This window comes from Tauraco erythrolophus, chromosome 6, assembly GCF_009769465.1.
Source record: "Tauraco erythrolophus isolate bTauEry1 chromosome 6, bTauEry1.pri, whole genome shotgun sequence".
NCBI classification, from domain to species: domain Eukaryota; kingdom Metazoa; phylum Chordata; class Aves; order Musophagiformes; family Musophagidae; genus Tauraco; species Tauraco erythrolophus.
In genome coordinates, this window is record NC_141470.1 from 24,272,788 (window position 1) to 24,416,966 (window position 144,179).

General features: G+C 39.2%; 3 protein-coding genes across 6 annotated transcripts; 2 read left to right on the forward strand and 1 right to left on the reverse strand.

Moving 5' to 3' along the window:
• Positions 1-907: 907 nt before the first annotated feature.
• PTH (parathyroid hormone) lies at positions 908-2,083 on the forward strand. Its single transcript, XM_009980210.2, has 2 exons — positions 908-1,002; positions 1,810-2,083. The coding sequence occupies exons 1-2, from the start codon at positions 917-919 to the stop codon at positions 2,081-2,083; spliced, it is 360 nt and encodes a 119-aa protein (XP_009978512.1). The 5' UTR covers positions 908-916.
• An 11,990-nt stretch (positions 2,084-14,073) lies between these two features.
• On the forward strand, positions 14,074-37,970 carry BTBD10 (BTB domain containing 10). 2 transcript variants are annotated; one of them, XM_009984947.2, is made up of 8 exons: positions 14,074-14,223; positions 28,257-28,450; positions 29,119-29,404; positions 31,645-31,747; positions 32,475-32,595; positions 33,687-33,884; positions 35,252-35,362; positions 36,980-37,970. In XM_009984947.2, the coding sequence occupies exons 1-8, from the start codon at positions 14,123-14,125 to the stop codon at positions 37,288-37,290; spliced, it is 1,425 nt and encodes a 474-aa protein (XP_009983249.1). In that variant the 5' UTR covers positions 14,074-14,122; the 3' UTR covers positions 37,291-37,970. The 2 variants fall into 2 exon arrangements, with proteins under 2 accessions (XP_009983249.1, XP_009983248.1); XM_009984946.2 differs by lacking the exon at positions 14,074-14,223 and adding an exon at positions 22,253-22,377.
• A 470-nt stretch (positions 37,971-38,440) lies between these two features.
• Positions 38,441-94,710, reverse strand: BMAL1 (basic helix-loop-helix ARNT like 1). Of its 3 annotated transcripts, XM_086614206.1 has the most exons (19): positions 94,683-94,710; positions 67,557-67,679; positions 66,662-66,809; positions 63,613-63,633; positions 62,558-62,596; positions 62,176-62,217; positions 61,048-61,205; positions 56,828-56,907; positions 55,758-55,850; positions 54,720-54,837; positions 52,442-52,591; positions 50,888-51,134; positions 46,390-46,496; positions 45,849-45,999; positions 45,192-45,280; positions 43,211-43,319; positions 41,344-41,437; positions 39,602-39,704; positions 38,441-39,091 (listed from the first exon to the last, which is right to left on the reverse strand). In XM_086614206.1, the coding sequence occupies exons 3-19, from the start codon at positions 66,799-66,801 to the stop codon at positions 38,931-38,933; spliced, it is 1,902 nt and encodes a 633-aa protein (XP_086470332.1). In that variant the 5' UTR covers positions 66,802-66,809; positions 67,557-67,679; positions 94,683-94,710; the 3' UTR covers positions 38,441-38,930. The 3 variants fall into 3 exon arrangements, with proteins under 3 accessions (XP_086470332.1, XP_086470333.1, XP_086470334.1); XM_086614207.1 differs by lacking the exon at positions 63,613-63,633; XM_086614208.1 differs by lacking the exons at positions 55,758-55,850; positions 56,828-56,907; positions 61,048-61,205; ... (4 more) ...; positions 67,557-67,679; positions 94,683-94,710 and having other exon boundaries at positions 52,442-52,512; positions 54,720-54,741.
• Between the last annotated feature and the right edge of the window lie 49,469 nt (positions 94,711-144,179).

A 144,179-nucleotide genomic window follows, 5' to 3' on the forward strand; every position in this document is an offset into this window, starting at 1 on the left:
TGAATTTATAATATCAGGTTAGATGGACTGCTAGGACCACATTCATACTATCATGTAAGATACCATGTAATAAATGCTTTTCTGACCTAGAGTGAAGCTGCAGAAAATATTGCAAAAATGGCATTGTGGAGTTTTGCATTTCTTAAGTTACTCTGTATCAAATTTCTTAAGCTATAAGAAAAAGATGCCTTTCCTGGCTGCCAATACTGAAAATCCAAACTGGAAACTGGTTGGACTGTGTCATTTCTGCCTGGTAGCATCATCAGTAATAAATATTTTTCAAACATATCCCAAGTGGCAGTTTTGCTGATGATTTACAAAGCAGAGTGGAATTCATACTGGCAATGCAGGATTATCACTGAGAAAAATGAGGGGCTCAATTCTGATTTCTCTTATGTAATTAAATGGGGAATGACAGAAGAGTTATGCCTTTATGCAAAATTGCCAGGAAAAGTGTCAGCCTCTTCATTCTAAAGAATACGCAAATGAAATAGATAAAAGAAGAAAACTTTTCACTTGCATAGCCATATACAAGTATTTCAACATACTGGGAACATATAAAGTATAAATTACTTTTTAATAATAATAATAGTAGTAGTATTAGAAGAACATAGTGCTTTTCACCCAGTTATCCAAGAGACAGGTGCCTACATGATGATGATGTAGGGCAACTAAGGCTGGCCAAAGTTCTTAGACTTGCCTATGAAGTAATGAGAAGTTGTTCACAAAATTCGTATTGCAATTAAATTCATTTGCATTCCTTGCTCTAACCCATTTCACAAAAAAAATATTTTTCAAAATCATTTCTCTGATATCTGTCTTCAACTTTTTTTCTAAACTACATTTCTTTGGAATTAACAGAAATTACTTGAAATACAGATTTATACATGTATTCGTTTCTATCTTTGTAGACAAAATGACTTCTATAAAAAATCTGGCCCGGACTGCAATCATTTTATATGCCATATGCTTCTTTACGAACTGTGATGGGAGACCAATGATGTAAGTACATTATTACACACTTCCAAAGTTTGGAGGATGACTTTAGCTGTTCTTGAGAACATGGCTGGTTTGGCTGTATGTAAGTTTCTGTGCATGCGACTCTTTCTGCCCCTGCTTTTGAATCCTTTGGCTAAGCTGGCCAAATACTGTCCTCTAGATACAGCTGTAGAGTTCTCAGATACTCTGAGTTCTTACACATCTTTGGAAAATAGGCAGCTGAATAGGTGGAGAAAAATCATATAAGTGTTCTCTTCGGGACATCATCTGGCAAGCTGCATCTCTTATACGCTTGGAGAGGTCTGCACAGGAGAGCATCTTTTTTGCTGTGTGAGAATCTAGCTGGAACTCACACTGACATCAATCAGCATTGAGACACAAATCCACAGGAAATCATTCTTCCTTAGCACTAGTGTTCACAGAAAACTACTGCTGAGTTTTATTAATCAGTTACCTATTATTGTATAAGCCTAAGATCATCTACAAAAGCCCCCAAAAGAGATAAATATTATGATAATATATTATGATAAATATTATGATAATATAAACATCAAATAATATTGTCGCAAAACTGGACTATTTACCATTTTTTATGTCTTCTCACTACTATATCCATTACCAATAACAAATCACCACTCACCCTCCTTCCCTTCTCCGGATGTCATTCTACCCCTTGCAAATTGGAAAGGTAGGTTCTTCGGCTCTGTATCACAATACTTCCCAAAAGTTCCCAAACCTGTTTTTTTGAGCAAAGATCTAGATTCAAGAAGGGCCACTATGAGTCTCTTTCTTTGCTTTTCTTTCATGAAGGAAAAGATCAGTGAGTGAGATGCAATTAATGCATAACCTTGGAGAGCATCGACACACCGTGGAGAGACAGGACTGGCTTCAGATGAAACTGCAGGATGTGCACAGTGCCCTCGAGGATGCTAGGACCCAGAGGCCTCGAAACAAGGATGATATTGTCCTGGGTGAGATAAGGAGTCGGAGGCTGGTCCCTGAGCATTTGCGGGCAGCAATGCAGAAGAAATCCATCGATCTCGACAAAGCTTACCTGGATGTACTCTTTAAAACAAAGCCATAATGAAAAAAGCCAGAGTATTATGTTTGTCCAAGTAAGCACGTGTCTGTAGATTGTTGATCAAGTAGGGCATTTTATTATTAATTATCCAAACTGCAATAATGATTAAAGGCTCCATTCAAGATTGTAGCTCCATTGAGTTAGACATTTCACAACCAAATAATAAAATGTATTTAAAGTCCTCCCATGACCATTGCTGCTAATTTCTGCATATCTTTTAAATGGCTAATGTATCTTACAAATTTCCAGTATAAAAAGAAAAAAACAAAAATCAAACAGTAAGAAAGTTGAAAAATCGTTGAAGACCAGTTCTACGCTACTCTTACATGAACAGCATTTGTATGTAATCGCTAGGCCTACTTGTGCTGCTAACCAACAATGAACAAATGCAGCAGAATCTGTCTCCAGAATAGGGCACCATTTTGCCTTGGGTTAAGTTTTGATTAACCTCGTACCAATGAAAATATGCAAACTTATATCCACATTTATTTTCAGAAGGTGGCCTAAAATCAGACGAACATTAATTACACAGCAAAAGCTGCATGATAATAACTTAGGATTAAAGAGTGGAAACATAAAAAATTAGAGTAGGAAGGCAAAGCTTAAGATTAAAGTACAGAGGGATAAAATTAAAACAAATTCTATCTGAAATAGAAAAATGAAATTTTGCAAAATATTGAAATGAAGGGAAAGTTCCATTACCTTCCCCTCCTCCAAAAGGTAACAACCTATAATTAGCTGCAGAAACAGTGGGAGCAGAGATGGTAGTGTGTATTTAAGCACGGCTGTAACTATAGAACTGGGAAATGATTCTATACCAGACAATTACAATTGAAAGAAAAATCTTGCAATATATATTTTTGGTCCCTCATTTTATTTGGAAACTATCCATCTCTGAATTTCTGTGTGTTGTTAGGCTTCATATGTAAGTGGTTTTTGTTTGTGAGAACAGTGGTTCTCATAAATAAAATTACTCATTTTCATATGCAATTTTTTTGGAGAATTGGGATCTCAGTTTGCCAAATGCCCACAATGAGAACAATTAACATGCAGAAGTCAACACCTGAGAGAGGAACTGTTAGCTGTATACTTGCAACTCTAAGCAGGATTCAAAAAGAATCAGACATAAATATGAATGGGAAAAAAAATAATGATGATAAATTAAAAAAAGCAGCAAATATGAAATTATTTTGAACGGTATATGCAGATAAGTGCTTAGGACCCTCAGTCATTTCTGACTAATAAGGAAGTTTTCTCAGTAGGAGTCATGGTGGTTTTCTCCAAATTTGCCATTGCCAAGAGTTCAAACCTAGATGAATTGCTGCTCTAAATCAAAGTGTCTGTATGTATGTTCCTGTATCGCTTCTTATTTGTTTATTTGATGTCTAGCATGCCTTGGGGAACCTAATAAAAAATTCATAAATCATTACAAATATAAATGCAATCTGCTGGAGGCTAGCAAGGTACTTGCAACTATCATAATCTTGGCTGTACTTTTACTAATGTAAAGGCCGCGATGCTGCAAGCAGATGGTGGGCCTGTGCGCATCGGTGTGCTCCACACACAGGCAAGGACTCCATGCCACTTGTCTGTTTGTAGAATCGAGGCCTTACAGTGCACTTTCTATTTATTCTTTTATCAGATGTCTGTGCTAACTTAAATAAAACTGCATTTTTGTACCTATGTCTCACTTATGAATTATCAAATAAAGTGGACCAAAAGCTCTTGGACCTTACTTTAAAGCATAATAACTGACTGACTTGCCACTATTCTGATATAATCTAGTGTCTGGGGCAAGATTATTAAGTAATTTTATTTTATCACAGCAATATAAATATAAAAATAACAATGAAAGCAATTTTTATTTTTTCTTTTGTCTTTCCTGCACACAAAATCATATTGATGGTTAAACAAAAGGTGTTTACCTAGCACAAACCTATTTATGTCTCCTTACAATAATGACACACATGCAGAAACTATATCATCTTCAAGCGCCAAATTCATAATCTGATTCCTTTTGATCTAAACAAAGAATTCTATTATCCAAACAACATGTTCTTCCTAATCTTCAGCTATCTAGTAGATGAAAGATACTTACATAAATATCTAAACTTTCTTTACACTTCAGAAAATACTTGTTGCTTACAAAGGGCTTCAGGGTCAGAGACAGACGCTGCACCATGGAACATCATTTATCTAGAAATACGGCCACAGGCAAACTGTGCTCAGCACTGTCTCATTGATGGCTAACATCACGTTTGCTTTGCCCACATACAGTATGACTCTTCAGAAGGAGCTAAAGACAGCACAGTAGCAGAGGAATTAGTGCTAGGTAATGCCCGTCAGAAAAAAGATGAAATTTGAATGAAATTACTTACTAATGGTAATTATCTAGAAAACAGATTCATTACGGCTTTTCAGCTTAAATTTCTTATCAGAGTAGCAGCAGTCAAAACAGCAAAATGTTCAGAGTGGGGCCGAGGATCCTATCAAAAATATTTTAATACCATGATATATTGCAAAGATTTATCTTCACCTGGACTAACGTGCAATTTGGGACATATCTCTTTCACAGATTAAGGGACTGGAAAGAGGACGGTAAGAAACAATACAGCCACTGAATCACTTATATATGATAATAAATGGTAACAACAGCAGTTAAAAAAGAAAGAAACAAGAAGAGATATGAAAAAGATGTGACGAATGAACAGTACAGAGAGATAAATGGTATGGTCTACCTATCTTTCTAAGAGAAGAAGGAGAGAGAGGTGAAGAATTGAGCTTGCACATGGCTGAATATGGAGCTTTTAGCTAGCACGAACCAAAATTTCACCTCCAGCCAATGTCTCTGGAGGAGACAGTGGCATGACTCTTGGTAGGCTCGAGTTATCTCCCCACACACATAGTGGAACATGCCTTAAGTCTATTCCAGATTGCGTACTTGCATGTAGACAATATAAATGCTAAGTGAGCCTGCACTTCACAACAGACCCAGACATGCATGTGACTGCCAGAGGAGACCTCCTATGTCTCCTGTTACTGTAAGATCAAGTTAGAAAAGTATTAGGTCCACATGCCTTCACATCCACAGGATCAGCCTTCCAAAGATGGGATGTCTTTAGAAGGCCTCTTTCCTCCCCGAAGAATGTGATTTCTGTGCACATACCTCCTTTCAAGGTGGAAAACCTTGCTTTATGATCTGACAAGGGCTTTTTGCTATGACATACGTCCTCGAAGACTTATCCTGTGCAAATGGATATCTGTTGTACACACTCGCTTCTTAGGAAATTTTCAGTGAAAAGAACCATAATCATGTCTCTCATGACTCACTGAAACGAGAAGCACTAATATCTATACTCATCTTCAGGGTAAGTAAAACAGTAGCATGTGAAAAAAACCCAAACCCATGAAAAAGTAACAAAGCCAAAAGCACAAGAACTCTAATGAAAAATAGACAAATTGTGAGATCTGTAGGTAAAACCTATTGCTGGTGATTTAACTGCTAGTGATTTGGCTTTCTTAGTTGCTTCTACCTTTGGCTGCTGTAAATACTGCTGTTTAATACTGCTCAGCTCACTGTGAAACAGCATGTAACATCTGACTCCTCGCCTAGTTAGTGCATTCTAACAGCTTTTGTGCAGGCTGCTTGGCCATCATTGTTCTGCTGGAGGATTTCTAGAACTGTGTGGTTTATCTCTGTGGTTATTGTTAAAGGATGGAAAAGAGAATTCATTTAACAAATTCATGTTTTGTTGTGTATTGTAGCAAAGCTTGTGTCTTTTATGGAGCATTTCAATACAGCAGAGACACAAATCTTTGCTCTCTTGCTCCTTCTTTCCCTCCTCTCGCCAATGAGCATAACAAGGTGTACAACTTTTCTAGCTAATATTCCCTGCCTGAAGCAATCATATCTGCTAATGCATCAGGCAAATCCAGAGGTGTACACTCACTGAATCTTTAGATTAATACTTAGGTGTCCTGGAGAAAGGAGGATGCTCTGTAATTTATATAAGAAGCACAAGAGGCACTGGCTGTAGAGTTCCAGTCTCAGGAATCTGACAGCAAATTTGTCAACTTCCTCCACTAGAGGTTAAATCAGAACCCCTGCTCAAGGTGATTATACTCATCAGCAGGACACAGATTCATGCTCCTAGTTACCTGCGTGTTTTCCCTGGGAGGTCTTTCGCAATCACCTTTCCGCGGCGCCGGGCGGCGCTCGCGCTCCAGCACCGCCTCTCCGGCCCTCGGACCGGCAGCCGCCACCCTCGGCGGGGGCTCCGCCTGTTTGCCTGCGCACCGCGGCGGCGCCCGGCGCTACCGCGATCTGGCCCCCCCGCCCGCTGCCCGCGCCGCGGCGCGGCGCGGCCCCTCGGAGCGGCAGCGGCCCTCAGGCAGCCCCGGTCTCGGCCCGCCTGCGGCCGGCCGCCCCGTAGCAACCGCCGCCTCCCCGCGCCGGCCCGCCCCTAGCAACGGCGTCGGCTCGCGCCCCGCCTGGCCCCGCCTCCTGCCCCGCAAGTCTCGTGAGATCTCGGCGCCGCCGCCTCCTCGCCCTGTGCGCGCGGGGCGGCTCTCGCGAGAGGTGCGGGCGGCGGTGGCGGGGCCCGGGCGCAGCGGCCGGTGGCGGCGGGAGACGGCGGCTCGGCCGCGGAGCCGCGCGGGTGAGTGGCGCGACGCGGAGGGGGCGACGGAGGGCCCGGCGCTGTCGGGCTGCGCGGAACACCGCTCCGCCCGGGCCGTGCGCTGGGGCTGCCGGGCCGCTCCCCCGTGGCCGGGGCCGTTGCCGCTGCGCCGGAGCCGGCGGATGGTGCGGGCGGTGGCGTGCCCCTCCAGCCCGGCTCTCGGCCGCGGTTTCTGGGCTGTCCCCCTCAGGGCTTGCGGGATGGTCCGCCCGTCATTGGTGCTGCCGGCCCGGGCGAGTGGCGGCGGCCGCTGCCCCTGCGAGGGGCCGGGGCGATGCTGTAGTCGCCCGCCGGCGTTCCGAGTGCCTCAGCCGGCCTCCTGAGGCGTGACAGCTGCCGGCGGGCCTGGCCTCGGGTGTCCCTGTCGCCTGAGGCGCATCGTGTGCTGAAGCTTTTACGCTTTAAAAGCATCCCAGAAAGAGTACCTTCGCCAGATGACTGTGCCTCGGTAATCTGTTACGTGTGGTGTCATGAGTAGGCTGAGCACTACTTAAATTACTAGCTTTAATGGTGTAATGTCTATTGGTAAAGCCTGCAATTGCTGTGAGGGCGGTACAGAAACAGTATTATTGCTTAGGACTGCCTGGCAGCGATCATATAATTCCTGGGCATGCTTATTTTACGTAATCCGTGAGCATTGATTTACCTACTCAAATGATTTGATAATGAGTTCAATATCTTTATAAAACTTTTTTTCACATAACCATGTTTTATTTGCAGAAAATATCAATTACTTGTATGATAAATCTGTCGAAGTACAATTATGTGTTGCAGTTGCCTATCATTTACTTTTTTTCTTTAAATTCACTTTTGTTTCTAGCTATTGCATCTGCATCTTTTTGCTTTTTACATCTGGTCCCATCAAATGAGACACTTCACAACTCTTTTCTTTCAGAATTTGGATCCAGCTCCATCACAGACCTTTTCCAGATTTGTTTCTGTCACTTGTCTGGCTTCTTTGTCCAAAATAATGGTTGAGCATTATATCTTTTTGTTCTTTACTGTTGGCTGCCTCTTAAAATTCGAGTACATACTTAAAATGTGCTTCTTGGTAGCCTTTTGACTGTTATCCCTGTTCTTTTTTTTTTTTTTTCCCCTATTTCTTTGTGAGTCATCTTCAGTGATTCATTTGAAGAGTACTTTGCTCTGTTGTTGCTTCAGCTTTGATGATCCTTTCCCTGGAAGACCCTTTCTTTCTCTCTTCAATTTGCTATTGAATTAGATGATCCAGAAATACGGTTCAAATTGTCAACTTCACACCATTCGCAGTTCATAACCTGGTAGTTCACACTCGTTTTCTTTTATCCGAACTAAAAATCTATCTCTGCGTCATCTTGTGTAGGTTATCTTTAATTCCTATAGCTTGAACACAAGTACAGTCAAAAGGAACTTGCTGATTTATTTATTTTTTTTAAACCATTTGTCTGAGGTTAAGGAACCATTCCATTGTATTTGTTTTGCAGGTCTGTCAGTGTGGATTTGTCTTTAACTAGGTCTCTTCCTTGGAAAACAATTCACAGAGAATTTTTTTTTCCTATTAAGACACACAAATCTCCTGCCCAAAGCCTTTGTGTATTACCTCTCAATTTGTACCATTTCTATCTCAAAAATTCATTATAGTCTATTACATCCTGCCTGTGATCATCGTTGCCATCTACCCATAATGCTTTTTGAGGCTCTTCTTATGAGTACTTCTGATTTGCCCAGTGTGTTAATGCCAGGGAAACTGTGGGTTAAGAAAGACAAGAAGTTAAAGCAGCTCTTGTATCACACATTAAATTCCTCCTTAAAACTCTGTTTTCCTTTTAGATACCATTGCATTTGAAAACGGTGAACAGCTAATGTGTGGATGACACTACTTGTTAAATTAGTCACGAATGTCACCACCAGTGGGTTTTCTGTCACTTTGTTATAAACTGTATGCTTTCGTAGATCATATGCTTGAGGTGGGGCTGTTTTGCCCTCTATGCGTGCGCAAAAATCAGAATCTCATTACGTGCTAATTTCTTTCAGCACAACTTTCCTTTTGCAGTGTTGATTAAATCTTGGTCTGGTGCTGTTGCTTATTGATAAAAGTATGTATCTCTTTAAGATATATATAAATTAAAAGCTGATTTAGAATTCATTTAAAATGTGGAAAATTGTTTGGGATTTTCTTGTTCACTGAGGTGTATTGTTACTGCTGTGTACAACCATGGGTATAGACCTTGCTTGTTTCTTCAAGAAATCTACCTGATATTTTGTTTGATGCTATTCTTCTTGTAACTGATGCTGAGTGTTATGGAGCCCCTTGTCTGTCTGTTTTCTGTTTTATATTGGTGGGCCACAGGGGATGAGGCTAGTAGTAGTGGCAAGAATTAGGTTCTGCTCCTTTTTCCTGCGGTGATAACCACAGTTCTGCTTTTGCGTGGGAGAAGTTGCTCAATCAGCAGAGCTTTTTACAGGTAGACCTAGGCTGATTTTACACAATGAATCCTAATACAGAGGGGGAGTCAGGAATCATATGCCTCTTGCTTTTTAGGCTTCTGATATCAGGTAGGTGTTTTACTGTCATGTTCCTTTTAGGAATTATAAAGTTAAAGCTTGTAAGGTAGTCACTGGATGTCTGTTGCTCATGGAGCTACAGAAATAGGAATATCATCAGCTTCTCGTGACTGCTTGATTTTTTTTTTTTTTAAACGTCTTACTCATTAAGAGAAGCTTCGATCCTGACCTACAATGTTAATGTTGAGACTGTATTGCAAAGGATGTTTCTTAGCTATGCTTTAATCAGCATCAGTTTGATAACATTTCAGTGATGATCATTTATAAAGCTACTTTATGTGGCTGAATCGTCGCTGATGTCTGCATTAGTTTGCAAGAAACTCACTCGGGAGGTATGGATTTCCGTGATATATGGTGCTTGCATTACGAGCCTGTGTACTTTGTACATCTTAATTAGGATGTAATGTCACTGTGCTTGCATTCCCAGTACATCTTACTTGTAAGTTAGTTTTTCTTGTTGCTGCTTTTGTGCTTTGATGACTAGAGGGAGCAAACAGCAGACTGTCACTTTACAGAAAGTCTAAATAATTTGAGTCTTGGAGTTTCTCTGTCACAACTAATGCCAGATTTTGTCCAAGCCGATTACTTATTTACTGGATCCTTCCGATTATCCTGGTTCACCTTTACAGTGTATTTCCCTGATGGAGCAGGTTAGGGCAGATGAGCTTCTGAAACCTGTCCTACTTTAGGAAATGCTTCTGACCAAGTCTTAAGGCTGAGTAGCTGCCTGAAGTGTTACGTGTTAGTTATTTGAATGTTGTCTTCTGTACTGACAGCTGGAGCAATCAGTTCTTTGTTCTACCTGATTAACTGGAGTCCAGAAGATGACATCTTGGGCCTCTGCCTCAAAACTTCAGGCTGTTTTAATCACCTTTTTTAGTAAGGCTCTGGAGCTTTGCAGCCTGACAAGTATTCTCAATAAATATAGTGTGGCTGGATGGCTTGAAACATATTGATGTTGGTTGATGTTAGCTTTACTTCTTTCCTGAAAGAACAATTTCCAAAGAACCTTTCTTTCCCCCACCTGCGGTGCCTTGAAGAGTGCGAGTCCTGCAACTCCCAAAAGTATATGTCCACTTCTGTCCAGCATCTGATACTGTCTAAATCTTGCTTAATGTGCCATGCATCTTTTGTGCATTGTATTTTGTCATGGCACAGAACTGAATAGGCTTTAAGTATTATTTGACATAATCTGTTCTACAGCTATCACAAGCTAGTGTATGATACATCCTTTCATGAGCTCTTCAAGTAGTGATGTAAACACGTTAATTACTGTATTTCACAATGCCTAGAGTGGCTCTACCACATTGACTATTGGCTTCTCAAACCCACTGGGTGTCTGTCTCTACAATTCCTTGTGTTTCAGCAGCCTACAACTTTCACAAATTAGTGATGATTCTGGCTTCAGGTTGATGTTAGCAAATCTGAAGTGTTCTAGCTGTCTGTGTTGAAAGCTTTGAAAATTAAAGTCTGCTTCCTCATTTCCTATTTTACACAATTATTCCCTGTGATAATTCTCTGGAGTATTAGCTTTCTGCAGAGAGGTAAGAAATCATTCTTTACACCTGGAGAATTGCTTATTAGCTAATTAAAATGGCAATCAGTTTGATCAATATGACAGTGCTTTGTGATCTGCAAAGGATATTTGGATTTGATTCTTTTTTTCTTTATTTCATGTGCACCCAGTGCCTTTTTGCCTTTATCAACCTTCCAGATGCAGTTTCTTGATTTCACTGGAAGCATTGAATAGTATTTGGGGCCATGTACTCTTACACTTTTTTCTTTTATGTGCAAGGCCAGAATGTTCCTCAAAAAATACTTGCTTTATTGCTCACAGTGTGAATCCATGCAAAAAAAAAAAAAAAAAATTTAAGCCACAGTTCTTCTCTGTTGCAGAAAAAAGTGGATTTGCAGGAGTATTTAAAAATTAAGCAGGAGGACTAGTCACTTACTTTACAGCATTTGCCAATTGAAAAATCTCTGCTCTCAAAAGAGAAAAACATCAAAAAAAATATTCCTTATTTATGGTCTTACAGATTTGTTAAAACCGGGACTAAAATTGATAAATATATTTGTTTATGATCAGCACAAAAGCACTATCAACAATGGTCAAGAAGAAAAAAAATTGGCTGGATTACAGCGAATTGTTTCTTACAAAAGTGTTACTTATTAAGATCCTTCTGAGTGGAGGATGGAGGGAAGACTGTTTCTTGTTCCCAAGTCCATAGGGTGACATGCTTGGAACTGCATTAGGTTTCACAAGATGTGGTTTTGGACACTTCGGTAACTGTACTTGGAGTTGCGTGCCTGTCTGGTACTTCATCAGTGACACCTCTGGGGTTCCTCATATGCTTTAAGCTGGGAAAAGAGGATATTGTTGTTCATGGGGAGCAGTCCCATTTGTTTATTTCTGTCCTTCTGTGTCCTTTATTGTTTGAAATGGCTTAAGTGTGTAGCTGCATAGCAAAGCAGATTGAGGAATTGATCCTACTTAAAACAATCTTTTTCTTTGAAGTATATGTGAACCTATACCCTCCTGTTGAATCTGTCACTTTCATTAAATGAAAGATGGGGAGAAAGCGGAAAGCATGAGACAATTAAAGAAAGTGACTTTAAATTGTCTTTTCAGCTGCAATTCTTGTAAATGCAGCCACTTCTACAGGTCTTTTCGGTGCAAAAGCTAAATTCAAATACTGATGTCCTACTTGAATGAAAATAACAACTATCTGCTGGATGGCAACCTGTTTCTGATAAGGCATCTACTTTGGGCCATACCTGAGAGGTTGAGGTGTTTGTAAGTCTTTTAGGTTGCTTTAAAGGGAAGAGAGAATTTGTGGAAACAAATGAAAGCTTGAAAAGAAACGCATGGTGCTAAATGAGCTTGTCCCTCTGATGCTGCAGCAAATACAGGAGTCGAAGTAGGACCCTGTGGTAGTCGTTATCTGGGAGTGATTGCAGAATGGGAGCTGTGGTGTTCTGCTTGGGAGACTGCCCGTCTTCGCTTTTTGTTCTAAACCATGTTGCCACCAGTAGTAAGACTCACTGAGTGTGTCTTACTGGAGTGGCTCAATCTAATGAACACAATTTGTTTCAATTCAGGATAAAAGATGTCTTTATTTTTTGTATTGCTCATGTGTGAAAGTGGTATGTCATATTGCACCTAAGTTCTGAATGACTGCTGCTGAAGTAACTTGCGACTGGATTTATCAACTGGCCTTCCTTCTCCTTGTCTCCTTAATAACACTCTTTCTGTTCTGAAATGGGTTGTAGGTTTCTCCTTGTTAAGCATCTAAACACACCTGCTAAATGTGTGTAAATCCTATAACCTTCTGTGTGTAGTATCGTCGCACATTTGATAACCAGAATTTCCAGGTAACATGCAATGGAATGCTTATTGGAGCTGTTTGCTTTTTTTTTCTTTTTTTTTTTTCATGAGAAAGTTGAGTATGTCCTGTCATTTCAAATAAGATGTTTTTTTCCTTTCCTGACTCTATATGGACACCTGAACATATGAGTTTTCCAATCAAAGTATGTTTAATTATAGAAACCGTAACAGGGGAAAAACCCAGCCCTGTGGTGTTTTCTTTTTTGTTAGAGATCAACATGAAAGAAAAAACCTCATATGCAATTAATGTTTTTAAGAAGCTTGTTCTCTATCGTTCCCCTGTAATAAAAATTTTTGGGTCTAATTTTAGCTAAGAGAACCTGAATTTCTCAGAAGAGCTTTTCTATTTTCCATTACTAGAGGGACTTTTTTTTTTGAGAAGCTACCTTGTTTTAAAGAAGTCCAAATTCCTTTGGGACTTGCTTCCAAAAAGGATAAGTTTGATTGAATGTAATAGAAATATGATAAAGTGGGGGGGAGAGGTACGATGTTTCTGAAATTTTTAGCTTAAAATTTTAGAGACATGTAGTAGTAATATCTTTCCTTACTTAGTAGGCTTATCTATCTGTAATTCAATTTTTTTTCCAGATGCTGTACAATCACCAGCTGTTCACTTGTGACTACTTTTTTGTTGTTGTAACCAGGTCATTCTGAACTGTACGACTCTCTTGACATAAGTGTCCCTCTAAGGTTTGACTTGAACACCAGTCATTTAAGATTGGCTACCTTTATTGACAGTCAAAAGGTTATTTTATCTATGAGTGAATTTTAGTGGGAGTTGGACATAATATTGGATCCCAGTCAAGGAAGGGTAGCCTTATAAAGTCTATTTTTCCATTCAATTTTTATGGCTTTTCTGCAAAAGTTAGTGAAACTGGACTACATCGAGTGTTTCTAAGGATTGCTGTTGATTCCATTTGGGAGTAAGGACTCAGATATAACTGTTTGTTAATCTTAATTCTGTTTTCCTCTTGAGCAGCCATTCAAACTGTAAAACTGTTCATCTGTCTTCTACAGTTGGAATCTTTCTTTGAATTAACTTTATACATCTGAAAGAAAATTGCGATGTATTTGCCTTGTGTTTTATAACCAGTGACTTTTCTGTTCAGACACGGCGAAATTCATTGTGACAAAATTGAAGTTGTCTGCCAAAATTCATAGAACTCTACTTCTTTTCAGAAAATAATCTTTTTAGTGCAGGTATCAGCAAAATGTATGGAAAATTATTGTCATGCAATTTAGAAGTGCTCCAGTATATCCCATTTTCTCTAATATTTTTTTAAAAAAACAAAACCTAACAGCACTAAATTCTGCATGTCTAATTTTTTTTTTCTGTGTGGCATTATTTAAAGGTAAACACTGCTCTCTTAATGTAGGTTGTGAGTGCTGCATGTGTGCTTTTCAGAGCAGTAGTGTGAGGAAGTTGGCAGTGGAATGGCAGGACGGCCTCATCCTTATGACAGTAACTCCAGTGATCCAGAGAATTGGGATCGGAAATTGCATAATAGACCTCGTAAACTTTGTAAACATTCAAGGTAGGTGCTATGTACTGTCTATTGCATCTCAAAAACGACGATAAAAGTTCATTCTAAAGGCTACTGTATCTGGTTGTGGCAAGTCCTGTCATAAATTTTGTAGCTCTTTTTAAAAGGAGCATTCTTGATTGTTTTAAAAGGTATTTTCTAACCTAAATGATTTGTCAGCTTCCCTAGTCTGTGCTTGCATTTGTTTTGCCATGGATGGAATTTTGGTCTTTTAAAAACTGAATGCCTTGTGTACATATCAAGTGCACCATCTGAGTGGCTAAATATATGATTTTTTTTTTTTTTCCTGGGAGTGCTTACTGGGAGTTACTTCCTGTTCATCACTTTTTAGTTGTTGGTTCTCTCTGTGAAGTAGCTTACTTAAAATATGTGCAATTGTTCACGATGGTAAATAATAATTGCTTGCATGCAAGTAATATGCTTTATAGCACTTTCTTTGTAAAGCTGTGTTGGATCTTGCTTTCACCTGCATCCCTCACTGTAAGAATGTTTTCTTAAATGCTCTTGATTTGAAGACATTATGAAGTTAATCAGTGTTTTTCCAGCATATAGCGTTCAAAAATGAACTAAGCAAAGCAGTTAGTCACCTAGCAAATGTATATGAAGAAGCATGTTGCTGGAAATATATATATAAGCATCTCAATAAGCGTGTATCTTCCAAGTACTTTGCCCTTTTAGAAGTGCTAAATATAACTAAAACATCTCTATTAGCTAGCTAAAATTGTTAGAGATTTGAGTTTTCCCACTTGCAAGATGATAGGAAAAGAGCTAAGGGGCACATTCAATAACAGCAACTTAATTCACATTTTTATTGCATAGATTCAGGTAAACTGGACTCAAGTGTTGCCCAAAGTATTCTATGGGCAATTAACATTGTGGATTATTTTCCTGTCATTAAATCTTAAATAATTGGGAGACATCCAAGAGGGCAGGAAAAAAGAATGCAGCAATAATTAAAAGGCTCACAGGGAGACCCACATAATTATAGGCCTGTCTGTGATGTGGATAGTGGAATGGTGAGCAGAGAACTGAGGAGGGTAGCTGGTACTGCGGGCCAGTATAGACTTAGGGAATATAGCTTTGTACAGTTGATGTTTCTGTTAAGATGATGGTGTCTAGTAAGTGGTTGATCTGTACTTCTTCCTTAAGATCAAAATGGGGCACAGTATCAGCAAATAAACAATGTAGATGTAAATGGGCATTGTAGACGCGTTGAGGACTGTTCACTGTCGGGTCTCGGAGTGTAATTGTAAATGGGTGATTCACTGCTGATTCCGGTTCGTGTAGTTCATCTCTGATCCCATGCTACCTCCCATGACTGGTCATCTGGGTGCAAATAACAGCCATACCTTCTTCCTATGACTAAATACGAAGTTGAACATTTAGGAGCAAAGAACGTAGACTGTTCTTGTAGACTACATCAGCTCGCCATCATTGGTCGTATTGGCACGGTAAAGAACGCTGTCTCAATGGGTCGTTGATTGAACATAAGCCTCCAGTAACATCATATGGTCAAGAGCTGTTGGATGTATGGAGAAGTTATTGGGAGTCTGGTATCAGCAGTTCAAGGAAAATTTTGATCAGAGGGAATTCTGAAGACATAGAAGTTACTAAATGCATTTTGAGAGAGGGAGTGCTCAAAGGTTTAATAACGACATCTTGATCAGTCTCTAAAGATCCTTGCAGAAACAGCATTATGGTGATGAGCTTTAGTCCAGTAGGCAAATTTGTAATAAAGTTTAGTAACTGGAAGTTGAAGCTAGGTAAATCCAGTCCAGAGAAACAGTGTACATGTTTTACTATGTGTGGTCTGTTGTAGATTATCTATTTTTGGGAAATGTTTAAATAAAAAGCTGTGCAGCTTTCTGAAAAGATTATTTGATGCAGATAGGAGTTAACTCAAGAAAGTTTGTGGCCTATGCCTTTCAGAAAGGCTGCTGTTGATCACTTTGTATGATCTGAACTCACGGTTCACACATCAGAAGACATGAAATCTATGCCTCTAAAATAATTGCAGCTAAATTGGACATATTTCTGACAAAACACAATTTATGTTTCCAATAAAATGCTGAACAGCCAGTGTTTTATGGAAGCTTTTAATGTGTATGATAGGGATATAGTATTCAAGCTAACATCTGATTTCTTCTTTTTTTTTTTTTTTTTTTTCCTCAAATAATGTAGACTCATTTTGGAAATCTTTGAGAATGAGAATTCAGCTAATAGTTTGAGGTTGTAAGGTTGTAATAGACTAAGGAATACATTAAGGATAAATATTTTGTTACCTTCTTCCTTTGGGACACTTAGTTACTTCAAAGAATCCAATTATTGGAAAGCAGTGTACTTTATTCCTAACAAAAGCCTAAACAAAATAATTGGATTTTGGGTGGCTGCATATAGACATATTACTATCATTTCTGACTTGACACTTTTTCTCTAGGCAAGTGGAAAGTCTGTGGGAGAAATGCAGGGGGAGGGAAATGCTTTTGTAAACATAAGTTTTAATGATGTAACTCGAACAGAACTGCACTTTCAGGTTTGAGAAGTAAATAAGAAAAAAAGTAAAATAAGAACTTTAATAAATCTGAAGAGGGGAGTAATATTTAAGATAGATGCTTAGCTCGTCACTTCTCAGTGCTTTGGAGTGTTTAATCCTCCAGCCTTAACATTCTTAAAATAGCTTAGATAATTTTCTAGACTCATAGAAAACATAATCTAGGGCTGTGAGCCGTCCTTCTGTGTGAAAGGCTTATGTGGCAGCAAGGATAGCCACAGGACTCGGCTCCCCTCACCGTGATGTCTGAGGCAAAGGACGTGTGGCAAAACTGTCTAAGGGGATGTACGTATTAAACAGTTACACAGGTTGGCATTGTATCTTCTTCTCTCTAGTTTGGAGAGTGTCCGATTTTTGAAACCTCTTGCAAGTTGTACCGTTGTTTTCTCTTCTTTTTCTTACTTGTTCTGAGATGGGTAATGTAAAGGAAAACTCGGGAGAAATTCAGAAAATAAGGACCAAAAATATAATGCAAGTGATCCCTGATATAAATCTAAAGACTCTGACAGGATGAAATTATATTGTGTTGAAGCTGACTGTAACTAATGATACAAACATTTGTCCAAGCTATTACAAAAATCTTTGAGATGCTTTTTATTTAAGAACCCAAATAAGATGGAAGAAAACTTTCAGGAACCATATGTTGACTAAACGGTGGCTAAGGTTCAAGTAAATGGTTTCTGAAATCATATTTTTGTTATTAGGTATTGCCATTCTGTATTATCTATTTAATTTTTCATTGGCTATTATCTTCCCACATGTAATTTCTCCATAGTGCTGTAGTTTCTGTTGTGTTGGAAGACTTTTAATTCTAATTCTGTTGTACTTAGTGTGCCTTCTCTGGAGTTGTGAGAAAATCTGTGGGTTGAATTTGCCTCTTCCTTATGATTTGTCCTGGATTTAATTTTCTAAGTCTACCTCCATTTTAGTCTCAATTGATAGTTCCTTGTTTGTTCCTTCTAGTTAGTATTAGATTCAAAGTCCTGCCTGCCCTACTACATTAATGAACAAAATGTGGCTGTGCTGTGATTCTGTTGTCATGACTCTTGAACCTCTTAAATATTTGAAAATCTTCAACTTTGAAAAATTTTCCATAGATTACAAGTTATTGTGCAGATGCTGAGTATTATTTTTGCATGCTGGGAGCATGCATTCATGGGTTGTGAATGGAAGTGTGTCGTGGGTTAGGCCGATCTGGCAACTAAACTCCACGCAGCTCTCCCACTCCAGTAAAATGGAGAGGAGAAAAATGTAATAGAAGAGCTGAGAGTCGAGACAGGAACAGAGGAGCACCCACCAACCACAGTCCGGGGCAAAAGAGGCTCAGTTTTCTTAAAGCAAAACAGTTTATTAACAGCTACCTAAAAAGAGAAAAGCAAACAAAAATGGTTACTTGAGAGGATAACAAGAAAACATGACCAAATCTTAAAAACACCACTCCCTCACTTTGCCTTTTCTTCCCGGCTCTACCTCCTCCCCCCAGTGGCGCAGAGGGGCAGGGAATGGGGGAGTGCAGGTCAGTTCATCCCGTGCTGTTACTGCCGCTTCCCTTAAAGGAGAAGCAGTCCTTGCACCATTGTCCCTTGCTCCAGTGGATCCCCTACTCACGGGGAAAGCATGAGGTCCTACCCGCAGGAGGCAATCCTTACTCCATCGGATTGCTCCAAGTGCGGGCTTTACCACAGTCTTGGGTTCTTAGGGAGTCGTAGCCACTCGCTCCGGCGTGGGTCATCGTACAGACTTTAAATGCGCTCCGGCGTGGGTCGTCATATCGACCTTAAATGCCTCTCCGTACAGACTTAGATGCGTAAATGCGCCTCGACCTGTGCCCATGATTCACAATAGTCTCAGGCTCAGGCATCTCCTTTAACAAAGCACCTCCCCATTGGCGGGGGTCATCCCACGGACTCTAGATGCGTACCGTCCTCAGGCTCTGGCATCTCTTCTTGACGTGGATCCTCCACGGGCTGCGAGTGGGTCTCTGCTTGCTCCACCGAGGACTGGTTGCAAAGGGGCCACTTGCAAGGAGGACTCAGCTGCGGCACACATTGTTCTGTTCCATCTTCACTGACCTAGTGTTGGTGTGGCTGTTTCTCTCAGATCTCAGTCTTTTCTGGGTGAACTTGGCCCGGTGGGCACCTCGGGAGTGGAGCTCTCCCCGAGTTCCCCAAGCGGCTCCGTCGTGGCCATCCCCAGCCTATGGCCCCGGCCCAGCACAGGCCGCTGCCTGGCCGGGCGCCAGGGAGCAGAGGCAGCGCCCTTCTCCTTGCTCCTGGGCAAAGGCACACCGTTCCAGTTCCTTTGTCCCGACATAAACAGGGCAATTCGCAGAGGCATCGATTGGCTCAAGCCCCGAGGGGGATGGGAGTCTGGTCTGATGGGCAGCTTCTGCCACCCAGACCTCCCCCCCCACATCAAACCATGACAAAGTGCCACTTGTTTCAGCACTTTGTAAGTACATGAAGCATCCCCAGAAAGGTCCTTTTCTCATCTCTGGAACGATACCAGAATGTGTAATCTGTTTTAGACTGCAGGACGGGTTTTATTTCTCTTCTTGTAAGTTGGATTTCTGCAATTGAACGTTTTATAGCATGGGACAGGCCTACACACTATGAATTAGATCTACTTTCACCATGGGCTCTGGTCGTAGTCTATGAATTATTGTGCATCATCTGTTTTAAGTTAACTGCCAACATGCCTGCTCTTAATTGCAATCTGGTATTGGCAGATCAAGATCTCTATCTAGATGTTATTGACACTAGGATGTAAAGCCCTCTTGAGAAACTTGAGATGGACTGGAAAGAGGTGTTCTTGGAATCTCGAAAAATGGGCTGCACTCAGTGATGGCTTTGAAAAAACATCAGTCTACCAGCCTTTTGTAAGGTATCTAAGGTATAGTGAGTGGTCTTAAACAGTTGTGGTGGGTTTTTTCCTTCCTTTTTGACATTTTGCACTTCTGAAATGGCAGTTTGTGAGCAGTGCTGAGAAGGAAAACTTAGTGACTTTCTGTGCGTAAGGACACACTAAATCCTGTTGGACTTCTCCAGCACACAAATGATTTTCCAAATATCATCAAATACTGCTTGTGATGGGCTTTGGCACCATGCGAAACTTCATCAGACCCTTGATCCGACTCTGACTTTTAATCAAGACAGGTGAAGCGATTATGCTTGGAACTGTTATGCCATAGAATTTTTATGGACAGCTCTTTTCTGCATTGCTGTCTGCTCTGAGAGTAGAAACTCTAATAGCTAGTTACAGGTTCATGAAGTGTTTGGATCCAGTTCTTTTGCATTTGAATTTCTGAAGCTGGTTTTTAATAGATGGAGGTACTCCAGTTCCAAGGAGAATATGCTTCTGAGTTTCTTAAACTTTGATTTTTACCTAACATCCTGTTTTGAAAATGGAGTAGGAATTGGTATATGAATAAAGACAACCAGAGTTCTTTTATGTAGGTTGTGTATCTGGGTAGCTTGACAGAAGTCATAAGGTGTGAATGTATACCTACCTAAAGGTTAATTCCTGGTTGCTTGAAAAATCCCTTTGGCAACTGAACACTCATGGGATTTTTGTGTTATTTCCTTCTTGAAATGGAACTGAATTACTAAGAAATGTATTACTCATGGTTGAGAGCCCACTGATGATCAAAATTATGTGAAGATTTAAGAATTTTGGAGCAGGAAAGTGTTTGCGGAATTACTGTGTTGAGCTGAAGGAAGAGCCTGTACAGCTCCCCTAATTAAGCAGAGAGAATTATTTCTGAGGCCTTCGTTATAGGAGGTTGAGCCCCAAGTTAGGCATGACTGCTGGACCATGCTTCTATGAGATTTTGATGAATGCATGTCCTGGCCTGAGAGGTAGTTTTGTGGGAATCAGAAGCTAATCCATCCATGGCATGTTCTTTTTACCTGAAATAGGAGTAAAGGAGAACAAAACATGCTAATTCTGCTACGGAGAAAAGACCCTGTATTGGGAACCAGTGCTGAAAGAACCTGAGTGCACTTGCACTTTTTCTTGCTGCTGAGAAATATTCTATTGGAGGCAAAAAAAAAATGCCTGAGAGAAGGTTTTTCCAGCATGCTTTCTGTATAGCTTATTATAGCCGTGTCTTCCATGGCTTATTTTGAAGGGAAGAAAAGGCTTACAAGACTGTGTGGTTATTCTGCCCCTGGGGCATGGGGAAGGTGGTCATGCGAACCCTCACAAGACCTTAAAAACAGGAGAAAACGCCCTGGCTCAGGTAATGAAAGTTGTGTGAGCCGAAACTTTCCTTCTGTGTCTGAAGAGCTGACTCTTCAGTCTAGAATGCTGATGCTCTCCTGCCTTTCTAATCACAAATCTCTTATTTTTCTTACTGACTTCCTCTTTATAACAGTAGTCTTCTGCTGAACAATCCCCCTTATTCCTTCAGCTGTCATCATATTTTAATTTCCACTCTACCACTTGCTTTTAAACTGTTCTTATAATAAATAAAAATCAAGTCTTACGGTGTATTGTGGCTCCTTAAAACAGCCTACAGACATTCTAAAAAGTATGATTTAAAAAAAACTGTGGCCGAATGCTCGCTTATCCTCCTCCAAAGAAAAAACGTTTGGAAAATTTTATCCTGACACGTATATTAATGTGCTCTGTTGCTTCTTGTGCTTGGTGGGCTTGACTTTTTGTCAAGCATTTGATGACCTCTTCGTGTGAAGATGCACTGCATCAGGACTTGAACTGACTTCTGATCAGGGACGGTACTGATTAGTATAATTATATACTAATATTTAGATTGTAGTACGTTTTTCCTGGCTTAGACTTGCTGGAAAAGGGATGTTTGTAGTTAAAAAATGGAGCCTGTGCTGTCTTGTTCTCAAAAGGCTATTGTGTACCTGCAGTGATTACGAACTCAGTGAAAGGTGCATTTGTTCCAAATATTAATCCAGGCAGACTTTGGAGGAACAAATTAACTAACGTCCCCTGAAACTTGCATGGATTTGTATGTCTCGAATGATCACAAACACAAATGAGAGATGTGACAAGAGAAAAGTTAGCAATAACCTTTTCAGATGTGGTGTGTGTGTGTGTGCGCTGAAACCCGACAAGCTGGCAGGACTAGAAATAGCTTCGCAGATGGTACTTGGCACGGTACCGAGCAGCTCTCCTCTCGCGCGCTCCCCATCCTGCCTGTCAGTCGCGGTACCCAATGGCTGCTGAGAGATGGGGGACGGCAACTATGAATTCAGCTCGCAGGAGGCTGTGAGGTCAGACGTCAGTATCGCACTACGCATGGCTGAGTCAGTGACTGTGAGGAATTGAATTGAATTAATATCTAGAGGGGTTTGCGTCTTTGAGCGCTTAATGGACTGTATAGCTGCGATCTCTTATCCTTGAGGGGAAGATGATGGAAGAAAAAGTAAGGCTCGCTGGTGGTGCAGTGAACTACTGAAGAAATGATGGAAATATCAAATATGCTGAACTTGACAAGTAATGCCAAAGGATGCTGATCTGGCTTTCAAAGCTGCCTTCTTGGAAGGAACAGAATTCCTTTGTGCTCTGATTTCAAAATTATTTCCATGCTTTTGTGTTTCTTCCCTGATAGATACAAGAGGAAGGTGCGTATCCGTTAACAGGAATAATCTGTGGGCTTTATTCAGGAGAAGAATGAGGAAAAGGAAAAGTGCTGTCCTTTGTGTGCACCGGTCAATTGAAATGTCTGCTGACAAAGAACAGACTTCAGGGGGAGGAAGAGGGGCATAAGCGTTGTCATTGTGTAAGTCCTAGCAATGTCAGCAGAACAGATTTCTTCTCTTCTAAAGCCTTATAGCATTATATCTGTAACTTAGTGTATAGATGAAGCTCTATAGCCTTATTCTACAAGTGTTGATTATGTGAATCATCCTGGGAAAGGATTGGATCTAAGTTTCTATTTTAACAAGAGTCAGTTACTGTAAGTTTTAGAAGATAAAGGGGGGGAAAAAAGGGTAAAAATCTTGGTTAATATTCCGCTGCTGCGTCCTTTTCATTTAGATAAGGTTTTAAGGTGGTTTTGGTGGTAATAAGTATCTTGGTTTAGCACCATAATTCTGTGTAGGCAAGAGCCTGTTTTTATAAAACAAATATGTTTATTGGCAGTATTCAGTAGGATGTGCATGAAGTTTTGTTTTTGCTAATTGTTTTGGCAGTAGAATTAATTCAGCTGAATGACTTCTTTTAATCATGAGTAATATATTCAGAGCAATATGTTGCTATGCATAAAGACAAACTGAAGCTCTCCTTCCACAGATGACTCCCAAAGCGTCATTAAATTGAAGAGCATTTACATTTTTTGAAAACAGCTCTTCCTTTACTGGTATGCCTTCTATTTTTTCAGTATGACAAGTGTGCCATTTTGATGGTGCTTTTTTTCCTCCTTTGCATCATATTAAATAGGTTTGCTAAAGCCTTGAGCTTAGTTGGTTTTCTTTGTGAGGCAGCTGCTTTTAAAGAGAATGCCTCTTCCCTTTACAAAGGCAGAGCTTTCTTGATCTCTGACCGAGGGTGAAAATAAGTTCTATCACTGACCTAAAGTTCTTGGATGGGTACAGTGCTAGTGACCCAGTGTTCCTTTAGAGCCAGGCAAACCTGTATATTGAATTTGTGAAGGTTGTCTAAATATACCAGTATTCACAGGGCTGAGTGTTTTGGGTTCTTTTTTCCCCTGGAGGAAAGTAATTGATAAAGCAAGACTCTCTTACCTTTCCTTTGTAAACTTTTGGGTACTAGACAGTTGACATACACGGGCCTTTTTCCAGCTTCGGTGAAGAAGGAAATGAGGCTGTGGATTTAAAATATCGTGTTTGTTTTCTCTTTTAACAGTTTTAAATTAAATGCAATACATTATTAAGCACGCAGGAGAAAATTTTGCTTATAGGCTGATGTTGTGCCTCAGTCATTGCCCATGGTTTCCATGGCACATTGTGCAGCTGGTGGTCATCGGCTGGGAAATTAATTGAAAGTTGACATTGCAAATACTTCTTTTCCAAGGGAGATAGAGATCTGAAACTATAACAGCTTTCTTGGAGGCTCGAAGTAATGCACTGTGCAGAGCACCATGGACTCTTGTAGGCTGAAATTACAGATTAATATAGTCTGGCAGCCAGGCATTGCATGAGACCAGTGCTTCCTGGCACTTTTAATTATCAGCAATTTACTGCTGTTTGAGAGGTACTGATGTTGTATTTGGTCTGCATAATGCTTCTGTGAACCACAATACTTCCTAGTTTGCCTGTTCTTGCAACTGGGGCAGCTCTGCTTTTGTCAGTCACTTTTCCATTGGTGTAGGTAGGTAGCTGTGCCGACACGACTCTGGAACTCCCTAGTGAATGCCAGTTTGGTTTACCTGCATCGCAGGGGACATGTTTAGTTAAAGTTTAATTGTCTACAACTGTTAGGGCTTCTTGAACAAAATGCACTGCCAAATCTCAGTTAGCAACTTAGGAAATCAGTATTTTAAAACTATGGGGAGAGTGAGTGAATGTTCTAGTCTTAGTAATGCATGAAATAAAGTAACTTCTAACAAGTTTTGTATCGCTGGTATGAAGCGAAGGTGTTTTGCATTTCCCTGCAGAAACAACCTCCTGTCCCCACTGGCTTTGTTAGGAGGGAAAAATGATATTATTAACAAGTCCTTCTATCAAAAAAGTCAAAATAACTTGGAAGTTCTGATGTCTTCATTTTTTTGAATACTTGCAACTTCTTCTAAAGCCTCTTTACAGGAAAATACAAGCCACAGGTCTTCTTTTATATGTACCGGCCACAGATGTAGCTCCTTTTTCAGACCGACAGAGTAGCTCGGTGACACAGGGTTCCTAGTCACATATTGCAGGGTAAAGCCAGTGACTGGCTCTTCTGACTTGCTGGAGTCTGCCTCGTTATTTTCTCTTTGTTCAGATTTAAACTTATTTCAGTTGTCTTGTTTATCATAAAACGAAGTGTTATTTCAGTGATAGTATTTATCTGAGTACACCTGCTGTCGAAAAAATGGAACTTCAGATTTTTTTTCAGGTATATATCCAACACATCAAAGACACTTTTTTTCGTGTGTGTACTGTGACTCAACAGTGATGAGATTTAAGACTGACATTTTAGATGGCTGTTATTAAGGTGAGTGAAGATTCGTTATTCAGATGGTGCTGCCTTAAGCTAAACTGCTTGAATTCTGAGAAATCCTGCAATTTTGGCTTGCATCTTGTATCTTCTGGCTAATAGATAACGTGCCAGTCTCACAGTTCGCATTAATCTGTACATTAAAGGGAGGAAAGTACAACATAGAAGCAGAGCAAGTGAATGGTGTGACCAGCTGCAATTTGAACAACTCTTTGAAATTATTTACTAAACTGTTTCAGAAACAATTGATTTAATATTTAAGGATCCTGTCCTCCTCCAGCTGGCGGCCTCTGCCTCTTTTGTTGTGCAGTGTGCTGAATTGATGGGTGCTCTGAAGGGGCGAATGTGGCTGGTGGGAGGAGGCAGGTTCTGTGCATGCTGGCTGTACGTACCAAGGCAGAAGCAGCCCCAGTTCCAACACTGGGAAGGTGTAACTGAAACAACCATGTCCGGTGTGTTTAGTCCTTTATTCAGACATGACTAAGGAGGAGGTATGATGCCACCTGAGTCATTGTTACTTCCTGTAGCACCTGTTTGTCTCAACTCCTGTAATGATTATTAACTAGGGTTTGCCCTACTTCAGTGTGAGCTCTGGATCACTGCTTAGAGAGTGATGTGGCTTTAGACGGTTTTCTGTGTTCAGAATCACGTTTTAATTGCCTTCTCTGTTAAAGGGTAGTTCATGCCTGCTCTGCCAAAGTGTGTGATAAGCCTGTATATCCTTACAGTGGTTCAGTTTCATTTTCTAGTGTGTTTCCTTTATTTAAAGAAACTAGAGTGCTTGAGCTTTTGAGAAGAGGTGAGTCATACATTTTTGATACTATAAAATGTGGCACCTGCAAAACTCTGGTTTCTCACAGCATGGTTAGAAGTATTATCAGGGCTAGGATCAAAGCACTGCTTTAACAAAGGCCTAATCACATGGGGCTTTATTAGGATTTGCTGAGATATTTTGTCACAAGACTGCTGTGTATGTGGTTGAGCAGCACACACGCATACACACCCCCCCCCCCCACCCGCTCCCTTTGTGGGATAGTTGTTTATACCATGATGCACAAATATAAATGCACAGATGGGATGCTGAGGGTTTTTTGTTTCAGTTATTGTTGGGTTTTTTTTTTTTAAAGTTTGACCATTTCTTGGGAAGTTTAGCTGTAATAGTAATGAATATCATCATGTATAAACAGCAGTGAGACTTTGGTTTCAAGTTAGATTTTAATTATAGGCTGTAATCCCCATTTCTGATAATTGGTGGGCGTATTTTGTACCTATTAAAATGGTTGGTTAGTATGCATCTTTATATATGTGTGTGTATATATATATGGAAGAAAAGGCACAAAGGTATTCATAAATTGTTGATATTCTTGAAGGTTTGCAGATCCCACTCTCGCAAACTTTTGTACGTTTTCACTTTCATAATATAGAATCTAACTTTCTCTAACAGAGAAGTAAAACAAGTAAAGAGACATGTTAGCCATGCTGAAGTGCTATAAATCTTAATATGTTCAGAATTGCATTGGAAGTCTGGAAGAAAATTCTATTTCCTTTTAATGAAAGTGGTTGGATCATCTTTATTCTTGGACTGTAAATCTCAGCATTTCCAGCCATGAGCAACGCTTGCAATTCTTTTACCTTATTCAATAGACCTTTGGCTGACTTCACATCCTAAAGATGTGTGTCTTATTGCAGCATATTTCAAGCTTGGCAGGAAACAATATTGCAGTAGATTCTCTCTGCACCGAACTTCTGCTTTATTGGTTATGAGATCCTTCCCCCGTTCAAATTGGGTGGAGAGAAGCTTGTGTTCCTTAGCTGAGTTGTATTTCTTATTCTTTGCATTGGGCTAATACTCGTTTTGTGCCAATGTAAACTGCATTAAGATCTATCATAGCCTTCTTTTTCTGATTTAAGCTCCTCTTATCAGTCAGTGAAACCTGAAGCTGAAACATATCATGCTAGATGTTCATTCTTTTGAATAGTTGGGATTATTTTTTTTGTCATTATTTCTAAGCAACTTAAAAAGAAGGCATTCTGTTCAGCTTGTGTGTACAGTTCATGCTTTTAAAATTTGTTGTACTTTTTTTTAGCTAGGTCATTACTCTCACCTCTTTGTGTTCTTGAATCCTACAGCATTCCTAGCAGTCATATTTAAGGTGTCTTGGTAAAAGCCCTGGGATTTGCAGGCTGTGAGCAAGTGGGGCATTGAGGCTCCTGTGGGAAACTATGACCCTTCTTTTTCTATCAGACCTTGTAGCTATGTAGACGTCTGTCTCGGTTATCCAGTACTTGAGGCTTTTGGAAGGTTCTTCAGTTAAACCCATAAATAAGGAGTGTTGTCATGCCCACCTTTGAAAGGCAAATAGCAAAGGAACTGATTTAGGAATTTCAGTGGGGTGCAAGGTCAGAGATATGTCTGTGCTGCCCTGATATAAAAATTTCTGTTTTAAAGAGTACGAATAAAAGGTGTAAGTATTTTTGGTAAAAGTCAACAATAGCTGTTGCAAGTTGATACTTAATTTTTAGGTAGTTTCAGAGAGTATTGGGTCTCGAAACTGACTGGTTTTGTTGGTAGGTTTAATAATGAATTGCAAAATGTAATCAGTATCTTAGTTTAAGGAATGTAACATAATCACAGTCTAAAAAAATCTTAAACTGTTATATTAAAATTTGCTAGTTTAGAACAAATGTCCTACTTGTTACCGACAGTGCTGTAGGTCTTGGTTTTAATAGTACAGTTAATATGTTTGCTGTCTGGGTTGCGGTGACTTACTATTGTTCCTTCTAAGAGTAACTGAAAATTTAAAAAAGAAAGCATAGAAATAAACCCTTGACTGGTGTGTCTTAATGTATCAACTGGTTTAAGGCTCACCACCTTTGTAAAGGGCAAGTTGCAAACAAAGTGAAGTCAGTACTAAAAGCCTGTGCTCCGCAAAAGGTTTTCCAAAACAGGTTTCACTGGAAAAAATAACCCTTAACTTTTAGCTTAATAGTTTGATTACAACATTTAATTTAACAGTAAGAATCAAAATAAAATGCTTAGTTGTATTTGACTTACCTGTTTTGGAAGGGATTTCTGTAAATACAGACAGGTTCACAGGCTGGCTCAACTGATCAGCCAGTGTCTCTGCAGATCACACAGTACTGAACAGGTAATTCTTGCTCTTTACTTAATGTTCTAAATCGTTGTTCATGTTTGTGTGTATAAGCATGAGTACAACAAAGAAAAGGGAGATGGGTAATATTAATCTTCAAAACGTGTACATGGAGTGTGAATGCCTTTAAAGTTTAAATGTATGATGTTTCAGAAACTTTAAAATGCTGAACGTTTCTCTTATTCTGTTTTCAGCACCTCGTCTCGTATTGCTAAAGGAATAGACTACACAAAAATGAGCCTCCATGGTGCGAGTGGTGGACATGAGAGATCAAGGGACAGACGCAGATCAAGTGACAGATCTCGTGACTCATCCCATGAAAGAGCAGAATCTCAGCTCACTCCATGCATCAGGAATGTTACTTCACCAACAAGACAGTATCATTCTGGTGTGTTTAGATCTATAGCGTTTCAGGATTGAAATTCCTAAACTCAATTACTATTTTGTTAAAAGAATACAATAAAAAGCATTATTTGTTGTTGCCACAACATACGCATTTCTTACCTGTGCCCTGGGCTGGGAGTACCCTTTTTTGATAGGTCATAACTTTTTCTTCAGTCTGCAGTGTGTATTCCTACATGATGCTCTTATTTAGTTCAAATGACAAGAAAAATCTAATTTTTCTAAGAAGATAATTGACTAAACACTTCCCCTGTACTTGACAGGGTTTAGGTATTTAGACATAGAGGAAACACTTCTCTTGTGACAAAACTTGGTTTATTTCTTTGAACTACAGCACTAAACACCAACTGTGATGCATAGCTTCTATATTATGTTGAATTGCTTTTTCCGTACTAAAATGCTAAATTTTTCTTGTAAAGGCTTTGGGGAGGTGAAGTGGCTTTGATGTCTAAGTGGTAGAAACTTCAGGATCTCATGTGTGGACAGTTATTTTTGAAGGTTTCTTGAAGTAGAATAGATTTAATTGAAAGAATTTGTACTTAACCTACCAAGTTGCCAGGTTTTGTGCCTGGAAAGACATAAACTGCATAGAGCTTGTGTAAATCTATAATTTCATTTCCTGTTTTTTCTCCTTTCACCTTGTCTTCGCTTAAGATCGAGAAAAGGATCACAGTTCATCACGACCAAGCAGCCCTCGTCCTCAGAAGACTTCCCCTAACGGTTCCGTTGTTAGCATGGGGAACAGCAGCAGAAACAGTAGCCAGTCAAGTTCAGATGGGAGCTGCAAGGCCGGTGGGGAAATGGTATTTGTATATGAAAATGGAAAAGAGGGAGCTCGGAATGTAAGAACTTCTGAACGAGTAACGCTTATAGTGGATAACACCAGATTTGTTGTAGATCCTTCTATCTTTACTGCGCAACCTAATACAATGTTGGGCAGGTTCGTATCTTTTTTTTTTTTCCCCTTAATCTCTGACTGTAGAAGACAGCCATAAATGCTTTGTAGATATTAAAACTGTTTAAATGGCTGTTGAACTTATATTGCTACAGCTGATCGAACATTTAATGTTATCAATTTGCAAAGGTCTTTAAGTAAAAATTAGATGTAGGTTCTCCTCTATTTTTGGCAGAGATGCCAATAGATGTCTGCTAGTTAGAGACGAAAGAGTTCATAGGTAACGTTCCATGATGTACTTGCTTCCTTCTGTCTTGCTGGGCATTGCTTCTGTATGCAGTCTGTTTTTAAAGTGAGTAGCTGCATAAAACAAAGTAGTCAGTGTAGATAGCCTCTTTCATAACAGCAAGGAGGGAAACCTTGAAGGAGTTTATTTTTCTTTATGAGCCTACCCTGACAACACTCAAGCTTGGCATGTGTATCTTCTGAGATGCTTTTTGGACAGAGGAATGTCAAATAGATAGTATAACTGATCAGAGCCTCTTGGCAAAGAGATGTAACGCTCAAAATGGCTGATAGTTGAATGAAATTCCACAATATGTGTGTAATGTTTTCTGTAGAAACTATAATAAGCAACATAATTAACATGTTTACGTGGTGGGAAAAGATTCTATACTTGCCCAAACACTGACTGGTTTTGCATTGTCTGAGTGTAGAGAGCACCGCTTACAAACTTGCAGCAAGAAATAAATGAAAGTTTATGTCTGTGTCACTTTGGATTTGGCTTCTTCATTAAAATGTGGCTGTTTCTCAGCCCATAAGAATATAAACATGATTAAAATACATTTATATAAGCTGTTTGCCAAGGTACTGGCAATAAATACGATTAAACAATTTCTGCTTTGTTTAAATCAGCACTGTGTGGAATAAATAGTGCCTTGGTTGCCTATTTTGTGAAAAGTTGGGAAATAGTTACAGAGAAAGCAAATGCTTCTCTCTGTAAACTGTAAAAGGAAATCAACAGAAGTAATAAATCAATGATTTAATTCTATTATTTAAGGCATTTATATATGTATAATACATGTATACGTGTAAATATCTAGACTAACAAACTGGGATTGTATCAGTGTGAAATTCTATGGTGACATAAGTTTCCTTTTCCATGCCCAGCCTCAGAGTAAGTGGTGCTGGCTAATGCACTGGATTATTTTTTTGTGTGCGTGTTGCTGAGTTATTCTCCCTTTGGGATTGGTTCAAGGAACAAGCTTATTTTATCTTCTACTAATTCAAAAGTAGGCTAATAAATATACAGAAATACTGCTCTAAAATAAGGTTATTTATAAACCCACTTTCCCTCAATGTCAGTTCACAGGACACTAAACAGGAACAGCTTAGCTAATATGCTCTGTGAGGTAAAAGTAACTATAATAAGAATGTATTATTTGCCTTAAGCCTATATCCTGTTAGACTGCCTACTTCCTAAATATTATTTCTTGTCTTGAAGAGTGGTCAGAAAACATATCAGATCATTAAGTGAAAAAAGTGACTTCCTTCCCCATTATAAGTGCACATAGTAGACCAGCTTTGTTTCTTTGGGTTGTGTGTATGAAAGCAAAGCTTGGCCATCGGGGTATATTTATAGATTAAGAATAAGTGATAATACTTGAAAGCATAGGGTGTAATTCTGTATCAGAGGTGTATTTTAAGAAGTCAGATACTGTTTGGTACTTGTAGTTTTCTCCTTAGTCTAACTTTCCTTGCATCCTAGCAGGAAGAAATAAGCTGTATATTCTACCCTTAAGTACCGGTATCTTCTATCAGAATGTTATTTTAACTTTTGAATTCAGTAAATCTTTTAAATGAAATTGAGGTCAGTTGCATGTATTTGAGTACTAAGTTCCGTTTCTTGAACTACCTCAAATGTCTTTAAAAATTGAGAATTCCGCAACAAAACCTGGTCTTCTACTACAATACCCCACAAATGCCAAAGACGACTTGTTTTTGAGTTTCCCCTGCCTTTGGCACTGGGAGGAAATGGCCTGGTCTAACTCTTGCTTTGATCAAAGGATATTTGCGAGTTCACTAACTTTCCCAAGTTACACTACCCTGCTTTCTGTTTTCTAGTAGTCTTGCTAAACATAAACCAAACTGTGTACATAGATACGAGACTGTTTTTCCCCTGCCATTTCAGTACCATTTTGACATTTTACTTCTAAGATTTACCAAAAAAAAAAAAACCCCTCATAGTAAGGAATTCTAACCAAATTACTGTCATTCTTGAGCAGGATGTTTGGATCAGGCAGAGAACATAATTTTACACGTCCTAATGAAAAAGGAGAGTATGAAGTTGCTGAAGGAATTGGTTCCACTGTGTTTCGTGCTATTCTGGTGAGTTTGCAGGGGGCAAGTACTGTTAGGACAAGCACTATGAGTATTAAGAGACATAGCTTCTTGATTTAGCCTTACTTGCATATCTGGACTTTCTGGATGAAATAAATACTGTTCTTCCATTCTCTAGAGGCTAAAAAAACGCTTGATAGGAAGACATGTCTAGATTTTCTAGACATGTGCATGTGACAGCTGGGGAGAAAGAAAGCACGCATGAAATGAACCAAAAAAAAGCCCTGCTTGCCAGAAATTTGTTCACCTTCTCCTATGCATCTAGTTCACCTAGTTCAGATACATTCAGCCCTTCTTGTGCTGAAATTAGATGAAACAGAGTACTTTTCTCCTGCAGTTAACAGGAGAAAAGCAAACTTTAGCCTGAGAAGAAAATGGATCCTTATGTATTTCATATCTACACAAAGAAGTAGAGCTGCCATGCTGTTTGTCAGCAGAATAGAAATAGCAGAAGCTGAGTGAAGTGTAGATGAAAGACAATATGTGCGCACCAAAATGATCGGTATTAATAGATGTTACTTAAACAATTTTAACCAGAGCTCACTGCTCTGAAAGCAGCTCAGAAAATTAGTAAATTTGAGGACAATAAAATTCACAAAGTTTAACGCACCTTGCTCTCGTACATTTTGGGGGATTTGCTTGTGGAGAAAGCATCATAAATGAAATGTTGAATGTTGACATTGCATTGTGTTTTTTGTTTACTGTGTTACTGTAGGATTACTACAAGACTGGAGTGATACGCTGTCCTGATGGGATATCCATTCCTGAATTGAGAGAAGCATGTGACTATCTCTGTATCTCTTTTGAGTATAGTACTATTAAATGCAGAGATCTCAGTAAGTACAGAATTTATTTAAATAATTTTAATTATACAGACTAACTTAAGCAAATATAAGGGAGAGTTAATTCCAAATTGTATCCTTTAATGAGGTGAGGAATATGGCTGGCACTACATGAGCAAAATCTGTCCTTTTATCTCTTATGTCCTAAAGCCCCAAAGACAATGGATGTACACCTTTTGGAAAATGGTGTTTCTGATATTTTTCTACTGTGGTCAGCGCTGTGGAATATTTAAACTCTATTGATGCATTTGCAGTACAGATACAGTAATACTATTTTTGCAGAGGACAGGGAGGGTAATTTACTCAGCTCCTTGCTTAAGAAAATTAAGCTGTGTCGTTAACAAAAGTAGCACAGCTTTGGTGGTGGTGTAGAGTGCGTCATGGTTCCCAGCATGTAGTATCTGTTCTGCTCGTTCCTTCCCTGAGCACAGCCAAAGTTTTGACCAATGTTTAAATAACCTGGCCTGTCTCTTTGGTGCCTGTGATATCATGGTGTTTGTGCAGCGCAGGGCCAAGCTGTGGCATTCCAGCTGTGAGATCTGCGCGGGGCACCTAATGCCTTCACCCACAGTACCGTGACCTCATGGCATGTTGCCTGCTGAGTCACACTCTTGGTGCACTTTGTCCTTAGCAGGAGGATTTAGCAGCTCACGCTGTGGGAGTTTTGAGAGGCTTTGTTTTGAAGCTACTGCTTATGAAAGTAGGTTGCGTGCTCTATTCTTTCAGCAACTGGCTTAAATAATGTTTCTTTTAGGAAGCCCAAAAGGAGTCTGACACACAATGACCAAATGTTTAGCAATAGTAAAATGTGAAAGAGATCTCCTCAAAGTCACTCCTCTGCCTGACTGACATTATGTTAATATCTGCAGGACAGTCCTATTAGTTTGAACTTCTGGTGTGGCTTCTGGTAAACATTTGAAAAAGTTCCGCTCTTACACAAACTGATACACTAAGTGTCTTTACAGCTGTCTGCAGGGAATACTACAAAATAAAAAGAACTGCTGTGTTTCTTATTCCTGCCTTTGTTTTTTTTACCAAGATTTCAATTAAATTAATTGATTAAATCAATTAAAATTTTGTTCCAGGTGCTCTCATGCATGAATTGTCAAATGATGGTGCTCGCAAACAATTTGAGTTTTATCTAGAAGAAATGATTCTCCCATTAATGGTAGCCAGTGCCCAAAGTGGAGAGAGGGAGTGCCACATTGTTGTGCTGACAGATGATGATGTTGTTGACTGGGATGAAGAATATCCTCCACAAATGGGAGAGGAGTATTCACAAAGTAAGTTTATTTTCATTGTTTCTACTAAGCCATGCTATGGTAGGGGTACCAGTAAATGTGCTGATTTAACTTTTTTGTACATAAGCACTGTTAGTAAAGTCTTTACATCTTCCTTAATGCCTCACAAAAAAAAACCCAACACCTTAGTTTTGGTAGTTCTGCTTAATATTTTGCTTCACAGAAGCATATATTGCATGTTACTTTTGAAACTCATTAAAAAGAGAAGCTAAGTTTTATTATTAAGGTTTGTCAGTCAATGAGGGGAAAGGAAATATTTTTTCAGAAAGAGCTTGATGAGAAAAATGGATAGGAGTCATGTTTACTGTGGGAGAACAACTTGAGTTTATTTTTTTGTGGGGTGGGGGGAAAGCGTATGTTAGTATTTTGGAAGTATAAGAGTTTGGTGTATAGGTGAGTTTAAGCACCTGTGAGTGGAGTGCCCTTCCCTGCATCAGTGCTGTCCTTGTGCCTTTCAGTGTGAAAACTTGAAATTCAGGGTTTTGTGGGGGTGTGTAGGAGCTTGAGATGCTTTTTGTACTCCAGTAGTATAAAATCTTCTAAGAAGTATCTTCAAAGGATCAGTTTTGTTGTTGTTTTTTAATAAAAAACAAAACGCTAATTAAAAAAACCACTTTTGTTTTTTGGCGGATGCAAACCTGCAGCTCTGGCTACAGAAGGGATGCTCAATCAAATGTGGCTGTTCTAATGTAGTAACATAATTGGCTCAGGTTTCTAGGACCTTTATGTCTTAAATATGTCAATTAAAAGTACCCCCTACTCTAAGTAATTAGTTAGGCATACACTTGCCTTTTACATTTATACTTTTCATGAAGAGTAGATTTGGATCTCTGCAGCTGTACAGGATTGGTGGCCCCAGTCCCTTCTTTTAAGGTGTTATAATCGAAATTTCAAAGGTGTCCCCGTTGTTCTGGTTCACAAGCCTGCGTTTTCTGAAACTGATTTGCAGTGCTCTCTTATATAATGGCAAGTAGAATGGGAAGATTTATTTTTTTTTTAATGTCTGCAGGAATTCCATCAAAAAGGGGAAAAAAAATGAGATCTTGCTTTGTGGAGGTGAGACTGGGAGTATATAATGTGGTTTGCTCTGTGAATTGTCCTATTGTATTCCTAAATCCAACAAAAAAAACCCTAAGTGTATAAAACAGAGTGAATTGATAGGGAAAAAGACATGTGCAGCCAACCCATTTCACAGTGCCTTCAGCCATTTTTCTCAAGAGTTCTTCAGTCTCTCTCCCTATTCTGAGATAGAAATACTAGAGAAAAGCAAAAGAGTGAAAAATATAAATCTTTGAGACTACGAGTTTAATCTTTGAATGTAGTTTATCCTCATTAAAATGTATTTTTAGTTATTTACAGCACAAAGTTGTATAGATTCTTCAAATACATTGAAAATCGAGATGTGGCCAAATCAGTCCTGAAGGAAAGGGGGCTCAAGAAGATCCGACTGGGCATTGAAGGTAAGAGAAGCATTGCTTGCATGCTGACTCTTTGGGGGAGAAGGTCTGCTGCTCTTCTCTGCTTTATGATTGTCTCTGCAGTTGGAACAACAAGGGTTGGTATTGTCTTTCATATATGATGAAATGGCCAGAGGGGGAGTGGTAGCCAATAAACAACTGGTCCAGCTAGAAAACCCAATTACAAGCTCATGACTATAGTCTACAAGATGTATCTAGCTGCTAGGCTGTTTGTAGAGTAACTTAGGTGGTTTCTACTGACTTACGACTTGCATCTCATGCCGTTTGCCCTTTAGTTTTCATGCAAAATCTCCTCTGTACTTTATTTGAGGTATTGAAGTGTTTTTACAGCTTTGTATATTCTGTTCTTGGTCTGGTGTCCTTGTCAGGCTTTGAAATTAAAAATTTCATGTCAAGTGGCAGGTAAATAATTTTCTTTCAGGAAAGACAAAACTATCAAATGCATCACTGAAGTGCAAGAAATATTCATAGAATCATAGAATGGTTAGGGTTGGAAGAGACCTCAAAGATCATCTAGTTCCAACCCCCCTGCCATGGGCAGGGACACCCTCCACTACACCAGGTTGCTCAAAGCCTCATCCAACCTGGCCTTGAACACTTCCAGGGATGGGGTCGTCACACCTTCTCTGGGCAACCTGTTCCAGGACCTCACCACCCTCTGAGTGAAAGACTTCTTCCTTATATCCAATCTAAATCTTCCCTCTTTCAGTTTAAATCCATTGCCCCTTGTCCTATCACTACACACTCTTGTAATCTCCAGCTTTCCTGTAGGCCGCCTTCAGGTTCTGGAAGGCTGCTATAAGATCACCCCGGAGCCTTCTCTTCTCCAGGCTGAACAACCCCAACTCTCTCAACCTGTCTTCATAGGAGAGGTGCTCCAGTAAATATTAATCTGAAGTAATCATCTTGTAAGTTAGGAGGATGATCTGTAAGGTCTCAGCTCTGGGTTTGCAAAAGACAACTACGTTAGGTAATCTTAGTTTATTGTGGATTGCTGGACATTTCCTGTTTTAGACAGAACAACTTTTTGACTAAACTTTAATGCTAGTGCTCCAGAATAATATGTAACTTTCTAATAATGAAAATTGCTGCTTAGGCGGAGGGGAGAGATGACTTGAACGCAGCATAACCAGAATTGATGATTGATGAAAATACATCCATTTAGACCATTTTGGGGAGCTGGGATTCTGCGTGGGAACTTAAACCACAGATCAGAGTGACACTGGTCTCTACTTTTGAGATCTCATTTTGTTTTTTCCAGGTCATAGTGTTTTAGAAACAGCTGACTGCTTTTGGCTCAAGGAAGGGGCAACTTGCTTTGCCTGTGAAGTTTGTTAGAGTTGTCTGGTGGCAATATATTTGATTTTGGTAGCGCTGTAGCCTCTTTCCGTACAATCTGGTTGGTAGTTAAACTGCTGACTGCACGTCCTCCTTGCATAGGTAACATTAAGAACACCACGATGGCATCTTTTCTATTCAGGATGTTGATAGTGACAACTGCTAACCTTCACGATGCTTCCACACACTGCCTTTTTGTAAAAGAAACCCTGAACTAAACAGTCCAGGAAATGCTAACTTCTGCTGTACTCCGTTTCTTAGGCTACCCCACATACAAAGAGAAAGTGAAAAAGCGACCAGGTGGAAGGCCGGAGGTGATTTACAACTACGTGCAAAGACCATTTATTCGGATGTCATGGGAGAAGGAGGAAGGAAAGAGTCGGCACGTTGACTTTCAGTGCGTGAAAAGCAAATCTATTACAAATCTAGCGGCAGCAGCAGCAGATATACCCCAGGACCAGCTTGTGGTAATGCACCCCACCCCCCAAGTAGACGAGCTGGATATTCTGCCTATTCATCCTCCGCCTAATAACAGCGAGATGGATACTGAGGGACAAAACCCACCACTCTGATCTACACTCTTCCTAAAACAAACGCATGCTACTTTAAAGCGACTCTGTACTCAACTCATACTACACTGCAATGCCAGTTTTTTCCATTGTGTAACAGTGTTTAGGATATTGCAGTACAGACCTTTGAAAAGAGCACAGGGAGTCCCTGATTGTTTTTGAAAGAGTACAGATCAAACATCCTGGGGTTACAGTTACATACATGTACGTGTTTGCCAGTAGGTTTGTGACATTGGTGATTTGTATGCTGGACTGTCCTCACTCTTAAGCCCATCAAAACAATGGGATGCTGGTGGCTAATGTACATCAGTATTGTTACACAGGGGTTAGAATGCGGAATTGGAATTGATAGTAGCACTTTACAAATGGTTGATAAATGGAATTTGAAGCCATTTTTTATAAATGTGTTGTACAATACTAACAAAGTGCTTCTATCAAAAAGTATTAACTGTAAATAGTTTTGCTCTGAATAGATTGACCCTTTTAAAGTTATTGTATACGGTTGAGCACAAAACTACTTACTATTGGGTTTTTGGATTGAGGACATGATTCAATTACCCATGTAACATCTTGTTAAACTCGGAGTTCTTTAGTGAATTTTTTCACTTGTTTGCAGCGTGAGCCATGTTCAAAAATTGTGAACAACGGAGAGGGGCTTTATCTTAAATTTTGCCTTACCTTAATCTGTTCACAACTATTTATTTAATACATTTTTCATAAGTGTCATGAAATAGGAAAATGCAAATGGTTCATTCTTCATTTATTAATGATTGTAAACAAGTTTTTCATGCAAATAAAGTTTCCATTATTTTAAAGAGTTTGAATTATCTGTGAATTAGATGAATTTTGAAAGTAGTTGCTTTTCTTTCCTCAGGGAAGGATGGTTAATGCATGAAAAACAATCTTAAAGGCAAATCTGGTAATGTCAGAGTATCTTAAGCTACCTTACTGTTGTTTTTTTTCTTAGTATGAACTGGAATGCAGGAGCTTCTCTAGAAATTTATTGTAGTGATAAAGTCTTGTAAGTGTAAGTCAGTCATTGTTTCTCCTCCCTTTTCCCCCAAGGCTAAAGAAACGATAAATAGGCAACTGCTTCTAGCATGCATCTTCAGCAGGGCTTTATCAAATTTATTTATCAAAGTAAATACTCCATCTTAGAACAAGGGAAACATTTATTTTAAAAATATTTAACTGTCTAATACATTACACTTTAACAATATTTATAGTAAAGGATTCTTACAAGAAAGAATAAACAGCTTTATGGTACAATTAGTATAAGAAATATCCACATGGGGACTGGTTTGCAGTGTAAAAACACACCATACATCTGAAATGGTCATTTGCATATAAAAGCTACCACTGATGCCAGTGAGTTGCACAGTGATTTAAAAAAAAATTTCAAACAACAGAATCCAAAATATACAAGTATTGCAAGCTATACACAGCTAACCAAATCAACACAGAACACTGTAGCAGGTTATTCCACTTTGTCTGAAGTTACACATGGTAGGATGAGTTGCATTCTGATACAGCTTTTATGAAATTCATACATAAAAGCTTTTCAGACCAACAAGTTTCACAGACTGTAGAACTCCACCAGTAAATGCACTTCGATATTTGGATGTTGAAGCCAGGTGCATCATTTACAAGGGCCACGGCAAATCACTGAAGTCTACAGGGCCACCAAGACCTGCATCTGCTTCAAGAAGGCTCATTATTACTGCCATTGCTGCTTCATCGTTGCTAGGGCTGCTTGATCCCTGATCGTTGTCAATCATATCAATGCCTATATGAGAGTTCTCCCCTGTAAGCATAAATATGGTTAAGTTGGCACAAGTTCAGTTTTATTTTGTCCACTTTACTTGCTGTGGGCACTTGCATATGACTTGAGGTAGAATATCTGAACAGGCTGGCTATTTTGAGCATATTAGTCTGTTTAATACCCAGGTTGCCGCAGTTTCCAGAATACCAGTGATACCTGGGTGTCAGAGGACAAAGGTTAGGTCACGCCTCAGCAATGACCAGTATGCCTAGTAAGGATGACCTTATGCGCTGTACTTACTCACTCTGTTTCAGCACGAGAAGAGAGGCTTCCAAATACTAGCTAAAAAAATGATCTCTTCTGCTAGCTCCCTTTATATTGTACACTCTTGTAGCCACCCCTTTAGGCAAAGCGGTAGGTTGTGGGCTTTGTGCTTCAGCTGTAGACTGCAGACAGGGAAAGCGAGTTATTGCTGAAAACAATCGTCTTGTTACCAGTCACCTACAGGTGTTCAGTTGGCACTGAGGCGTGTCAGTGGGTGACTTCACTTACCGAGAATAGAGGAGTTGTCAGAATATGGGTAACCAGAGTTATCTTGGATTTGCCCAGACAGTAACCCAGCTGAAGAAATGTCTGGAGTGCCACCATTCAAGATCTGGAAAGGAAAAATAGAAGCCATAGAAGAACATGAAATGCTGCATTAAGTCTTATGGCCTATATTGGGATTTTTAATACAGGGAAGATAGAATTACAGAGGAAAAAAAAAAAAAACCACACCACAACAGCCAACACCTAAAGGCTAGCTAATCAGACTAGTTGTAAACTAGGAACTGCTTCAGCAGTATTATGCCCATCAAGCAGCGTATCACTGCCAGAAAGGAAGAGATCAAGTCAGTACTACAGCCTGAACTTGTGAAATACTACTAGAAAAAGTCCTGAGGGGATTTCTGTGAGTCATCTTTGTAAGTATTCCATCTGCAAATGATAGTAATTACACCTAACTACAGAATGCTTTTGAATTTACAAATACAGTATATGTAAAGTACTGTTGACTAAGATTCTTCATTGTAAGAGTATAATCCTCCTAGGTAGAGAGAGACTGCATGAGCTCAGCATTGCTCCTAGATCGTTAAGCCTAACCATGCTTTGGTACAGAGTGGCACAGTGGTACTGTGTACACCAGAGCTCACCAGAAAGGAAAAACCTTCTCTGGGATTCCGAAATCGCAAGGAAATAGCTGAACTTGAACCATAGTTCTGAACTGCTCAGAAGTGTGTACGCTGGAAGGTAAGTACTTGTGAGCTCCCTTCTGAGGGCAGCATCAGCTGGAACTTGTGGTGTTTCTAAGCAAACATAGTCTTCTAACTATGGAGAAACATTGAGGGGGGTACCCTGTTAGAAATACACAGCTCTCCATGTGTATTTTCCTTTATTCTATTACAGTAGCCCTTACTACATGTAGGTGTTGACTTATTATAGGGCAGAAGGAGCAAGAATATCTATTCCTAGAATCGTAACTCAGCTTTTTCCAAGTTTTATTTCAGGAACAAAAAGAGCCAGGAATAGACAAATATTTACTGTCAGCCATATGCTCTAGTACAAGCAATTCTTATGTATAGTCATCATAATTTCTGCAGAAAAAAGGTTAAGTAAGTCTGAGTTAGCGTTCAAATGCACAAAACAAGGATTTGGGTAAGTGCTCTTCTTGCCTTTCCTGTAACTACCATAAGCAGCAATTTACTAGATGACTTAAATGCAGTCAGTACAAGTGTTCGGGTGGTTAAGTGTTGGTAATGGCATGTGAGTGCTACTCAAGCGAATCTTCGAACAAGGCATGCTACCTGGTACTGACTTAAAAATAAACCGCCAGTGTATGGTAAAGCATCTAATTGTCATACGTTGTGCTACAGCAGTACAGTAAAACTTGGGGTTCAATTGAGCACATTTTGTGCTCTAACAATTGCACTTCCAGTGTTCACCAGTATGTGGTGGTAAAGAGTTTTTGGAGGATCAAGAGATAGGAGGAGAGCTGTTTCTTGCAGTTCTGTTAAAAAAAAAAAAAAGTGAAAATCTAAAGAGCAGGTGGATTGCAAAAGCTGCCAGTGTTTAAGAACTACTGGTCTCTGCACTTTAGGGACTACTGTAAAGAGATTTCGGCCACCAGAATACTGATTTGCTGTCAGACTTTTTCAGCCATGCAGCCAGGAGAAGTTCAACCACATGTAATTTTGTAAACATGATCTCATGTTGCTTGCAACTCCTGCTACAAGACTGTGTGTGAAGCTTGTTCTTACCTTCTTGCCTCCTGGGGAGGATGTGTCGGGTGGTGGTGTGCTGGTAATGTTCAGTGGACTTGAACCGCAGCTAGAAGGTGATGATCCTCTTATCCTAAAATAGGGATAAAACTGGGAATTAATTTACCAGCAACTTTGAGACTCAGGTGCCAGAGACTTGCAGTTTTAAACGCTGACTTTAATATCAGTGGCATAAGGTGTTAAAAGCATGAACTTCATTTTTGTAGTTTCCTCATTGTTTCATTGTTACTCAGATCAGCAGTAGCAACGTTTTTATTTGCAGTTAGAGGAACAGTGCGTGTAAATGATCCAGCTTGCTCTGTCTGCAGGCTTTACCTCCTTCCCCCCGTATTTGTTCCTGTACAGCCTTCACAGAGGGTTGGAAGGAAAAGGTCCCAGGTACTGAGGAAAGCCTCATTTTTTGTATTTTACTTCAATTTAGACCAGCTAAGAATTCGAGCTACCTCAGTCTCAGTAACCTGGACTCTTCAAGTAAGCTACTGCTAAAGAAGTACACTGGATATTTGATAGTGTTTTCAAAACTGTCAAAAGCAGCATTTTTCACTTCAATTTTCCTTATCTTGATCAGATATATGTTTTAATTAATGAATAATGTGTTAACTGTAGTACCAACGAATCTCTAAAAGGAGGTGGGGTAGTTACAGAGAAAAGCAATGAAAATGGGAATCTTATCCTTGGCAGAGTTCCCCTGGGAAAGCTGAACAGAAGGCAGCTTTGGAAAATAGTAACAGCTGCTGAAAAAGGACTGGAACTAACCCAGGGTCTTGAAACAAAATGAAAACATGGGTGGCAAGCTATACTACTACACTCACTGAGGCTAATTAAGTGTTTTACAGCTACTAAAATGGATGGTTAAGTTTCAAAGTAGTGGTTCAGCTCTGGTGAGGCTTTTTTCTCTTTTCTTTTTTTTTTTTTTTTTTCCCTCCTTTCCCCTGCCTCCTCCTTCCTATTCTTACAGACAGGAAAGAAGCCTTACGTGATAGGTCTACTGTTTCCTTAAACAATGATGTAAGTAGTCTCTGGCCTGCAGCAGAAACAAAACTCTGGGAAACGGACTGAATGTTTTCCTGACTTGTAGCTTGGTATGGTGACATTACTGCCACTAAACATCTGCTGGATGAGACCACTTTTACAGGAAAGGGAACAATTCCCAAGAGGAAATCAATGAAGAACGGGGATTGTTAGCCAGTAGAAATTAAGTGATACCCACTGAAAGCAACTGCTGACACAGGTGAGAGAAATGAGCTGGCTGTTCTGAGAGACAGCTATATGTTACTACAGTCCCTTACTGAAGGGTGCTCTGAGACGACTTATTTAAACCAGACACCTCCATCTTTAGACAGACTACCCCACCCCGGGAAGGCAGAGCTAGCTTAATCATTGTGTCCTTGCTCAAAAAGCTGTGGGAGAACCACACAAGCTGAACTTATGTATCTAACAACTCTAAAAACATCTGAACAAAGGGGATCGCATGAAAACAAACATTGCTTTTTTAGTTTGGCATCTAGTCAATAGCTTTGGCATTTGGAGGTTGTGCCACTTCCACCCTGAAGTCACTGGAAAAACAATAGAAAACAATAGTCTGGAAAGGAATTTGTTTCTAGTTACCTGTTCCTTTTAACTACTGTTTCTGGTAAACAGATAATTATCACCATTGCAAAAAAAAAAAGTTCCACTATTAGTCTTTTACAGTAGAAAGCTGGAAGGGTGTAACTTTTTCCTTCTTTCACTATGGGCTTTGACTGCCTCAGGTATTCTGAATAGGTATCTGTCCACTTATAAAATGCAACTGTATTATTAAAGAACAATACTGATTTTCCTCTAATGTCATACCGTTTTCTCTCACCTGTGAATCTCCATGATTTCTTCAGCAATCATCCTCCCTATTTTACCTGCCCCGGCTCTTGTTCCACCTGGGATCCCAGGCACAGTAGGATGGGTCCTTTTCGGGCCACCTGAAATGAGTAGATAATCTTAAGGTCAGATAAAAGCTTGCAAACCTTTTCCAAAAAGCATTTGTATTTAGGCATGTTTTGACAAGCTGCAGGACTTTCTGAACTATATTTATTTACAGTTCCACCAACTGGCACTACCTTCAAGTGTATGGAAAGCTCTGACTTGCACTGAGCTATGCTATGTCTCTTAGACATCCCTCTACATATCCTGACTCCTATCAGAATCTGGCTGTTCCAAGCACCTAGTAGTACCTCTCGTCCAGGCTTGGTAAAGAATAGCTTGTCAGACCTGCTTTATTCTGTGCCTGAACAGGCTCATCTCCAAACATGTTTGTTCTTTGCTCTGTGTGAAGAACTTGCCAGTGCATATTCCATTCAATATCAGACAAGCCCAAGCAACCTGATGAACATAAATAAACCCCCTGTAGGTAACTGCAAGTATCTAAAAATGGAGGAAAATTGAGGTCTGACCAGTTAGAAGCTCACTGTTACTTTAATGTGATCTGACACTTGCATAACTCTTGAGAGGTAGTCAGGAAGGATCCTGATATACTCCAAGGCATTGTGAAGAAAAGATCATATACTGAAAGAAAAAGAAAGCCCTTAGCATTGCTTATGCCTTCTTTTAGAAATTCATATTTAACAACAGCAACCTTCAGTACCTATGGCTCACACCCATCGGAGGTGAGAAGGTCCATCTAAAAGGTCATCAAATCCTTAGCAGAGCCAGAACCACTTGAAATTATTAAACTTCACTCAATTAACTTTTCTGGGGACAAGAACTGTCAAGTATGATGATACTATACATCTGGTTTCTTTTCAAAAGCTGTGTTGTGGCAAGAATAAGCTTATCGTATTCTAGAACAGTTTGTTCTATATTGTTTCCCATTCTCAGAAGGCCCAGACAGCACGTTACTGCCGTTACTCCACCTTCAATTACTAACCATCATGCCTTCATGGCAGCTTCTCTTCCTACCAGTCAGCTGTCCCATGCTTTGCCACCCTTCCTCCTCCATTGTCTGAACCTCATTTTTCAGAACAGATAACTGAAAGGCCAGCTTTGCTGAAGTCTTGCAGTGTTCTGCTAAGTGTATTGTGTACGACTTATAAAGTAATTCCAGATGCGCAATATCCTTGCTCTACAGCTATAAAGGCATAGCTGATAAAAGTAGTATCTATTAAATAGGGTCTTTAAAAGCAATGGTTCCCAACTCTGGAAAGAATCTCAGTACTATCACCATCTCTTCCTCCCCTGTCTTTCATCCACAGGCTGTCACTGAATTCTTCTGTTCTACCTCACTTCTACCTTACTCCAGTAACACATTATTAAATCAAGGTCTGCCCCACATTACGCTGTATGCCACCTGTTGTAAAAGACAGTTCAGTGATCTGCAGCACTCACAACGAGCCCATAGTGATTACCAGAGGTCAGTCTTCATGTCTTGACAAAAAGTCAGTCAAATCGAGAGCAGGTGAGGGGCAATATGCCAAATGGCCAAACTATATTTAGGATCCATTCACCCTCTGAGTAGTTATCTGCACTGACCACAGAACGTTAATTCACTCTGGGACCATGTACAAATAGCACCATGCATGAAGGCAAATGTTTCTCCTCCACGTCACTCCTGCAACACTGCTTATACTTGTTTCTTTTAACTGCCTCATTCACTTCTCTTTGACCAGCTTATATCCAAAGTTGGTATTTAAGCTCAACAGGGCAAGAACTGCATTAGTACTTTTTTTGCCCTAAAATTTATTTTTCTTTAGGATATTAACAAATTCTCAACACAAGAGTGCAGCAAATTTGTGCATGCAAGATTAGCTGCTAACAAGGCACGACTGCCAATAATTTCCTCACAGTACAGTAGTTACCTTCTCCAGCCTGAAGCACGCTGTCCATGCTGTGTGGAGAAGCCGCAAGCTGTGGAAAGGCTGCGTCTCCGCTATCAAGTACGCTGGTGCTGTGGATTTCAAGAATTAGAAGAATCAGTGATAGAAAACTCTGCGAAACAGTCACTCTACCAGTATGTCAGAATGGAATGCTTTGGCGTTTAAGTGGTTTGTAAGTCACTATCACCTCTGTGAAGGAAGCACTGTGACTGACACCAAGGCTAGATAACACCATGTTACAACTCAAAGTGTGCAATGAGACCCACATAGCTCATAAGATAATTCCTCTATGGCAGTTATTCTATTGTGAAGTCACTGAACCCCTAAGGAAAAGGAAAACTGAAGGGGAAGGTTCTACAAAAACAAAGAAATGCATCTCCCATAAGTCCCTACAAAGACTGGAACCTCAGGTCTTCCCGAAGAAAGTATTTGTATTTCTCCAGGCTTTAATATACGCCTACTAAACTACTGCAAGTATTAAACCAATTCCCCTCTCCCCAGGTATGCAGTTCTAGGTGTTATCTGGAGAAGACACCTATTGCCATACAGAAGATGCGCACGTATTTAGGTCAAATCTCAACAGAGAACAGGGCAAAGCAATCGGCATTTACATGCATTTGCAAAGGGAAAAATACTTACGAAACGACTGTGTTTGTTGAGACAATGTATTCTACTTCTTTGGTCCAAGGGTTCATGAAACTGAACCAGCGACTCCGCAATGTAATAAAAGAGCCATCTTTTATTTTAAACTTGTAGCAGTTAGTTGTAATTTTTTCTCTTGTCTGCAAAACTGAAGACAGAAAGCAAGTAACCTTGTGTCAAACAGGCACCACAGCTCTATAAGCTGAGCCCACAGCTATATAAAGCTGAACCCTTATCAGGGAAAACTCAAGGTAATTCCTCCCTTCACTCCTGAAGAAAAAAAAAAAAAACAAAACAAAACACACAAACTTTCTGCAGTCATGTCCCCTCACCCAATGTGAACCTCAAACATTAACTAAAACTCCATGGAAGTCTAAGATAATCATATTGTTTGGCACATGCAGCACAATGTTCTTGACTAAAAGCATTTGCAAACAGAGAGATATCCAAATCTTTTCAAGTTTGTTTGGTTTTCTTAATACACAATTGTTCCCAATATTTTTACAGAATTTCTGTACTCAATTATTAATAATCGTACCTTGTCTATGACATTCTGCAAGATGTCCTATATCATCTTGATGAAAATATTCGTAACATGAAGTACCTAGAAGTTCCTGGGGTAAGTATGCCAGAATGGCTGTTGCCCTTGGGGAAGGGAGGTAGAAAAAAAAAAAAAAGAGAAAAAATTCGTTTCAAGTTGAAGTATTAGTGACAGATGACTGAAATTCACACTGAAGTTGGGTAAGGCTCAAGTATTGTGGAAAGGTATTTTCAGCTTAGAAGGTAAAAGAATTCATTAATACTCTTTTTAACTCTCAGGTTATTAAAAATAGTATGTAACATCAACAGCTCTCAGGTATTATATTTGACCTCTCACTGCTGGAGGGGATGTAAAATTTTCTAAATAGCTTTGGAGGTATATTATAGTTTGGAGAATTTAAACCTGAATAAAGCTGACTTGTAGCAGCCACAAGATTATACAAAGCTTTCTGCATAAGATGCCATTGAAAAATAGACATCAAAGGTTCAAAGAACTGCAGTGTTCCTTTTCATACCCACAGTACTCCTGCTGCACAGAGGTCAAATTGTAGCGTAACAAGCGTTTCAGGAGAATTTTTTCCCCTTAACTCACAAGCTTTAAGAGTGGGACACGAAAAAAAAACCCAAACACCAAACTCTGCACCCACATCCATAAAAAAGAAAAGTCAACAAATAGAAGTTTCCTAAATAAGCACTAAGAGACCTACTGTGTGCGTCTGGTTTAAATTGCACAGGAGCATGAAACAACTAAAACAACTTCTTGTTTCATCAGAACCAGCCACAAAGTCAACTAACTCATTTTCTTCCTCATTGGAAAACTTCAGAACGAAATACATCTGTGATCTGCAGCATGAGAAAGACATGGGAACCTTGATCTGACTCTCAGGTAGTGTTCAAGGAGCTGTTGGCAAAGATGGAAGACATCTCAAGAAACTAGGAAAAAATGACTTTGTGCATCAACTTGGTAACTGAAGCCTTAAACCAAGTTCAAGAGGAAAACATAAAGCAACACTGCAGGTGAGGTAAGTGACAACAAGATATTACGACAGCCTAACACAAGGCGAAAGGGTCATTCTTGACAAGGAAGAAGATATAGTGGGTGAGGATGCTAAACACCCTAGAGATCTGTATGTTAAAACAAGAAGATAAGAATTATTTCTTGAGTTGTCAATGATTTAGAAGCTGTAACAACTTTATTAGGATAACACCTAATGCAGAACACCAATATGAAAAATAACAGATGGGTGGGAAGGGCAAGGGAGAATTGCTGTTGCCTTGTGCACCAGGGACGTGTACGCTTGCCTCCAGCCCCAGAAGGTAGTGTAAGACAAGACTTCTGACGGCATCTGGGGAGGGGGAGTACATTACTGCTACCATGGTGCACAGAACACAGCCACCACCCAGGAAATCATCCTAGGACCTCCTGGTGAAGGAAGAAACAGTTCAGACAGGAACAAAGCTGTACAAGTCATCCAAGACGACCCTGAAATGCGCACCATTTAATTTAGAAGACAGAGATTAGGGAAACTGCTCGAACATCAGAACAGACAGTAACACGACTGAATGACTCCAGGTAAGAGTTTTGAGATCCTCAACAGAAGAATGGAGAGCAAACGAAACTACTGAACTAGAGTGAACTTTGATTTTGTACGTTTCTTAGAAGAAAATTTAATGAAGGAAAAATGATAGTTCCTTGAAAAAAATCAGTATGAGTCACAATTCCAAACTATTCCAATGCAAATTAAATAGGAAGGTTAATAAGGAACAAAACTAGGTAGATCCATCATCTCTTATGCAATATCAAAAGCAGCCCAAATGAAGTACTATAAAATGTAGAAATTAGTACATATTAATAACTATGAATACGAACAGCAGAAAAAGCACTGAAGCACAAAACCCATAGCATTTAAAGGCAGGGAATTTTTGTATTTTCCCCAGACACACTAAAAGCATTCAGCATCAATCAGGTGGCTTACACCTGAAGTTCTCATTGACATGGAGCTCTAATACCTCAGCCTTGGAGAAGAAAACATTACAAGCATTCACACGACAGTAATTTTCAAGCTGGCTTTTGTCTGGTGAACCTTGTTCCAGGACACTTAAACTTGCTGACAGCTCCAAGACTGCTTTGATGAATTATCTCTGAGAGCCTGTGGAGAACCACGAATGAGCAAAACGTTTGGTCTGGTTTTAAAAAGGAAGAGATAGGAACCACGTCAACCTTATTCAGTACTTTTCCAAGAACTTCAGTGACCAAGCCTTTTAACAGCACTACAGTGGTGGAGAACCTGACATAGATGGGTAACAACGAACAAGGTCATCAGTAAGCAACTTGTCAAACCTTTTACATTTACTTTCACAGCAGGATAAACAGGCTGTTTGGAAAGCAGAAGATGCACCAAATTACAGCAGATGTCAGAAGAGTTAGTGAATTCAGTATCTGACAATATTCTATTCAGCAAGGAAGGAAATTGTTCTTGTCCTTGAATTTCATGCTTCACTTTTTTCTTTAGCTTTCTTCTCCAACTTAACAAGGCAGCTTTGAATTCTGAAGCTGTACATTATCTCATCTGCATATATAATAAACTTAATTTTACTCTCAAATTCACCATCCAGAGTCACTAAAAGTACTGAAGAAGTGAGAGGTGGGATGTCCCTCTTTAAAACTCTGTTCAGTGCAGCCTGCCATTTTGACAGTGAACTGTTTAAGTAGTTTTCTGACTGCGGAATCCCAGCTAGTTAGTACCTTATCTACACCAGTTCTTCTCCAGGGACCATGCAATCCTTAAGGACAAAAAGTTAGGGTCACAGAGAGTTTAAGAAGTGTTTCTTTCCTGGATTCCGTTGGGCAAGTAACAAAGGAACAGTGCAAGTCTACATGAACTAAAAAACCCAACATAGAAACAAAAAAATGGTTTTCGGCTTTTACAGGTGCCAAAATATTCTCCAGTGGAAGCACAGATCATAGGATGCCAAGTTTAAGCCTACAGATGAGGCTTACTTTTAAAAAAAATCCCTTTCAAAGAGCCCTTTGAAGTAGCACACACATTCCATGGTGTGTAAAACGACGGCTGGAAAATAAATAAGAGCATATATGTTTAAATCCAACAAGTCATCGTTTTCTGAGTCTTAATATTTTAGAAATACTTTGAAATTATCCATCAGGGGAATACAGACGATCTTTTGAAAATAAAACTCATTCATAAATTATGATACTTTGGCATGACAGAATGGCACACTTTCTGAGCAACAGAAAGGCTACAAATGCTCCCATAGCTCCCAGAGTGACAACCAGCTCCAAGCACGGCTGCTGAAGAGCTGGTATGTCAAAAAGCTTTCTATCAAACTAAAACCAAAAAAACAAACAACCGAACCAAAAAACAACCCCAAAACCAAGCCGTAAACCAAAAAATCCAACCATTCCAACCAGATAGATAACAAAAAAATAATCAAAAATTCTCCTTATTGCACTTCCACTTAAGACTATCAGCTCTATTTCCTCTCGAAGTCCACCAAAAATCAGCTGACACACCAGACACGCTCCTGAAACAAATTCTAGCAGGCAGAGTTTGGAGCCTGGGCTTTTTTAAAGTGTAAGCAACTGAACCTAAGCCACACGCAACCTGAAACAGCCTTGTCTGAGCAGTCTCAATCCATCTTGACAAGGACAGGAAGCAAACAAGTCTTCTCAATCAACCCAGCATAACCCCTCTATGAACATCCTTCAACCACCTTTTTCCCTCCACGATGCCAGTTATTCTGAGGGGAGACCCAGGTCATGTGTCTCTGCTCATTAAGAAAACTCAAGCAATTTCTTTTGAAAAAGGTAAGAATTAGCCTTTTAGATAATAAATAAAATAGAATATTAATAAAACTGATGCTTGAAAGAAGATGCTACACTGGGACTCAAACGTTTTTCAAGAAGCAAAGCTAGTGAAAAGCTTGCCTTCTTATAAATACAAAAGATCACTTACAGAAATATTAATTCAGCAGAATGTGTCCAAGAATATAGTGAAATAAATGCATATGCTATCAAAGCCTAACGCAGCCTATGCAACAACTTAACTGTAGTGTTTGCAAGTTTTCAAACAAAGAGGTAGTAATTACAAAGTCCAGTTTAAAAATAGGACAGCATATTCTTCTGAGGATTACATATACACATTCCCTTAACAAACAGGCAGAAATGATCCCTGGATTATTCTGTCTTGTCAGCCATATTTTTAACGGTTTTTGGGTTGTTTTTGTAGGGTTTGGGCTTTTTTGTTTTGTTGTTTTGTTTTGGTTTTTTAATTCAATCAGTAATACTGAATAAATACACAGTAATAGCTTCAACCTGGGTCTCAAAAACCAAAATAACTTGCAACCCGGATTTAGTAAAAAGCTGAAAGCAACAGTCATTTTTTTTTTTACTAGTATTTACACTGCTTTAAGGAAAGCTGTCAGTAGAGCAGTGTTGGATAGTGACTTACTGTGGAAGTTATTACAAGTGTTCTTACCTCTGATCTACAAAAACAAATTTCCCATCTATTGCATGTCGAGAAACATACTCTGTAGGTTTCACCCTGATCTCACCGTTGACTGGCTGTGGTACTACATGAGGATGCAGCCGTCCAATTGCAACAAGACAGCTTAAATTACAACCCTCGTTATCTGGTTCATTATCTTCATCTAGTCCCATTTTTGTCGGCGGCCAGCTTTTTAAATATCCTGTACTATGAATAGTGCAAAAGCTTTTGCGGTCTGCTGTAAAAAGAAAAAAAAAAAAAAGAAACAAAAACCAAAAAAAGCAGTTAGGTCACGGATATCGCTTTTGAGAACTTCAGCTCATTTCTGATAATAATGCATCTCCTCTCTTATCCAGGAAATGTGGGATCCTGCTCACTAAGGAATTTTTCAGTACTCCTTCTTCAATGCAGCTAATCTGAGATAATTCAATAAACAATTTATCTCTGCAAAACCATTGTTTATGCTGAAACACCACATAGTTCAGACCAAGGTTGCTTTTGATAGTCTTTAAGTAGAAATTGCACCACGTTTTATTACTTCAGCAAAGCACGCAAATAATCTAAAGGATGGTTTGAAGAAATTAGTATATTAATAAATAAGATGCCTTTTTCAACTTAACACAAGGCTCCTACAGAAGACAGGAACAGTTTGTTTGGCAGAATATACACTGTTCGAGGTGTGCAGGGGATAGCTGTACATAGGGGTGAGGATGAAGATTCACACAATGACAAGTAACACTGTGAGTATTTGAAAGGAGAACTTGTATTCCTCAGCACCGAGCAGGCCTCAAAACTGCAAGAAATTAGACTTCCCTAGAGAGGCAGAATAAAAGGCTTATGCCTAACTGCACAAACTGGTTTCCTCAGGGATGAGCGCTAAAGCACAATCCAAGGTTGAAGCTGTGTCTGAACCTAGTAGGAAGTACTTGGGACAGCTGTCACATCCAGAGATAAACCAACATGTCTAGAATAATACCTTGTACAGGAAAAAACATTACCAACTTTGATAATATTATAATCAAATACTTCTGGTGTAGAAATGCCATGTTTCTAGTACTCGGAATGTACCAAAACCACAGATGAATTCAGAATAAACTCATTTTTTTAAGTTCAATCTCCATCCAAATATCACTTTTAAAATATGGAGCAGAGAAACAGAACAGGTAACAGCTCCCCTTTGTTGAAGACATTGGCTAGAAGGTCAAGACTGAATGTGATATGATCAATGTTTGAAGAAGATGCAATAACCACTTCAGAACTGTCAGCACAAACTGCCTGCAAAAACTTCAAGAAAGTAGAGAGGAGAATTTAGCTTTATATGCTAATATAGTGTGTAAGAGCTACTATGGGGGCGGGGGGGTGAGGCAAGGAGGTGGAGGAGGAAGTATGAAGTAGTAACAGATCTAGACATAGTTTAGTATCTTAATAAGAAACACTGACAGTGTTCAATAAATGTAAAAAATTTAACAACTGCAAATAAGCAACTGTTTAAAAAAAAGCAGCCTGACAGCCATTACATTTGGTAATAAAATGCATAATTGTTACCTTTCTTCTTTGAACAGGTTGAAGGAAAATCTTTGTCTTCTACTTTCACTGAAGGTCTATTGCACTTCATCCTACAAAAGAAGGACCGTCTTGCTCCAGAACATAGTCTTGATGGCCCAGGTGTTATATCAGTTTTAACTGGGAGTCCAGCTGTAGCAAACAGAGGAAGTGAGGAAGCCTTCTTTGTCACGTAAAAAGTTAACCATGCAAATGATTACATCATACAACCCAACTGTACGATATTTCAGCTTTGCCAGGACTTGCACAGAAGGCCTTTTATATCCTTCTTCAGAAGCAGAAGTCCTATTTTTGAGTTTTTCAGGTAAGTGAATACGTGCTGGACCATATCAACATTGGAATTTCTGATTACGCTTTCTAGCGTGAAAACATTGACACAAGCCTGAGAACACAGGGTTCTAAATGCAAAGATTAGCAAGAGATTGTAAAAATTCACACAAGTCTTACAATAAATATTGTGATTTCTCTGAACACTAATCAACTGATTAAAAACAGAGATTATTTACCCATAACCAGAGCAGTACTTCATACGCAGAGTCATTCAATAGGCCCATGACCCTTCAGACTGGAAGACTTTTCTATCACCACACCCACGCAGAGAGCACATATGCACGCATAGAGCAGAAGAGGCCCAGTGACAGTCCAGGCCCACCTCAACTGTTGGGCTCCTAAATGTTAGTTTTTTAAATTGTTCTGATGGAAAGGGGAAAAAAGGTAGCCGTGACCTACATAGAGACTGCAAATCCCCCAAATCTCCAGTTACGTGTAAGAAGTCTCTCGCCTCAAAGAACTAAGTGCATATGAACATGCCCTAACGATAAGTCCTGACCTTTACCATATTCTTGCAAGAGATTCCTGGATTCTTTTCTGTGGAAAGCAACTGGAGAAACACAGTACCAAAACACACATCAACTCTGGGAGCCAACAGCAGAGCACTGGTACAAACGGGGCTCCAGGAGGATGCCTGGCATGCACCAGGTATCAGCAATGCCAGTGATGCAGCTGGAGCTCCAGGGGACAGTGCTCCAAGAGCTGACGGAGGATTTAAATCACATAGCAACTTTTCCACAGCTTGCTATCCACTTCAACCATTTCTGTATGAGGATATGTATAAACACATACAAAAACTTCTAGGGTCTTGTAGGCTTTTAACACAAGGAGAAAAACAATGATGCCAATGTTTTAGTGTAAAGTGTGCCTCCCTTAAAATTAGGATCGAACGAGGTCACTTCAAGGAGGTCAGACTGTCCTGCACCACGTACACTCAAAGCTGCTGTTCAGTGGTGAGAGTACAAGCTGTGCTTGAGTCACTCATGCCAACATAAATACATACATAGTAGTACTCTTAAGAACGAGAGTTGTTGAAATTCTACCAGTCTATCATAGCAGATGGGAAGACTGTAATTCATAGTATTTATTTTTGCCCTAGCTTTGTCAGAGGCATACGAAAAAGGAGCTAGCACTAGATATACATACTTGACAACCAGACAAAACCAGGAGCCAGAAAAGCTTCGGCTGATCCAGCTGGAGCCTCTAGGCTCACTGCCCTGGAATGATCTCTCTCAGCTTCAGTTTCTGAAGTTGAGCTGGTGGCTTCTTTGAGATGGGATCCTAGTGATTTCTGCTTCTGACAAGCATGAGACTTAATGACCTGTAAATCTGCATTTATAAGATACCATCTTCTACTTAAGCAATGCAGACTCCTGTTCTGAGAGTGAATTAAACACCCACTCACCTCAAAAGCAGCAGATACAGAACTACTTTAAAATACCAGAGTGGAACAGAGCTAAGAGACATAATATGAAATGATTCCAAGGACCAGGTTAAAAACCTTACGAGAGAAAGGTTAGGTCATTGACAGGAGTGGCAATAGGTATAAATATATAAATAAATAGAAACCTCTAGCTTGACTGACAGCTAAGGATTACCAAAACAACAGTGAGTGTATTCTGAACACTCAGAATGACAGATTAGAACAAATGCTTCAAATGTTTTAACAGGAAAAGTTAAACCTTTAATGCCTGGAAAAGAGAGGATACCTCACAGGTGAAGCCAGTTAAACTGATGCATCTATACTGCAGTGCATTCAGGTATCTGCTTCATACTTTTCCCCCCAACCTCATCGTTAAGCTAAAACTTCCTTGGCATGACATCCAACCCAAACAGCACCCTCCACCCAGATACACTTTTGACACAGGCAAATACTCAGAAGCACTGAATCTGGCTACTTGATTATTTTTCAAAAGGTGGTAGTACTTACTTTTTGCATCTATAAGCCTTTCTCGTGGCGCAGTGTCAGAAGAAGAGAGCTGCTCCTTCACTTTGGCAATGTCTTTAGGATGAAGGTAATCAAATAAACTTTGACCAATCAAATCATTCTGTAGAGATTGAATATTCAGTCAAAAAGTAAAATAACTGTTCAGGATACTTTCTCAATTTTAGCACATATTATAAACAATTCTTTTAGGTCTAACCAAGGAATAACAAACATCTGAGATTCAGGATTTACTGTAAGGCATGTTCTCTGTACTTTTAAGTTACGATTATATTACGTAGTAATTGATTTCATTATTTTTAGTAAGAGTTTTGCAGAAATAGAATGCTTAATGCACCACCACCAAGTAGTCATGTTTCTCTTCAGTCTCACTTCGTATGCTACATATTTGAAAGAAAAAAAAAATAATAGCAAATGTTCTCTTTGAATATTTACATGATGAATACCTAATTAGTATATACCTAACTAGAAGCTGGTTAGGAAAACTTTTGAAGCTCATACGGTTTTTAAATTTGGTAAGGAGGGCAGATGAAAAAGAATGAAGAATATTATTTAGACAATGTGTGGTGCAAGTTAAGCCTCACGTTAAGCATACATCAAAAACATGGCTTTGGTATAATTGCTTCCCAGTTTCCATCAGTGAGTATGCTAGCAAAGCCAGAACAGACAAAAGAAAAGTAAGTTGAAAAATTCATGCAAAGCTATTGAAACAACCTCAGACTGATTTTTCAAGATTTGCTTACACTCCCACTTAGATAATGCTTTTACAAGCCTGAGGGTAAATCCCTGATCAGAATGCATCAATCAGTGAAGTAAATTTAGTTCCTTTTCACCTCCTTAGTTTCAATGGAAACCAAAAACAATGTGCTCTAATGACGTGGCAGAGAAAAGCTCTTTCTTTGCAACAAACCTCAGCTTTCAAGACAGACTATTCACATAAATGCCCCTCCATATAAATGGATAATCATGAAAAAGCTTTCAAATCTTTTAAGGCCTAACATTACTTAAAATGGAAAAGAATACCTGACTGTAGTTGAGGATCTTGAAGACAGATTCTGAAACAAACAGTATCTTCCCTCTGTCACAGCCCACAACAAAAAGAAATCCGTCTGCTGCCTAATTAGGCAAAAGAAAAAAAAAAGTAAATTACTAAGCTGTACATCCTCATTGCATCATTATAAAGTAGAATTTCTACACTAGAAGAGCTGTCTTAAGCTTTAGAGGTAACTGAGTCAACAGGCAAGATACGAAATTACGATAAAGATTTTTGCATCTGAAAACATTTTTGGCATCGTTCCGGGCATGCCCAGAATGTAAAGTCACTTTTATGGGAAGAAAGAATACATATCTTGTCCAATACTATTATATTTAATTATGCCTTCAAATTAAAGTATTATTGTAACTTATTTATTCCATAGTTCCTCTTTTAGAAAGCAAACTTAACCTGGATATTTATTTATGTGCCTGTAGGCAAGTAGTTCCCATTTCAATAGTACTCTTTTTCAGTCACATACAAGCATGCAGGATTAGGCCCTAATTTAACAGCTTTAGAGTCACAATGCTGCAGAAATTAAACTCTGGATACGCTGCATCTGGGCACTGCAGTGCTCCACAAATTCCACAAGCTACTAGAAGAGCTTAACTATTGACAAACGATATATACTCTCCACGCTACAAAAGTATACAGCAAGCAGCCAAACATACTAAGCCGTGTTACATCAGCAACCTCAAAAACGCTGTTCGTTATACCACTGTATGCTGAAAATCATGTCGAGGTAGCCCATGGCAAAATGTCTGCAAGAAAACAATTTATGTAATTTTGGTTCATTCCATGAAATAACTGAAGATTCTGATGGTTACCATCAAAATATGAGAGCTTCCTCAGATCTCCCTCTTAAATCTGCTTAAATTAAGAGACGCTAGTCATTGTTAAAACCCATTGACTTCATGCAATAGTCCTGCAGATTTCTTCATTATCCTCCACATTTGGAACATTCTTAAGATGAGATACAAGGCAGAAAAATCTTGTGCTTTGCTTTGGGAGAGTTATATTCACAGCCATTAATATCTCTTAATTAAAAGCTGAAACATACCCTGAGAATAAGATGTTTTAATTCATCGTCTGATAGAAAAGCAGGTTTATAGTTGGCTTCTGTATATGGGTTTGTAGCACCTAAAGAAAACAAACAACGCCCATATCACAAACTGAACAATACATGCTTAAGTGAGCAATTTTCCTTTGGCTCCTTCTTATGCTGCTATTCATTGCAGGTGTTCTTCAAAATGGAAGTTGCTTTTTGGTTTTGTTTCACTATCGACATAAGCTCTGTTGGTATTAACTCAAAAAAAAGATGATGCTTTTTTCCTAAACCACAAATACTGCATTACATAGTAATGCAAATTAAATGCCTTCTGAGATATAAAAGTGTTCTTTGACATATTTTTTTAACCCAAACGCTGTGGTTGATTTATGCTCTATTCTCAGAATTAGAAATGAAAAGTAAGAGATTAAAGAATAAAAACCTTCAAACTATTTCTTCTCTTTATAATTCAGTAAAACATAACAAGGTCATGTAAACAAATTGTCACATAGGAACTTAACAAATCAGTTCTCTCATTCCATGCCAAAGACAAAAAACATATCAATAACATCTCACAATGCCAAAAGCCCAAAATTAGCAACAAATGAGGCAGCTATTTATTAAAAAGTAATTCCTCTCATTCTACTCCCTTCATAAAGATAAAAGAGAGTCAAATTAGTAACCACTGAAGTGTTATGAAGTATTAACCTAATCAAATGACAGAGGCAGAAAAAGTTAAACCTTTCAAAAACAGTAGGATAAATGTGATTGGAAGACACCAGGTCTCCTAGCAACTAGAAGAGTGACTCTCTTTAAATTAGCTGTATTACTATCTTTTCTCAGGGGCACATTTCTTTAAGGCTTAAATTTTCACCATTATCAATGATTGTACCCAAGCACTAATTCATTCTTACATAGAATCACAGAATGGTTAGGGTTGGAAGGGACCTTACAGATCATCTAGTTCCAACCCTCCACTACACCAGATTGCTCAAAGCCCCATCCAACCTGGCCTTGAACACTTCCAGGGATGGGGCAGCCATAACCTCTCTGGGCAACCTGGTCCAGTGCCTCACCACTCTCACAGTGAAGAATTTCTTCCTTAGATATAATTGAAATCTACCCTCTTTCAGTTTAAAGCCATGACTCCTTGTCCTATGACTACATGCCCTTGGTAAAAAGTCCCTCTCCAGCTTTCTTGTAGGCCCCCTTTAGGTACTGGAAGGCTGCTAGAAGATCTCCCTGGAGCCTTCTCTTCTCCAGGCTAAACAATCCAAACTCTCTCAGCCTGTCTTCATAGGAGAGGTGTTCCAGCCCTTGGATCATCTTCGTGGCCCTCCTCTAGACCTGCTCCAAAAGGTTCTTATGTTGAGGGCCCCAGAGCTGAACACAGTACTGCAGGTGTGGTCTCACAAGAGCAAAGGGGCACAACCACCCTCCCTTGACCTGCTGGGCAGACTTCTTTTGATGCAGCCCAGGATATGGATGGCTTTCCGGGCTGCCAGTGTGAATCACCAGCTCATGTTGAGCTTCTCATCAACCATCAACCCCCTAAATCCTTCTCAGAGCTGCTTTGCACATGGGATCGCCCTGACTCATGTGCAGGACCTTGCACTTGGCCCTCTTGAACTTCATGCGGTTCGCAGGGGCCCACCGCTCAAGCCTGCCAAGGTCCCTCTGGATGGCATCCCTTCCCTTCAGCATGTCGACCACACCACACAGCTTGGTGTCATCAGCAAACTTGCTGAGGATGCACTCGATCCCACTGTCCATGTTGCCGACAAAGATGTTAAATAGCACTGGCCCCAATACAGACCCCTGAGGAATGCCACTCGTCACCGGTCTCCACCTGGACGTTGAGCCCTTGACCACAACTCTTTGAGCGTGACGATCCAGCCAATTCCTTATCCACTGAGTGCTCCATCCATCAAATCCATGTCTCTCCAATATGGAGATAAGGATGTTATGTGGGACAGTGTCAAACGCTTTGGACAAGTCCAGGTAGATGATGCCAGTTGCTCTTCCCTTATCCACCAATGCTGTAACCCCATCATAGAAGGCCAACAAATTTGTCAGGCATGATTTGCCCTTAGTGAAGCCATGCTGTCTTTCATCAGTCACCTCCTTTTTTTCCCCATGTGCCTTAGCACAGTTTCCAGCAGGATCTGTTCCATGATCTTGCCAGGCACAGAGGTGAGACTGACTGGCCTGTAGTTCCCCAGGTCTTCCTTTTTTCCCCTCTCTTTTTAAAGATGGGGGCTATGCTTCCCTTTTTCCAATTGGTCGGAACCTCACCAGAGTGCCACAACATCTCAAATATGATGGACAGTGGCTTAGCAGCTTCATCTGCCAGTTCCCTCAGGACCTGTGGATGCATCTCATCAAGTCCCATGGACTTGTGCACCTTCAGCTTCCTTAGATGGTCTTGGACTTGATCTTCTCCTACAGTGGGCAGTTCTTTATTCTTCCAGTCCCTGCCTTTGACTTCTGCGACTTGGGTGGTGCAGCTAGAGCACTTGCCAGTGAAGACTGAGGCAAAAATGTCATTGAGTACCTCAGCCTTCTCCATATTCTGGGTAACCAGCCCCTCATGACAACCACAGCTTGTGAATGTGAGGCTGCTCTTATCTGTCTACAGAGCCTCATCTGCTCAGGCTTCCTAGTCAGGTGGCCTGTAGCAGATCACCACTGTAACGTCACCTGTCCTTGCCCTCCCTTTAATCCTGACCCATAAGCTCTCAGTCAGCTCCTCATCCATCTCCAGGCAGAGCTCCATGCCCTTCAGTTGGTCTTTGACATAGAGGGCAACACCTCCTCCTCGTCTATCCCACCTATCCCTGCTAAAGAGCCTGTATCCTTCCATTCCAATGCTGCAGTCATAGGATTCATCCCACCACGTCTCCATGATGCCAATAAGATCATAACCTTGCAGGTGTGCACACACCTCTAACTCCTCTAGTTTATTCCCCATGCTACATGCGTTTGAATAGAGGCATTTCAGTTGGGCCATCGACGAAGTTGACTTACTGGCTGGAGTGTCTGGAATTCCTTTCTGCTGCTCTTAGCTTGTCTTGATCAAGCCTGATATTATCCCCTGCCCCGTCATATCTAGTTTAAAGCCCTGTCAATGAGCCCCGCTAGCTGATGTGTGAAGACTCTCGTCCCCCTTTGAGAAAGGTGAATCACACTTGGTGCCAGCAAGCCTGGTGCCATGTAGGCCATCCCATTATCAAAAAATCCAAAACTGTAGCAGTGACACCAGCCACAGAGCCATGTATTAACAGACTGGGCACGTCTGTTTCTTCCAATGTCGCTGCCCGCAACTGGAAGGAGAGAGGAAAAGATAACCTGTGCTCTAGATTGCCGTATCAACCATCCCAGGGCCCTGAAGTCTCTTCTGATCACCTTTGGACTACATGTTGCAGCTTCACCACCACCCACATGGAAGAGCAGTAATGCTTCATAGACCAAGGGCCGTACCAGGCTAGGAAGTTTCCTAGCAATGTCCTTAATTCGAGCTCCAGGGAGGCAGCAGACTTCCCTAAGAGGAGGGTCTGTCTGGCATATCAGACCCTCAGTTCCCCTCAGAAAGGAATCACATTATGAAGGTCTAGGACACACAGAAATTTGCAACAATCCCAACTCTTCCAAAGCTGCATGTTTCCCTTCAGGTGCTTCTAACACAAACTGGTTAAAAAAACTAAAATTGAATTTTCAAAGTACTCTCTGTTCTTTCACACAGAGATAAAGGTATGAACACAAAACCTCAGAAGTTCTGTAGGAACATACTTACACCTAAAATCTAACCTCTCTATCCAACGAGTTTCACACACTGCCTGCTTAAGAGCACTGCCCAGTGCTACACAAGCTTTAACTGTGCATTGCCATTTCAGCCCTTTGTTCCCTCACCTCACCTGCTTCAGCTGCCTTGCTTTTGTTGAATCTAGTGATGGTGATTAATCAGGTCAAGACGATGGAAAATTATTCTTTTCTCACCCACAAATTTCCCAGTCAGATCAGGATATTGGACCATCAACCAGTAAACTATAAAGGAATGTGCAGCATCAAATGCTAAAAAAAGGAGATAAGTCCTCCCAAAATGTATTAACTTACTCCTTTCTGGCAAAGAGTAACAAAGGGAAGGAAAAAGCCTGGCTTTGGGGAAACCCTATTTTGCCATCCTCCTTCACTCCTGTCCTGTCTCCCACTCCCCTCACCCCCAGTCAACTTACCACGTAATGTTTTCATATGCTGGACAGCCATTCTCAATACAGTGAGTTTATCTAGCTTCCGAGACATGGCGTTGCACGTTGGTACCAAAGACGCCAGTTCATCTATAAAACTGTTCATTTTATCTCTACGCCTTTTTTCAATTTGACTATGAGCCTCCCTAAAGAAGCAAAGTGGTGAGGAAAAACAGAACAGCATGAGAAAATAAATCATGTTAAAAAATCTCCAAATCCAGTTTAAGAAAAAACACAAAAATAATCTCCTCCTGATAATTAAGTTACCCTCTTATACTCATGAAAAGCACATCCACATACAGAATTCTTCAGACATTTTGTGTTCATTACTTGGGTGAGTAACAGTTGGAACCAATTGGCAAGGCTGCAGCACATGGTTCTAATTTGCCAGAAAACACATATAATGTTGGCCATACAGTACACCGAATCCTAAGTTCCGAAACAATCCACTAAACAGACCAAAATTGTCTAGCGATTTCTACTGCTGTACAACGCTTCGTTCTTAGCACATACACTGAAACATAACTGGAATCATAAAGGTCACAGATAAGCAAATTCCAGTGTATATAAATATTGAATAAAGCATTCAATTAAGAATTTGTAATCAGTATACTATATGAACATACTAAGTACTTAAATCTACCTTTTGCTGTGGCAATATAAGTCTACTTATCCTACAGTTTTCCATTTGAAGTATTTGAGACACCTCTGAACTAAACTCTTCCTAACCAGGAAAAATGATGATAAACACTAAGTTATTTTATTTTTGTTATGTATTTTCCCATATTGATGAGTCACTGTTAACACATTTACAACCCACTATTGAATTTGAAAGAAACAAGATTAAAAACGTAATGCTATCAGAAACACATACAGACTTCAATTTCAATGTTAAGACAAGTGACTAAAACCAAGTTGCCTACCAAGTTAGCATTTTCACAAAACTATATATGCAGTTTATACATGAAAAATGTTAACAGTGCAATGATGCATAAAAATAAGAGAAGGTCAAAGCTAGAAAAAAATATTTTTAAGATAAGAAACATACGCAAATATTTCACATATGGCAAAAGGCAAGAGATCAATTGTTCTCAATGCATTTGTTCAGAGTATTACCTTGCATTTTTTATTCTGCCTTGTTGGTCTGTATACTCCAATCTGTTGGGAAATGGTATCACAAAGTTACAGCATTGAAAACACTGAAAACAATTCTTATAATGTATCGTACATACCTACTGGTCCTCATTAAAAGAATTTTTTTCTAAAATGTGAATATTTATTTAACCTTTCTTCAGAAAATATCATTATTTATAATACCGTGGCTCAAAGTGCAGAGTTTTTTTGTTTTTCTGTTTTAATTGCTCAACAATCTTAAGACTTTGTCCCAGAGAAACAACGTAGGACACCTGACCACGGTAAGACTGAAAACAGATATCTATACACAGGAGCCTATGTCAGTACTGTGGAACTAACATTCTAGTGACTGTATCAATAGTACCTTCCATGTTGGTCATCTTTATCTGTATCCATGCCTTCCCTGCAGAAATAAAATAAAGCAATGTATCACAAATTAAGCAGGATTAGCAAAACTGTTATTGCATTACTATAAAATTAGAATAAAGTATTCCTGTCATCTTTAAATCCTAAATACAAAAATAAGAACATAAAAGTGAGAACGTGGAAGGACTAAAGAAGTTGTGTGGGTTTTGTAATATAACATTTTTTTAAATTGGTTGCGTCTCCCTGGGAGCTAACAAAATGGCACAGTTTGATGTGTTTGACAATAAAACATGCTGCAGTTCAAAGATATCATCTGTTATAAAAGTGTTTTTCGGTTAACTAGAGGAGAAAAAAAAGGACATATCAAAGCAGATTATTTTTCATACCTTCATCAGAAATATGGCTGCTAACTTGCATTTACTATAGTTTAGAGTTCAACCAGAGGCAGTTATCAAAGCGCTTAGCATCAAATTCACACATTTCCCTGAATTACTTTGTGCAGATGTCTGCATGTTCTACGTTTTCGTTTGCCTTACAGTAATTGACTTTGGGGTAAGAGACGGTAATAATCTACAGCAATGAACTGCTGGAAATGGCCAAACACATGGACAAGGTGAGAGACTGTATGAAACTAACTAGGTGCATTTTAAATTAGTATAACTTTCCGTGTAGATATATGGCTCACTTTTGTCTTAACATGAAAAAAACGTAAGGAAGGAGGCATGAAGAATAAAAAGCATCTCCCTTATTACATTTTATTATCTTAACTATATGTACAGAAGTTACAAGTAGAGGAAAGCATAAGTTTTCATAGCCGTACCAGGAGAAAAGGGCTGAATGCCTAAGACTACAGCACTGTTAGACAAAACAATTAGGAAGAGAATGCTTTGGTACATATAAATCTGCACAACTGTGCTTAAATGGACACTCTTAGGCCTGGCTTATTCTGGTTAATTTTTACCAGCACATTTTAGGTAAAGGGGAGGGAAAGGCAAGGAAAAACATTGAGAATCTTTTTCAAGTGAAACTGATTATTAAAATACTTATACTTACTCAAAAGGAAAGCCATCAAGTCTGAAAAGAAAGAAAAATAAAGTACACCATATATAGGAAATAACAATACCGTCTTACATTTTCTGTTGAAATTCTCAAGCTAATTTATATTCTACTTGAAATGAAAAACACAGCGAAAACAAGACAATAGCAGAGAACTTATTCTAAGGAGACAAGCTTGTTCAAATTAATCTACTTTCTGAAAGAATAATTCTGCTTTTTGAGAAAAGATAGCACAGTTCATTACATGTAATGTGAAAAACTAGTAAAACAACTAACCTAAATTATGTTATGCAAATGATTGAGATATTCTTTCATCTTCAGAAATGAAAGATCTGTGCTTTATGTTTGTTGCCCTTGCAGTTAGATAAATGGGATTTCAGAGGACTCTAAGGCTAGAAATATATAAAAAAAAGTATCCCAAGTTTCTCAGTTTTTCCTTCTGCCCAGCAGGACAGATGAACATTTTCTTTCAGGCAGTACTAAAGTCCTTATTCTGAATTTTATACAGACTTTATCATATAATAAGGAAATTAAACAGAATTTCTACACACAAGTTAACTGCTGGCATCACTTCAAGACTGTAAAGTGAACTGAAACACCACTGAGCTTTTAACATGTTAAGAGGCTATGTTTTATAAGATCCTTATGAAAGATCTTCTCGTATTAGCCACTAAATATTCCCGCTCAACATCAGACAATAGCCCTCTTAAAAACAAACATGGTAGTCTTTCATATATTATTCATTGCACTCTTCCATCAATTATCTTTGTGATTAGTTTTTAAAAGAAGTTTGAATAATGCTAAAGCTTTTCTTCATCTCTCAATTTGCACGTATGAGTTACTGTCTTAGTCAAAGATCAAAGCACTTCTGATGCTCACAAAGAAATAGCAAGCAGGTCTAGAACAGGACTTAGAAACGAGGCATTAGTTTTCCACTTGTGATGCCACCTTTAGCTACAGGATACTTGTTGCAGCAAAATTCATTTTAGCCTTAGAAAAGAACCCAGAAAGCAAAATCTAAAGAGAGGTACAAAGCAAGTTACAAGTGCTTCAGGATAGTTTGTTTTCTTGTCATGTATTATTTCAACCGAAAACACTACTCCCAAGAAAAGAAAGTAACTGTTTATAGAACTGTGCATGAAGTCTTGGATTCCAGCTTTTGACTAAAACAGACTGTAGTGGAGAACAGATAACCTTTGCTGAAGTGACAGCAATAGGCTGAATAGGAATTTTCCTGGAGGAATGGCAGGAGAAAGAATTGAATAAAAGCTGGTGAGGAGAGCTGAAAGCACATCTGATCAATATGCTTGCCTGTACCTGAGAGGCAAATGAAGAACCATACTAAACCAGTCAGGTTTTTCCTTCCTTATTCCCTGACTTCACTAGTAAATGAAGCATAAAACTGGACATTCAGACTATTTATGTAAAAGAATAAGTTGTTAACAGGCAGCAAAAGCTGAACAGTCGCATTTCTGAACAACATTTACTGATACATACATATAGAAGGAGGGATCAAGGAAGTCTACCTTAAGTTCTAATTTAAAATAATAGGAATATTTACTAGCTGTTTCCTTTGCAACACAACATGAACCGTGGTATGACAACAGCTGTTGTAAACTTATCTTACTTAGGATTTAAGGAAACAGTGTTTTCACGTATTTAATAAAACGCACACACAACCTAAAGGGCAGAATTATAACTTACAAGAGTAAGCTGTCATTTGGAAAAGAGGACTTGAGCAATGCTTCCTACCCAGAAGAATAAAGATGGAGAAATCCTCTCTAGAGAAGAGGAAGTTGGTAAGATTGAAGCTGTTCACTGAATTTTGTAGTAGTCAGTTCAACTAGAGGCAGTCATGTAGTTTTCAGGAAGACTGAATGCATAGTAGAGAAGGTACATATGCCATTATGTTTGTGGCCTTTAAACAGTACTTAACGTTTTGTGTATATGTTCTCCTAAAAAGAAGTCCTACTCACAGGGAACCTAATTCTTAATTGTTGTGCTCAGAATGGATTAAAAATTCTCCTCTTCCCTGTAAAAAGAACTGCCAACAATCCAAAGGGCCACAATGATAAAATTTGTGCTGTTACATAAAAATGGACTACGTAGCCTTATTAATAATAGATAAGACCCATTCACAAGTTACCCTGCAGCTGGAGCTTGTAGAGTTACAATGCGTAAGAAGTTTGCACAGTGACTCAAAGTAGGTTGGTCTTGGTGTACCTAGCACAGAAGACATTACACATTTGGAAATCTGACAAACTTTACTACAACCTTCACTATGCTAAAGCAGAGTTGGTATGATTTCTTTCTATTTCAAACACCTGCCCCAAGACAGAAGCTATGGCTTGGAACAGTACTTCTGAGCACTGTTACTAGCAAGCTTCCCTTGAAGAGAAGCAGCTTCCTTGAAACATAACCACATTCTACTGCTGATTCAGAAGAAACCAAGTTTTTATTTTGTCAGGAATAATAGCCTACAGTTGCGGACCAACAAAAGATGAAATGAAAGGCAGATCTACTGCCACAAACCAGAGACTACTCAGATTAATATTCAACTAGGAGACCAAAATAGCTTCATCAGGCAAAGGCTGGCAGCACACAAAAAGGAAGTGAGTAAAAAGAAAAAAATAGGTAAAGAAAAGGAACTATTCCCAGTTTTGCTTCTGCTTTTTAATGAATTTATTATCTTTCCTCCCACTAGTCATTCTACATCCTATGTAAACGGTCAATATAATGAACTTTCACACTGTACATTTCATCAGTATTCTCCACCTCTCATCAGCCAAAGGTCTCTTTCCTCAGCCTTACCCCATTTGATAGCCCTCAATTCTAGCTGCACTGGGATGAAGGCTTTATTTTCATTATTAAATAATAAACTTTCCTCTTAGTGCATAGTATCTTTTTTCTTTATTAAAACCTGTATGACAGTTGTCAAGAAAAGGTTATTTAAAAATTGCTATAAATATTTCCATTGTCTCCCCCACTGTATTGTTGTGTTACAACTTCTTTTCAGCAGTGTTAAATCAAGAGAAATTCAACTTACTGATAATCGGTAGAGCTTCCCTTTCTTTTCCTATTACAATCCATTCCTGAAGTGCTAAGGGAACTGGAGATCAAGTCAGCAGGGTCTGGTGACATAAAGTCACTAATTGTAGAAGATATGTCCATCCTTTGGTCTGCCATTGGATTGTCTAACATTAAAAAAAAAACAAAAAACAAACCCAAAACAAAACAAAAAACCACCATCAAAAAAACACTGCATTAATGAAAGGAGAAACTTACATATTTTTAACCCAAACCACAAAATCTCAAACTTCATATTCTTAAAACCCACAAAAATCACAATTCCATTATTTCCTTTTGCCATAAACCAGAAAATAGGCAATTTTTCCTTTTCCAGTTACTGGCGTATTGAATATTGCACACAAATCATGACCATCCTCAAAACACATTACTTCACGCAATTATTTTAAAAGAACTGTCAGCGTTAATTTAACTAAACCAGGTTTACTCTTATGTTAACTGGCCAGCCAACTGCTTCTACCTAACATAAATAAAGGGTAACTTCTGTCTGTCTTTCACTGACCGGGAACACCAGTTTTAGTGCCTCTCCATTTGAAGATCATATTACCAAACTTCATAAGCTTTGAGAGTTCTAATTCCACTGAATTTCATGGACCAGAATTCAGAAGATTTCCATAGAAAATCAGGTTAAATAAACACCTCCACCACAGCAGACCCCACAAATAAAAAGCTAATAACCCAATGATGGTCTACGAAGACTAGTTAAAGGCAGAAACGCATCTAATTAGCTTTTTCATCCAAAATACACACATTTTAACCCTCTAGACTGCAAATAATCATATTGTTGGAAGAAACCCTGTGAAAAGCTTATTCATTATTAAATTGCATCAACAGTGAAGCAGAAGAGTTTTTACCTGAAAGCCTGTCTTGAAATCCTAGATCCACCTGGGGAAAGATGATGACGCTCAGCCAGGAGCAGCAGATCACCTTAAAACCCTTCCATGCCTCATATTCTGTTAGTGAAGTACTTTCAAAACCTGAATGGAAAGAAAACCAGCAAGCTTAAAAAACACTTTCGAAACAAGTTTAAAACAATTGTTTTAGACACAGTTTAAAATAGCAAATAGATGTTTTCTACTTAAGGATCGAATTTTAGTTTCCTTGTAAAGTGTAGAAGCTTTATCCATCATCAAAAGGCTGAGATGTTGGGATGTGTGTCTCCAATGGATTAAGCTTTGGAACAGAAGGAATCCCTCCAGCATCACTTCCTTTTGGGTCCTGTTGATCATTCTTCAGTCTTTGCATAGAACATCTCCACTCACAAAACATGATCAGATGTGAACACACTTGTTGTCAGATGCTACCAGAATGAGTCAAACTGCTATTACAGTGCAAAAGACAGACTTACCCTTTCACTCCTGGCTGCCTCACTTTTAAGGCGGCCATAGCAGTAAGACAGTTTGGGCTGTATCTTTTATTTTATTTGGCTTACCCTTTTATTTTCCCTTGGAATAGCAGTTGGCATTTTAAAAGGAAAGGTTAAACATTGTTCTATTCTTCAGCCTTCAAGTTTTAAATAAAATCCACACCCTGTACTATAACTCAAGTCCTCAACTGCGTCTCCCAGCTGTACTGCAAACTTAGTGGCTGGTCTGCAGGTGGATGTCCTTCCCTTCCAGATTTCCATCACAAAGTCAGTGTTTCAGCAAAACTCACTATGCAAGACTTAAAAACTGTTTCAAGTCTGCCTCTTGCAAGCAACTTTGAAAGTCTTTTGGATACACCGTTTGCTGGTTTACGCATCTAGGAACATTATGACTGCCTTCCCAACCTGCAATGACAGCAGAACTTCCCAATTACACAGAGCAGCAAGCTCCCATCACACTCTCAGAAGTTTGCAAGTCAAACAACCAGCATTCTGTCAACATGACCATATAATAACCAATTCTACTGAATCGCATATATAGACATGCCAGGAGTTATAAGCCAACAGAAGCCTCACAAAATATAAAGTCAATGGTATCATTTTCTTCACCTCTGCCAGAATAGCAAATTCAAATTCATTTTACAAGTTTAAATTATCTAAATCGCTGGTCCTCTTAAGGTAATAAGAGTCAAGATCACAGGTCTTAAATCTAAGGTCAGGCAAGTCACTGCCTTAATATGACCAGCTTGTGAACAGAAGATGACTATTGGTCTAAAAGCAGAGTTTTCAAATTGCTGCTGAGGACCCATTGTCCATCTCACCCAACAACTTCTCTGTGGTCAACTCTCAAAAATTAAAAAGGAAGTTGGGTATTTGCAAATGCATGGACATACTGGTACAGGCAAGTTAGGAGGCCAACTGACACCAGAAGGTCACTGGCAAAAGCTAAAATTAGCACAAACTTAAGTAAAATTATAAGTTGACGTTGAATTCATAACCACAGTTTATTTTAAAAGCTTTCATTCACACGAATACAGTTACAGGTAGATCAGGCCTTACTTCCTACAACAGCCTTTTTCTAATTGCCTGCTTTGTCACTCTTACACAGAGAGGTCCAACAACTATAAAATCAATTATATTACTGCGGTTTATGAGGTTGCTGCAGCTTAAATTACAAAGCACCAGTTACACCACAGTCACTGACCATTTCTCTGTGCTTGGTCCAGATGAAAAAACAGTATCTTCAACCTCAGTTCATAGAATCACAGAATGCTTTGCGTTGGAAGGGACCTTAAAGATCATCTAGTTCCAATCCCCCTGCCATGGGCAGGGAAACCCTCCACTATACAAGGTTGCCCAAAGCCTCATCCAGCCTGGCCTTGAACACTGCCAGGGATGCGGCAGTCAGTTTCTCTGGGCAACCTGCTCCAGTGCCTCACCACCCTCAGAGTGAAGAATTTCCTCCTTATATTCAATCTAAATCTACCCTCTTCCAGTTTAAAGCCATTACTCCTCCTATGACTACACGCCCTTGTAAAAAGTCCCTTGCCAGCCTTCTTGTAGGCCCTCTTTAAGTACTGCAAGGCTGCTAGAAGGTCTCCCTGAAGCCTTCTCTTCTCCAGGCTGAACAACTCTAACTCTCTCAGCCTGTCTTCATAGGAGAGATGCTCCAGCCCTCAGATCATCTTCATGGCCCTCCTCTGGACCTGTTCCAACAGGTCCATGCGCTTCTTATGCTGGGGGCCCCAGAGCTGAACGCACTACTACAGGTGGGGTCTAACAAGAGCAGAGGGGCAGAATGACCTCCCTCGACCTGCTGGCCACGCTTCTTTTGATGCGGCCAAGGATACGGTTGGCTTTCTGGGCTGCCAGCACACATCACCGGCTCATGTTGAGCTTCTCATCCACCAGCACTCCCAAGTCCTTTTCCTCAGGGCTGCTCTCAATCCATTCTCCGTCCAGCCTGTACTTGTGCTTGGGATTGCCCCGACCCACGTGCAGGACCTTGCACTTGGCCTTGTTGAACTTTATGCGGTTCGCAGGGGCCCACCGCTCAAGCCTGCTAAGGTCCCTCTGGATGGCATCCCTTCCCTCCAGCATGTCAACCACACCATACAGCTTGGTGTCATCAGCAAACATGCTGAGGATGCACTCAATCCCACTGTCCATGTCACCGACAAAGATGTTAAACATCACCAGTGCCAATACAAACCCCTGAGGAACACCACTCGTCACTGGCCTCCACTTGGACATCGAGCCGTTGACTGCAACTCTCTGAGAGCAACCATAGCTAATTCCTTATCCACTGAGTGGTCCATCCATCAAATCCATGTCTCTCCAGTTCAGAGACAAGGATGTTATGTGGGACAGTGTCAAATGCTTTGCACAAGTCCAACCTGTGCAGAAGTTAGTTATAGCTAAACTTATTGTGTCCTGTGGCTAAGCCCTATGAATCCAGTCATAAAAGTACTGTCACACCAAACTACCTACTATGTCTCTTTTTTATGCTGTCCAATTAATGTGCATCCATGATTCAGTCTTGGAACCTAATATAAAACCCAAGCACTGTATAATGCACATACTAGAAACAAGTAGTTTCTAAAATTTCTGGCCTATCATCCACAATTAACTTCCAAAGTTCCTGAACACCTCTATATGCAAGTGTACTTGTTGAACTCACATTTTACTGCTTAATATAATTTCATGGATCACTTATGATTACCTCAGACAGAAGGCTGGAATTAAAAAGGAAAAAATGGGAAAAGAAAAAAAAATAAAGGAGATGAAGTTTAACACAGTCCTTTCCTTTTAAGAACACCTCCAACAGTCAGCATTTTAGCTTAATCATCAGAACACTGCACAAGTAACTGGTGTGCTTTAAAGCAAAACCAAAAAAAAAACCACTCCAAAAAAAAAAACCCCAAAACCCACACAACTTTGTTGTTCATCTCAAAACAAAAATTTCCAAGCAGTTTTATACAAAAATTCTTGAAATCAAGTATCTATTCAACTGTGTTGCTATTTTAAATTATAACCAAGCATCTAATAGTTTCAAAGAAGCTATCTTAAGTGTCTTGACCATTTAAGCAGAACAAAATTACATAAAACCCAGAATTCTCAATTTCTTTTCAAGTCAGTCCTTTCTCTACCATGTCTCAAATGCTCATCCCAGTTCTAACAATCAGTCCTACATTTTAGCATTACAGGAGTTATGAATCACTCATGTCTCTTGAAATGAGGTTTAAAGTTAAGAAAACGTCAACCCAATGATCACAGCAAAAATCAGCATGCTGCACTCTAATAAACAGTGAAGAGTTCAGAGAAATGTTTTGTTGCAAGACTTTCTTAAAATTATGAAAAATCGAATATTTTACTATCTTTTCAGCCTCCAGCTGCTATTTGTTCAATAGCTGAAAATCCTCTATGAGAAGGAACACAAAAGTTACCCATATATATAAGCAAAGTTCAAATCTTCTATTTATGATGCCCAGCCTGTTGCCAGAGTACTTCAAGAACCTACTTGAAAAAATGCCATGTAGTCCAATTCCTGATTAAATTCTACTGTAGATGAGAATCAAATGGTATTTTGTCATTGCATCACATGACAGTGTCTTTCTACGGCCTGTTTGGGACTACTTTCTTCAGGATTCCCCTTCTTGGCATTCAATTGTTCTCCAACCCCCTGTAACAAGGCTAATAAGACAGTGAAAACAAATCTTACTGTTCATCTCTCAAAAAAAAAAAAGTTAGATGACACGTGACTAGCTTAATCACGCAGCAAAGCTGATCACGAGTACATAAACACCTCTGAGCAAATCAAGGTCAGAGCTAAAGTAGGTCAACTACGTCTGCCAAGCACCCATCTGGGAGTCAAGACCTCTTTATACAAGCATCACTAGTTTCAGTTACCCCTAGGCAAGAGTCATCTATCTCCAACATACACATGTATTTATTCTAAAAGAAACGCAATTCGTAACTTTATGAATCACAAGTGTCTCATATCTTAAAAGCACTATTTCGCAATGGCAGAGGAAAACCATGGTGTGGTTTCCTTCAGAAGTAATCGAGAAGATACTCATTGCCCCTATGCGTAACAACTGAACCAAAAACAGCTACAGAAGGGAAATTGTCTACTTCCCTTCACGGCAATATTCCATCTCCGAAGTTAACTGTCACGGTACAAACTAGCAAGAAACAGAACAGCATTATTTATCTTCACTATCTGTATTTCTTCAAGAACTGTTACAGATGTGAGTATGCTCCAGATGCATGCACGCTCCGAAATGGTGGGAGATTTCTGCTCAGCAGCACAAGGACTGCAAACATCCCTGTGACGATTTCAAGATGCACACTGGCACACATGGGCATGGCTGCTGCAAGTAACAAGCAGTTCCTACATCAGAGGCTTCATTATAAAATACTCTGTAGGAATGAAAGGAAAGTAAAGACTTCAAAGGAACTAAAGCAGTGGTATTTTCCTTTTCCTTCAGTGCTTACGGAGCAGCTGTCAGAATACTTCATATTTGCCCAACATACAGATACTGTTTTGTTTTAATAGCACATTTGTATTCCTTGAACTCCCCAATATTATTTGCAAGAACGCTCTGTACTCTCAGGAGATAAAAAGCCCTGTGGCTTCCTCTCATATGCAGCTGCATCTCACCACACCCTCTGAAGCAAAGAAGTGATTTTCCCCTGGTTTGCTTGCTGAGGTCATCCTTTTACCACTCACTCATGAGCATGTTCACCAATCCTGGCAGCCTCCAATCCACATTTGAGATTTGAAACTCTTCCTGACTCAAGCTCTTAGCGACATTAGTAGCTCATGTCTCGACCCTTCCGTAACCACACGCACAGAGCAGCAGTGATCCAACAGCCTCCTGGACCTCTCCTGTTAGCAGCTGCTGCTACCCAGCCCCTCCTGGCACGGGCTGCACAAGCAGCCCCTGCTCCACATAAGGCAGAGGCACAGCCTTCAGCTGCATGAGAGACTGACTTGTTCCAACAGCTGCTCCACATCTTTCCTAAGGAAATAGCAGCAGGCTAGAGGGAAGCATCCCATGAATTTAAACCAGCCACAAAGATACAGGATGAATCACTTGGGGAAAAAAAAGTCTCCAGTAAACTGAAGAAAAACTCCACAGGCACAAAGAACATCTTTCAGCTCTAGGAAGTTAATGTAAAGGCAGTTTCTCAGTAGATCAATATACTGTCCACATGCACTCCCCTCCACTGAAAACAGGTCTGTTCATCACTAGCGTTTCCGAGAAAAGATCGAATGAGTCACATCACAGCATCACCCTGCAGGAGTTTTCTAGACTGTCATAGTGGTAATGGAGCCACAGGACAATATTCTGAATTTTATCTTGTTCATAGAGTGCTTAAGACTTCCAGTTCAAGAGGGGCATCAGACCCCATCTCTCCTTGCTTAAAAGGGGAAGTACTTGCAACTTTCACTTCCAGCTACTTAAAGGACTTCTCTGTTGCTCCAAAACCGAGAATAAGCAGTAACTAAAGTAACTTTCTCTTGCCCTGGGAGCTCAGAATTAGACCTGGGACCCCAGAAGTGTATCACCAGTGCCCAGTAAAGGGGAAGAATCACTTCCCTCAGCCTGCTGGCAACACGACTCCTAATGCAACCCAGGAGGTTGTTGGCCACCTTTACTGCAAGAGCACCATTGCTGGCTGATGGACCCCCAAGATCTTTTCTTCCAAGCTGTTTTCCAGCTAGTCAGTCCCTCACGGGGTACTGGGGCATGGGGTTTTTCCTCTCCAGGTGCAGAACTCAGCAATTCCCTTTGCTGAACTTTGTAAGGTTCTTTATAAGGTTCTTGTCGACTCTTTTCTCTGGCCTGTCGAGATCCCTCTGATTGCTAGCACCCACGTGGTGTATCAGTCACTCCTTCCTGTTACGTATTGTCTGCGTCTCTAAGCATGAAGCTTCAGACAGCATGGAAAGAAAGGAAAAGAGGCTGGTTCTCAAAAGAGAACCAAACAGATTTAACAGCTCTCAAAAATCCTAGTTCACGTTCTTCTCTCAGTGAGGCAGATAAACGTTTGCTTCAAGACTGGTGCACTCCCATGGGAAGGCGTTACAGATGGAGATAGGCACCATCTTCACAGCAGAAAATGGAAACTGGAACAAAACCAAAGCCAACCTATACCACTTCCAGGAATCAAACATGTTTAGATCAAAAGCGGTCTGTCTGCACAATGGATGAACTATTTCCCTCCCTAGTAGGGGACTGGTACATACCTCTAGTGATATAGCTAAAAGTCTAGCATATAATTCTATAGAACAGCCACTGCATCTGGAGAAGCAGTATCCTGACTAACTGGCTGATTATCAGACACAGGAGATTTCACTTCCTCTCTCGTCTCAAGACCATTTGTCTCTCTACCTATTCAGTGAATTCCAGCTAAAAGAGTGTTTCAACAAAGCCTGCTAGTTTGCAACCATTATTTAAAGCTTGATCTACTATAAGCTTCTCGTCAGCCAAGATTAGACCCTTTGAGCTCCTATTCTTTGAAGTAAGCTTATGTTGGCCTATTCAGGTATTTTGTTTTGGGCAGTCATCAAAAGCAAACATCACAAGAGAGCTAATCAAGCCCTTGTGAAAAGGTGGTGATGCACACACTTGGAAATCAGTACTAACATGCTGCTGTTACCAAAGGAACTTCACCTGCTTCAATAATCAATCCTCAAGTACACGTACTCCTTAGATTTCCAGAAACTGCTTCCTCAGGGAAAACAAAATGAACCTGTCTTTCTTGGAAGACCAGGTTTCAAGGGATTTCTGCAGCATGCCTACCAAACACGGCTGTCACCTACACGTGAAGCAAACTATAGCCTCTCTACAGGCTTCTGGAAGCAACAAATACTTGTCCTCACATCACTAGATACTGGGTGTAACTATACCAGTACTGAAGTAATTTCTAAGCAGTTGGCCAGAATGAAAGTAACCAGTTCACGTCTCTACTTTGAGCAGGGACCAGTGAATTCTGCCTCAGAGCTGTGCAAACGTTTTACTAGGTGCCTTATGACATTTTCCAGACACACTGAGATCCCCACAGGTATTCTAGGAACATATTTTCAGATTTCATCTCAAATGTCAAGATGATGGCTATTCTAAGGACGTTTTTACAAAAAGGTATAGCTGTCATGCAAAATCTGTAAGATAACAGACAATCTACAATGAGTAAGAAAAATTACACTAAGAATTTACACTCCTTCATGCCTTTGGATGTCTTATTTCAACAGGTCCTGCTAATCAAAACCATCCAGTCTGATTTCACTGGAAATGGATACAACTGAAATGCAATAAAAATCAGTTATTCTGAGAACAGCTGCTTGTAGGAAAAGGACTGAGCTCAATATAAGTGTTTTAATTATTTACAGAAAAAACACAAACCCCAAACCAACTTACTTTAAGACAATGCTACAGATATTTTGTTCAGTACAGCAACCCAGAATTTCTATAGTCAAAGTTATAGAACAAAATAATTATATCTTACATTTAAAAATAGGGTCCACCAATATTAATGCTGGGAAAGTAAGTCCACAAAATCTATGTTAAGATGTAGTATTTAATATTAATTTATTCCAATCCTTCAGAAGACTTTGTGCATGTGTGGGAAGGAAAAGAGTATTATATTTTCAACATTGAGGGCGAGGGGGAAGACTTAAAATTAATAGACAACCGAAACTTTAAGTCCTTTGGGCCAGATATCTAATTCTACTCATTAAACACCAAAATCAATTATTCTTTTAGTAACAACAGACCCACATAGAGTTAAAAGTAAAACAAACAAAAAAAAATCTACTCCCTCAATTACTGAAATATAAACTTAGTTGAAGTTCTCAAACTGAGTTTCCAAGCCAGGTCCAGCCTTCAACGTGTGACGGATGTACTGTTTCATAACCATTGAATGCAATCCTTGTTCATCAACCCTAAGCCATCCAAGGGATTTGGAGGAGGGGTGGGGGTTGAAGGAGTGAAAGACAGAGGGAAATCCATCCTACCATGTGAGTAAATCAATTATCCAGCATTAATATGCTTAAACTAAAATCTAATCAAAGTTATTGCTGACTTCTTTAGTAACTTATGTACTTCCAGTGTGCTTTGATCAGCAACCTTAAACCAAAATAAAACCTCAAAGCAACAAAAACCCTCTGAATTGAGCCAGCGGTGGTTCTGTGAAGTCTTCCAAGTTGTACACATTGCTTCTGATCTGTCAACAAAATAAGATGTCTTATCTTGTGCTGCACTGTAGAGTCAACTTCAAAGCAAAAATTTTTAGAAAATCAGAAATTTTTCCTTAAGAGGACTGTTCACAACCTGGACTGACATTTCCAGAGCAGCGGAAGCATACAAGATAACAAGTAGGTAAGCTACTTAACTCACTCATGTTCACGTAAGCAGTGAGAATTTACAAATCAGTACATCTTTAGTTCACAACTGTGGATATCTTCTTGCACTTGCAGTCCGAAAGACGCAGCTTTCTGTTCCAAGATTTCATCTGACTCCTAAACATGAGCACTAGTTTATAGCAGACAAGATGCTTTAGATACAAGTTTTAAGGATATCTTCACCCTTCAATCACGAAAACTGAACAAGCTAAGTTTCATGCAGTTAAAGGCAAAGAAGTTAAAGGATACAGAAAAGCTTCCTCGACAATTTGGCAAATATTCTTCCTGTACTTCACAGTCTCCAAAGTTGTCTTTCAATGGCAAGAAGGCAAAATCCTCTCACAAGAAATTCTAAGAAATGTGTCTTCTAAAAGGTATCCATACGAAATGCCGGCCTAGCAAAAAACACTTTCTCCTTTACTTCAAAGGTAGGAGCTGTATGTCAGACCCCACTCTAAGACTTACCCAGTCTGATCAGTAATTCGGCACACTATGGAACTCATTCTAGGATTTCTTCCTCAAGTTTATAACTACTGCTTGTGCTTTAATGTAATTTCCAATAAGATGTCTTGATTTGAAGACTTCAAGTGAGAACAAGCTTTAATTCAATCCACTCTTCTCACTGTCAAAGCGCTATTTTAGTACTCCATTAGTTACTCCAGCTTCCAGTCACCAAGTCCTTCTGTGCTTTCGTCAGGTTTTTATTTTCTTGTCCCCTTCTCATACTAGAGTATTGTAGGCATCAAAACCAGACAACACATTCAAGCTCTGGCATGACTAATACTACCCAAGTAGTATTTCCTCACTTGGCTTTTAAAGTTTATGCATCCAGGGATGTTAGCTATTTTCAGTTTAATAGGTTGAACCACTACACACTTCCTACAGTTTCTGAAGTATGTTTAGTAAGATGACGAACCTAGTTTCTTGCATTGTCCTTTGGATTGAATCACCTGATGCAAATACTGTCAGAGATGCTGCATACAGTTGATTCTGTTTTCCAGTCACATTATTACTACAACAAACCCAAACGTATTTGGCACGTGTGAGACCTTTCATTCAGAGATCTATTGCCAAACAAATTACAACTAAAGAGCTTATATCTTCAGGGAACAAAGCATAGAAACAAAAGGGCAAACATATCACAAAAAGGAACGTAGACACAGGTGGTTACAGTTATACCTTATACTTTCAGTTCCAGTTTTTGCACACTCCCTCTGGTCCTGCTAAATTCCATCTCTGGCTGGAAGAAGCTGTCCCTGCTCTCGGCACTCTGTTGGCCTGACAAAGAAAAGTTGACAGGCTGTCAGTTCCCCTTTGATCCTAAAGTAAGCCTTTGGAAAAGGAATATATTCTCAGCCTGCCTGAAACCAAGCTGGGGTATTCCGCATTCAGCTACCTCTCTACTGTATCCTCTAGCACACAGATCCCTGACAGGTTCATTTTTCCCACTGGTTTCTTAAAAGCTCTTTTTCACTTAACTTTACACAAAATCAGCTGTCAAACACATATGCATCACATCCATGTGAACAACAATATTTCTTCCTGCGGTACTATCTCAGTACTGTATTAGAGGCTCAACTTCATTTTTGCTCTCCCACTATACCACTGGTTTTTGGATAAGAAAGCATCACAGCTTTTTGTTAAATATATGAGTAGATAGTCTGCTAAAAAAAGCTGCAGAAGAACATACAATGATGGCATAGCTATTGTATGTGTTAAATTAACAAAGTTTATGTGTGGAAATGGAGAAATTTACAACTTTGAATTATTTACAACCTTCCAGATTTAAGATAACCCCTTCCCACACACACTCATGCAAAAAACCTCAGCTACTTGTCTCTGCTCCTGGAGTCTCTTTGATATATGTGGAGCAACAATAAACACTAACATAAATAAGGTTAGCAGTTTGGTTTCCTGAAGTCACATTATTTGCCAGTTAAATCCAAATCAAACTAGCAAAAACTGAGACACTGTGACAATGTAGCACTTGCATGTTTTCCTTACAACATGCAAAGAGGCATCACAAAAGAGATACACATGCCATTTTCAGTCTTGTTCAATGCTTCAGAAATCATAACCTCCTCCATTCCTGAAATCTTGGCTTTTAAAGGAGCAATCCGCTGCTAACACTGAGAAAGGCAGCATTTCAGAGCTATGACAGCTCATACTGTGGCATTATCCAATACTCTGCTCTTCAGAGAGACTCACATAAAGCATTGTCAGGAACCACAGCAAGAGTGAACACTGAGAAGTAGGGCAAGTTCCCAACACTCCCCTAGGGCCAGCGCTAATATTGATACAGTGCATTATGAGCATAACTGCTACAGCTGAAAACTACCCATTCAGCTGCCCAACCAACACTCATGCTTAGTACTTAGGACAAGGCAAGCGTGTCTGTAGGACAGCTTCTTCCAGTCTCGCATCATATTTTCACCAGTTTCAAGTGATCGCAAAACCAAAATGACAATTAAAAGAAGTCCTTTAACAGGACATTAAAAGTGAAGTTACATGCGTTGCCACACTGTATACTGAACGCACAAGAGACATACTCTTGGCTGCTTCTGCCACAGCACCAGCTGCTTTTTACATTTAATTTCCTTCTTTCTTACTTGGACAAACTGGAATTTCTGTGCAATGTGGACACATCTCCAAGGTGAGCCCCAAACACCCTACAACGTGCACTTCACTAAAGCCAGCATCTAAGAAATTTTTGCCTCTGAGGTTTGTAAATCACAGCATTCCAAATAAGACTTGGTAAAGCAAATAGATATAATTTAGGGAAAAACCATGGCAGAATATTTCCTTTTACATTCATGTCAATAACAGCTATATGTCTTGGAAAAAGTCGTTATTTGTCTAGCTCAGGATAAGCATGAGATACTGTTAAAAACCTCACAAAGTTCCACAGAACAGCTGATATAACATCTCAGTGCCGTCAAAGGAGTGGCTTCACTCCTTTTTTTCTTCTCTTCCTTGTCACCCTTCCCCCAGATTTCCCTCCCAGAACTCCAGCACAGACTTTATACAGTCCCCAGAGCCTGTCTGTACAGCGTGTCGAATCAATCTGTTCATCAGGTTGAATAATAACAACTTGACAGAAAGCACAGTCTTCTGGGGAGTCAGCAAGCTCAACTGCCTTACTGAAAGGTCAGACGATACCCAGAAGCAGCACAAATCAAGGGGGCAAGACATGCCAAAAGAGAAAAGGGACAGTTCTACCCCGTCCCAATTGCAGTGAGCAGTTAAAATACCCGTGTCATATCCCTTAACTGCACTTCCAGCTTATTCGCAGCACTTCAGCAGGACTTGTTTTCAACGTGCAAACGCCTGCACAGTTTGAGCAAGGCAAGGTGTGCTGAAACCTTTCTACTGATCCACACTTGCACTGTGACATTTCCTTTGCCCAGGAGTTTGTTTTTGCGAACGACAAGTCATGAATATATAAGCACAGTAGAAGAGCATTCCTATCCACTCTGTATTCATTGCTTCAGGGGGAGTATAAGCTTTATTTTCTTCTGAAAGGCCTACAGCAATAGGAAAGCCCTTTTACAGAAATGGCTGATGAAACATATTTCTATACATTAATGCTGACGTTGAATCACCATATTTCTAAACTGTAACATTAGCTGCCAGAGACACATCTGGATGCAAGCCTCAGACTTGCGTTTTTCCAGGCAGGTTTTACATCTATGATGTCTAATTTAAATCAACAGTCAAGTTTGAATGCATACTTTTATGCTACAACTGAAACTGAGAAAGTGCTTTCAAATAGTAGTTGTATTTAGAACAAAGACTCACATTACCAAATCAAGACAGCCCTTAATAAAGGCAGAGTAATGATCAGGGTATACCATCAACTCACTTAATAGGGTCCTTATGCTATGCAGACATCTTGATTGTTATAAAAAAAGAAAGGAAAGAAAGAAAATACAGCAAGTGGGGAAGAACAGTGTGTCATCTGCAGAAGAAAAAAAACAAATCACATTAAAAAAATCCTGCCAACACCAAATATGGGTAAAAGAGAAAGAAAACTTGCTCAGAAATAAATAATTAAAAAAAAAAATGCAGCCACATACACCACAAAAGGACTCTTGGTAAAACTGAAGGCTGCATTTTTTCATTTTTTTAAATGATTGCTTTTGCTTGCATCAAAGATCCACCCATACAACAACCTCCTCCTCCTCCAAACAAAGAGGGGATACAATACAGAGCAAAGGGACATCTGACTAACAGTTGCAAGCAGAAGTTTTTCCAATCCATTGTTTTATTCCAAGGGAGAACATTCCACAACCTCCACAGCCCGATCCCAAAGGACCTAGGAAGGATCACTAGACAGTTCACATTCCTCCACAAAAAAATTTAAGTAGGTTTAGATGATCTTATTTCCGCAAGTAGCAGGCTTGTGCCAAACATTAATAATGCAGTCCCTTAGTTACCACTTAAAAATGCTCATAATTATTTACAGTTCCTGAACAGTACGGAGGACAACTTGGATATCATCCAACAAATCCACAGCAATTAAATTTATTAGAAACTGGAAAACTTTCCAGTTTCACTCAGCAGAACAAGACAGGCAATGAGTTCTGTATAAGGAACAATGAAGTAAACTAGTACACTTCAGCTTCGAAAATTGACAGGACCAGAGTCTACAAAATCATCAAATGTCACAGGGACATCAAACAAAGCTTGGCTGAAAGGTCAAAAACAACACAGCTCTTCACACATGAGATGGTAGGCTGTGGAAACTCTCTGCCAAGTAACAGGATGGCTAGAAGTTCATGTGATTTCCAAAGAGAGGTAGGACCAGTTCACGGAAACTAATTCTGCTGAGGGTTACCACCACATCTGGCTTGTGAAGTCCCTGAGCCGAAAATAACTGTGGGCCAGTATGAGAGGACACATGCTTGCCCTAATCTTACTCCTTGCCAGGCAGCCACTCACAGCCACTGCTTGAGATGAGACTCTGTAGAAACCGTGTCTTCATTACCGCATGTAATGGTCACTCACTTCTTTCAGTATTATCAAAAGAATGTTATCTCAATTTCTAAGCATTCAGAGAAAACTTCTACTTACAAGAACAACATGTATGGAATACCCATAGTCAAAGTGTAACATATATAACATCCTTAAAAAAAGAAAAAATATCTTTCTAAGCTACCTCTGGTTTAAGTCAACTAACCTGCAGTTACCACCACAACATCACTTAACACCAGGTGGAAGATCTAAATTCAGTCAATACACGTTACACTGAGTCTAGCGAGGCAAACGTAAAAGCTTAGCTTATCAGAATAAAAAGTCTAATATAGGAAACAAGATTTATATGTTAGGTATCTGCTTCAATCAGTGGAATTTCAAACCCAGTTTAAACAACTAAATTCCTATGCAGTGCCTAGAAACAATAGCACTGAGGAGGGAACTACGTCAGTCAGTAGGCACAAACCACCCAAAACAAACACTCAGTATGGCCATCTCATACTTCACCTTGCTAAGCACTTCAGTTACTGCACACAGCTCTCCACTCACCTGAAGTCTTGCCTACAATACGAAATTAAATTTCAAATCATCAAGCAGAGCTCACAATGCTCTTCAAAAGAGGCCAAAGAAGCTGGCAAAGTAGGGAAACTGTTACTGGTAACACATGGGGAAAATACCAACCAGACAAATATGCTTAAAATAGAATAAACAAGAAAACAATCACATATTTCAGGGGATCATATACTAATCACTAGATATAAATATTTCTGGGTTTTTTCAGAGTCCTATTTTTCTCCAATGTTCACTTCAGAACATGATCTAGAGTCTCATGCACTGTTTTGCCCTGACTTTACTAGAGACATACATATCCTTTTTGTACGTGTCTTTGCTTCAGTCGCTCATCTGGTGCTCAACTGAAACACTTTTTAATGATATCTGCTAAAGCCCCTTCAGCTGTCTTCAAGGGTTTTGTCTCTTCTTCCGCATCTGCTGAATTTATTCTTTGTCCCTAGAGGTACAAGCTTAAGTTTATATTCAGTAAATTCGGAAGTAACTGACTAAACACAAAATATTTACCTTGAGTAACTCAATTGACAAACATAAACCTCTTTTCAATACTTTCATGTTAAATCACTATGTCTTTTTTTCTTGAATATGGACATCAATCCCTCAGGTTTCTCTCCCTCTTTTATCTCCATCAAGTATCAGTGCTTGGAATATGGTTCTGGTACAAATCACTGGTATTAAAACTTTATATTGTTATTTCAAAATACAGAAGTTGCATTTTGCTCGCCTGAATTAGTGAGATTTCAGATCAAAGGCGAGATTTGCTTTGCCTTTTAGTACAGCTGAATAAAACTCTTAGATATTATATTTTATCTATGTCTTACAGAATAACAATATGAGAATCCTCAGTAGTATTTTTAACCTTTTCACTTCTAAGTTGTTTTGAAGAAAGGTTGCAAGAGTCTTTATAGATGGTCCCTTCCTCTCTGCTACAAGTTTTTCTGGCCCTCCCTCTCCTTCACAGTCTGAATACAGCTGTGTGTCCCTCAGCTTCCTTATACTCAAGCACATTGCGGCACAGAGAAAAGCACTGAATCCGGTATCAGTATTAAGACAAAACGTCATTCAGATTTGTTCTCTTCTATGATGATGTATTCTGATCTCCTCTGCAATAGGAGCCAACCTCATCTACTATTTTATGCAACAAACTGATAAACTGTAATTCAGGCCAAAGTTTATTTCAGAAAGATATCCTGGATGAACTAATATGTTGCAAGACTCTATTACCCTCCTATCTCTTCTGTTCCAAAGCTTAGCTCCTCTTGTTCAAAACCTCCAACTTCTCTAGTCTGAATTTGAGTAGGTCACCTATCAGCTACTAAACCTTACTTCATTTTCTCCTCCCACGTAACCTCATCAAGTCATTAACTGAAGGATGAATTCCACAAATTGCTTTTTCCTCCTTTAACCAAGTTTAGCTGCGTTTGTTTGATCTCCCACTGCAAGGTTGTTTTTGCAAAACACAGTTCACCCCCTTGAACTATTTTCAGTTTTCTATAAACACTTCATGAAGTAGAGGAAAGTATTAAATATATGACATAATTAACATCATACATAGATCAAACTACTCTTGTATCTAGCTTGATATCCTTGTTTACCAAGAAAAAAAAAAAAAAAAAAAATTTGTCCACTTCTCTGTAACACTGCAGTGGGAACTGCCATCAGTGATGTCCTCCTACCCTCAGCCACCTCAAACCTTCATCTTATATAAAGATGTGAAGGTGTGGTATATCAAACCATTTATAAGTGTGGTATACAGATACATGACTGTTCGGCAGCTAGTTAGAAAGGGCACACGCATTTCTTAAGCAAGATCCTATCAAGCCACACAGGCTGTTGGAGTGACAACTCAGCAGACCAACCTGCACCACTTGGCTCTTACCAGTATGTGTCTCTTCTGCCATCATATAATTGATACAGATCCTGACCAGTATAACATCAAGGACAAAGCCAAGTGGAAATTGCCAGAAACAACGCTACTGACTGACTCATCCTTACTTAGATCACAAACAGTAACTGCATGAATCAGTTAGCTAGTTTACTTAATGTGGGGCTAAATGGATTTTTACAGTGCAACAGAGACCTCTGTTTGAGAGAATCATGTGACAGAATTCTTACATTTATTAGATGAGAAGTTGCAAATCTAAACGTTTAACCCCTTGTAACTGAAGCGTGACTGCAACAGTTGTTAACCTCCTAGCTTCGTCCTTTAGCTACGTACTCCATATAGCACTGGCACTTATCTAAGCCCACAGTTAACTGTTCAGACATTCAAAATAGATTAAAGCTAATTCTGCTAAAAAATAATTTTTAAAAAACTACAAGTCTGAGTAGATCACAGTAAGGTGATTCAGGAAGTCAAAAAAGTACCAGCACTGTGCAAAGGAGCAGAAGAGATGATGCAGGAATGCAAAAACTATGAAGACAAGGAGAACACAACACAGGAAACCAGCAGGAACTAACTGACCACCCCTTTTAAGAGTGGAAGACAACAATTAGCTCACATGTGGCAACGATTCTGATGAGTACACTTTTGGAAGGATGTGTGGAAAATACACATCTACACCATGAAGAATGATTGAAGAGAAACTTACGTGCTCTTGCCAAACAAAGACTCAGCCAAATTACATCACAGGGAGGAGTTAAAAGGGATATGTTGTGTTGTATTTGAAGGTGGAAAACTATGGTACTTCACTACAATATGCAATTTGGTTTGCTAGAAAGGGAAATTTGTAGTTAACTGTTTATCCCTAATGTTTCTTCTTTAAGTAGAACCTGCTAGTCCATCAAGGTTCTCCCGGGTGGTGGAAGGCCAGGAAAGTTCCCTTTGCTGCTTCCTTAAATTCTCCAAGATCCACTCACCAGCCCCTTCTACAGACAAACCTGTGAACTTGTACCAATATTGTTCTCTGACCTGGTTGCCAACACAGTGTCATTCCAAAACATCACCATCACCACAGAACGCACACACAAAACCAAACAAAGCACTCACAGAATGGAGACCAAAGGATAAGAAAAAGCCACACATACACAACTTTATTTGCAAAAAAAATAAAATAACATTCCCCCTTCAAGTCAGATACCAGTGAAGAGACCAGTTACAGGTTTTCCAAAGTCATCGAACAAAATTCAGCAGAAAAAGAGAAAGATTAAGTTTCACTGACAAATAACAGAAACTGGTACGTTCCGAGGTTTGTCAGGGGGCACCATTATTCCAGCATGCTTAGGGCTACAGGGAACTAGCAAGCCACAGAAATATCCTAAAACTAGAAGACAAATCAGATGACTGACAAAATATTTGGTTCAAAAAATAAGAAGTATGCACCTGAAAGCTGTGCCAAAGGAAGCAGATCACACAAGTTTTACAGCACACCATGAATGAATCCATGGAGGCTTAACTACTTGCCTGAGCAAATCTTGTTCTAAAAGGCACATTAATTTTGCCTAAAAAGCGCTCGGAACTCTGCTAGACTAACTTAAGCATTTAAGGAACCTCAGAAGTCTTGTAAGGCTGGATAATGATCAGTTCACCTGGAGACAGAATATCATTGATATGCTACAATGCTAACTAGGTCTCTAATAAGATACTAACAGGCATTTTTTCCCTCACTTTCTGTTGCATCGAGGATTTTTTCAGTCCTGCTTCTCACATGCGCAACTATTCGGTCCTTACTAGTGTTCATATGCTCTTGGAAAAAAAATTGTCATTAATTCATTTTAAGTAGAAGGCACAGATTCTCCTGTTATCTGCTAACTTAAGCCTTTCCTTACTGTTTGTATTCCAAATAAAGTTCAAGAGTTTTAGTAAACCTTTTTAAAAAGTGTACATCTCAGCCATACAGAAAACAGATTTTCATGTCACTGAACACAAGGACAATTCTCCTGAATGGCTATTTGATAAGAACATCAAGAAGAAATTATGGTGCCAATATTTCTCTAAAGGGAAGCCTGAGTAGGTTTTAGAGTTTTCCTTCCAGAAAACAGAATATGTAGAGAAACTGAAGCAAGATGAGGCCTATGCTAAACTAGAGTATAATTCTTAAACAGCAATGCAAGATTTTTTTTTTTTTAAACAGACAGTTCCCTATCCAAAAGGGAGCAGAGGTGTGCACAATTAGTGTACCAAGTCCAAACCACGTATAGTCTTGGTAGAAAAGAAAATTTTCTTCTTTTTAGTGTCCTTCCTATATTGCATTTCCTGCAGATTTCCTGGCAAGTCTAAGTGGAGACATTGCTGGGTCTCTGCCATTTTTAGATAAATTATCAGTTTGACAACAACTTGGACGTGTGAGTGTTCAGATCTAGTAAAGTCAAGTGATCATGGTGAATGAGCTCCTGAGAGATTTGCGTATCTGAAATACTTCTATATTTGTTCATCTGGAAACCCAGAAGCACATGGGCCAGTAAGGGGAAAGGGAAAAGAGTCAGAGGTCTAGCTGAGTTACTTTAAAAATTCTTTTTCCTAACAAGAAAGAGTAACACAAAAAATAGGGAAAAGCTCCACTGTGTAGCTCCAAAGATCAAAGTAAAAAGTTGTTTATTTTTCTGGCTTCTGAGTATCAGTATCAAAACTAGACTTTTTTCTTTTTTTCAAATTTTTATGTAGATTTATGAAAGAAATGACCCAACATAGCTTAATCAAAAAATAGTCTGCCATAAATCCTCTTCTACACCAAAGTTGTAATGTAAAATACTTAAAAGAGCACTCCTCACACTTACTCACTTACTGCCTCTCCCACCTCTCCTTCAGGACTACTCATTTTGTGAACTGTGCTGTCTCCTAACCTACAAAAGCGCAAACATTTATGAAGCCACAAGGTGTATGGTATCAGTGAACTGAGTAATCTCAAATCAGTGTCCCAGAGGAAAAAGGTTATCCTTGAGCCACAGCACATTCCCCAGACCAGTACCTTCACCCAAACACACGTGCCACCACAGAGCAGAGGGACGGGATACATAGATGGAAAGGGCTAGCCAGGAAGGAGTCGGAGCGCCGATGGGAGCTACTTTGTCCACAGCAAACCAGCTCAAATGATCATCAAAACTACTGTCCAAGTACATCCAGCTGTGAATGGATGTTGCAAAGGATTCATTTGTCACTACAGGACAAACTGCTGGGCGCCAAAACCAGAGAATTCTTTTTGGCCATAGGTTTTTGCTTTTCGTCCTGTCGAAGTACCTGAGCACAGCCCTGATGATACTGCCCTAAACAGTGGCATTTCCCACACAGATCCTTGAAAGCCTCCAAAAATTCATTAGTCAGACTAGAATTCTTGGCAGGAACATATGTAAAAAGGACAGTCAGAAAACTCGCACAGTGGCATCAGCCATATACAACTGTTAAAATTTGCTCTGAGCTGGTAAATTGATAATCTCTACCAGAGACAGGAATGTAGAAACATCAGTTTCTACAACAGCCCACCACGGTAATGTTCTCTCTTCTACCCGCATCCCCCCTCCCCCCAACATCTTATTCCTGATGATGACAGCAGTGTTAGAGTAAGATGGATGAAGAGCTACTCCAGCTACGAAAATAAAGCAGGCATTTATTTAGAAAAGTCTCATGGTCAAGCCAGATAAATTAGGACAGGAATTACTTTATTCAACAAATAATGCCAAATACAGTAATTGAGAACTCCTTATTGCCAGTTGGGACTTCTTAAACAGACTTAACTAGATTTTCAAATGCTATAATAGGGAAATACCCATCTTTCTTCAGACTGTTCCCAGGTCAGAGAAGTTGACCAAGTTGCATGTGTCTCAGATGGGGAAGGGGCAACAATTATATAAAAGCCCTAGAATTTCTAACAGAGGTGAAATAAAAAATTCCAGCATAAACCCAAACTAGCATAAACTCACTGCTCTTCTTTCTCTCTTCCTATTAAAAATAGGAATATCCAATTGCTAGTCTTATATTTCTAAAATACAAATAACTTCTAGAATTTGGAACTAAACTGCATGGCAAGCATTTGACAACATTTTGAACAGATTATTCTTCAACGATTGGAGAGCACTTACAGCAACTCTAATGTTTTTATGTGACAAGTCCCTCTAAGAAATCACTTAACTGATTTGACAGGTTTCTAAAATAAATGGTAATATTCAGTGGCTAGTTTGTTCATTGCAGCAAAAGAATATTTTCAAATAAGAGAAAATAAGGATAAATTAAAAAAAATAGGGACAAACTACACTATTTGCAATATAGAATTTCCAAGCTAAAGCATAACTTCTCTTTACGCATCATTTTTCACTAAAGATGAGAATGAAGTGCTGTAACAGACATCATTTGAAGTTTCCTAATTTCACATAATATCACTAGAAATTGAATACTATGGAAAAAACTGTTAATTGAAGTTCTGTAAATGTAAATTCCTACAGCATCTAACATCACAAAATTTCACTTAAACTTTAAAAATTAAGGTGACGAAGACTTTTCAAAACTCACAAAGCCACAGTAAATTGGGTATGGATTAAAACTAAAGTATAATGTTACTCCAGGACAGCAAGTTTGCCAATGTTCTGAGGCTTTATCAGATCGTTAAAGAAAGGAAAAGTCAAACTTAAGTATCTGGATTTACAAATTCGGGTCATATCCTGAGCATAACACACAAATATTCTTAAGTATGTTGACAGCACAGCGTTAATACTGACTTTGTTTCCTTAACTCAGTGAATTCATTTAATCTATAACAAACCAACCTGTAAACGCAAATTCAAAGATTACATGAAACGGCTTGGCAACCAAACATATTGGGAAAAGGATCAGAGGAATAAATAGGCATCCTGTTTCTCAGTCAACAATTGCAGAACTGCAAATTGGAAAACTCAACATGGTCAAGACAAGGTCAGAAAACACGTTCTAACATAAACCTCAAAGACTAACAACTGATTTTTTTTTTTGCAATGTATTCTGGATCCCAGAATTTATCCCTGAAAAATGACTCGGCCATTCAAGTCCATAAGCAAAATAAATACTATTTTAAAAGATCATACTAAAACTAATATGCCAGTAGCCAAACTGCAGCATAAAGCCTGTATCTCAGAGGGATTTAAAATACAATTATCAGACGTCCTTGAGTGAAAGGTAGAAATAAAAGTAGAACTCAAACCAAAGCCATTTGCTGTCACTTTCAACACAAATACAATGCATAATTGCAACGTAAAGGATAAAAGTTTTATTAATTTTCATTATATAATCCTAAATTTCATAACACTCCAAGAAGAATCCATAGATAACAAAGAGAAATCCGTTCATAACAATTCAAGAAAAAAAGTCCAACCAAACCAGTTCAAGAAAACTATAAAACTAACAGTTTTAAAGAAAAAAAAAAATCTTCAAAACAAGTTAAAGTAGAAGCGTATCACTTTTATTTTCTCCTGTTTTTTCTAGGAAGTAACTTTTCCTTCTCGCCTCACTCCATTAATATTCTGCAGTACAGCATAACTTCGCAATTTCTACCAAAGTCTTTCTGATCTTGTCCTTTTTTGTTAAAAAACTAGAAAAGGCAAATCCACTTCAAGGAAGTTTCCAAAATAAAAAGAACTTCAGATCAAGAATAATACTCATTTCTGAGTTCTCTGATAGTCTTATTTCATTCTCTCTCCAAAACCTACATCAATCCAAAATACGTAAGTATAACTTTAGAGTATTCCGAGTAGTCTTGTACCAAGACCCCATCCAATCTTTAAAATACATGGATGCCGTTTACTTAATTTTAGCTGACACAGAAGGAAATTATGGCAAACAGTTGCAACTGAATAAGCATATATGACTTACTACAAAATGCTTTCCTAGTAAAGTGATTTGAGAGACATGATGCCAATACACACTGCTTAGGAATTGCCACACATATCCTTCCCAGCACTACAGCAACTGCACATTGGAAGATGTATTTCCATCGCAGCCATAACAACTAAGGACCGTTAAAGATTTAGCAATGTTTGCTGCTTCCTTTACACAAGGTACCACCAAATTGCCTTGTACCTGTGGAAAACAAAGCCTACTAACATTTGCAAGGGAAATACTGTCAAAACAAATATGAAAACTGCAACCATCTTCCTCAAGTGCTTATATTCATATGAACAGGTTTCTTTAAAGTTTGCACAGAACGCCAGTATCTTAGACCACAAGAAACGTGGCTTGTTATTTCACCTTTCTAAAATACTGCCAACGATATTTCTTGCTCTATAAGTAGCCCACTGGCACCATTCCTACAGAAGACCAACCTACTAAACTACAGCATGGCTTCAGCTCAGGGTCACAAGTTGTTCTGACACCAGCAGCTGACCTAGAAGCGTGTCTGACATCAGAGACATTGAGTAACAGCTTCTCAAATAGCAGGAGACTGAAAAGGTTACAAATTCTGTACGCGTTGGCTAAGAAATATCTTTTTGCAGCTGCAAGGGAGAAAAGATGATCTGAACATAGAAAAGAAAGATGAATCCTTGCAGACAAGGAAGGGGCAGGAAATACAGACAGTCCTGCACTGTACCTGTGAAAAAGACACTATCAGCCAGTTCTTGACTTGAATTAAACTATATAACCACTACAGGAATTTTAGCAACAGTTAAAATAAATTTGAAATGCTATTAAATGCAACAGAAACTATCAATCTTCTTTGGGACAAAGACTGAAATGTCAGACTATTTTTTTAGTTAATGAATATTCCAGGCTACCAAAGCTTGAAGATGCTGTTTTGATCTGTGTTCTTCTGCAGAATGGATTAAAAAAGAAATTACATTTCTCAACATCTGGTGAAAGATCAGGTTTCCAAGGAGATGAAGTCTGGGCCTTGGATAAGTAGCCTTACTGCATTTTTCCTACAAACCGAGGTACAAAAAGGCAGGTGTAATATGCAGTTCATACCCATGAGCTATTCACCCAATTCAATGTTAAGTTCAACTAAACATACACCACAGGTTATTTGACAATGTTCAAAGTGATTAAATACAGGTAAAAACAATTTGATAATTACAACAAGGATCTCTTCCTCCCACAAAATAAAAAATGATGGCAAACAAAACTTAAAACAGGCTTTGTACGTAACTCAATACACTAACTCTTAGAAAACGAGAGTGCTTTTCTTTGTAAGTGCATCATTCTGGGTTCTCTTTCAGTGTCCCGAGTTTCACCTACATAACACCACAGGAGTATGCAGAAGTCACCAGTTTGCATTCGCTCTAACTAAACCTGGAACATATTTACTACTGCAATGCAAGACTACCACATACATATACATATATATATGCATATATATATACACACATATAACAGGCAGAGTACACCTCTGCTTTACTTTTCTAGTCCATTATCTAAAATGGACAGTTGGACTGGATGATCTCTAAGGTCTTTTCCAACCTAGAAATCTACGAAAACCTACAGCAACTCTTAAAAAGACTGAAAGACTCAGATTGAAAGCTCTTTCACTGCTTTTGAAAATGCTACAAAACAACTTATTTGCATCTTCAAGCACCTCTAAAACACAGACCCTAATTTCTGTGGGTTGATCAAGCAGAGCTTTCAACAACTAAGTGAAAAAGTTGGCACTGAGTTCTAGTCAGTATCATCTCAGCTACTACATTTATCAAAACCAATTATTTTTAGTATGAAGTTTAAGTATGATGATAGCCAAAAATGAAGTTTCAAACTGTGTTTAATATATTAAAATAAATAGAGACGCCTTACGTATTCTTTGCATTCTGTAAACTTACAGAGAACAAGGAAGCTACGCAAGCTTAAAAATATGCATTTAGTTTGGACTTCTCTTTGCAATCATTTGCATATTACATGCCTTTACACAACTTTTCCTGAAGACAACTAACTTTAGAAAACTTTAAACATTTTAATACTTGGGGGATATAGGTAGCTGCTTTTTACTACTTTTTTGCTGTCTTTCAAAAGCATAACTGCGGACAAAACTGATGATAAATGTCAAAAATAAAAAGCATACAAGTTACAGAACAAAAAAGAAAGCTTCTGAACGATGCACCAAATTCACTTTGTTTTACTTAACAACAATGCATTCCTTCAGGTTTTCCTGTACCTCCTGTCAAAGTGTAACCAGACAATGGGCTCTGTGCTGAAAACAGCTTAAAATATTGATTTTGTGCGTGAAAACAGTGCTTCTGTATTCATGTAAATTAATTAACCTACATGTCTCTTGGTAATTCCAGCAGGCTTGACATCAATTCAGTTTGAAAAATGGTCTTACTCATCTGCAGCACGCAGGCTGCAGCTGTTGCATTAGGTCTCAGCTTTGTCATCGTAGTCTTGCATAGTGTTAAGGAACTGTGTGTCACCTTAAGCTCTGCCAACTAAATCCAATGAATGTTCATTTGTTCTTGTTCCTGGTTTCCAAAACCAAAAGAAAATCTTGGAGAGCAGGAATTTGAAGAAAAAAAAAAACTTCTAGTAAACTCCCCCTACAAACATCACCTTTCTGACACATCCTTAGCAATGGTTCCCAAATACAGCAGGTCTCTTGGTAGCAGGTGGTGACATTGACTCGGTAGCAGGCCCCAACTTCAGCTCTGACTTTGTGGAATCCCAACTACAGCTAAGTTAGTTTACTGACACCCCCGTGTCCCCCCAAATTACCTTGTAGGGAAGAACAAAACAAAACAGCTATCCTTAGGTTCTCCATGGTACGCACTTCTTGTCTAGGCAGTCTCCCAATGTACGTCTTTTATAGACCTTAAGTCTACACAGCACAATCTATCACAGCTGCCATGTGGACAGACAACGGAAACATGCAGTGTGGAAGATAATATGGGATAAAACAGCATAATAATCTATAATGACAGTATTTTATTGGGTTATTTTACAGTGCATGTCTACAAGTAGACATAAAATCATGAATGGTCCTGAGACAGACAAACCCACAAAACTTAGAAATACTTTCCCCTTAATAGGCAACTGTGGTTTAAAATATTCAGATGAGAGGCTTATAGTTTCTGACATTTCAAACAGCTATTTACATTTGCATATTCCTAGAGCATACAAAATATACATTCTTTCGAGGGCAGAGTCTAACCTCAGCCTTCTGCAAGACCATGTACAGAGACAGTTGGTCAGTATTAATAGTTAATTAAAACAAACAACCTTTCTTTTTTCCCCTACAAACTTAGCTGCAACCTGTATATTATCAGTCACTCGCATTTCAAAAGTCCTTTTGACAAAAGAACAGATATACTAGCATTAAAGTACCTGTCCTGCCTGTTTTAATCTACTAAAAAACAAATTAAAATGTAGTTTTGTTTTGAATGCTCAAGGAACAACATTTTGAATAAATTTCTACTTAAAGACAGAATGAATTTTTTACTGTAAAGAGACCCAAAATTGTTTAAAAAGATGATTGCTCTCTGCAGTCGATGCTTTCCACCTTGGATACTATGAAAATACTTTAAAATTGCTGTAAGCATATCTGCTTCAAAAGCAAGAAAACACACCCGCTTGTTTCCTCACCGTTATTTTCAAGTATGAATATCTTTCCAAAACTGTTATAATTGAGGCACCGGAATAACAGAAACCTCAGCAATTAAAAACGCAAGCTGACTCCCCTGCCTCCCCAAGCACAAAATCCTGATCTTGGGAAGCCGCCTTAACGTTCCCAGTATGGCACATTCACCGTCGAAGAAAAACCTTCACTCTCCCGTTGGCAGCAAAGCTACAGGCACAGCCACCAGAGGCAGCCCGAGCAGTGACAGCCTCGCCGCGGGGAGGACCGCCTCGGGACCCGGGGGTCACCATCCGGCATCCAGGAGGAAACCGAGCGCACTGTTAGGAAGTGAGGAAGCCCACGGCTGTGGGAACGGCTAATTCGTTCTAGTTGCCGACAGGTAGGGCTGGCCTCTGCGCAACAGGGTCAAACCCCACAGAAATTTCCAACCGCTCCCACCATCTCGGTGTTTAATGCACGCACCCCTCGGGCCTCCCCTAAGGCGGACTTTTATCACAAGGCAGCTGACTGACTGAGAAAGACCCAAAGCGACAGCTGCGGGACGGAGGTCGCGGGGACCCCTTCCTGCCGCAGGGGAAGGGGCACCGACACCTCTTACCTCAGCCTCCATAACCCTGGGGAGGCTGGCTCAAACCGGGCAGGAAGAACGAGCCCGACATTGCCTCCACTGAGCCCCTGGACCCCCAGTTTCGCCCCTTTCCTCCCCCTCCACCGAGCCGAGGGTGCACCGAGAGCAGGATCCCCGGCCCCGGCTCTGCCCTCGGCGTCCGGACTTGCTGCCGCTCCGGCGGCGGGCCCGGGGCTGGCTGCAAACGGCCCCGTCACCTCCGGGTCCCGCCACACCGCCGAGACGGTCCGTACCGGGAACCGCTCCGTTCGCGGCCCCTCGCCCCGCTCCTAGCTCCAAGGGACGCAGCCCGGCACTACTGCCGCGGGAGCCGGGGGTCCCGCCGCCTGCCCCGCCCCGCCCGGCCCCCTCCCGCCGGGGAGGTCGCAGCCCCCCGCCCCTCCCGGGACAGGCAGCTCCCCCTCGGCCTGCCGGAGAAGGCGGCTCCGGCGAAGTAGCGGCCCGGCGCGGCCACTCACCGGCCTCCTCCCACCCTCCACGGGGACGCCGACCGCCCTCACCCCGCAGCCCACCGCCCGGTAGCGGCCCCCCCCCCCCCCGCCCCTTCACGGTCGCCCACCGCCCGGTAGCGGCTCACCGCGAGCTCCGCGCGCCCCCGCGGTGGGGTAGGGGGGGGGAGGGGGTCGCCGTCCCTCGGCAACGCGCTGCACGCCCGGAGCGGCGCCCGGCGCGGCGCAGGCAGCCCCCGTCCCTGACCTACTTTCCGCCTGGCTTGCCACCCAACGGCGCACCACTAACCTACTTTCCAGCCAATGGCACCCTCCTCAGGCCCAGACCGGACGCGCCCGCCCGCCAACGGGCGAGCGGCTCCCCGGCGGCTCTGTCCAATGGCCGGCCAGCAAGAGGGCAACGCCCGCCCTCCTGAACGGCAGCTAATCCCCGGGCACCCCTGGGGTGGCAGCCAATCAGAAAGGCGGTTGGGAGTTTTGATCCCGCCCCCCGCCGAGGGCGGAGCTGATGGGTGGAGGGAGAGGCGCGTGCGCGGACGCGGGGGAAGTGGGGGGGTTGTGTGGCGGCGCGCGGGACCCGGATGTGGCGGGGCGGCGGCGGTTCGTCGGTGACCGCCCGCGGCGGAGCGGCGCGGAGGGCGGAGCGCCGGCAGCAGCGCCGGCAGCAGCTCGCTCTCTCGCTCCCTCGCTCCCTTCCCTGCCTTCGTGCCGCCGCTGGGGCTCGCCTGTGATTCTGCGTCGTTCGCCTGACATCCGCCTAGGCCATGACGTCACCTCTTGAGGCGCTAAGGTCAGCGCATCGTGACGTCACTGCCCGATGCGGCCTGTGCTCGGGCCTCGCCTCGCCTCCCTCAGTGGCGAAGACATGGCGCCAGCGACGCGCCCCGCAGGGATCCGTGGGCCCACCTGGTCACCTCGGAGCAGCGGGTGCCTCTCGGCGGGCCCGCAGCCCCGCTGGCTGCCCGGCCCCGCTGGCTGGGCTCCCTGCTTTGCTCTGCCTCGCCATGGAGGCACCATTGCTTTCCTGTGATGGTGCGTGTCTCTCAGCTCACCATCCCTTTAGCTGCATCCGCGGGTGGCAGCATCACGCCCCATGGAGGCGACCTGCCGTACCGAGTCCCAGCCCTGTGTCTGCCTCACGGGTGTGTGTGCGTCTGCCTGCGCGCAACGTCACATCACTACGTTGATGGCACATGCGTTGCGCACCCTCTTCTGTGAGTCCTCGCACGACAGCAGTCTCTCAGCACCCTTCAGGATGTCTCAGAAGCCCGTGTGTGATGCTGCCCTCAGTTTCACTAGCATGAATGCTCCGTCATCTCCCAATGTGATCCTGTAGTGCTGTTGCTGTAAGCAGCAGTAATTTTATTCAGCATGGAAAAAAGGCCAGTGATGAAACATAGTAAAGCCATCTACTGCACCACGTTATAGTCTAAATTTAGATAATCCACGCCACAGCACTGGAATGTAAAGGGGATGTGTTGCAAGAACGTAATCACAGTGTAGCTGCTTTCAAATGCAAACATTTTCTAAATGTGATTGTATTGTTGCTACATCAGATTGTCATTGCCACATTGTAATTGTCTTAACATTTCCTGTCCTGTGATGCCTCACCACAAACGTTTGGTTTACGTTTACTAGTATAACATCACTGGAGAAGCTTGGATTGCAGCATTATCACCTCATAGCGTAGTTGTGGTTATTCCAATCCACTATTGCAGGACATGAACTCGTCCTATGACAGCGTTAACATTTGGTTTCCACCTAATCAAATTGGGATTAAACACAGGCAACAAGTGGCCCCTGCTGGATGCAAACTTCCTGTTCTCATCAGGATAGTCCTACTCAAGGGAAAACCCTCCAGTAGACCAAGTTAAATGAAATACCATACATTAGCAAGATGGAAATGTATACCATGAAGAAAAAGGAGAAAATGGGTCTTTTTTTTTTTTTTTTTCCAGCAACTGTTTTAGTGGTGCCACTTTGATTTGTTTTAGTGCACAGAAGTTATGGAGGTGGAGAAGTCTCCTTGACTACTTCTTTCTCACAATTCTTTGTAGTTTTCATCATTGTTTCTACCCACCTGTAGAAAAAAAATCTTCCTTATGAACTCAATCACATACAGTCTGTTTTAATGAGCCCGGTGACTGTCGTAGGGAATAATGCCAAGAGTAATGATCTTTAGCTGTTTCTGTAGGAAAGCAGCTTAGCAGGCCATATGTCATATTTCCCAGTAAATGATTGTTTTGGATTGTGTTTATACTGTAGTTTCTATTCATGAGATATTAAAGAAAATAACAGCATCTGGTTAATCAAATTCTGATTTTTAGCATATGATGATATATATCAGTCCTATTCTGCTGCTTTCTTTAACATAGATTTTAAGTTTGGTGCCGGGAATTTCTCTCTAATAAGGGCAGTAAGGCATCTTATAGGTGGCATATCTTGAAATTTTAAGGATGCAAAGTTAATCACAGAACAGCTAAGAAATGACAATTTGAAGTTAAAGAGATCTGAGTTCAGTTTTGTTGCCAGAAAAGAGTTTGCATCACCCTTCTACCGTGCAGTTCTGAACACAAAAAGCAAATAGAAGAGGTAAGGCTAGAGCCAGTCTTTCTAGCAAGTTCCGCAGTTTGTGGTAAGATCTAGTTTCAAGTGCTCCTTCAGGTATCACCCTTCAAGGAGAAAGACTGGCTCAGTTGCGTACTCTGCTCAGGGTACTGGGCATAGGTGTGTCTGATACAATAGCGAAAGCATTTCCTCATCCAGTGGACTCCGACCTGAATGGTTTTCAGATTTTATGCTTTTTTTTTTTTTTTTAAAGAAGGTAGAAAATTAGGCCTTAAGCAGAAATTTAGCTGCCTCCTTAACTATGTTACTAGGTAAATGGTTACACCATGTTTAAACACCAGAATTTAGACTCATTTCTGGCTTTAAATAATGATTTTAAAACAGAAAGTGCTATGTGATGATTGTACTGAAAATTATGTTTATTAATAGACTATTGGAACAACTAGCCTGTGTTCCCTTTCCTGGTCTTAGGGTTTTGACCATGTGTCAAGAAGAGTAGCGGGTTTGATCTTCATTAAATCCAGCCTGCCTAAGCTATAATAAGGCTATGTGTCAGTGGTAGAGTCTGCAACTTTTCATTAATTTTTTTAATCCAAGTATCTAGTTACATGCACTAGAAGGAATCTAGTTTCTGAAATGATAATCCCAAAACTGATAGGGTTTTTCTGGGGGGATTTTTGGGGGAGGTTGCTGTCAAACAGTCCCTGATTTATCTCTGGAACAGCAGCAGATGTTCAGAAGTAACCTGCCAAATTAGTCCTTTCATGTTCTAGTTGTGTTTTCTCTGAAACAAGGTTCATGACACCAATTAGAGATACGCAGGGACACAAATCTTTGAGTCTTTAGAGTGCAAGTTTTTGTAAAATAGTTTGGAGATAGTATTTTGCATGTTTATTTTTTAATGTCTTCCAAAATATGTCCAAGTTTTTTAGCACCTAGCTGTGGATCCAGCTGCTTTACAACATATTAAACAGCTACTTTTTGTTTATAGGTTTTCAGACATGCGATATTAACTTGCTTGTCTTACTCTTTTATCCAATCTCTTCCTCCATTTGACTTTTGGCATACAAGCTACGATCGTACCTGCAGCAGGAGAATTTATAGCTCGGGGAAAATTAGAGAGACTTAATAACTTGAATACCTGGATTTCTGGTTCTGTCTATACTTTAAAAAATGCAGAGACATACTGAGCCATACTTCTCACCATGTTACACAAAGCTGGTGCCATTTTTCAGCCCGATTATGAGGGCAGAAGAAACTGGAAACTACGGTTTGGTGCTGTTTGCAGACTGATGAAAAAAACCTAACAATGATGGCCTATTTACTATATTCTGTAACAGTTTATGTGTGGTGTACTCAGACCTCTTGAAAACAAAAGTTTTGTCTCGATGAGCTATTGCTTACTCATTCTTTTTCCGCTTCTTCAGATTCTTGAGATATTACAACACCTAAGCCAGGGGCATATTAGTTTTTCTGCTTTTGTTCATGTAAACATTTGATACCTTAAAAAGTGTATACTCAGTCCTGCCGCAATTGTTTCCAAATTCAAGCATTACACATCATAAATATAAGGCAATAAATATTTACTTTTTCGTGTGCCTGCTTCCTTCTGAGCTTTTAGAAATCCATTCTTCATCCTCACAACCTTTGTCATTATTTCAAGGGCTAGAAGCTTGTTTCAGAAAAAGAGAGAAGATTCCTATACAGTCCATTGATTTCAGCCCTGTGGTCTCTAAGAACACCAATTAATATTCTGAGACTCAATAGGAACTCGCAAGAGTTGGCAATCCAATATCTGGCAGCATAACAAGAACAGGAAGAAGAATCTAATGAGGAAAATGAAGCTAAAGCCAGGGAGTTAAGAAATTCTAAGTACTTCTCTGCAATATTTTTTCAATCTTTATAGAAGGTTCAGGAGGAAGAATTTCTATCTTTATCTGAATTCAAACTTGATGGAGGTCAAAGCACTTTCAGAGTTTTTGCATCATTAAAAATACATGGAATTTAATGAATTTTTCAGAGACTGGAAGTCTGAACTTGAAGGAGAGATGGTAAATTTTAAGAATTTAAATTAAATTTTAGTGAGTAAAATATTTTAAATTAAAAATCTTGAAGGCTACAGCCTTTTCAAATAACAACATTTTTCCATTAGGAGCTTGTCTTCCTATTGTTTTTACCCTTTTCCTAAAATTTTGAAAAATGTTTACTAAAGTTTTATTTACCATTTTTGTTAATTAAAATGCATCGTGTAAACCTAGAGTTAGCTGGTGTGAGATTCTTGCCTCTTCACACAAAAATAATATAAAAATTTTAGAAGCCATTTTCTTAAAAGAGAATTAGACCAAAGACACTCTTGAAATTTCTGGCTGCATTTCTTCAAAATTTCTTGAGAACGTAAGATTTGGGATAGAGTTTTATTGCCTTTTCTTGGGAGAGGGCGTTACAGTTTTGGATGGTCCGTTAGCAACTGCATCTTTGACTAACACTAAGCCATTTCTCACCAGCAATGAAAGCTATATCTTTTAAAGCTTTTTTTCTTTTTTTCCTTATCTGTCTTGCATGCTTCTAAGAGTGGTGGCAGCGTCACTTGAACAGTGGTATGAGAAAGATAATATTTCTCTTAGAACACTGAAAAAAAGACCTGATAGTCATTAGCTGCTGCATTTCAGGGGAGTAAAACCACTCCACTATGGTAGGTTAAAGCTTAATTTATTGTTGGAATAAAACTTCATTTAAGAATAGCAAAATCTATCAAATCTGTAAGCTGAATTTCACAGAATGGCCAGAGCAAGGCAGTACCTATGCAGCTTTGACTTGAAATGAGGGTAAGAATCAGTGAGGAAAAAAAGCAGCAAGCCTTTTCCTTTTGGTGATGAAATGAACAGAGAAAGCTTTTCAACCAGCCTTGTTATGATTGTTTTAAGAAGTAAATAAAAAGCAGAATCAGAACAGAAAGGGATAACTGGAATTGTAAATGTCATTTAAATGTTTGAAGAGTAATTTTTTTCTTAACTAATTAACAGCCACAGACTGTATTAATTAAATAAGTATAATATCCTCCCTTTTACAGATAGGTAAAACCGGCCTGGAGATGAAATGAGTTGGCCAGGGTTACACCCACATATTAAGTCAGATGCAAAGTCACAATTAGATCTGGAGTACCTCACTGGCAGCCTTCTAAAGAGTTTGGTAAGCTACTCAGCTCCTCTGTTTTTTTTTTCGTATCAGTTACACAAAGCATTTTAGCTGTTTTTCAAATATAAGGAAAACATGACACATAGGACACATATTATTATTATTTAGGACACATACTCTGAAAAGAAGCTATGAAATATTTAAAAACTAGGGGCTTGATTCTATTTTCAGTTAGTGCTGGTAACTAATGAAGACATAACAATCCATGGTTTTGTTAGAGTATGGTGTAATTTGAATCCATTCCTTTAGAATTTCCAGATTTACAGGCTGTACTATTACGGCAGGACAATGATTGGTTTTTGGGTTGGGTTTTTTTTTGTTTGTTTTTTTTTTTTTTTTTTTTTTTTTTTTGTTTTCAGATTTCATCTTGTAAATATACTAGACCTTATTCTGAAGTTTTTACTTAATTCTTACACAGTCAAAACTCGGCATTGATGTCATACTGATTGTGTTAGGCATTTAGAGCACATGGCACAGATTGTACTTCTCAACATTAAATGTTTCTACACTCCTGACAGTGTTTTAAGGTAATGTGCTTTCGAAGTTGTGATTAGCTGTAGACAGGAACCATCTTTGAAAGAGAAAGAGCAATGCATCTTTTATGTTCGCAGTGAGCTATGACTTCTCCATTGTCTACAGGCAATTAATGAAGCAGTCTATTAATATTACTTTGATATATATTAATGTTAGAGAAACAACATTTTTGTTACCAGAGAAAATGCATGCTATTTTAAAAAGAGAGCAAAATCAGACTATTTCCGAGGCGTATGAGTGTATCAACCAGTAGGTGTGCCTGTTGTGTTGTGAATGGGAAAGGTGGGAGGACTCCGTCTTGTTATTAGTACATGTAGAAAGACAGGAAGTAGTTAGGGAAGGTTTCCCTCTTGTTCTGAGTTCTGGGAAGGTTATTCAGCCACACACATGAATCACAAAGCAGACTAGAAGGGAGCTTCTGAGTATGGCATGAAAATAACAACTGCATTTTAAAGCCTGAAAAGTCAAATAATTTGATGCTTTTGTTCTACTGCGGATTTTTCATGGAAAATAACAACCCCAGGAGTATTTGACAATACAATGTCTTAGTGCCTGAAATGTGAAGTTTATATAAGAGATACCATCTTACTCATCAGCTGCTCTATTTTAAGCCCTGCTCAGCATGGGGACTTTCATTTTGTGATCTATTTGGACAGCAGCTGGTACATTAGAGTTTTATGTTAGCTGACATCTTTGCAATCTAAAGGATACTTAACATAATCCTGTAAAATCTGTTCTCATAGTTGTGCTCAGTCACTCATATTCCATCTTAGTGCATTGTCTTTTCCCATGTACATTTTCTCTCCATTTCATGTTAAAAAAAGGTCAGTGTATCAACACCATTAAAGTTAGTCCACAGTAATGTTTTGCTGTGATGTGATCTATCTATATATATATGTATACACAGCATATGCCATAAAATGGATGTGCCATTTCAGTGACTGAAAAAGGCAACAAAAAGGAATCCATAGTAACGTATGTTGGGGATAAGTTCCAGCAACTAGCACAAATAAAAGACAAGACAGTATGTGTTAATTAATTATATACAAAGACAAGCTATGTACATGATTTAAATTCACTTGGAAATATTTACATTGCATAAGTATGAGGTGGATGTCAAGTTACAACCTAATTCCAGAATCTAGCAATTATCAAGTAGTTTGCCTATTGCCATAAATTCCTAGGACTTCATCCATCCATTCATGCAAAGAGGAAAGTCTTTTCTTTCCTTGTGGATTTTAAGTCCCAGTCAGCTCTAAACAAATGACAAAGTAGTTATGAGAGAAGCTAAAGACACCTGTTCCTGAAGATGCTTGGGAAGAAGGTTGTTGAGAAGAAAGGACAAAATACGGGCACTGTTGAGGTATGGCAGGCATCGGGCCCTTGTACACAATGTGAGGTGGAGTTACCTGTCCAGCCAGCTTGCAGTGCTTTTCCCTGTCTTCCCACATCTTCATAGACCATCCCTGGGCCCCACCAGCCCTTGAGCCGTGATGTAGTTGCCTGACTTGCATGCTCAGGAGCTATGCTCTAGTGTATGTGAAGAGTGGGAACTGAAGCTGGGAGGTACCAGAACCTCACACTGATGAGTGCAGTTGCTGTAAGGGTAACTTGACTCTTTTCTCAGCAACAAAACCTGGCTAGGAAAGGTAGAAAGCTACTTTTCTTTGCATGTTTTATTTCATACATGAGTGAACTGGCATCCATTGTGTTTTGTATGTTTAGCTGACCTTGGTTGTTGAAATCTTAAGCACCAATGTCATACTAAATGAATTCTCACCAGGGCTGTTGCTACAATCTCTTGGGTTTTAATGAGAGGGATTTAATGAAGAACAAGAGGACTTTAGTCTTCACTTCTTCACCATTAGGGGCAGCCACGAGGTTCTGCATCATATGACTAATAGTGCATTCACACAGTTGTTCAGCTCCACTTTCACGCTGGACTTGCATCGGCCACTTGTTTCCCTTGCAGTTGCCCAAACAACTGCAGCCCCAGAATGATCTGGACTGATTGATCTTGAAGAGAGAGCCCAGAGCTCCAGCCTTCTTTTTACTGTGTGTAGTGTGTGCTTCCGAGTCTGCAAGTCACATGAAATGAAGTTTGCTGTGAGTCTTGACCTTATTGTGTTGCAGTAAATTTGTACTTGAAGCAAATCTGCCACATCTGATACAGGTCCTGCTTGCTCCACACCCACTTCAGTGACTTCAGAAATCTGATTATTAATTATGTGCATGTCACTGGGAGTGGCATAAATGTTAACTATTATTGTATATTGCACTTCTTTGATAATCATCTGATGTTTATATTTCCATATGTGGTCACAAACCTGAAAATCAGGGCCTTTGTAGAATGATTTCTGCTAATACAAATTGTTTTTCTATTCTTTGCAAGCAATTATTTTTTCTTTTAACTTCTGGAAAAAAACACTAGTTCTCAGACAGCTTGAAGAGCAAAAAGATATTCTTCAACACTGTGTGATCAGAAAGAACATGAAAGTGACCTCTTATGCTATTCATCTTAGACATGGCATAGACCTATCCACTCATCCATGAATGTGTGTTTGGAGACAAGCAAAGAAGGGAATAGGAGGACTAGTCTGGATAATATTCATACTGTTCTTAAGTCAGTTCTGTTTAAGTTTCTTGGAAGTGTGATAATGCAGCTTGAACGTGGAGTCAGTCAGAGTGAGCGGAGGGAGCATGACTAAAATGTTTGTTCTTGCCATGTAAGTAAGGGGCCGGGAGGCTGCCTCATGGGCCCAGGGCAGTGCAGGTGGTACGGTCTAAGCAGATGGTTATGGCTCGCTCTGAGTGCTACAGATTTCTCGAGGCTACGATAATCAACACATTTTAATAAACAAACAAAAACCTACCTTTTTTTCATCACAAAATGCCAGTGGTCAGTTGCACTTCTTGTCCAGTATTACTTCAGTGATTTTCACACAAAGCTAGTGAAATTTAAGATACTCTGCGTATTCATTTACTGTGTTTATTTCCCCCACCTTTTCTTTGCTTGCTTGGATGTGTGGAAGTTGTCTATATTTATTTAAAAGGTTTGTGTCATCTTCAGGTCTCTTATGGATCAGCATATGGACCAAAGAATGAAAAGCAATGCATGAAATTACAGGGGAGTCTTAACAACTTAATGACAAACTTGCAATACTCAACAAAATGAAATCCTATTCAGTGGTTCTTCACATGCTCCTCCTGCAGACTGGATCAGAGAGCTGAATCAAACAGAGCCTGCCCTCGTGTCAAAGTTGATATGATACCTAGAACTCTTTTCCTTCTGTGAAAAGAAATTCTATCCTAGAAGTCTTCTCTGACCTTTTTGGAGAGTAATCATCCTTTTAGGTATGTGGGTTATTTTAGACTTGATCTTTTAATTCAGTCAAACTCCAAGTTGGATGTAGCAGCTTTGGGTAACCAATTATCTTGAATTTCCTTGAGTTCGCTCTCATAATCCTTACGTTGTGTCATACTTAATTATGTTGATGGCATAAAGCAGTGTATAGTTTTTCCCATATAATTCTTTTAACTTTGTCTTGGAAAATGCTAGGCGTGTCATAAATAAGACCTATATCATCCCTAGTATAATTTTACTTAAATATAATGTAACCACTAAAAGTGCAGTTTCATCAGGGTCATTTTACTCCAGATTTTAATGACTGTTCTTTAATGTATTGTTTATGGTTTAATATCAGTATTGGTTACATGATTTCAAAATCTATGAAAAAAAGATAAAAGATATACTGCATGTATAAATGCCATTTTATCTGTATAGTTAATTTCAAGAACGGAATGATGGGATCTTTTCAAATTTTATCCTGGTTAAAATGTTACAGTTTAAGTACAGGATTTGGAGATTTCTATAAACATAATAATGAAATTTAAAATAATTAATGTAATTAATGTACCCTTAACTGAGCATATCTGCAAAGGTGTGCAAGGTGTCTTTGAAACTGGAGTGAAATAAGATGGCAAAGATATTGCAAGAAAACATTGTCCAGACAGTATCTTCATTTTTCATGGCATTAACCTGATCCTAAATTTAAATTTTTTTGTAGTAAATGGAGGAAAACGGATGGCAGTATGGTGAAACAGTGTGTCGTACATGTGAGAAACAGTGAATGCGTGTGTGCTGGGTTTACATGATAGCACAGGAGGGGCTGTGGAAATGGCCTCTGTAAGTAGCTGCGAAAAGCTGCCCCAGCTCCAAAACTGGTTGGACCACCTCTGACCAGGTCAGACCCCTCATCCCCTCCGGCCAGGGCTGAGCCAACCAGCGCCTCTGCGAATGCCATATTTAAGACAGGGACAAAGGAGCCCAAACCAGGGCTGGACCTGCACTGAGGAGAGGGGGTAGGTGGGACCTGGCTCCCCGGGCAGGTGGGTGCCTCCACTGTGCCGCTGCTGCCTGACTGGAGATGGCCACAGCGGCACGGCTGGGAGAGCTCCAAAGCGCCCCGCTCCTGGGGCATCTGGTGAGCAGAGTTCATCCTGCTGGGACTGCTGATTTTCGTTGGGCCCAGCACAGCTGCAAAGGAGAGAGGACTGAGACCTGAGAGAAACGGCCCTGCAGACACCAAGGTCTGCAAAGATGGAGCGGGAAGATGTATGCTGGAGCTGAGATTCCCCCGGTGAGACAGCAGGCAGCCCCCCTGCTCCTTATGGAGATTAACAGTGGAGCAGAGATCCACCTGCAGCTGGTGGAGAAGCCCACACTGGAGCAGAGATGGCTGTGCCTGAAGGAGGTCAATAGAGAATGATCTCCGATGGGCTGCTGGAGCCTGATGACAAGGCAGAGAGGCATCTGAAGCCCATGGAGAACCCCATAGCAGAGTGTGTGGCAGTTCCCTAAGACGCTGTGACTCTGTGGTTAAAGCCTGCGCTGGAGCAATCTGATGGGTAAGGATTGCATCCTGTGAAAAGGACTCACATTGAAAAAGTCTGTGGACTGTCCCGTGAGGAGGGAATCCACTGGAGCAGGGGAGAAGAGTGTAAGGAGTCCTTCTCTTTTGAGAAAGGAGCGGCAGGAACAACGTGTGATGAACTGACCTGTAACCCTCCATTCTCCGTCTCCCTGCACCATTGCGGGAGGAGGTAGAGCCAGGAAGAAGGGAGGGATGGGGGGAAGGTGTTTTAAAAATCTCGCTTTGTTTCTTGTTATCCTCTCTGAATGAACCACTAATGAATGAAATTGATCTGTCCCCAAACTGAGTCCATTTTGCCCGGGGCCATGGTTGGTGGGTGATCTCTCCCTGTTTTTATCTTCACCCTCAGGCCTTTTGTTACATTTTCCTCCTCTCCACCTCACAAGAGGGAGGAGTGAGCCAGCAGCCTCGTGGCGGCTTGGCTGCCGGCTGGGCTGGACCGCGACAGTGTGTTTCATTACTTCAGCTAACGTAGGCCCAGAAGATCTCTTTATTTTTGGCATATAGTTAGTCCTATTCATCTATAGAGTTATAATGCAGTGTCTGGGATGCCCAGCATCTTGTCTGAGGCTTCTTTTTTTTTCTCCCGAAGTATAACTACCACTAGAATTGTATTAAAATGATACCTGAACTATTTACGACTCTGTTCAGCAAAGTCATGCTGACAGAAATCTGCAATATATTTATGACCTAAGGGTCTGTGCTTTGCTTCCGTGGAAAGCCAATAGACAAACGGACAAAGACAAAAAGACAACGATGTTTATCATAAAAGTCTGCAGAATTAATCTATCATTCTTTTCTTATCTCTGGGAAAGTAAAGATGATGTATTTTACATGCTGTATAGAATCCTATGGACCTACAGAAAAGAAAGGGCAAACTAGGTTTTCCTTAAGTGTGTTAAGACTTGTGGATCCATATGCCTTCACTGCACAATTTTAAAGCTTATATAGAAGTCAGTGTTGAGCTCCTTTTAAGAAGTGTGATGTTGTCATTTGGATCATCTAGGCATATAAGTTACTGTGCTTCAGAAATATTACTGGCTTGGAGGTAAGCTTGGCCTTCCTGAAACCAGGAGGGGAACTGGAAGAGAGTTCTGATTCTGTAGTTATCACTGGGCTAAAAAAAAAAAAAGAAGGAAGGCAAAGAGGAAGGTCCAGCCAGTTTGTCTAATGATACTAATGCTGTTAGAGAGTATCTGTGTGATCATGCTGACACGTTTTGGCTCTTTTGAGTCATTGCACACCTGTGTAATGTAAGTAATGTGCACCTATGTTGTGGTTTTTTACTGTGTATGTTTGTCATTTTGTTTTCCAAGCAGAGGTATCCCTGGAAAGATTTCTCTTCTGCTGTTGGTCATAGATTGCTTATTGCAGCAAGGAATACATGTTTTTCTTTTTTTCAAAGGTGTCTCTTTTGGAGGATGACTGTGTTTAAGGATCGTAATCATTGTTGGTGAAACAGTGTTTTGCGGGTTTGGCCTGTCATAGAGAAGGCAGTTAAAAATGCACATGCCTTATTATGAAAAGGCAGATAGTTCGGTCAATAAATCACCAGCTGAGTGATTGCTTGTCTTGAGTATTTCTGTGTCTGTTAAATTTGAGGCTTTCTCTAGATGATGAGAAAACATTCTTGGTGATGCTTGGTTCAGGCTAACTCAGATGTCACTGGCCATTGGTTGCATAATCTCCATAACTACAATCTCTGTCTAAGAAAATCCTTCTTCTTCAACAGGGCCTTTTTTAGTCTTTTCATGCATATTGTTACTGTTTCTATTCACATAGTAGCCATTTTTACCTCATTTTGACTCTGCTTTTAAACTAGTTCAGATGCACTCAGTGCTTTAGAAACAAACCTTTAAAGGCACTTCCAATTATTTTCAGTGAGAAGCCATAGTAAATGCTATGTGCTTTTAAGCATTCAAAAGGCTTTGTGGACTTCGCTTTCTGTATTGTTAATGCAGTTGGTACAGATTCAGCTAGCTTTCATGTGTAGCAAATTCATCGTATATCTATTTTCTGTCTCTCAGCACCTCTGTTAGTTTGATGTTGGGCTCTGACTAGCTCTTTATATTTCCATGGTTACAAGTAGTCACAACGGTTCTGTTAACCCCCAAAGGCAGAGTGATTATGTCTTTTTTTTTGCTATAAGAAGCATAAAATTAACGGGTTAGACCATCTATAAATGAAGATTGTTTTTAACATTACAATAAAAACTTCTAAAGTTAATCTTGATTCACTCAAAAAGTGTTCAAGTCTTTTGTGACCATTATGACTACATCTCATTTTTTGTAAAAACAAAACCTGGAGAGTCTTTTTTTCATTCTCTTTTAAATTTGAATGAAATTTGCAATAAATTTTGAAGGCAGTGGATTTAGAGCAAACAATGCAGGTTCAGACCTATCCTATAATTAAATAATCACCGACAAACATTAATTATTAGTATGTGTACTATTGTTTGTTTTTAAAGATAGAAAAAATGAAGGTAAGAAGCACCTTTACTTACCAAAGAACATAGATGTAGAAACATCAAAATCAGGTTAAGAATTTCAGATCTCAAAATTCTGTATTTCTTTAACAGAAGACTGACAGGAAGCCCTTTCTGACTTTTAGATCTCATCTCTGGTCAAAGCCTGAATTCTTCCCAATAAATTAAGTGCAGAGAGTTTCACCTTCTATGAATGGATAGGAGATGTTATAGACCCTTAATAGGAGAAAGAAGCTGGGAGAGTAGTGTTTTTCTGAGAGGCTTTCTTCAGATAAGATTAAAGCAATAGCAGGGTTAAGGATTTTTATGAAGAATAGACTTACATAGCTGTGATTTGTTATAGTGTCTTGCAATGGAGAGCTCTGAATCAAGGAGAGATCTCTGGGTCGTCCCTGGACAGAACAGGTAGCGAGTTGCTGAGGGCAGAGGGATGAGAGCAAATGATAAAAGAAAGCCAGAGAAAAATCTAATAGGAAGAGAAAATCTTGATACTAAAAAGGTTTTGTACAATGATAGAAGCACTGACTGGAATTGCAGAAACTGACCCTGCCAAATAGTGGAACAAAGCTCTGCTAGGGTAAGAGAATGAGACTCTTTGTCATCAACTATATAGAGTTACTGCATCAATGCATTCAGCAAAAGCACTAGAATCTTCCTAACTGAAAACTCCTCCTTTTCCTTTCTTTTTGGTGGTTTTCATTTTAGCTGGAGATATTAAAATTGCTAAATTGACAAATCAGTAGACACATAGGCTCCTTCTATGGTAAAATTACTAGAAACTTTGTAAAATAACTGGTTGTTTAGATACTAAGGAGGAAGGAGTATATTAATGGGAGAAATGGACCAGAAAGCACGTATCATATGCTATCTATTCATTTAAAGGTAAACAATAGTAATGACACATCATTTAAAAGGTAAACAATAGTAATGACACAACATTATTATCTTCAAAGTGTATTATGGATGTTTGGAATCCCAGTGGAGTGCAAGGGCGCTCTGATTATGTTCAGATATAATGTATGAAAGATGATAAATGTATTATTATAGAATGTATCTAAACACTGCTGAGCAGAAACATAATCCAAGTACACATATGAACAATTACTGAAAATGAAACAATGAAACTCTAGGGTGACAATTGTGCTTGACCATACTTACAGATGTTTTAGGTGGCGCTGGTGATTTCTTATATGTGTGGAACAACAATAATTATGTATAGCAAATGTCAAGACCATGCTTCCAATCTGACAGTCAGTTCTGATGTGAGCCCAGGGAGCAGGAGTTGCAGTTCTGAACCTGGGTGACTAGTTGTGGCAGAATGCCACAAGTGCCACCAAGCAAAAGCGAGCTGGTCTAGAAAGGGAGCGTAACAGCAGCAAAGAACAGAGTTTGCTGGTGTGACATTTTAACAGCCTGTTTCAGATCCATCTGTGATTTTAACAGCTAGTTCTGCTGAATTGGATGCCAAGAAATGGCATGTCTTGGATCTTGGGATTTTCTCACTACCAGGTCCAAAGTTCTTATAACTGTGGAGGCATTAGCTTGCTCCCAAGAAACATTTGGGTGCTTTTTTTAACTGTTACATTTCTTAAAGCTGGTGGCTACTTCTCCGTTCATCATAGAGTTTTCTTCTAGTAGTGCACTTACAGAGAGATTAAAATGTTCCCTCACTTTTCTGTATCTGTATTTTTACTGAAATCTGAGCAATCTGGTTCAGACTTCTTGTGAGTGTGTCTGTAAGAACACTCAGAATGTTCCAGTCAGTAATTGCCTAGATAAAACAGGTAGAAAAGGGAAGTAGTTGATAGATGTGTAATTAGTTAGCAGGAAATCATTCTGGAATCCAGTAAATCAGCATGATAAACTCAAATTATAATATAGTCAAACCAATTATTCTGTCTCCAGAATGGGAAAATTATATATCTTTGGAATTTAAATGGATCTTGGAAATTAATTAATTCTAAGCTTATTATGAAGGAAATCAAACACACTAATGTTTGATTAAAATATTCTAGTATTTTCTAATATTTCATTACATCAGTGTGAAGTGCTTCTGAAATTATTAGTATTGTTCAGTCCTACACCTGACTGCAGTAGAACTTGTAAGTAGCATGTGAATCTATATATATAGATAGAAGTTTTCCCCCTTAGAGTGGTAGCTTTGCTGTTTACTTGGAAAAGATCCTTGGCCTCTACTAAGGGCAAAAAGCATTTTCTATACCCACAATTCTCCAGGATATGAAAGAGGTGATAGCTCTCTTTATTTCCATCATAGCCTATGCTAGCAGAATTCCTGACAAAGGTAAGACAAAGACTGTTTTCTTTGCTTTTGAAGACAGGCATTTTTCTTAGGGACAAGAGGTTAAAGCTGATCCTTTTTGAGTGCTTCAGATGATGGTGAGACTTGGAGTTTCTAACTCCACTCACAGTTTGGGGTAAGTCCCTCTTCGTCATTATTCTAACGGTGCTGTAAATATGACTATATGAAAAGCTTTTTAGTTGTTTATAAGCCTTTTACTAGACTATTTACATTTCACATTGGTAGAATTTTGTTCTGTGGTGTCCCTAGAAACATTTTTTTTTTTTCCTAACCTGCCTTGGTACCTGTCCTCACTTGTCCAGCTATCCTCAGAGTTTGGAAAGCAAACTTCTCTGTATTTTTTTATTATTATTTTATTTTATCATTAAATCTTGTTAAGGTTCTAAACTTGGCTGCAACCCTCTGATTGCCATGAGAGGCCAAGACCCAAAGATGATCCCTTTGCCGGATTGTTTTCAGAGGAGCAGGAACAGAAAAAAAGGAAATAATTTTTGTTATAGAAAAATTTCAAAAGTAAGAGCTTTCTTGTTGTTCTGCAATATTTTTACAAGTTTCCATTATCATCATTCACTCTGCAGAAATGTCTTAAAGCAGATGACTTTCTGTGTTGCCCGTATACCTGAGCAGGGCTTATCCTGGAGTTTCACTGTGGCTTTCTTGTTTGCTAAAGCAGATTCTGAGCTTGGTAGGACCCAATCGTGCAAAGCAATCTGCCATATTTGTTCATACAGTCTAGTTCTGGTGGTAAAGGTAAAAAGGCTATCATGGAAGCCAGGAAGGAGGGTTTTAAAGAGTTTCATTAAGGTTTCTGACTCATGAGGGACATTTTTATATTTATATATTTGCACTTTTGTTTTGGGTAACAAGCCTGGCGTTTGTAAAATATGTACAAGAAACATCTTAAAGCAAGAGACATAGGAAGGCAGTATCATAGAGCTGGGGTAAAAAAAACAGTCAGATGAAGTGAAACTTCAGATTTTTAACTTACCTAAACAGGAGATACTACTCAAATATCTGAGCATATGGTTGTCTCTCAAACCTCTCTCTCATCATTAACTAAGTGTTTATTGAAGTTACACAGAGAAACTTAGATCAGATTAAGAGAAAAATACATTTAGCAAATATGAAATAAAGCATTATTGAAGATCTTTCTACAAATGAAGCAACAGCAGAAACAGAATTGCAGTTTACTTTTGTTGCAGAAATATATGATTGCATTTCTCTTGTGTTTAGAAAGATCATTTTCTATCCATAAACACTTAGTGATCAGGATCCAGATAAGTGATTGTAAGACAGTTCAGTGCCCTGTAACCTCCAGCAAATTAGCCTATGGTCAGTCTGGCTATTTTGTTGTTGGTGTGCTCCAAGTTACTTATTCATGCATTTGTAATGTCTCTTGCATATGTTGAACAGACCAGGAGAGGGCAGAACTGCCCAAGTGTAGTCACTTAACGTGGGCTTTACAGGCATCTGTATCGTACGGTTAGATGAAAATAAGTGGAAAACTGATCTATGAGAAAGATTTGGTGATAATTGTGGGTTTATGTTCTTCTAAAATCAATTAATCAGATATTCAGAAACTACTTATTAGTATTTTCTCCATAGGACTTTCATTGCTGCTATGCTATCAATGAACATTTCTGAAGGAAATGCTTTCTGGATTTTAATAACACTGCCAGGGGAACACAAGCGTTTAACTGGATTATTCAGTGTACACTTGAAACAGAGTTGTCATTTTCACTATTTGTGCTGGTTTTGGCTGGGATGGAATTAATTTTCTTCATAGTATCTAGTATAGGGCTGTGTTTTGGATTTATGCTGAAACACAATGAGATACATATGCAGAGACACTTTCATTAGTGCTGATCAGGGTTTACACAGAGCCAAGGCCTTTTCTGCTTCTCACACCACTCCACCAGCGAGTAGGCTGGGGATGCACAAGAAGTTGGGAGAGGACACAGCTGGGACAGCTGACCCCAACTGACCAAGGGATATTCCGTACCATATGACATCATGCTCAGCATATAAGGTGGGGGAAGAAGAAGGAAGAGAGGGACATTTTGAGCAATGGTGTTTGGCTTCCCAAGTAACCGTTATGCGTGATGGAGCTCTGCTGTCCTGGAGATGGCTGAACACCTTCCCGCTGATGGGAAGTAGTGAATGAATTCCTTGTTCTACTTCACTTGTGTGTGCGTCTTTTTCTTTGCCTACTAAACCATCTTTATTGCAACCTAAGAGTTTTGTCACTTTTACTCTTCTGATTCTCTCCTTCATCCCACTGGGGGAGAATGAACGAGCAGCTGGGTGGTGCTTAGTTGCTGGCTGGGGTTAAACCATGACACTATTGGAGATTACTGTGAATCTAGTTTATTTTTGCTTGATTTTTTTGCTTCTCGCTGTAGTCTGGTTTCTCTTATGGTTTGTAAAGCAATTAGTTTGGTAGATATTTTTTTGCCTCTTCAGGTTCAGCATAAAAAGTTTTAAACCAAAGTGCCTATTTTAATATATAGAAAAATATTAGCCACATCAGCTATAAAGCAGATTAAAATCAGTATTTCACTTCAAAACTTTAATGGAATGGAATGTAACAGTTATTTTTATTTTCTGTAGAGAATGTGATTTGAAGGCCATTCACTAAGAGTAAATCAATATATGTACTTTGGGTAAAATGGGCTGTTGATACCGTATGTTTTTCAAAATACAGGCTGAGTTTCTTCTCAAACAGTTTGCAGCTTGAGTAAAGAGCAGAGACGACAGTCACAGAGCAGGTTTTGAGATGGAGGAGAATAAGGTGAAGGACAACTGGGGAGACAGTGAGATTCATTGTTTGCTTTGATACAGTTTTTTCTTTATTATTGTAGGCTCTTCTTAGCAATTGGGTCTACTGCTTTTCTTCCTGGGAATTAGATTGAAACATATAATCAAAGAATCTTAGTACTTATGTTCCAATAAAAAATACTAATGCTAATGGTAAGTTGCTTCTGCCATAGTAAACTTTTTTTAATAAGAAAGCTGCAAGTGTGTTTTTTGAGCCTTTTGGTGACTGTTTATTTAAAAAAATGGCAAGGAGTGTTCGTAAGCAAGTTCTTGAGATCTACAGAGCAACATAGTTGGCTTAATGAAAATGAAATGGTTGAAATGATGTCGTCATCTTCTTAGTCTGGAGATAGAGTAGGCAGAAGGATTCTGGAGATATTTAAATCCCTCATGGTAAAAGCAAACAATCTTTTGGAGGCAAATAATACCAACATTATGCTATGTTGCAGAAGTGCCATTTTAGGAATTATAAATAGTCCATATTCATAGAATTGTAGAATACCAGGTTGGAAGGGACCTCAAGGATCATCTGATCCAACCTTTCTCGGCTAAAGCACGGTCTAGACAAGATGGCCCTGCACCCTGTCCAGCTAAATCTTAAAAGTGTCCAGAGTTGGAGAAGACACACTGCCCTGGGGAGATTATTCCAATGGCTGGTTGTTCTCATTGTGAAAAGTTTTCCTCTTGTGTCCAACCAGAATCTCCCCAGGACTAACTGGTACACATTACTGCTTGTAGTTTCCATGTGACTCCTTGTAAAAGGAAGTCTCAATCTTCTTTGTAGCCACTCTTGAAGTACTGGAACATGGTGATAAGGTCTCCCCTAAGCCTTCTTTTCTCCAGGCTGAACCAACCCAGTTCTCTCAGCCTTTCCTCATATGGCAGGCTTCCTGTCCTTTGGTCATCTTGTGGCCCTTTTCTGGACCCTCTCCAGCCTGCCCACATCTTTTTCGTATAGTAGGGACCAAAACTGAATACAATATCCCAGGTGTGGCCTGAAAAGTGCTGAGTAGAGTGAACTCTACTTTAGTCTAAACTAAAGAAAGAATGATTTGGTTTTTGTTTGAAACTGTGGATCAGGAATGCAATTTTTGATATGAAACACACTTTGCAAATCATATGGAGACTGTCTAAACCTAACAGCTGTTTCTTCAACAAGCTGGAAGAAAGTTTGGTCTATCAGAATCTCTGTTCCAAAAGTGTTGCCAGTTCAGATCCTTGCATCTGGGCACATTGGAGCAGTATTATGTCAACTGTATAAGCAATTTTGACTGCATTGCTATTTTACTTACTCTCTACTAATTTGGAATGATATGACTGCCATAATTCCTTAAAATTACTTCTTTTTTGTGAACAATAAAAATATTGCTGGCATTGTGACTTAAATCCTTCTAAAAGCAAATGACTTTTTAATGGGTTGTGTGACCTGTATTCTTGAAATTCATATAATAAGAATGGCTGTCTAACTCTAAGAACTAGGGGTGTTTTTTCCTAAATTGTTCTAAAACTGGAGGAATCAGTTGAATAAAAACCTAGCTTACAAAGAACAAAAGAGGAGAATCTTCACTAATTGTGGCACAGAGTTCAGACTTGTTTAGCTCATATAGCTATATAATATTTTGATACCAACCCCATTATAATACCTCTGTATCTATGAGATACAAAACCAGCACCTCTCTGATATGAAACAATCAGGATCCTTCATATGTTGCAGGAACAAAGCACACATTTTCCTGTAGAACCATGGATTAAGATGCAACTGGTCATTTTAATAGTGTTCTTATGTGGGAGGACAAATCTTGAAAATATGAACTCAGTGTAAACTGATGCAATTTATGTTCCTGCATTTGCAAGCCAAACATTTTGAAAGGACATTTCCCTTTGGTTCTCAACGCATGAACTTGGCAACCCAAACCTGACAATTCCTATGGCCACAGTCATTTTCACCTCAAATCACTTTAGCAGAAGTATCCAGCCCAAGTTTAAAAATGCTCCTAATGTTAACTCTGTTCTTTGGCGAATTTACCTGTCAAAACTTCCAACTTCCTATTTAACATTTTCAACAGCGAGTTGTATTCTGAAGGCCAAAACAGCACTGTACTAAAATCTGTATATAGGGATCAAATAAATATAGCATCTTGAGCTAATTTTCAGTTGTTTGAAATGCAAATAAACACAAGCTTTACTCGTCAGTGTAAACTTGCTGGATGATTCAGATGAACAGATGAAGCGGAGGCTGTAATTCTGTGAAAACATTATTTGGAGAATTGAATCTGATAAATTTTTTTTTAAGCCTTTCTTCTACAGACCTAGGACAGTATTTGCTATTTTTTTGTGTATTCATTGGAAGGATCTTAACAGATTAAGATACAAAGTGCATTATTAAAACTTTTTCAGTTAAAAAATTGCTAAAATTAATATCATCAAATCCCAAAAGTGAGTGCTTATACTTCAGTCACATTCACTGGATGCTCTTAATACTTAAGTAACCTGGTTTCTGGTTTTGTGATATGTGTTTGCATGAAAGAAAGTAAAACATACCATAACTGGCAATTATGAAGGCTTGTGTTTTCCTCTTCAATTAAAATCATGGCTTATTTTGCAAGTCATCTATATAGTGAAACAGTACATAGATGTACAAAAATGGTGATTTCATATAAGGTATTATATACAGAAAAATTATTGGGTAATGAATTCTGCTCAGATTTATCTGCTTTCAGAATCCTTGCATGTAAGATGCCACAAACTTCTTAAGTGACTATATAGTTATTAATCTTATCTCATGATAGACATGGTCAATATTATCAGAATGATAGTAAGAAAGTGAGCAGAGTTGAGCAAAACTTTAGTAAACCTGGAGGAATTGGTGGCTTACCAGGAGCTTTGGCTTCTCCAGAGAAACAAGGTCATTTCTGCTCTTACTGTACCTCATGCAGCCTCAGAATGATGGAAGTACTTTTTCCATAACTGGCTTTCTTACCTTGTTTCTGAGTCTCAAAAATTAGTGACAGTGACAAGCTCTCATTATTTTAGACTAGATGGTCATTATTTGTGTCCTGCTTCAGTAGGAATAGCTTTTCTTTCCTTAGTGAGAAAATCGCAAGATAGGAGTTTTTCTTAGGTTGCCTCCTCCAGTCTGAGTGTAATTTTTGTAACATAATAAGTAAGTAAAAATATCTCTATGTAATTCCTTTTTTTTGGTTCATGACTTTTGATTCAAAATGTTATAATATAAATTGTTAATGGCTGAATAATGTTTGAAGCCATGCATAATTATGGTTGATTTATTCAATTTACTTTCATCTGTAATCTGGCATATTTATATTACCTGATTGGAATTTTAAAACCTTATGAACTGCCTCAAGCATTTCCTCTCATGTTCTCCTCTGTCAGATAAATTGCAATATAAACTAATGAACTTTAGAGAAATTAGCTTGCTGAGACTCTGTTCCTTTTGCCATTCCCAAGATTTGTACTACAATGAATTATAGAATTAATTGGTCTCTCCACCAGGGTAAAAACTTCATTACTAGCCACTATCAATGCCCTAGCCAATTTTCATCATTTCTTCAAATTAACTTAATGTGGAAATGCTTCATGAATGAGTGGAAATTGCAAGGTATATTCTAGAATACAGTGATTTTATTGTATACCACATCAAATCTTATACAAGTCATACTTACAGTGTATTTTTCTTCTTGAATTTCCATCAGTGACTTCTCAAGAGCTGATTTAAAGATGTGAACAACCCAGTAGCCGGGTTAGTCCTTTGTCATATGAAAATGTCAATTATTTTCTTCTTTTGGAAGATTAGTATGTCTATAATAAGACTTTTTATTCTTGTATCTTGAAAAGGAATAGATGTCCTACTGCTAGAGATTGACATGATTGCATCTCCATGTTTTAGAACTTCTAGTATGTTTAAGAAAGATCAGAGTTCTACCTGCATATTTCTACTATTCCCCAAAACAATCCCTGTTTTATTCCCTCAGGGTTATGGAACATATTTGGTTTATTCTGTATCTAAATAAAGAATGTGTATCTCCTGTATCTAGAAAAGTTTCCTCTATGATCTTTTTTTTTTTCTTTTTCTGGCTGGCTGGCTTTTACTTGAGTTGCATTTCTGAATGAAGTGGGAAATGATTTTCATCTTAATTTTGTGGACACTGCTTAGCCTTGCCTTTTAAAAAGCAAGATGCCCTGTTCAGCTTCTGACTTCTTAAGAGTTGCAAGGATAAAAATTTTCCAAGAGTTTAAATGACTAGAGAACCCTTAGATGCTTCAGAACATCACCCTCTGTCATCCTTTGTTCATCCATAATTCTACCTACTGAAGTATCATCGTACACAATTTCAATTAGCCACACCTTCTCTCCATTTGAGATGAGATATTCTCCTTTCCAAGTTGTTATTGTTTTCGGCTTGAAATAGTATTCACGGGGTCCATTTTTGAGTGGTAAGTTGCTTCTAGGTTTGTTGGTTTAGGGCAGCTCTGGTTTCGTGTATGTTCGGGAACAAATAAAAAGCTTTTGTAGGGAAATGATACTGTGATGTTTGTTGTGAAACACAGGGAAAGGATCATGCCCAACCAGCAATGTTTTACCAGCTGAAAAAAAAGCAAATTAATTTGCATTAAGGAGGTGAAGTCCATAATGGAATGTTCTGTTGGTCTGCAGAGGTACAGTAAGGTAGTGCACTTTGTTTCCTTTCTCATTTAGCATTTGCTTCAACTTTCTCCATTCTTGCTGACTCTCCTTCTATCATTGTTTGCATCTGTACTCTCCTCTGTTTTGTAGTATTTGTCCATTGCTAGGCAAGTCCATCAGTTTTCCAGTGTGCTAGAGGTTATGGATAGGATGAGATGTCAACCTAAAACGAACCAATACTGTTAAGATGCTCTTTCTATTATTTGTTGGAAAACAAAGTGAGACTTACGTTGGTCAATTCTACTTTGACATTCTTTCTTCTGCTGTTTCTTCAGTGTGGTGGTGATACTGCAAGAAGCCAGATAACGAAATGGTTAATGACAAAATGAAATTTGCATGAGAAAAAGTGAAGATAAGAGGGAGAAGGTTGCCTTATATGAGATATTCCTGCTCTAGGGAGAAGGACTGGCACCTTGACTAACCCTGTTCTTATTCCCTGAAGAAGTAACTTATGATTTGGCAATCTGGTTAACATACTTAGCTGAGAACAATATCTAAATAATTGTAAATGAAATGTTGACTTCAATTTCTAAAAACTATGAATTGTTGTTCTCTTTGTTAGCAACAGACAGATGCTAAGACTTTTGGGGTTTAATCTAGTTGTTTCTGTGATTAATATTTATGCTAGCTGTTTACTAGCAGTGTCTTATTTTGGCCTCTGTCCATCCGAATTTACTTTTAGTTACTTTTATTTTCAAATACTGCATAGCAATGTTGTAATTCATCTGTAATTGGCTTTATGGCATTGTATATTGATTTCTCCAGCACCGAATAACTTCTTCCCTCTTCATTTCCTTTTGTTCTTCTCGTTTTTTGTACTGTTAAATTACAGAGATTCACTTTTCCTCTTTTCTTTCTTTTTGATACAGACTACCCCTGGGTTGTGTGTGTGTACATACACACTGCTTTACTGGGAAAAAAATGATAGTACTTAGAAACCTCTTCAGCTTGCTGTCTTGATGGTAGAGTCTGTTTTCAGACTGATAAATGAAATAAATTTGATCTCTATATTTACACAGAGATAGGAGGTTAGAATTTAATTTCATGTCTAAGTTGTATGAAATAGTAGAAAATAGAAATTTTCTATCTTTCAAATCTAATTTACCTCATTAATGATGGAAATTTTTGCTCCTAAATCACTCAATTTATTCTGAAAATCCCACCTACCAGTATTTGAAGAATTAATAGTTTCATATAACTGCTTTCAAATTGTTCTTCTCTGTAGTTTAAGATAAATTATTTGAGGCAATTCTTTATCTTTGAAAGTACAGGAATTCAACTGAGAGTAAAATGATAGAATCATATTGTGTTATCATCTGATTGGGGATTGCCAAACTTTAAAAACAGTTATATAATATTTTTTAGTTATTTAGATGATTCCCTGTGAATTATATAGGTTGCACTTACTATAATATTTAAGGATAGAAAAAACAGAACTCATTTATGTAGTGTTTTTTATATTTTTTTATATGTAGTGTTTTTATATTATGTAGTATATACTACATAATATAAACCATTTATCCTGTAAACAGGAAATAGCTTTTCTGAATTTAATGTTTTTATAAAGACAAGTAATTCCATTGGCTTTTAATGATTAAATTTTTATCTGGGTAGTTTAGCATTTTTATTCCAATTGACATCTACTTTTTAAAACACCAAATGTAATAATTTGTTTTAGTATGGCTTATGTGTCATATGAATGCTACATTCCAAACTCCTGAAGAAGTTTCCTTGTCTCCAGTTTTACTCATTCACATGTGGTTTGAAATTAATAACTTTGCTTTTGCATTTTGATAATTTTTATTATTAAAAGCTGATGAATTATCGTAGAACCATAGAATCATAGAATCATAGAATGGTTAGGGTTGAAAGGGACTTCAAAGATCATCTAGTTCCAATCCCCCTGCCATGGACAGGGAAATCCTCCACTACACCAGGTTGCCCAAAGCTTCGTCCAACCTGGCCTTGAACACTTCCAGGGAAGGGGCATCTACAACTTCTCTGGGCAACCTGTTCCAGTGCCTCACCACCCTCTGAGTGAGAAATTTCTTCCTCTATCTAATCTAAATCTGCTCTCTTTCACTTTAAAGCCATTACTCCTTGTCCTATCACTACACGCCCTTGTAAAAAGTCCCTCTCCAGCTTTCCTGGAGGCCCCCTTTAAAGGGGAAGCCTGGAAGGCTGCGATAAGATCACCCCGGAGCCTTCTCTTCTCCAGGCTGAACAGCCCCAACTCTCTCAGCCTGTCTTCATAGGAGAGGTGCTCCAGCCCTCAGATCATCTTTATGGCCCTCCTCTGGACCCGCTCCAGTAGCTCCATGTCCTTCTTGTGTTGGGGACTCCAGAGCTGACGCAGTATTCCAGGTGGGGTCTCACGAGAGCAGAGTAGAGGGGCAGAATCACCTCCCTCGACCTGCTGGCCACGCTCCTTTTGGTACAGCCAGGATACGGTTGGCTTTCTGGGCTGCCAGCACACATTGCCGGCTCATGTTGAGCTTCTCATCCACCAGCACTCCCAAGTCCTTTTCCTCAGGGCTGCTCTCAATCCATTCTCCGCCTAGCCTGTGCTTGTGCTTGGGATTGCCCCGACGCACATGCAGGACCTTGCACTTGGCCTTGTTGAACTTCATGAGGTTCTCACAGGCCCACCTCTCCAGCCTGTCAAGATCTCTTTGGATGGCATCCCTTCCCTCCAGCATGTCCACAACACCACACAACTTGGTGTCATCTGCAAACTTGCTGAGGGTGCACTCAATCCCACTGTCCATGTCACCAACAAAGATGTCAAATAGCCCTGGCCCCAGTACTGACCCCTGAGGAACACCACTCGTCACTGGCCTCCACTTGAACATTGAACCATTGACCACAACTGTGACCATCCAGCTAATTCCTTATCCACCGAGTGATCCATCCATCAAAACCATGTCTTTCCGGTTTAGAGACAAGGATGTCGTGTGGGACAGTATCAAATGCTTTGTAGAAGTCCAGGTAGACAATGTCAGTTGCTCTTCCTCTATCCATCAATGCCGTAACCTCATCATAGAAGGCCACCAAATTAGTCAGGCAGGATTTGCCCTTAGTGAAGCCATGTTGGCTGTCACCAATCACCTCCTTATTTTCCCATGTGCCTTAGCATAGTCGCCAGGAGGATCTGCTCCATGATCTTGCCAGGCACAGAGGTGAGACTGACTGGCCTGTAGTTCCCTGGGTCTTCTTTTTTTCCCTTTTTAAAATGGAGGCTATGTTTCCCGTTTTCCAGTCAGTGGGAACTTCACCAGACTGCCACGACTTCTGAAATATGATGGATAGTGGCTTAGCAACTTCATCTGCCAGCTCCCTCAGGACCCGCGGATGCACCTCATCAGGTCCCATGGACTTGTCCACCTTCAGGTTCTTTAGATGGTCTCTAAAATTACATGGTTATTTTTATATTTGAACTTGAAAGACTGTAGTCTGTTATAATCAGAATAATATCATTTTTTTAAACTCTTTGGGAAGGGTCAAGTCTTTCTAGTCTGATGATTGGAGGGAAATCTTTGATTGCTTTTAATAGTTTCTGAATGTTAGCATTTTATATGAAACTTTGTTGTGCTGAAGGGTCTATGTTTGCATGTACAATTTTTCTATATTTGATTTTATTTCAAGAAATGAGATAAAAGGCAGCTTCTTCATTGGGTTTGTGATATCAGCAGTTTTGTAGTTAGCCTTTACTGTCAGATGGAGTCCTCTTAAAGGCAGCAAATTTTCTAATTCTAAAACTTAGTAGTATCATTACTTTGAAATATAGTTCTTTACTGTCAGGAAAAGAGAATTAATCTGATCTGATTAGTAATATTTACTGAAAAATATTTACTGAAAAATATTTATTTGAAATATTTTTAAACATTTCACTAGAAAGATATTATTCCAGGTTGTTTTTTAAGAAATTAAAAATATGAATCATAATGAAATCATCTAGGTTTTACCATAATAATTATTTTTCTATCTTATGCTTGAAATCGCTCATATTTTATTTTCCTCCTCAGTTTGCTATCTTCGGTATTTCCAATATTTTTTTCCCCTTTTCATTTGAATTTATTTGATCAGTTACTAACGGTTACTGATTTTTACTGTATCACATGGGTATAGGTGGCATCACAAGTAGCTATCCGATTTGGCAAGCAGAACACCTGTGCAATATCTTCATTTTACAGTAGTTTACACGTGTGATTATTTAAGTACATGATTCTAAAGACAAATGCAGTCTCTGCTGCTAGTCTGGAGTTTCTGATGTGGTTATTTCACAAGAAGTGGTAGTTTTTTTAGGTGACTTCTGTGGGAATTTTGTCTCAGCAGGCTACCAGTCATAAAATGAGAGCAGCACAGATGTGCCATTCTGCCCCTGTCAATGGCATAGGATCCACTGCACCATCTGCTGTGGCAGAACTCCCCTCTGCCCTGCCCGTGCGCTGCCCAAAACTTCGATCACTGATGTCCTTGGAATTTTTTGCAATATGTTTTGCCACATTCTCAGGTTATACATGCGCACAAGCCTGAAATTAAAAAACAGTGCTTGGCTTGTGCTTCAGTTCCGAATGTACTTGTTGTAATCAAAGGGCCTCTTTTCCTTTTCCTCTTTCTGTAAGCTAAGAAAAGTCACGCAGGCTTTCCAGGTACCAGGCATGGCTCAGTGCCACCATATCATTATGCAAATGTAGGGCTCAGAGCAATCTTGATAAATGCTGTGTTACGCACATGTAAATAGTTAACAGTTCTATTTCCTCTCCTTGTTTTTCAGAAGTAAGTCCCTTGTGAGCATCCCAGAAATGGCAAGTATCCAGTGGGTTCCTGATACCTTCAAGCAACACTTTCTCCTCCATCAATTATATCCTTAATTTAACGGCTTCTGACAATAAACTATTTTGGAACCCCTTTCCCAATGGGTAGAAATACATGCTGGTTTTCAAAGTGGTAGTCTATCAGCTGTGCCAAGAAATTCTCTGGCAAACAACTAATTATGTCCACAGATAGAGCCTGACAAAAAATTTGCTCCAAGCCACAAGTCAGAGGCTTAACCATTGTTCGTGTCGAGTTACTTTTCAGCTTGTGATTTCGATGAGTTGGGTGGGAATGTGGCTGTGAAGCAGTGCTCTTTGTTTGAGACACAGGCCCCCGCTTTAGCCAGCTTATAAAGCCATATGTAAAATGGCCTCTTTGCTTTCACTTAACAGGATGCCATTCACCTTTCTGCTCTGCTGAGCACCATTTCATGACTTCACAGCCCAGGAATTAAACCCAACGCACAAAGCAGCTTTACCCGTAATTGTCTGCAGATTAAATTAAATGCCTGTTCTCATACAGTGTATCTGAATTGTATCAGGCTCACTTCTCAGTTACACTTGTTCCTGTCAGTAAGAGGCAGCTACTGAAAAATGCTGCAGTCCTTGGGAGCTTGTCTCTCAGTGATTCTATTAAAGTACTGGGGATTTTGTGTGTTCAACATGACGTTAATTCTATTGTGTTTCATAATGAAAAAAAAAAATAGCTTAGTCTGCTAGTATAACACCAATGTATCTTACTGCTGTAGCTACTGTCAGTAGCTCTGTTTTATGCTGCAGCTTCTGAATTTCCACTGGCGCAGTGTTGGGCAGTTTGAAATTTTGGTTTTATTTCGTTCAAAATTTTGATGAATGTGTAAAATTCTTTTTTTTTTTTAAATTAGATAATTGGCATAAAATAATCTTGACCAGTTTAATTAAGCCTTTTTCCTTCTGCTTTTGTGCATTACATTTTATATGTGGAGTGTATAAACCTATTAATTTTAGGAAGAAAACATTTAAACATAAAAAAAATCGAAGAACCCAGTCAGTTTCTGCTGAAGTGGGTTAATGTATGTATTTTTTCTATTTTTATTTTCTCATGATTGTTTACTGTGTAACTGAATTGTGCAACTGTTCCAGAAACTCTTGACTCAGAATGTGCTGCAGGCTGCTTTTTGCTTAAAAAATTTATCTCAGCACTGACTGTCCAGCTGGTATAGCTGATGAATAAGAGTTTGGGGCTCTCATCTTTTTAAAAATTTCACAAGCTCTAATGTTTCATTAACAGTATGCTTCATGGTTGCCAAATTTATCACACCAATCTTTCAATGACCTTGAAGACCGGTGTGTTATCACACTACTCAATATAATTGTTGCATAGTTTCTGTAATGATGTTATATGTGAAAGTCATCTCGAAACTTGAGTTTGGGGCCATGTATCTCTAAAGATGCAAAAAAGAATGTGAACTTACCTTCACATTTCTTAATGGAGGGGAGTCTGGTGAAAAACTGGCCCCAAATTCATTCAACCTCAGTCAGATTTTACAAAGGTCCCTGAAATGCAATTTTTTTAGTAAGAAGAATAGTGTAGCCTTGAATGACCAGACAGCCTTTAGAGCGAGTTGTTTTTTAACATTAAGGTTTTAATTCCTCCAAGTTTTAACAGTTCTTGTGCAACGGTTAATCAATTGGACAACAATGAGTCATTTTACGAGGGGTCAGGAATTAAGGTACTTTTCTAAATTGCACACTGTTTTCTAGTCAGAAAAGGAGATAGACTTTTGAAAATTAAATGCAGGTTAATCGTTTTCTACTAATCTTTTAAGCTTTTTTATAAAGGTTTAAGCTTTTTTGGTTGCATAGAATATGAAACTCTACTTGCTGAAGGAAAAAGTTTACAATTGTTTTTCTCTTAAAATTGGTTGGAAAAATTTCATGCATATAGTGCCAGAAATGTTGTGTACTAGCATTAGAAAGAAGATTTATAGTTAATGAAGTGTTTTATTTACCACTGTGTAGTCATCTTCAGACCACTTTTCTTGCCTTTGTTTTAACTGATACTTCTGGAAATGACTGGTGAGTAGAGAGGAACAGAAGATCCTCTCTGAGGGCTACTGCACTTAAATATTTGGCAGGAGGACTTTCTTTCCATAATGATGGAAGGTTTTTACAAAACGGTTGTAAAGTGAGAGAATACTGATACATCCTTTCCTGAACAAAGTGCCAAGATCTATCAGATGAGTATCAACAAACTTTGAAGTCATGGCTTTGTCAGAATTGAAGGAGAAGATTGCATTACAGCACTGGAAGTCTCCATCAGCATAATGATGAATGTATCTTAGGAAGAAATTCTTCAGTACAAGGGTGGTGAGACTTTGGAATAGATTGCCCAGAGAGGTTGTGGATGCCCCCTCCCTGGAGGTGTTCAAGGCCAGGTTGGACAGAGCCTTGAGTAGCCTGGTCTAGTTGAGAGCATCCCTGCCCATGACAGGGAGAGGTTTGGATTAGATGATCTCCAAGGTCCCTTCCAGCCCTATGCCATTCTATGATTCTATGATTCTATTTTGTCAGCAACACAGGAAGGACTTCAAGAAAGAAAAGGAAACTCTGAGACTATATTTCTACCAGGACTGTGACATCAAAATACTTTCTTTGGAAAACACCTGAGGACGTATGTCTTGTGTCTGCAGAACCAGCTGCATAGACTCCTTCCAACACATCATTTGTATTCTCAGCCTGGCTTTGCCAAAGTTATATAGTTAGGAAGCTGAAAGTACCAGCAAAATGAGAACTCAGTCTAAATGTTACCTTAAATGCCATGCTATGAGGGCAGTATGTACATGATCATACACGTTATTCCACGGTAGACTTTGCTTCACTGCCTTTTACTTGTTGTTTTTTTTTTTTGCTATTATAACATGGTAGATTACTTCTTCTACTCAATCTCAGTCTGATTCAGCTTTCATTCTCCATTCACATGACCAGAACTCTCACCCAGGCCCTTATCATTCATGTCTTGACAACTCCAGTCATCTTCATTCTAGTCTTAACAAATACTGGCTTGCAACATTTATATATTTTTAAATATTTTCCTTCTTGTTATTTTGCTGTTCCATTGTTCCCTGTCTTATACGTTGGGATTATTTGCTGTAACTTTTTAGACCCGCGCCTTACATCTCTTATATGCTTGAACTGCTGGCTGTATGGCATCTGCAATGCCAGCCTTTATTGCCCTTTTAAGTGTTTCCAACAGTATCTTTACATTTCCCCTTATGCTATTTAATGGATGGTATTAACTAGAATCCTCAGTGCTGTTTCATTGTCCTTTCATTCCTTCCTAATTGGGACCCTCTACATTCTACTGCACTTTGACTATATAATAATAGTACTAACCTATCATTAATACTTTACAAAGTGTTGTAGGAATTCTTGGCTGCTACCAAATGAAGCTCTGGGACTAAATTTGACTAAAGTTAAGATGACTCTTATAAATACAGTGTAGTCGTATGCCTTAAGTACAACATCCTTTGCAATATTACTTGTATTAAAGCTTACCAGGAAATGTTGTATGGAAAGTCTCTTCATATCAGTCAATCTAACATATGTTTCTGACAGTAAGTTGATAGTAAGAATGTATTTGGGGTTTTTTGTGTGTGCATTAAGAATAACAAGTTTTTCAGATGTGACTATGGTCTTTTTCCTTATGCATGCCAGTATGGCAAAAGCATCTAATTGCTATTTAGATACTCAGGCTGGCATTAGATTCCTCTGAGATCCTCAAAACTGATCCTTAGCAACAGCTTAAAAACAACAGACACTTAAATTCTTTGAATATTCACCTGTCTCCTTTCCTCCTGGTAGAGTTCTCTGCACTAGCACAATGGATGGTGACTTTTGAGGCTGCCGTGCTGCGTGCTGTCCTTGCTCTTGTTGAGTTTTGCTTTGAATTCTGTTACTGTGAGGAAAAGGTTGACTTGCTCAAGTTCTTGGTGCCAAGAGAGGATTTTCATCTCAGATGTAGGTACACTAGGCATGGAGCTGGATATGAACTATCAAATTATCTTCTCCTATGGTTTTATAATGACTGGCATAGATAGCTTCTTCACTTTATTTTCTGTCCTTGATGTCTCAGAATTTTCTAAGGTGCTTCACTTTGCCCAGGCATTTTGTACAGGTCCTGGGTGCCTGTCTCAGCATGCTGGTTTCCGTTACATTACAGGACACTTACCATTAGGCATTGCCAGTGTTGAATGGAGCAATGCTGAAGCCCTTTCGTGCATTCTCACATAAATCTCCTTGAAAATGAGGATAGGGTCATATTTACCAGGATCTAGAGGTGGTCTAATGATGAATATAGTTAACTAATGGTATTTCCAAAGAAGTATAAGCAGCTTGTGTTATTTTTACATCATTTGCTAATTTCATAATTTTCTAGAACCTTCTCCCCTCTTTCTGTCTACGTGAAAAATCCACAGTTTTGTAAGAGGCAAATATTTGGATGATGAACAAGTGGAAGGGAAACTTATCTACAGTTATCTACTATGTATCAGAGCGGCTTTGAACTACTTCATTACGTGTTCATTAGTTCATGTTACAGTTGATACCAAGTTAATCCTATTAGTATTTAGTATTTACACAGCTTTGGAAGTGTAATATGGGAGGCTTCTGGAAGGAAGGAGTTTGTAGCTTTAGATTGCTATGAAAGAATTCTTCTTATTTTCATTCCAAACTGGAGAAGGAAACCATGGATGAAGACTCTTAAGGATCATGAAGGAGTTTACATTATTACAGAAAACAACAGTATTTTTGTTAGAAGCAACACTACTATAAACTACCACAAAACAGTAATGTAATGAACTACTGTAAGTAAATTTCCCAAATAGGGCAATGGCCACTTCAGAAGTACACATTTCTCTTTCTAATCAATGATAGCATGATCCAAGAAACTATTTCCCAAGTGCAGTAAATCTTAGCTTTTACTTCTGATTTAATTTTGAAGAGTGAATTTGTATTGAACTTCTCTTCTCTTAAGCAATTTAGTTGAGGTTCTATTTAGCCCGGACAAGATAATAATAGAAATTAAGTTTAGAATATCAGGTTAATCGCTGCTGTGGCAGAGGGGAATAAAAAGTAGAATTTTAAATCAGCAAATTTAATGTGTTTAATTTGCAAATGTATAACATTACTGTATGTCAGGATTTCTGATAACTTTTAATTGTGAAAAGGCCTATAGGAAGTCACCTGAAATTTAAACAGCAGATAACTATTGGAACAAGATTTAGTGTAGGATTCTATGAAAAGTAGAAAGTAAGGGAAAACATGACAATAAAAAATGGTGGGATAATAGCTGTCTCTAAACATTCCCATGTCTGTAATCATTAACAAATGCAGTTTGCAAATAGTCTGCAAAGTTTGTCTTGTATTCTGAGACAATGCAAAACTGATTAGAATGTGTTTGGGTATAGACTTAGGCATACTTAAAGAATATTTGAGATTGAAACTACATTTGAAGACAATGTGATAATGCAAGAGGGATGTCTTGTGAAATGGACCTTATTAAGCTTGATCACTGCAAAATAAAAATCCAATTAAGGCATTAAAAGATAAGACAGACCATCTGTGAGGAATTTGCCACAGATCTAATGGTTAGCTAATTTTTCAGATAAAGTAGGTACTGTACTTGCAGGGGTTGAAATAGAGAAGTTAGAATCATTTTAGGTTGTGGTATCAAGAATTTTTGCCAGGAGTATGAACAAAGTGGATAAAAGCATTGGAAACAATGCTTGTAGGTCAGTTAAATACAAAATTCTAATGAATTCATTCTTTCTAAATGGTGACTTTGCAATTTTACCATGTTTCTTGAACAGTTGAAGCAATGTTATGGGAAATGTATTTCTTGCCTTGAGACATACTACCTGATTTCTAGAAAACAGCAGTGACCGTATGCACTAAACTTTGTTTTGTCCCTGAGGTTATGTTAGTGTGGATGTGATAATGAGGTTTCATGTGGTGGAACAGAGGTAGCTTTTGTATTGCTTAACCGAAGATTGTTTTCCATGAAGAAACTGATTCTTGGTTGATTTTGTGCTAACAGAGGAAATAATAAAATCTATTTTGTTAATTTTTCTACAGGTAAGTTTTCACATCCTTGTTAACAAATTCCTTAACAAGAAAAAAAGATAGTATATGTGTAACTTTGTAGAGAACTAATTGGAAGCAAGGATGAGAGGTGATTAGAGTGCTTCACATAGCCTGGTCAAGGTTAGGACAACAGTACATCATCATGACCTGTTTTGTTGTGCTGGCTACACAAATGAGGTTGCTGAGAAAACTGAGACGTGTGCCCAGGGTTTAGCCTAGATTAGATGAAGGTAAACAGTACGGTACCGTAGGTGCTTCTCAACTGCTGGACTTTGCCTGTGCAGATCGATAAGTTATTGTAAATGAGAGTTTGATTTGTAGATTAAAACCTCCAAAATTGTCCTATTAGTATAAGTAGATTTTTCTCATTACAGTACCTATAAAAGAATTGTGGATCTTCTGCAATGTAGACCTTATTTATTCAATAGCCAGCTATCTACTACTCAGCAAGTATGCTTCAAAGTCAAAACACTCTTTGAATACTGTTTAAACCCCTAAATAATGGAGAACAGTCTACACAGAAATCTTGATTCTGTGTATTTTTCATGAACAGCTGTATTCAACATAATCAGGACCAGTAACTCTCCTGGAATGTTATTTAGCTCTTGTCTGCCTGGAGGTGATCAGGAAAATTAAAAGTATTAGGGACTATGTGTGTGATTGAAGAATTTTAAATCCCACCCCTACTTGCCTTGTATCCCCTCTCTCACTAAGCTTTACTAAAAGATCTTTAACTGCCTAACTTACATTAATCTTGTATATTTCTGTAGCAAAAAGCTTACTGTGTAGTTATATATTCTCTAATTAAGATAAAAGAACTTAAAAAGAACAAGCAGAGGGACTCTGTCATGGGATATAAGAAGATAAAATATATTCTATGAGGATCTTAAGAATGATAATAAACATTGAGATATATGTTTAATCTCTGTACATAAAATCAATGCCCTCTGATCACATCATTCTTATTTTTAATAATTTTAAGCCTACATATATCACATTTTCGTGCTTCTGTAGTGATAATATTGTTTCAAGGGTGGCTCTAAATATGTCCTAGTCTTTGTAATTTGCTTCTTTATTTTATTGAAGCTTTTTAGGTATAGTTAAACATGTTTCCTATGATAGTCAAAACTACAGGTGCCACCTGCCATGGCAGGACTCATAACTAATCCAGTATTTACTGGTCAAGTGAAAAAATTTAGTATTACTGTAAAGTAAGCTGCTTAAGTACTTATTGCATCCATCTGCTCTTTTTTTTTCTTTTCTTTTCGAAATACAGGCACATCCAGACCACGGCTACTTTTGATCCTGTCAGCTATTGTTCATGTTAACAGAGAGAGAGGTATGTTTCAGGAATAACACTCGAAGCTTAATTTTCATTGGCCAGAGTGTACCTCTTTGGTTTAGTATGGTTTGTTTGTTTTGAATTTCTCTTACCTGCTTAAGACTGTGGGAGTAACTTTAGGAAACCTATTGCAAAGTGTCTCCGCTCGAGTTAGTGAAAGCAGGAGACTCATTCATTCCAATAAAGCTTGCAGAACTAGTCTCTGAAGCTTCACCTCCTCAGATGTTTTGCTTGAAGCTGTTTTTAGGTATAAAGCCTCAGTTCTGACCTTTGTGAGGAATAATGAATGGTAGACAGTAAAGGCCAAATGCCAACCATGTTTGTACCTTTTGCAATACTGCTTAAGTAAATTAAGTTTGTGAGAGCCCTAAAACAGCACTTAATCCAGAGGTGGCTGTATACAGAAATTGCACCATCTGTCATAGCAATTTTGGTTTGTGGTTGGCTGATCTACGAGCCACAGTAGTCAAACTGAGTCCAAAAGAGTATTATGGATATATTACTGTCACTAAGGTCAGAGACTGGACCTGAAGTTCGTATGTGCATGAATCTCTGTTCTTTAATTTTTTTCTATATAAAAGTCTGCCCTAATATATTCCCCTATTTTCTGCCTTTTTCCAGTCCTCAGTGATGATAAGAACTGTGCGGGCCTTAATACACACTGTGTAACACACATAGTATTTGTTCTATTCTTAAGATGCTTTACTTATTTTATATCAACCTCTTGGCTTCTGTCTGCCAAAGCACTTACGGGATTCCATAATCTAAAACCAGTGAACACTTCGTTACCATTTAATTAGTGTCAGTACTGGATCCATGTAAAACTAAAACTGAAAAAAAAAGTATTTTGTCCTGTGCTAACATAGTTTTGATAGCCCAACGAAGCCTTTTCTTTAGGAGCAATTGTCTTAGATGCAACAAATGAGATATTTTTTTCAGTTTGGACATAAGTTCTTAGTCATTGAGAAGAAAATGGAAGGGTTTTGTCAATGAATGGTCCTATCAAAAGAGAACTCAAAATACAGGAACTACATTCTGCAGGAATAGAAGCTATTAATTAATAGAAACTAGCTCAAAATTTGAGGTTGGTAAACCTACTGGCATTTTACAAGCAAAGATGATCCCTACCAATTTCAGATAATGCTCTTAAATCTATATTCCCAAAGAAAACCTTGTTTCTAATAGTAGTAATCCTTTAATTGATGGGTGTGGAAACACCACAGGGCCTTTCTAGGTTCTCTGATGAGCGGCTTTCTGTGTATAATCTGTTGCAGATGTTTTAAAAAAAACTGATATAAAGCTCAGTAAGTTTTTAATCTTTTCTTTGAATATTTGTAAAGCTATTTTGTTCAATATATTTGATGATACAAATGCACTTTATGCAATGGATACTAACATGTAGAGTAAGTATTGGATGAATAAAAGAGTTGAAGAGAAGCTAGCAGAAAGTTTTGTCCATTGGGAGAAACAGTGCTTTAGAACTGTATATAACAAAATATAAATTATTTTGGATGAGAAGAATAGAAGATAATAGCATAGGCTTCTTCATTTTTATTCACATTTGTCACCTAAGAAGAAGTTCAGAGAAAGTATAAAGCTGCAGTGATTTTGTGTTGTTTAGATACTGATAGCGTGTCCTTCTATTGGGCTCCAAACTAGTTTCAGGTGTCCTGCAAACCATGTGTGACCTATTTGTGATATTAAAATATTTACTGATAATATTGTTTGCTACTCTTTCTTTTTGACCACCTTAGAGTTAAAGTAGTCTAGGAATAACCTGCAACATTTTGACGCACAGCAAGTTGAACCAACAGAATAATAAAATTATCCTGGCTATCAAGAGCTGGAACATTATATTAGCTTAGGAAACTTACGCAATATCTGCCAAGTGTGTGATCATAATACAGTACATAAAAGTGCATTGAATTGTACCTTATTTAGAATAAAGTACGCTAAATACCTTCCTTAGAACTTTTTTGCAATGTAAGGTGTCTACAGGTAGTGAAAGTGTTCTTTCTTCATGCTCCTAGAGATTTAAAGTTCATTGTACTTGAAAATGGTTTATTTCTACTGGAATGTCTGTGGCAAGTTTGTAGTAGGACTGGCTGGAGCTAATTTTAAAACTGAAAAGAAGTACTTTAAACACAGAAAAGATTATTGTTAGGACAAACATTTAAGAAGAAAAGCTACCATCAAAATTTTAATTTGAGTTACTTTTTGTAACTAAATTTCTGCATTTGTAATTAACTCTTGCATTGTAGAAAAATTAAGTAAAAATATTAGTATCTCTTTTTGTTCATCTTTTCAAATATATTTTAAATAAATAAATATGGACATTTCTCTGAATGTAAATCAGGAGAGATATATATATATTCAAATGCATCAAACTTTTGGTGATCCTTAGCTCTTCCCTCCTTATTCCTTTTTACTCACTTAGGTATTTTTTCTCCTAAGCCTTCACAATTCTGCACATTAATTTCTTTTTTTTTTTTTTTTTTTTTTATTAGTCCATTATGAAGACTATATTTTTCCTTTCCAAAGCAAGGAATCATAAAGAATGACTTGAAGTCCAACATAGTGTAGATGGCTGGCTAAATCATTAAATCCCTAAAATACATTTTAACAACTGAAATCTTTAACACAAAGAATTTTAGACTTTTTGCAGGTTTTTATAGTGATATTTGATGATCTTTTTGTCAAATACTGTATATAATTTTGCTCTAACACTCTATTTCTGGAATTAGAGATTAATTCACACTTAATATTCCCTATCTGTTCTTGGCAGGTACTTCTGCCAAGTTGAGGTTTTTTAAGAGACAACAGAATATAATTTAATCCTCAGTTTTTTGTACTATACAATTCTACTTGCAAGTAGAGAAGATTTTTATACTGCAATAAGTATGTGAGAGATGCACCTATTTTAGAAGCTATTGATTCTATAGGAATATAATAGGTTTACAAATCTGATTGCAGAAGAGCTACAGTCATGTCAAAGAACTAGCAGGAAAATCCTTATATGAAGGTTACGCGTACCTTAATTCAATTTCAGACATTATTTCCTAGCTGTCACCGAAGTTGGTGTTAGCAAAGACTAACAGCTTGCCATGATGGAAGAAAAGATAAAAACCATTTTATTGCGCTGTGCCAATATTCAGTGCTGTATTAAGCATCTGAAAGACATTGAAGGCTGTTGGGGATAGCATTCTGCTTGCAAAGTAACTGGAAAATTTGACACGCAGTAATTTGAATCCTGCTTGAGTCTATATTAATGACTTCCTAATTCCTCTAAAAATTATTAAAGATAACACTAAACAAATTTTTAATAAAACTAAATGCCAAATTACAGTTTTATTAAAACTAGCACTAGCAGTGAAAGTTCCCTGATGACATTCAGTGACATAAATGTCAATGATTAAGAATTTCATGCTATATTCTTTCCTTTTACATTTTTGAGAAGTTTGATCTAAATAAATTCTGAATTTATTTAGAATTCAAGCAGAAGACCAGAAGCAGGTGTTTTTTCTGCTGTTCAGTGAATATAAAATCTGTAGACTTTCGTTTTTAGCTTCCAGATAAGTAGAATGGGAATAACACTATCCTGGAAATTTTTTTAGAGTTGAAGTTTTTGAGAAAGTTTGAAGATCAGGTACAAAGTATTATTATTCTTTGGTTTTGACAGCTAATCCATGAGCAAAAAAGAGGAATAAGGTATGCCTGAAGGAGGAAAATGCTCTGTCAGGGGCACACATAGTACAAATTACTCTTAATGTACAGAGGTGGAGCATTGTTCCTGATCGTGTTACAGAGTACAGTGCAGGACTTGAGAGTTACAAGTGCAGTAATTTGCTATTTGGGGCCTGGGGTCAGTGAAATCCAGGTTAATGATTTTATTTTGTTTTTATTTTTTGGCTGTCTATCACAGAAGAAAAACAAAGCATAATGGATCTTCAATTTTTATCTCTTCTGTTTCTGTTCCCGAGACTGCCACTTGTCTCATAGAGATTTATCTGAACTGGATATACAACTCTTGAGGTGCTGGGCATAGTCCTTCGAAGTTCTCATGTCCCTGAAGTTATAGTCTGAGAGTAGTTATTCAATTGCACACTGTCAGGGTACTGACAGACGGTGGTTGCCCTAACCAGCCAGTAACCATCTCTCTCTGTAATTTTCTTCTGCAACCTCTTGTCCCAAGTGTTTAGATGTCTGTGTTGAAGTCAGCTTTGGTGGGTCATAGCTATGTAATCTTTTGTCAGATTGCTGTGAAACAGCCAAGCTGTGAGAAAGAGCTGTGAGAAGTGGAAGCAACTAAGTGGTGAGAAAGAGCTGTGAGAAGCCTCACCTGGGGCCTCCAACTTTACACGTCTGCCCACTGACTCAGGAGCTGCATTTAAACCCAGGCCTTGGCTTTTTGGCTTGGCCTGGTACTTGCCTCGTTGCTACAGACTTGTCTGGCAATCTGGACTCTAGCCTGACCTGTTACCATCGCTGGACCTGCTTTGCTCTTCTTGTTTGAGGAGTGGGGGATTGTGTACCATGACGGTGAGGTCAGTGCCCTGCCTGCCGTGCTATCACCCTCGACGCCCGGCTTGCCTTCCCGTATGGAGCAAGGACAACTGGAAATGTGAGATCATCGGGCAGTATTTATTTTGAAACTGAGAAAATACATTTCTGATTGCTTATATCTTTAAACCACCTTGTTTACTTAGGTAGTATGCTAGTTTGCCTATTGTTCTATATGCTGCTCCAGTAGGGTAATAAGACTCAACATATTCTACTTCTTTATAATCGTGGAGGAAGAGGCAGTCCTGGTCTCCTGCATTTTTTATAACAAACCGACAAATATACAAGTAGTCAGATTGGCCAGCAGTTTTTGTAATTCAAGTAGAAGCCCGTCTGAAATACAGGTAGACATAGAAAAGAAAAGGATAAGGCCAAAAGTATGTTCTACCGTAAGTTATTTAGAAAAAATACCATGTTATATAGAAAATATTGTAAGTTATATAGAAAAAAATAAATTTATGTAGACAGTAGCCATTCACTTTCTATGCTGCCTTAGTGCCTTATGATCTCAGAAGTCTAAGCAAATAGGAGCTACTACTTTGGATGTTTTTCATTCTATTGACTGATTTTGAGGGAAATTCCATATAAATTACCATTTTAATTAAATTGTTAAAGTCAACCTTTCTAATAGAAGTTTAGCTGATTTAATAGAGATCTATATCTTGTGCATGTATTTTCAGATTAATCATAAATTTATTTTCTGAAAGTTGGAATTCTACATGTTGAAACATGACGTTTTGTTTGTGTGCCAGAAAAGTGAATTTTTGAACTATGCTGCTGTTTGTAGCTGTTAGAGAAGCAGAGTAACAAAGTAGACAAATGCATGTTTATGACTGGTACTGTGGTTCTACCCTTAAGTACTTAGTTCTTCTAGTCATGTTTTCTTATTAAACAGTGGAACCTGCAATAATCAGCCAGGCCCAATAGTGAAGGTCATTTTATTTTACTGAATGTTTGATTTTGTTGTGTTTAACCTTAAATGGAGTGATGTGATAGCACAAACATACCAGAGGTACAACAGGGTGTAGTTTAGCTTTACATTGGCATTTGTCAGTCTCAAGAAAAAGAATACCCCTGCTTAACAGAAGAAGGCTGTATGTTATCTCACATGTCTCCAAACAAGGCATTATTCGTCCTCTTTCATTTTTTTGCCTGTTTTGATTTGTCTTGTTGATTACTCCAGTTGTACTTTTTCATTTGATCAATCAACACAGAAGATCTCCTTCATTATGCACAGAAGTTTCTCTTCACCTCTAGTTTAGTAAAGTATTGCTTCTCTAGAGTCTCAGTAGCTGTCCTTACTCCCATCAGCACTGCACAGTCACTACCTCTTTCTAAATCCTTTAACACCTCCACACTATCAGTATCTGATGTTTTTCCCGTTGCTCAGCCTTTTCTGCTGACTCAGTCTAATGCTTCCAGTCTTAACTCCACTGATTGTCACTCTTTGACTAACTGCCCCGCTAGGCCTTCAGCTCTAGGTTTTCTTCCCAGCTTCGAGTCTCAGTACAGCTCCTGCTTCACATTAATACACTGTTTCTGTGCTGACTTGTATGTTTGTTTACTGTCTGTTTGCCACATTTCACTCCCACTCCTGGTCTGAGTCACAAGACTACATTGACTTTCTCACATCGTAGACAGGCACGGTCAAGGGTATCATCTCCTCTTTTGTATGTAGTTTTATTTCTGCTCCCTACACATGCAGGTGTTTTTGCTTGCTTTTCTGCTTTTCATGTCTCACTGATCCCTCTCCTGCTTCCTTCTTTCTATCTAAACTTTTCATCTGCCTTATTTCCATCTGTCTTCCTGTTATCAGGAACATATTCTTGCTTGCTACTAGCTACTTGTCCATTGCCAACCAATCTCCCTTGTTTCTTTCCCCTCTAAATAATTCCTGGCCAATATTCCAAATAGGACTGCCCTTTTTCTTTCTTCCTTTCCTCGATCCCATTGACTTGTGCCTCATCTTAAATTATTGAGTTGAAAGGTGAGAGAGTTTGAAACCAATATGAAACATTATTTTGGAACAGCACATTGTTCATGGAACATCAATATAATCTGGATTGTGTTCCTTTCAGTCAACATAAATCATCTGCTGATGCACATAGCAGCAGTTTTATGCTTTGTATACTCTAAAGTGTGTATTTACGTCATGCGCTGTTCAGCTGTGGTGCTCTTTCCTGTGTTAGACACAGGCAAGCAATTGAGGACCTGGTCTGAAGTCCTATGTCTTGAGGAGGACACATCTACTCTGATGTTTAATAACTTTCTGTTCCATATTTATAGTCTATAATATTTCAAGACATGAATCAATTACATTTTAAAAAATTATGAACAGATTACAGAGGAGGTGTTGCTGTGTGTTCTTGACATTCTGAAAAAACATGTATAACCAGTAAAACTGCTATGAGTTCCTATAAATGTAAGGCAAAATTTTTAATTCTGGTCATAATTTTACATTAAGTTTGAGATACTTCAGAAGACATAGCAAATAACGGTAGTTCTATGAACACCTACAAATAAACCTCAATTTGTGCTCTTGGTATAATTATTTTTATGCAGGCATGCAATAAAAACAGTATGTAGTTGATATGCTGTGGCTTACTTGTATGCATACCTTTTGCAGTACTTCTGTGACTCGTGGCCTTGTTCTAGGATGAGTTCCCAGTAAACTAGTCCTTTTTCATTTTGTAAACGTGTGGTAGCTCAGATTCTATTTTTAGAAAAGTTACTCTTTTAAAGGCCCCCTGTCAATGTGGCATGTGATTTTCAGATTACAGTTTTCACATAAAGTTCCTTTAACTGCCAGCTTTGCAAACTTGTTCTGGTTACTTGGATTCAAAGTTGTGCAACCTTCAGTAGTAACGGTACATCAGATAGAATGTAGGTACCAGTCGCAGAAGTTGCTTCACACTGTCGCAGTGTGGGATACTAATTAACAGTCTGTAATGATACATGAGACAAAGGAGCCATGTAAATAGATAAGACTAAATTCATGGAGAGCAGAGGTTCAGGGTAGAAATGTACTGTTTTTCTAGAAACGCTGCTCTGCTACATTTCCATTTCAGTCTTAGTTTAATTAAGAATGAAAATTTCCATTTAAAAATGTGCCTGACCAGAAAATGAGTAGGGTAGGAGAACCTTACAAAGAGAGTGGGCAGGAGGAACGGCAGTAGCAGGGGTACAAGTGTTCACTAGCCGATGATTTTTTGCACACCAGCATGAGTCACTACCATCAAGGGCCTAAGTCTCCTGAGTCCCTCCACTCTGGTAATTCCACTCCTTAACTGTGTGGGCAGCAGCAAGTAAGAAGATATTTTCCTGTTGAAGAGAAGAAGAAGAAAAAATCCGCTAGGCTTTACCCAGAGCCACATTAAAAAGAGGAGAGCTTGCTTCCTCGTGACGTATGTGTCCACTGTCTAAGCATGTTATCCTTAGTGTATGCTAAATCATTTGCTTTCCATGTATCATGGCATGGGAAATAATAAAAAACTGGTATTACAGTCTTAATGTATGAGGTGAGTTTCTGACTGTTAGCTGAGTTGGCATGGATTTCTTTTTTTAGCAAAGTGCATCCCTCCATGGTCTAAAAACAGTTAGGAAAAAATAGGATCACAGTCAGGAAAAAAAATAGGATCACAGTTTGTTTCTGACAGGTTTGTAATAAGTGACGTAGCTTACCTGCTAGCATTTCATTAGATCGGTGTATTTTGGCAGAAGCTTTTGTGTCTTATATAGACTGTGCCATATGAGATCCCAGCTACTGTGATTTTGGAAAATACTTGCAAGCCTTGCATATCAACAGACTATTGACACATCTGATTTTATACTTGTCAATTTGCTCAGAAATCAAGTATAATATTTCCCCAAACGTTTCTGGACTGTTGAAGTATAATGCCCGTTTGAAACATTATTGAAGATGTTTCAAATAGACCTACTGTTTACATCGCAGCTGGTTAGAGAAGAATCCCTGTACATCTGCCATCTGCCAAAGAGGATAAGTGTTTTGTAACTGGTATTCTTTCTAATATTGTAGGCAGCAAACTCTGCAGATAGAGCTGACTCTAATGGTGTTCTGTGCAACCCTGGGAAAATGGCTTAAAGCGTCTGTCCTGCTGGCTTCTTATGGTGTGTAATCAGAACCATTTTGTACTGTTGTCATTTTCTGGTGGAAAAAAAAAAGCTACATGTCTTTATTTAAAACATGCTGTGATGAAAAGCTACATATAAACTAAGATAATTGATGCTCTTGTAGAAAAATTCAGCTGCATCTTTGAAACTTTAAAATACAGTGAGCCTCATCTATGATAAGAGAAGAAGGGGATCTTGATGATATCTTGCTTATCCTTTAGTTCATATCATAATTAGCAACAAAGTTGACTGTGATCCTCAGCCTGCTTTTACGGTCAGTCGATATTGGAGAGCTCTATAAGGTAGCAGAGAGTGGAACAAAACTTTGGTCACCGCCTTCGAAGCGGACTCTCCAGTAACTATTTTAACAGTCCTTCTTCCCTCAAACAGCAATGCTTTCCCACAGAAATTTGCAGAGGGCAGAGAATTGCTTTATACTAGTTAGTATTTAGACTGCAGTTGAAGGCTTTGAGAGTTCTCATCTAGCACTGATGGTATCTCTTTGTGGCTCAGTGAGCTCTGTAACCCAAATGAAAGACGCCAACGGAGTTGCCTGTGAAGCAAACGCACGCTTGCTTCTTGCTGTGGTGTTGTGGCGCGCTGAATGCTGTGTGGTTATCCGGAATGATAACATGTTCGGCAGCAAGAAGAAAATATCTCCGTGGAGATAGCAGAGAGGTGTTTTTTTTTTTAGTGTGAACTCATGTCACCCTTCTTTTTGTAGCTTATTGTCTGTTGATGAATTTTAAAGAAGCCCTTAAGGATTTGGCACAGAATAAAAGCATTATACTAGCTTCTCAAGTCAGACTATCCCTTCACCTTACTGCACACCTAAACCTGGTTTGTGTTGCTTGTTTTTCTTGCAGCTGGACTGAAGAAGGAACTTGGATAAAGAAGAGTGAACTGGAAATTGTTAGTATCGTTCTGAGAGTCACTTTTTTCTGATGTTCTGATTTAAGATGTTTCTGTAAAACTCTCTCTATCCATTACAGGTAACTAAGATTTTGTAATTAGTGCCACAAGTTACAGGCAGCTTAAGTACATTGTGAAGATTGATCTTCAGAAGCAATCACTTCGTTCTGGCAGAATTAGACATACCTGTGATGCAGGCTGGATGTAGCTACTAGTTGCAGTTTCAGCATGGCTGAAGTTTTCTTGTAAAACTGACAATGATCTGCCTCTTTTCTGTATATCAGAAATAAGTACATGATCTGTACAAGGGGTACTGTGATTTGAAAATAAGAAGTTGATTTATATTAACTTATAAGAGAAGATTCTGCATTGATTTTTCATCTGTGTTTTAAGTCCTAATATAACAAAGGTTGTTTCCCCTTCAGTATATAGTCCTGCAAGTACCTAAGTCCTGCCTTATTTGTTTTTCCATCACCAATTCTTTTACTGTCACTAATTATGCTCCATTTTTACCAGAAAAACCCAGTGTAAGAGATATTCATTAACCATTTAGCAACCATAGTAGGTTTACAGTAGCTGTAGTTTTGGCAGGGATATCAATACATTTTCATATTTTTACCATACATTAAATCCTTGATAACTGCCTTTAATAGTTTTGGCACAGAGTATTTTGTAATAGAGAGAAGTAAAAATACCTGGAGCAAGGAAGATGAATGAGGAGTGAAATTCTTACTTAGAACAGGCACCTCACACTGTACAGGTTTTAACACTGCTACTACACTGTTTCTACTATCCTTTCCAATCTTCCCTCATGGCTCCCTGGCAGAGGTCAGGGAAAGCCCCTCTCTTGCTCTCACAGCTGAGGCTGATAATTACAGCTGATGCTCAATGCAAAGCAGGTGGGCAGCCAGGAGGGGCTACTCCTCCTTCAGCCTGGGTAGAAATTTGGGTTGGTATCTTTGTATGCAGTGGCTGGCCTCTAGTATTAGTTGTATGTGAAATATGGACATTTATTAGGCTTTACAGAGACAGCATCAGAGCAGAGCTCTTCAGGTAAGGGTAAATTGACTCTGCTTTTGCCCTTTTCTTTAGTTATAGGTAGAGAATGAGATGGAAACAACTAAAAGTGGCAGGCTTTTACTTTTTCTAAGTATGAGTTGATAAGCAGATACTTTTAGTTTCTTAAGTACACATGTTCCATTTCTCAGTGTTGTTTAGTGTTCTCAGTTCTGTTTGCCATTGAGAAGACCTGAAGGTATTCTATATCTCTGGGAAGTGCTGAGGCATTTTAGAGCTAGTCCTTAATATCTATGTTGGTGTATCTTGCTTTGCTTTATTAAAATGGCCTTCTTATTTCTATATGCTGTGGTAGCTTAAATACAAGCACAAGCATGCTGCTATGTTGACTGTTGACAGATAGATTGATCTCTTCAGGTCTATCTGTATTAGATACTCTTTGGAGTAATTACTTGTGTTATGTTGAAATAAGAAATGGGCCAGAAAATGAAATGCTTCATGAGAGACTTCACTTATAGCATGAAAACCCAGTAGCTGATCTGTAGCAGAGCTATGATTGTTCAGGTAAATTTTAGAACAGCCTCTGGGCTCTAATGAGTTCAAAACAAGCTCTAAAAGCTGCTGCGCAGGAAATAGTAGTGCTGAAAAGTTTACGTGGTGTAGCCAATCTTGACTTTGCTCCAGAGAGTTCTGTAGGATTTTGTTGATGTGTCATTGAAGTATAAATCTCTGGAGACTTTACTTGCTTAGATTGTTATACTCCTTCAGTCTCTTCAGCTTCCTATGCTTCTTGCTAGTGTTTTTGATGTTTCTGTATGCAGTGGTAGCTAGAATCTGGGGACCTGTTTGTGTTGGTGTTACAGCTTTGTTTCATAACCAGTAGCCTTACTGCTAGGCTTTGACAAGAACACTGTTTTCGGAGGGGCTGACCTGCCTTTCTATTGCATTCCCATAAAGCTCTCTGCTCTGTTTTTATGTCCTTTCGATTTAGAGACCTGCTTGCAACTGGGAAGGCCTGAATTGCTGGTTTACTGGAACTTGTTCTATTGTAGTGCAGGTGTTATGCTGGTGGAAGAGCTGCAGTGGTACACCTGTGATTCAAATCTAGGTTGTATGATCTATAACTGACATCTAGTTTGTGCAAGGGGAAAGAGAGGGGGAAGGCTGAAACTTTGAGGGCTGCTGTTTTGTTTTCATCTGACTAAAACAATAAATGTATCTTGCTTCATTATTACTCTTTGAGAAATATTATGTCCTCAGACATCTTTCAAGTACAGAAAGAGTCTCCAATATGAGCAGGCTCTGGAAAATTTTTCCAGTAAAGTTTGGTACAAGACTTGACTGATGGTGAAGTCTACCGAATTGCCAATACTCTGTTAATCCACTTGCAACATGACAATTATCACTTTTAACATCACATAGATGTTGAGTATGTTCACAGGATTTTCATCTCCCTCCTCTCTTCTCTGTTTGAGTAGAGGAGGAGCAAAGAAAATTGCCATTAGCTATTGAGGAGAAGGAATAAAGCAGAATTCCTGCTATTGATCTTGCAGCCAGCTGCTGGTAAGGGAGTGAAAACAAAAGGTGGTGGCTGTGGGGCTGGGCTGGCTGTTTCCCAGGAAAGCAAAGCTTTGTGTATTCCACAGGGACACACAAATACTACATTTACCCAGTCCTCCCATGTCCCTTGAAACTGGAGAATTCTACAGAGTATCTCAAATACCTAACATTAAAAAACCAAACCAAACAAAAAAACCCCAAAACACCCCACAAGACCCCAAGCCCATTTTCCTTGGAACTCCATTGATAATGAATTGTGTTATGTTTTTTTAAGAGCAATAAAGCTATACAATTTTTTCTCCTACTTCGCATTTTTCACATGATAGGATTTAACATGAAATTCTGGTTTGTTTTACCCTTTGATAGCCCGTCTGAGTGATTTATAAAAACTTTTACAGAGGCACCACCATCTTTGATGCTTTGTTAGGAAGCCAAATCCCTCCAGGTGGCTTAGACAGATGCTAGCACCTTGACTACGCCCTAGTTTGTATACTGTTTTAATAGTTACTAATTACCTATTCAATGTCATTACCATGTTTCTGGTTTTGGCACAAAATTACAGAGCAAGTTACAACAGTCACACAGAAAGATTGTTACGTATTCTGCCAACTGTAGAATATAAAATTGTTAGGGTGCTTGCAAGGTATGTTGAGAAGTTGGTGTGTGTACTTAGCTCTTAGAACGTGTGTTTATTTTGGACTTTGTGTTCTTTATGATTTGTTGCTTGACTGGAACTGAAGAACCTGAACAATCACTTCTTTTTAAGTGCTAGAGAGCAGACCTACTTTGGAGAAACAGAATTATTTTTTGCTGTTTGGGACAACTCTGAACAAAATTAAATCACCTCGGACAGTCTTCAGAAATCTGTGAATTCTCAAAAGGTGTACTGCTAAAAATTATTATTCCAAGATCAAAGCTATTAAGGGAAAAAAAAAAACCCAGCGATGTCAATTGTTTGAAAATATTCTAGGTAGTAAATTAAATCTTACTTTGGAAGGAAATAATCCTTAAGATAAAAACACAAATAAGATGGTTTTTTTTTTCTTTTCATTTGTCCCGCCTGAGCCTGCTGTGTATATTATACCCATTTCATAGTAGAGGTTTTAAATCCTGTTAATTGCCTTCTTCATACCCCTTTCTGAAAAATGTTTTCTAGTGAATGTCCTGTAGAGGGAGATGTTTTCAGCAGGGCTAATTATTTGGGGCAGAGCACCATGTTAGGGCAGATCCTTCTAGCTTTAGCGCTGCCCTCGTTTGACACTGCCCTGTTGGTATGCCAGTGCTGCACTGCAGAGGGTAACCACACATAAAATACCTTTCATTGCAGATCGGGTAGAACTTCTGATCTGATTAATTGCATGTCTACAGCAGGAAGTTTACTAATCATAGTTATGCCAGGAAGTGTGATTAGTTTTGGGAGCATGGCTATGCTGATAAGACTTTTATTTTTATAAAATGCAACAGTGGAGACACTAAGAGGGCTTCAGCTGGCTTAGTTAACCAGAAAAAAAAAAAATGTAGTGAGAAGTCAACCAACCCCCCTCTAGTAAGATCTTATCTAGAGTGGAATACTTAATTTTTATGTTTAAATTGCTGTTTAGTTTT

Excerpts from the sequence above, each read along its gene's own strand:
- PTH (XM_009980210.2), top strand. The coding sequence starts at position 917 with ATGACTTCTATAAAAAATCTGGCCCGGACTGCAATCATTTTATATGCC. Across the intron at positions 1,003-1,809 it reads TGTGATGGGAGACCAATGAT|GAAAAGATCAGTGAGTGAGA; the intron begins GTAAGTACATTA and ends TCTTTCATGAAG.
- BTBD10 (XM_009984946.2), top strand. The coding sequence starts at position 22,253 with ATGCCAAAGGATGCTGATCTGGCTTTCAAAGCTGCCTTCTTGGAAGGA. Across the intron at positions 32,596-33,686 it reads TATTAAATGCAGAGATCTCA|GTGCTCTCATGCATGAATTG; the intron begins GTAAGTACAGAA and ends ATTTTGTTCCAG. Across the intron at positions 35,363-36,979 it reads GATCCGACTGGGCATTGAAG|GCTACCCCACATACAAAGAG; the intron begins GTAAGAGAAGCA and ends TCCGTTTCTTAG.
- BMAL1 (XM_086614206.1), bottom strand. The coding sequence starts at position 66,801 with ATGGCAGACCAAAGGATGGACATATCTTCTACAATTAGTGACTTTATG. Across the intron at positions 41,438-43,210 it reads GAAATCATGGAGATTCACAG|GATAAGAGGATCATCACCTT; the intron begins GTGAGAGAAAAC and ends TCCCTATTTTAG. Across the intron at positions 39,705-41,343 it reads CCTCCCCAGGAGGCAAGAAG|ATCTTGAATGGTGGCACTCC; the intron begins GTAAGAACAAGC and ends TTTCCTTTCCAG.